Here is a 120,147-nt window from a genome sequence, read left to right as displayed (position 1 = left end):
GGCTCTGTCCCGCTGGGCAGGGGCGTCTGCGGCAGAAGCCCCTCCTGCTCCGGGTGACAGTTTTGCCCTGAGAGAACCCGAGTCCCCAGCCAGGACGCCCTGCAACCGGGGCTCCCAGAACCGATGGGGCGCGGGGTCCCTGTCAAATGCCCTCCTGCGGTCTGAGGGGCCGGCTCTGTCCCGCTGGGCAGGGGCGTCTGCGGCAGAAGCCCCTCCTGCTCCGGGTGACAGTTTTGCCCTCAAGTTGGTTTCGCCTTCTGTTTGCAAGGTGATTGCTCAAGTGTGAAAGGCATCGCGCAAACAGGCGCCTCTTGGGGGCGCTGGGCATTCTGGCAAAGGTTGTTTTTAATTTAAAAAAAAAAAAAAAAAAAAAAGATGCCTCCCAGGAGAATGTAAATTGAACAATCTTCCTGGCGGGCCGTTTAGCAATTTTCACCAAGAGCCGGGCAGGACCAAGTGGTGTGTGTGCACCTGTGTGCACTGCTGAACACCACTGCGGCAGCTGGCGGGTCATTTGCTCCAGGAATGCGACCTGGGGGGGGGGGGGGGGGGAGAATCACCTGGGAGAGTTCGCTGCGCTATTATTTATGATCTCCAAGCGCCGGAAGCAAGTTAATCTCCAAAAACAGAGGGGGTGGAATGATGAGACCTCTGCTCCGTGGACGACGCAGAATTAACATGGCAGGACACAGACCCTGCGTGCACATCTGCATAAGCCCCGGACCCAGGCATGCGGAGGTGAGGGCTTGGGAGGGGGGGAGGCTGGATGGGGGCCCATGGGGGGGGGGGGGACATGTAATATTTTCAACAATAAAGAATTAAAAAAAAAAAACTAGCTGGTTTGGCTCAGTGGATAGAGCATCAGCCTGTGGACTGAAGGGTCCTGGGTTCCATTCCGGCCTGGGTTGGCTCGATCCCCAGTAGGGGACGTGCAGGAGGCAGCCAATCAGTGATTCTCTCTCATCATTGATGTTTCTCTCTCTCTCCCTCTCCCTTCCTCTCTGAAACCAATAAAAATATATTTTTAAAAATAAAAATAAATAAAAATTAACATGGTAGTAGATCCTTTTGACACGGAACTACCTTCGCAATTATTTAATGAAAAAGAGCAAACTCCAAAGGGTGGTGTGGGAATCGAATTCACGGAAGTACCCAGTGTGGTAGCTCCCCTCTTAGTGGGCTGAGGGATGTTTCACATGTTTCTTCTCAGCTTAGCTACATTTTCTAGTTTTCCTGTGATTAATGTGTAAATTAACATGTATTGCTTTTGTAAGAAGAAACAGTTACTGTTGCTTGTTTTATCAAAAGCACCTTAGCAGCCCAGCTGGTGTGGCTCAGTGGTTGAGCATCGACTTAGGAACCAGGAGGTCACGGTTTGATTCCCAGTCAGGGCACAGGCCCGGGTTGAGGGCTCCATCCCCAGTAGGGGGCGTGCAGGAGGCAGCCGACCCATGAGTCTCTGTCATCATTGATGTTTCTATCTCTGTCTCTTCCTCTAAAAATAAAAAAAATAAAAATAATATTTTTTAAAAGGTTGGACTCCATCAGTGTCCCATTAGTCATCTTCTCCTTCATCTTCCTCTCCTTCATCCCCCTCACACCATCTTCATCTTCACCTTCATCCTCATCTCCTTCATCAATATCTTCCCACCTTTCCTCTTCATCACCACCTTTTCCTTCTTCTCCTTCCCCCTCTCCATCACTCATGTCAGGAACCCGGTAGCTGCAATGGATTGGGCCAGGTGTCGTCTCTGATGACTTCTCCCAACCCTGTGGTCGGCAAACTGCGGCTCGCGAGCCACATGCCGCTCTTTGGCCCCTTGAGTGTGGCTCTTCCACAAAATACCACGGCGTGGGCTAATCTATTAAGTGGAGTTAGAAGTTTAAGTTTAGAAAATTTGGCTCTCAAAAGAAATGTCAATTGTTGTCCTGTTGATATTTGGCTCTGTGGACTAAGGAGTTTGCCGACCACTGCCCTAACCCATCTGCCTGGCACCAGAGCTGTCACTGAAGCAGGTAAAGCCGCTGCCTCTGCCTCATGCGGCCTCGGTCAGTCCTTCCCATTCCTCTTGATTCCCGGGACTTAGAAGCCGGATTGCCACTCCCGTTCAGATGCAATTCTCTGGAGAGAACTTTGTTTGAAGTAAGGATTTTCATCGGAATAAAAATCTCTTCTGATCCCTGATTTAATATCTTCAAATTCTGTCACTTGAACTCTTTGTGTGTTTTTTTAACCTGTTTTTATTGATTTCAGAGAGGAAGGGGAGGGAGAGAGGGAGAGAGGGAGAGAAACATCGATGATGAGAGAGAATCATGGACCGGCTGCTTCCTGCACACCCCACACTGGGGATGGAGCCCACAACCCGGGCCTGTGCCCTGACCGGGAATCGGACCCTGACCTCCTGGTTCCTAGGTGGATGCTCAGCCACTGAGCCACACCAGCCGGGCTGTGACTTGAACTCTTGCCAAATAATGCAGTGCCTCTTGCTCCTCCCCGGGCAGGGCAGACACTGTGATGGCTGACTAAGGTTACCCCCCAAGATGGGGATTTGGGGGATCAATTCTGACCTCTTCTGCAGAGGGGGTCGCAGTCTGCTCTGTTCCTGCTCGCCTCCCTGGCCTGTGCCTGGTCCGCTTCCAGCTGTGCTGCCCTCTTTCTCCCTTGGCGGGTACTGGGGGGGGGGGGTCTTCCTGGCTGGGGGGGGTGCAGGGAGCTGTCCGGCTCCTCCCAGGCAGAAGACCGCGCTTGGGGAGTCCACAGGGAGCCACAGGAGCTGCTCTCAGAAAACCCTTGAGGAAACCTGATGCCAGCCGGGCACCGAGTTAATGTTTCATCGTCCGGAGGCCCGGGCTCAGCTTCTCTCCCATTTGCATTCTCGTCCTGCCCGCCCTGTGGCTGGAAGGTCCCTGCTCCCATCTGGCATGAAATGGTTCCTCGGATACTACATCCCACCTGCTTGGTTCCTTCCCGCACACTGGCCTCTGGTCCCTCAGGTTTCTGGTGTTCTCCCTCTGAACCCTTTTCCTCTTAGGGTCTGCTGCAGGGACACTTGACGACGTCTGAGGACCACTCTGGCCGCCGCACTGGGAGGGTCGCGACAGCAGCAGGCAGAGGTGGAGAGAAAGAAAGCCGGGTCTGCAATTACAGATAAAGTGGCATTTGATGCCCAAATGTTTCATTTCCCAGCCATTTTTAAGGGTGCACCCTGTTGGCCAATGTCACCCCAACAAATTTAATTAAAACAACAACAGTGCGCCATTGAATAATGCGCTGGGAGTTGTGTTCCTGCACCTTCTATGCTGTTGCCTGCGGGTCCCTACGCTGCTTCATATCGATGTGTGGACACTGCCCAGGGGATCATTTCTGGGGTGGAGACCCGGTGGCTGGGGCACCGAGGTGGAAAGGAAGTCGTCACAGGCGTGGACACACATTACATTGTCAAAAGCCCTAAACATGCTTTTCAAAGCATCATCCCATATTTTGTTTGAGCTGAGTGGATAGAGTTAATACAGACTACAGTCAGCCCTGGCCAGTGTGCTCAGTGGTTACCACATGGGCACACGGACTGAAGGTGTCAGGTTCGATTCTCAGTCAAGGGCACATAACTGGGTTGCAGGTTCTAGGCCCAGCCCCAAGGTCAGGGAGCATGCGGGAGGCAATCAATCAATGTGTGTCTCACATTGATGTCTCTCTCTGTGTGTGTGTGTGTCTTTCCCCCTCCCACTCTATAAAAATCAACGGGAAAAAATATCCTCTGGTGAGGATTAACAACAACAAAAGACTACACTCACCCACAGCTGTAAGAAAGGCCCAGGTGCACCAGCTCATTTGCACACCATTGTCAGCCGCATAAGCCCTCTCTGCAGGGGCCCGCGGGCATAACCACGGGCTGGTTGGAAGGACTGTTTCCCTTGCCCGACTCTTGCCCAACACAACAGCCTGGTTTGATTTTAAAACTAGAGGCCCGGTGCATGGATTCATGCACAGGTGGGGTCCCTTGGCCTGGGTGGTGATCGGGCTGATTAGGGGCAGATGGGGGCTGGCTGCCCAGAGAGGGACTGCTGGAGGACTCCAGGGCGTGTCCAGTTCCCATTAGCAGGACCAGTTCCCATTAGCAGGACCCCAGCAGCAGGCTAACGTACTGGAGCATCTGCCCCCTGGTGGTCAGTGCACATCATAGCAACCACTCAGTCAGACACTTTGCATATTATACTTTTATTATATCGGACTAGTGGCCCGATGAACAAATGAAGATTCATGCAAGAATGGGCCTTCATTCCCCTGGCTGCCAGCACAACCTTTGCTCTGGCCAGAGCAGCCTTTCTGCCTTCCCACGCTGCCCAGAGGCAAGTGTTCTGCCCCAGCACCTGCCGTTCCTGCATATGCAAATTAGCCCACCATCTTTGTTGGGTTAATTTGCATACTCACCACTGAGCACACTGGCCAGGGCTAACTGTAGCCTGATTGGCTGGTGGGCATCATGAAGATATGGCCAATTAGCATGTTACTCTTTTATTAGATAGATGTGGCATTTTGCTCATTGTGAATTTTTGCACTACATTTGATTTTTATAAATAGTACCCTGATTACTGATGTTTTTGGGGCCCACATATATCTGCACCCAAGGTGCCTTCCCCACCTCCTCCAATCTCCAGCCTGGGTATCTGGTGAACTCTCTATCCATGGTGGGTCTGCCCAAACCTCCTATGTTCTGAGCTCCTGCACATCTGAGCACATCCTCGGAATGAATGAGTGAATGAGTGAATGAATGAATGCCTGCCCACCCACCCAGCTTGACCACTGCCATAAAAGATGTGAGGAACAGCCTAGTTGGTTTGGCCTGTGGACCAAAGGGTCCTGGGTTCGATTCTGTACCTCGGTTGCAGGCTCCTCCCAGGCCCACGTAGGTCGATGTTTCTGCCTTCCCCTCTCTCCCACTCTCCCTAGAAACAATGGGGAAATGTCCTGGTTGGGGGGAGAGGGGAGAGGATGAACAAAAACAAACTCACTGGAATGAACAAAATGTACCGTTCAGGTCCTCAGGCACATTAGCCACATGCCGAGCACGCTGTAGCCCCATAGCCAGGCCACCAAATGCAAGAAAGACACAACGGTTCCATCCCCGCAGAGCCCTGCGCAACGTGACGTAAGCATTTCTTTACAATTAATTCTATTCCAATTAATTCTATTGCAATTAAACAATCGCTGCTATTGCCCAGGGGACCCGGCCTGCACTTGCAGGACAGGAAGCACGGTCCGGCCAGAGCGTTTGCTGGCGGGAGAGGCAGACAGGCTCACAGAGCCCAGGGCTGCTGGTCCAGGACAGGCGCCCCCCCAACGGGGCGTGTGGCCTTGGGGCTCCCCCAGGGGCAGCACCTTGTTCCAGAATGAGGGGGGCAGCGGATCATCTGTTCCAAAGCAACATCGGGATGCAGGATGAGGGCACACACATTGGGATAAAAGAGCCAGCCCTCCAAAGACGGGGGCTTCTGAGAAGGCTGAGCAATGAACCCCCCAGCTGTTTGCACCCAAAATCCTGGACCTGTATAGGTGTTACCTTAGGCCAGTGGTCAGCAAACTCATTTGTCACCAGAGCCAAATATCCACGGGACAACGATCGACATTTCTTTGGAGAGCCAAACTTTTTAAACTTAAACATCTTCTAACTCCACTTCTTCAAAATAGACTCACCCAGGCCATGGTATTTTGTGGAAGAGCCACATTCAAGGGGCCAAAGAGCCGCAGTTTGCTGACCAAGGCCTTAGGTGACGGGTCCTGAGCCGGGGAGGCGATCCTGGGAAATGCCATCACAGGGCCTTAGGAGAGGGAGGCAGGAGGCCAGGGTCTAAGGAGGTGGCAGCAGGAGCAGAGGAAGACAGACCTTTGGCGATGCCACTCTGCCGGCCTGGCAGACGGAGCGAGGGCCAACGCCAACCATCACCCTGATTTTCGCCCAACGAGACCCATAGTGGACTTCTGACCCCCAGAAACATGAGATTGAATCGGTGTCGCTTTATGGCACTAAGTCTGAGGTCACTTCTACAGCCACCACAGTCACCTACAGAGCCCTGACCACGGACTCACTGGGCCATGTTCATGGAGCACCCGGGGCGCCCGGTGCCAGGCTCCGGAGTGGCGCATGCCCAGCCCCCGAGCTCACCATCTGCGGGGACAGCGGGAAAGGAGACCTTGGTATGGATGCGGCGGCTCTAAGGAGAGAGCACTGAGCTTCCAAAGTGGGAGCCGCCGGTGACAGGAGGAAAGACACACAGCCCGGCCACGTGGCTCCATGGCTGAGCATCCACCTATGCAACCGGGAGGTCACAGTTCAGTTCCTGCTGGGGCACATACGCCAGTTGTGGGCTTAATCCCCAGTAGGGGGCATGCAGAAGACAACTGATCCATGATTCTCTTCTATCATTGGTCTCTCTCTCTCTCTCTCTCTCTCTCTCTCTCTCCTTCTTCTCTGAAATCAATAAAAAACATTTTTTTTAAAGGAGAGAGCTTTAGAGGCAGAGAGACACAGGGAAGGCCACATGAAGACAGAGGCGGAACTCGGGGCCCCTGGAAGCCGGAAGAGGCTTGGAGGGCAGGGCAGCCTGCCAACACCTTGATCCGGGCGTCTGACCTCCAGACCTGAGCGAGAATAACATTCCTGTTGTCTTCAGCCACCTGGCTGTGATAATTTATTATGACAATCCCAGGAAACAAGTGTGCATGCATGCATGTATGTATGCATGTATGTATGAATCAACCAATCCATTTCTGAACCCTAATCATGCACAGTGTGCCTGCTTGTCATGGCACATTCACAAGAACCAGCTGTGTCACAGGCCACAAGGAAAACCTCAACAGATTCCAAAGAACAAAAGCAACACAAACAGGATATTCTGACTGTTTTGCAATAAAAGTAGAAATTAATAACAAAAATTTATAAAGACCTTTACCTCTGGAAAAATTTTTCAAAGACATGTCAATAAACAGCTCCTAGATCAAAGGGGAAGTATGAAGGGACAGTATAGAATTCCTTGGGAATAACCAAAAGGAAAACTCAGCATACTCACCGGCAGAGAAAAACTGATAGCACTCAGGTGGCTTAAAAGAAAAATAAACACACCAACTCAAACAACTATAAAAAGGCAACTAAGAAACAAAAACAGGAAAAAAAATAATAAAAACAAAACAGTATTTCATGAGGCATAAAATAAAAAACAAATAGAACTAACAACCAAAAGCCAGTTCTCTTTGAAAAAGAAAAGGTCAAAAACAAAAACAAAAAACAGGAACTAACCCCATCAAGGCAGAAGCAGGGAGAAAACACACGCGCCAAAGGTTGGAAATGACGAGGGCAGGAGAGCAGCAAAGGGCATTGCCAGACCTTCCTCTGTACAGCTCTCTGCACATCAATTGGAAAACATAGACGACATGAATAATTTTTAAGACAAATACAACTTCCCAAGCTCACCTCAAGAGACAAGTCCAAAGGCTCAAAGTCCACAGAGGAAGTAGCGGAAATGCTTTAAGGTCCCAAACGCATCCTCTCTGAGCCCCGGGCTCGGAGGACAGGGCCCGTCTGTTCCATGGTTCACACCGCTCCTCGCCCGCACAGACACTGCCCTGAGAAACCCGGGCATCCGTGCAAAACTCTGGGAGAAACCCCAGCAACCACTGCGGGCACATGCAGACCTGCAGGCCACGGCCAAGGGCGTTTGTTTTACAAAAAGCAAGGTGGTTCCCTGCTGGGAAATCCGTTAATATCATCAGTCATGTTTTCCAAGTTAACGAGGGAGGTCATGCGAGCATCTCAGTGGATGGGGAAAAGGAACTTGAAAAAATCCAATATCCATTCATTCATTCATTCATGTTAAAAGCACTCAAGAAAATAGAAATTGATGAAGATATATCTTTGATGTGGTGAATATGAGAGAGAGAGAGAGACAGAGAGATTTTCATCAGCCCAAGTTCCCAGTGCCTGCCAGTGGCTGAAGGAGGAAAGCAGCCCGGACCTTGGGTGCCAATAGCCAGGAGAAGGAAGGCCTACTTTTGCACGAATTTTCATGCATTGGGCCCCTAATATATACATAAAGCCTAAGAGACCCTCCAACCATTCAACCAATAGCCATGATGTGCACTGACCACCAGGGAGCAGATGCTCAATGCACAGGCATGGAAACATGGAACAGACTGATGAATCTCAGAGGGAAGGGATGAGGGCGGAGGGTGGCAAGAGATTAACCAAAGGTCTTATATGCATACTAGAGGCCTGGTGCATGGTTTCTTGCACCGGTGGGGTCCCTCGCCTAGCCTGCAGGGATCGGGCTGAGGGACCCCACCACACTGGTGCATGAATCCGTGCACTGGCCCTCTAGTATATACATAATTGATTTCAGAGAGGAAAAGAGAGGGAGAGACAGATAGAAACACCAATGATGAGAGAGAATCATGGATCAGCCAAGACCGGTTTGGCTCAATGGATAGAGCGTCGGCTTGGGGACTGAAGGGTCCCGGGTTCGATTCCGGTCAAGGGCATGTACCTTGGTTGCAGGCATATCCCCAGTAGGGGGTGTGCAAGAGGCAGCTGATCGATGACTCTCTCTCATCGATGTTTCTAACTCTCTACCTCTCTCCCTTCCTCTCTGTACAAAATCAATAAAATATATTTTTTTTAAAAAAAGAGAGAATCATGGATCAGCTGCCTCCTGCACGCCCTACACTGGGGATCGAACCCCCAACCCGGACACGTGCCCTGATTGGCAATCAAATCCTGACCTCCTGGTTCATAGGTCGACACTCAACCACTGAGCCATGCTGGTGGGCTGAATTTTTTAAATTTAATTTTTATTTTTTGTTAATCCTCACCTGAGGATATCTTTTCCATTGAATTTTAGAGAGAGTGGAAGGGAGGAGGGAGGGAGGGACGGAGAGGAGGAGGAGGAGGAGGAGGAGGGAGGGAGAGAGAAATCCATGTGAGAGAGATGAAGCACATGAATTGGTTGCCTCCCCCATGCATCCAGACCAGGGCCGAGGATTGAACCTGCAACCCAGATACGTGCCCTTGCCCAGGACTCGAACCTGCGACCCTTCAGTGCACGGGCTGACACTCTAACCACCGAGTGGCCGGCCAGAACTGAATTCTCTTTAATAACAGAAGCCTAAAACCGCCAAGAGAGGGTGGACTACATTATGGTAGCTCCACTGACGCAGAGGTCAATGGTGAAGAGAATGGAGCCTGCGGGGAGGTGGGAGTGGTGAGTGGAATTTGCACATGGGATGGACGAGGCAGCGAGAGGGCAGATGGTATGTGTGAACATGACCCTGTTTGGGAAACAGAGTCTTTGCAGAGGAAAAGGTCTTCAGATGAGATCGTCCTGGGTTAACTGGCGGCCCCACGTCCAATGACACGTGTTCTCCTAACAGACGGGAGAGCAAGAGCAGAGGTGGGGGCAGGTGAAGATGGGAGCTGAGGTTGGAGTGATGGCTCTGCAAGCCAGGGACCTCTAAAGACGGGGTGGGCCCCAGGCAGTGTGGCTCAGTAGTTAAGCATCAACCTATGAACCAGGAGGTCACAGTTCAATTCCCGGTCAGGGCACAGGCCCGAGATGCAGGCTTGGTTCGCAGTAGGGGGTGTACAGGAGGCAGCTGATCCATGATGCTCTCTCATCATTGATGTTTCTCTCTCTCTCTCTCTCTCTCTCTCTCTCTCTCTCTCTCTCTCTCTCTCTCTTTCTCTCCCTCTTCCTCTCTGAAATAATACAACTATATGTAATTTTTTTAAAAGATGGGGTGGGGATGCAACCCTGGCAGCCGGAGGAAGCAGGAAGGGCCCCCCAAGACTCCGGGGGAGCACAGCGCTGCTGTTGCCTTGATTTTGGAGACTTCCGGCTCTGGGGCTGTTGAGAAGTTTCTGTCGCTTTAAGCCAAGCTTGTGGTACCTTGTTGCAGCGGCCAATGCAGCTTTGGCGGTCTCAGAGCCACACCTCTGACAGAAGGCAGGGGAGAGAGGTATGGTGGTGTGCTGCCCGTTACCGGAGCGAGGGGAGCACAAACAGATGCGTACTGACTCTGTTTCCCCGAAAATAAGACAGTGTCTTATATTAATTTTTGCTCCCAAAGATGTGCTAGGTCTTCTTTTCAGGGATGTCTTATTTTTCCATGAAGAAGAATACGGTACACATTTATTGTTCAATTAAAATAAAGGAAATTTATTACCTGTACACGGTTCGGTAGTACGGTAGTTGTCAACACAAACCAGACAAACTGTGAATCCTACAGTCTCAAGAATTTACTCATTTATTCAATGACAATCATGTCATTGTCCTCTGGAACATCATCATAACAATCCAATTCCTGAATTTCCTGTGACTCCATTTCTTTCAGAATCAGTGGACCAAATCTCTCATGTTTAGCCTGGGGGGGGGGGGGGCTTATTTTCGGGGGATGCCTTATATTTCACTCAGAAGGAAACCTGTAAGTAGGTCTTATTTTCAGAGGATGTCTGATTTTCGGGGAAACACGGTATGTGTGTATGTGTGTTCACCTGCATTGTGTCCACTTCTGTGGACATGCATTCTATGTGCATATATACTTGTGTATCTGCTTACATTAAAAATAATGCTGGGAGCCTGGCTGGCATGGCTCAGGGGTTGAGCTTCAACCTAGGAACTAGGAGGTCAGGGTCTGAATCCGGTCAGGGCACAGGCCCGGGTTGTGGGCTCAGTCCCCAGTCAGGGGCGTGACTGAACAAGCCGGGGCCAAAACGTGAAGCACTTGGGAGCACCGCCCGCTGCCAGCCTGGCAGCTCCTCCAACAGCCCGATGTCCAGTGGGACTGCGGGGCCGGCAGGCCGCTCTGACAGGAGAGATAATATCTGTCCAGAACTCGGACGTGAGCGATCCCAGCAGCAGCATTCCTAACAGCACACAAGAGCCGCTGGGAGCTGGGGGAACAGTGCGGGCCAGATCCACAAAGCGCTATCATTCCGCAACAAAGCGGCATGGGGTCTGCCACACGCAGCATGGGTGACCCTGGACAACGTGGTGCCGAGTGAGAGAAGCCAGACGCACAAGGCCACACGGCGTGTGACTCCATTGATGTGAAAATCCAGGACAGGCACACCACAGGCAGTAGGCAGATCAGCTGCAGTCAGGGCTAGAATCGGGGTGACTGCTAGTGGGTACAGAGTTCCTTTTGGGGATGATGAAAAAGTTCCAGAATTAACGGTGATATGTGCACAGCTCTGCGCATACTAAAAACTGCTGGATTATGTGCTTTAAGGGGTGAAATGTTTGGCAAGTGGGTTCTCCTAGGATCTCAGACAAGCTGACACCAAGAAAGCCAGGTCCAAGGTTGCCAGTGGTGGGGGAAAAGGGGGTGCGAGAAATGGGTGAAGGGTTTACAAAATACACAAAGATTTAAAATCCCAATAAACAGATCATATTTGGATTCCTTTTAGTTTTTTAAAAAAAGGATCACCCCGAGCAGTGTGGCTCAGTTGGTGGGTGGGCTCCGTCTTGTGCACGGAAGGGCTGCCAGTTCGATTCCCGGTCAGGGTGCATGCCCAGGTTGTGGGCTCAGTCCCCAGTGGGGGGCATGCAGGAGGCAGCCGATCCATGGTTCTCTCTAGTCATCGATGTTTCTCCCTCTCCCTTCCTCTCTATAAAATCAATTTTAAGAAACTTTAAGAGGAGAATGACCTGTGAGAGAGACCACCGGGAAGATGAGCCCTGAGCAATGGCGTGAAGGATGGAGCTGATGTCATTCAGGGGAAGGACAGGGGAGGCAGAGGGAGGGAGACGAAGCGAGAGCAGCCAGGACCGATCTGTGTGGCAGGAGGGATTGCTGTGTGTGTGTCTCTTTCACCATTTGTATGCCTCTATTTGTATGTTGAGAAAATTATATACATCTTTATATAGTTAAGTCTTCGTCATTACAGTATTTAAAAAAAAAAATTGCACAGTTCCACTTTGTTCTTAAGGCAGATTAGTTTAATTTTTATAGAAGAAATACTTCCAAGCAATACAAATGCCACAATTAGAACAGAGATGACTACTGATTAGAACTTAGTCCCACAACAGGAGGTAACAGTTTCATGATCAGATCAGGTGAAGATGGAGTTCCCTTTGCCCGGGTCTGGATCCGGACTGCCGCACGGGGCCCAGTGCTGTGTCCGGGGCGCGCAGACAGGTGCACAGACGATGCAGACACCCCTTAAGACGATAGGACTTCGCTCTCTGACGCGGAGGGGGGAGAGGGGGTGGCGTCGAACGAAGTGTCCCTGAATGAATGGAGTCCGCCTGCCTGGCCCCGCTGGGCTGCGGCTGGCTGTGCCCTCTGGGGCCAGGACAGGGGGGGCTGGGAGGCCCCGGGTGCTCCTCAGACAGACACCAGTAGGCCTGCGCTTGCTTCTGGGGCTCCTGTGAAGCCCTGGGGTGGGAAGGCACCCCGAATGCCAATCTGTGGGCGCTGGGCGGTGAGGTTTGAGAGCTGTAGGCGGGCAGCGGGCTCTCCAGGCGGGGTGGGGGAGGGCAGCAGAAAAGTGGCCTCAACGCACAGGCCCGCGGGGAGCCACGGCCAGGGGACTCCCCCACGTGAGGGAGCCGGGCACCCCAAGGCGGCAGTGGCCTGCCCCACACCCCGAGGCCGGGGCAGACAGTGGTTGGTGAGAGTTTCAGCAGCGCAGGGAGGGGCCATGTCTCTCCGTTGTGGGCAAGGACACAGAAATCAGCCAAAATACAAAACACAACAAAAACCAGCAGGAGCCGAGGCACAGATACATAGCGAGAGAGGAGGAGGGTGCAAAGCATAAAGCTTCAGTCTTACCACCACTGACAACTTCCGTTGCCCGTGACAGGTCGCGTGTCGATGAAATGCTTTTACAAAATTCACTTTTAATAAATGCAAAAGGGGAGGGGGCTCTACAAGGGGCGATTACAGACTAACAAGAAAGGACGTGGGTTAAAGGGGGCACTTCCGGGGGGGGGGGCGGGCAGGCAATCCAGGCAGAGATAGTTCCGCTTCCTTCTCTAATCCGTGTGACCACCTCGCTCACTTCTCTGAGGCTCAGAAGGGAGAGTGCATTCCGTATACAATAAATATGCATCAGGCAAAATATTATGTCATTTGGCATTTCAAAAGGATAATGGGATTCTTCTTACATAAAACATTTTCTCGTGAACTACTTCTAAGATTGCTTAAGAAATATTGGGGAGATTCCAGTACTGGGGGAAGGATTCTGATCTCCATCAAATATCTCACATCCTCTCCTGCGAACTACACTGGGTGACAGCAGTCACCGCATGCGCATGCGCTCCCTTCCCCAGAAAAGCGCCTTCAGAGATCAAGCCCAAGTCAGAGGTCAGACTGCTGTCGCCTAGGCGGAGTCACTGGCTGGTGACAGCGCGTTCCTAGGCCTCTTTCACTTTCCTTCATGGCAGAGCAGTAGAATGGGAGCCCCACACCGCCTTCCTGGTGGTCAAGGTCAGGGTCGGATGGGGTGCACCAGAGGGGCGGGCTGCCCGGGGCGGCGCAGGGCAGTGTGGGCAGCCGCTGGGGACAGGCAGGCCCCAGCCAGGGTCGCTTCCAAAGCTTCAAACTCGGGGGGAGCACAGAACCGTGTGCTGACACAACACAGAAACGGGGGCTCTGCGGCTGAGCCCCAGGTGGGGTCTCAACGGGACACATGAGTGTGACAGTGGACAATATACACAATCAAGGCACACAGAGGGGCTGGTAGAGTGACGAGTTAGCACAGAGTGTTTGCATGTCCGTGTCAGAAACAAACCCGGCCCCAAGTTCCATTCTACTGCGTGACAAATACTGCAGAGCACAGTTTCAGCCTGAAAATACATCTTAAAGTCAGGATTTTCCTTCAAGGAAAAAAAGTACTATAAATAAGTTACAATACAGTGAATTTGCCTGAACTCACTTCGTTTCTGTCTTCCAGCCTTTAAATCAAATAAAACAGCGTAAAAACTGTACACTCTTAACATGATAGTTGATCTCTTATAAAATAACTTGTCTTCAGAGATGTCAGTTTCACAACAAGGAAAAACCAAGCCCTGTTGCCGTCGCTATTATAAAATATATATGTATAGATATATGTGTGTTTTTTTTTTACAAAATGTGTATATTAATAGCTTTGCACAAATATTTTAAAGACAACTTCAGCTAGTCTAAGAACTTCATGAAAATAAAACAGGAAGATAAATACTTGGTGTGTACAAAGCATGACATCAGACATCATCGGCGGGCAGAGGAGGTATGTTAATCCTTGGTCTGGTAAAAAACGCTATCTTCTCCCTGCGGCGGGAAAGGTTCCAGGTTAGACGCCCATATAAATGCAAGCAGACCTGCCACGAGGCCCGCAATACCAGTGAGAGCTTCTCTTAGTCACAGAACGAACTGAATTGAAAACCCAACAACAAGTCTGTTCGTACATAGTCTCTACTTAAAAAAAAAAAAAAAAAAAGTATTGATTTTATTTTGAGAAAGAGAGGAAGGGAGAGGGAGACAGAAACATCCACGATGAGAGAGAATCGTGGATCAGCTGCCCCCTGCACGCCCCCTACTGGGGATCAAGCACACACCCCGGGCATGCGCCCTGATCGGGAATTGAACCGGTGACCTCTGGGTTCAGGGGTTGATGCTCAACACTGAGCCACGCCAGCCAGGCTAGAGTCCCTAAATTTTAATAGAAGTTGCAAAGGACTATGAGGGCAAGGGTTTGTCTCTAGCGCCTAGAACAGTGCCTGCTCCATATATATATATATATATATATATATATATATATATATATATATATATATGGGTGTGTGTGTGTGTGTGTGTGTGTGTAAATCACTGTGTTAATAATAGCAAACATTTAGAAACAGGTTATAAAATGGGGTATTCAGGCAAATTATACCTATGAGATGAGTTACTATAGCCAACAAAGGGAATGGATTGCATGGCAACATGGGGTATTTTCATTTAAACCACATGTGTCAAACACAAGGCCCGCGGGCCAAATCCGTCCCGCCAGGCCTTGCAATGTGGCCCGCACCGCACTGTCATCACTGCACTCTGCTGCGTTTCCATCACAATGACAGTTTATGACTGTTCAGTAAACCATTCGGCCCGCGATTTAGGCTGGATTTTAGATTTTGGCCCCTTCTCTGATTGAGTTCGACACCCCTAATTTAAACAAAGCTAAATGCAAAATGGAACCATGCCTGGCAGGCGTGGCTCCGTGGTTAAGCGTTGACCTATGGAACCAGGAGGTCACGGTTTGACTCCTGGTCAGGGCACATGCCCGGGTTGCAGGCTCAATCCCCAGTGTGAGGCGTGCAGGAGGCAGCCGATCAGTGATTCACTCTCATCATTGATGCTTTTCTCTCTTTCTCCCTCTCCCTTCCTCTCTGAAATCAATAAAAATGCATTTTTTTAAAAAAAAGAATAAGAGCCCTAGCCGGTTTGGCTCAGTGGATAGAGTGTCGGCCTGTAGACTGAAGGGGCCCGGGTTCTATTCCAGTCAAGGGCACATGTCCAGATTGTGAGCTTGATCCCCAATAGGGGGAGAGAAGCAGGCAGCCAATCACTGATTCTCATCACTGATGTTTCTCTCTCTCTCTCTCTCCCCTCTTCCTTCCTCTATGAAATCAATAAAAACATATTTTTAAAAAAGAATAAGAAATTTTAAAAAAATTGAACCCACATTATTACTATAAGTAGCATGAAAAAAAGTGTCTAGAATAGAATTAGCAGAAGAAAACCTGAAAATGCTAACAGCACGGGGAACCCTGTCTTAGGGGGTTTCGGGACATCCGTCAGCTGATGACGACAGAGGCCGGACAGCGGGGAGCGGAAGCAGCTGTGCCCCTACCTGAAAGTCTGCACCTGCACGGGCTCCTTGTGGTTCTGCCCCCGCAGCTGGCAGACCCCTTTGGAGGCCTTCTTCAGCATCTTCTCAGCTGCCTGTTCTTGGTGGAAGTCAAGCTTGGTCTGTCTGGTCTGGAGCGGCGACATTGGATGCACAAGAGGTTTACTTCCCGTGTTAAGGAAGAATGGATGGAGCCACTTCCAGCTCTGGGGCTCAGAGAGGAGAAAGGCCCGCCGCCCCCGCTCCCCCCAGGGAACCTTCAGGGCAGCTCCTCAGGGACGTGGGACCCAGAACAACCCATGGACAGAGGTCCAGCTGCCAGGAGAGATCGTGGCCGGCTGCCTGAGGGTTTGGCCCCGGCGCTCACCTGCCGCTCCGCCTCCTTCAGCAGGCTCCGGAACCGTTCGTCCCGCAGCACCCAGTGCGGGAGGTCGGTCTGGCCCCGGAGCTGGGCGTCCTCCAGGCGCTGCCTCAGCTCTCGGAGGGTGCAGATCTCCTCGTTCAGCTGCCTCTGCCGAGTCTTGGACGCCTGGAGGTCCAGCTCCAGGTCCAGGGATGTGCGGGCCATGAGCTCGGCCAGGGAGGACCTGCAGGCCTGCGGGAGACACGGCCGTGAGCACACACTCGGACCAGGCACGCGGGCGCCATGCGGCCAGTGCACTCGAGCCTTCTATTGTAGAAGGTTCTTCCCCCAAGACAGGAGACAATGGGGTGGAGTTATCAGAGAGGTATCTGTCTTCGCATGGCCCAGTGTTACAAAACCAAACACAACATAGATTTGGGAGAGATTAATTTAAATCTTGGTTCAATATCCAGTTAGTGACAGCCAATTTTTTTCTGTAATGATGATGGATGGATGTGCAGAAACAGACCATCCCCTATGGGGCTGGCAGGATCAAAAATGGGCAAAATCATACTAAAGTGCTATTTCACAGTATATGTCAAAAACCAAAACGTGCATTTTCTCTCGTTCTGAAATTTCATTTTCACTTGCATTTGAAAGGTACGACTGATGATGTGTAAAAGTGATCCAACTAAGATTCAGGACAAAACAACACTAAATATATATAACGTGAGGAAACTTATTAAATTACAAGGTGAGCATAGAATGCAGCCATTGAAGAAAGTTAAAACACTATTGACATGGAATGTTAACCATGCACTGCATAAGGGAGAAGCATGTCATAAACCATCCAAGTGCGTTTGTTTAAAATCCCAGAGCCCAGCTCGTGTTGCTCAGTGGTTGAGCATTGACCTATGAACTGGTTCGATTCCCGGTCAGGGCACAAGCCTGGGTTGCAGGCTGATCCCCAGTGGGGGGCGTGCAGGAGGCAGCCGATCCATGATTCTCTTTCCTCATTGATGTTTCTGTCTCCTTCTCCCTCTCCCTTCCTCTCTGAAGTCCATAAAAATATTTTTTTAAATGTATTTTATTGATTTTTCTTACAGAGAGGAAGGGAGAGAGATAGAGAGCCAGAAACGTCGATGAGAGAGAAACATCGATCAGCTGCCTCCTGCACACCCCCTACTGGGGATGTGCCCACAACCAATGTACATGCCCTTGACCGGAATTGAACCCGGGACCTTTCAGTCCGCAGACTGATGCTCTACCGCTGAGCCAAACTGGTTTCGGCCATAAAAATATATTTTTAAAAAATGTAAAGAACATGAATTATCTTACATCTTAGGTCATGATATCATCTTGGGAAATTAAGAAACATGGGTAACATTTTGACATCATCACACTTTTAAATCTTTTACCTAAGTAAACAAGGAAATAAAGAAGTGACCTCTTAATGGAGATGACTGAAAGGCTGCCTCTCGGAAGGCCTGTGAGAAGAACCCCGGGAAGTGGGGGTTCCATGTTAGCTGGCGTGCACACACCTGCTTGTAGCGGAGGGTCCGTCTCTCCAGAGTGTTGCGGACGAAGGGGGACTTCCGGGGCAGCGTGGAGCTGTCGCTGTCGCTGCGATAAAGCTGCAGAAACAAGCTGGCTCAGAGAGGCTCCCTCTGCAGGTCCGCAGCCCTCCCTGGGCCTGACCTGGACTGCTGCCTTCCTCCTCGCAGCACCAAACGCATGGCACTGTCTAGCTTCACCAAGACTCCGGTCTCAGTAAAAACAAAACCCACACAAGACTTTTTAAGTAAAACGAAAGACAAAAACCCCACAGAAAACCAGTGAGCAAGCCTCGCCCACCTCCGCCCAGCCCTCCCTTGTGGCCATCAACTGCACCTCCCGAACTCCTCTCACTGTCATCGGCCCGCTGCTGGTTTGGGCCGGATCTGGGGAAAGAGGCTTGCAGCTCGTTCCTGGGGGACAGGGGGCTTCTCTCAGGGCCCCAGCCCCATAGGCCGCCTCCAAACAGAAAAGGAGGAACGCCTCTTTTAGGGCGTTTCATCTGGCGGCAGGTTCTCTCGGGGTCAGTGTGTGACTGTGAAAGCGGGGTCCTTGCCTTCTGGCCTGTCCACTCCCACCAACGCCACATACTCAGGCAGCGCGTGCCATGTCTCCCACGACAGGACACATGTATGAGTTCAGAGCCTCTGAAAGCACGGGGGGGGGGGGGGGGGGGGGTAAACGTGTGCCCCCAAGCATGGCGCAGAGCAGGCAGGAGCCGGAAGAGGCCCCACCCCGGGGGTAAAGGGTCTCCTGCTCCATCACCTCCCGATGAGCAGGCTGGCATCTGCCCCCCAGTGTCTGCAAGAGCCTAGACCCGTGGTCGGCAAACTGCGGCTCATGAGCCACATGTGGCTCTTTGGCCTCTTGAGTGTGGCTCTTCCACAAAATACCACGGCCTGGGCGAGTCTGTGTTGAAGAGGTGGTGTTAGAAGTAGTTTAAAAAATGTGGCTCTCCAAAGAAATGTCAATCGTTGTACTGTTGGTGTTTGGCTCTGATGACGAATGAGCTTGCGGACCCTTACCCCCTCAAAGGGCCATGGGGCATTTATAACATCATTCGGGAGCCCTACAACATCTCCAACTTAAACATGAGCCTACTCTGTTTGGCCAGACATTTGGTAATCACCGCTAAGGCCTTGGCAGGGCCAGACCACGGGATTTTGCGGGCCTCACACAGCCTATGGGCCGGATGTTCCCCACCCCTGGCTTAGACTGCAGCAATGAGTTAGCCTGCCTCTGACCGCGCACGGGCGCATACGCAGCCCCGGAGGCTGGTGGGAAATGTATTAGGATCCAGAAGAAATGCGTTAGATGCGCACGGGGAAATGAAACCAGCAGGGATTCGCATGCACACAAGCATGCTGTGCATTCCTGGTATTAGCTGTGAGAACACTTATGTCGTTTAGCATAAAAAGTAAAAATTAAAACACACCCGGGTGGGGGGGTGAGGAGGGGGAGAAAACTGTTGGGCGGCAAAGAACTCGTACTTACTCTGCACACGTACTGGCTCCGCGCCCCGGGCGAGAAGGTCTGGGAGCGGACGATCGTGCCGCTGCGGACGAACGGCGAGGCGCGGGCCCTACGGCCGGGCCGCTCCTTTGGCAGGCTCACCAGCTCTTCCGGGAACAGGTCTTCCGTGTTGGTTTCCTTGTCCACCTAGACAGCAAAGTGCTTATTACAGGATGTTTCTAGAACACGGCAGTGAACTTTGCAGGCACAACCACGGCCTTGCCTTCTCTGCTTGGAGCTCTCACACTTCGCACATCCAACCCGGGATGTCTGCCATCTGCCAGCCCCTCCTCCGCTGACAAGGATCCCAATTTGCCCGTTTTCATGCAAAAAGAGTATCTGCGTCACCCGGCCCGTGTGACTCAGGGGTTGAACGTTGACCTCTGAACCAAGAGGTCATGGTTCCATTCCTGGTCAGGGCACAGGCCCAGGTGCAAGCTTGGTCCCCAGTGTGGGGCGTGCAGGAGACAGCCAATCAGTGGTTCTCTCTCGTCAATGATGTTTCTATTTCTCTCTCTCTCCCTTCCTCTCTGAAATCAATCTATATATATAAAAGTCTAAGCAACCGTTCAACCGTTCAACTGGTAGCTATAACACACACTGACCACCAGGGGCAGACACTCAATACACAGGCATGGAAACGTGGGACAGACTGATGAATCTCAGAGAGAAGGAGGGAGGGGGGAGGGTGGGAAGAGATTAACCAAAACCTTACATGCACACTAGAGGCCCGGTGCACGTGCACCAGTGGGGTCCCTCAGCCTGGCCTGCGGGGAAACTGGCACTCTGACATCCCCCGAGGAGTCCCGGATTGTGAGAGGGCACAGGCCAGGCCTAAGGGACCCTACTGGCACATGAATCTGTGCACTGGGCCTCTAGTAAAAACCTAATAAAACATTTAAAATTTTCAGCAAGTCTCTGTCCTCCTGGGCCCTGCTCTCTCCCACACCCCGTATCGGATCCAGGATGAAATCCTCTTGGCTCCATATTCAGGATTACGCATGTTCTGACCACCTGTCACCAACCCTCCATCTGGGGCTCCGTGGTCTTGCGCCCGATTAGTGCGGCAGGCGTCTCACCCACCTCCCCGATTCCATGCCCGCCCCCCTTGAATCTCCTCTCAACACCCAGGGGGTCCCGCTGAAACTGAAGCCAGACGCAGCCACCCCTCTCCTAAGACTGTACCCGAGAGACTGAACACAGGAGTTCGCCGCTGAGAAAGCAAAGGGCGGCTGAGCTGCCCCAACCTGCTCGGTAACCAAGGGAACACGGCGCATTCCTGAGCCAGGCCTTCCGTGGCGCTGGGCACGTCCACTCCCTCACAGCCCCAATTACAGAGATAAATGGTGGTGGAAAGAGGCCCCGTGCTCTACCTCCTGATAAAGGATGCAGAATAATTGCTTCCAGACCCATTCCCATGACTCCCTGACGCCCTGAGTCCACACACGTGATGCCCCTCCCTTATCTGTGCATTCCCTCCCGGGCGCTGTTCCCTGAACGTATGGAACTCCTGAAGCTGCTGACGTCGCCGTCTCTCTGCGTCCTCCGACCTATAAAAGCCCCCACTCGCTCGCCTACAGCCGGGCACAGGTTCCCAGTTCCTTGGGCTCTGCTCCCGGGCACGTCCTCAGTTGGGCCCACATAAAGAAGGCTCTTCTGAAACCTGCAAAGGTCCACGTCTTCTTTCCGCTGACAAAACAAGTGCTTGTGCATGAACCCTGAAGGCAGCGGGCTGAGGGAGAACAGCCAGACCCAATGGACACATGTCATCTGATTCCATTTACCGAACCACCCGGAACGGGCAGACCCACAGAGACGGGAAGCTCACTGGTGTTGCCGGGGCTGGGGGAGGGAGTGGGGAGTGACGCCCAGGGGTATGGAGTCTATTTGAGGTGACAAGTGTGTTGGAAGCAGACAGAGATGGCGGCCGCACAACACTGAGCACATACTTAATGCCGATTAGCTGATAGTCTCATCTTATGTGAATTTCATGTCAAGAAATGACTTTAGAAAAAAGTCAACAAAAAAACCTGAAGTCAGATCATGTCCCTGGGCTCAAACCATCCATCAGTCTCCCCTCTCAGGAAAAAAGGGAATGACCTGTCCCCTCACTTCCTGTCCTCAGCTCAGGTCCCCTCTTCAACCCCCCCCCCTCCCACCCGGCCAGGCCCGCGCCTGCACTTCCTCTACCCGACACCCTTCCCAACCTTACGCGAGGCTGCGGCCTCCGGTAAGGCCTCCGCTCAAAGACCGCCTCCTCCAGGAGGCCCCCACGGCTTCCTTTCTCCTTCATCAGAAGAAACCATACCATTTCTCCGTGTACAGTGCAGTAGTGTCAGATACACAGAGTGGCCAGATGATTACAATCTCTGAACACATAATAATCTGGCCACTCCGTGTCTATCCTATAGAATAAAAGGCTCATATGCAAATGGTCCCCTCGACCGGGAGTTCCACCAGCAGGCAGGCTGGCCAACCGCCCAGGTCCCCTCCCCCTGGTCAGGCTGGCTGGACCCACCTGAATTCATGCACCGGGCCTCTAATATACACACACACACACACTCTCTCTCTCTCTCTCTCTCTCTCTCTCTGAGTGGCCAGATTTTTATGCGTTCAGAGATGATCATCTGGCCGCTCAGTGTATATTCCCATTACTGTAAGGTGACCAGACGTCCCGCTTTTGGCGGGACAGTCCTGATTTTTAACAATTTGTCCCGCATCCCGCGGCATTTTAAAAAAGTCCCGACGCGGGACAAATTGTTAAAAATCAGGACTGTCCTGCCAAAAGCGGGACGTCTGGTCACCTTACATTACTGTGAAACTGATCTCTAGAACTTTCCATCTTCCCAAACAGAAATGCTGTCCCCACTGAACACCAAGTCCCCACTCTCCTGCCCTAACTATCGCCCCTAACCAAGCAGCACGTTCCCCACAGTCAGGGTCACTATGGTTGTCTGTCAGTCAGTCGCATCTGTCATTCTTCTGTGTCTGAACCTGTCAGCTTCCACTGCCTTGGCCCTCTCCCCACCCATTCCCTCTGCTTCACCCGCTGCCCGCTGTGTGCATGCCTCTGGGGGTTCCCTCCTGCTTACCTTCAGAGGCGGGGGCTGGCGCCTCTCGGGGTGGTAAGGCTCTGCCTGGCCCGCGCTCGGGTGTCCGTGGATGGAGTCCACGCCGCTGCAGCAGGGCTCCGGGTGCGGGGGGCTGGTCTGGGTGTAGCTGCTGCAGCCGCTGTCCACCGAGTCGGCCTGCCAGCTCCTAGAGGCAGACATGGGGACATGGCAAAAGCCCGCGGGCCGCTCACCCAGGGCAGGCCCTGCCGCCTCAGGGCGCAGGAGCTGAGGCGCCAGGACTGGCTTCTAACCATGGCAGCGGCTTTCCTATAAGAGAGCGCTGGGTCCTCCGGGGGAGACAACGCCACAGGCCATCCGTGCAGAGGCTCTGCCTTTATCACCAACTGCACCCCGGGAACATGCCAGAACCCCGGAGCCCCTCCCAGGCCCCTCCCCGCTTCCTGCCTGGCCCCAAACAGGGCGATCCCCTCAGCCACACACCGCCCTCCCTCCGTAAAAGCAGTTCCTCTCGACAGATCCAGGGAGAACTGCCGGAAGAAGCGGAGGCCCTGGAAATAGGGTGCTCTGGGTGGGGAGCCCTGGGAGGGAAGCCCAGGGAAGGATGGGACAGAAGCCAGGTCACTGGAGCTGCTGGGCATCCGGATGGCTCCTCTGAGCCGGCGCTGTACCGCGCCCAGGGCTCGGGGCAGGCGGCGGGCACAGCGGGAGCGCCAGCACGAGGTTCCGCTGGGATGAAATGCCCAGACGGGCAAACCCGCAGAGCCAGCAGAGCATCAGAGGCTGCTGGGGCTGGGGAAGGAGGGCCGCTGACTGCTAATGGTGCGGGGTTTCTTTCTGTCCCTATGCAAACTGATTGTGGCTGTCCTCAAAGCCACCGATTGTCCGCTTTAAACGGCTGGATGGTACGGGAGGTAGATTTTATCTCAATACAGCTGTTAAAAGCCTTAAAGGGACTGGACTGTATCGCTGCTGCTTCCCCGGAGCTCACCGCTCAGACCGGGCCTCGGTCTGCTCCTCCTTCCGCTCCATCTCCTCCGTGTACTCCAGCTTCACCCGCTCCTCCGCCAGCTCCCTCTCCACCGCCTGCAGCTGGGCCGTGGTTCTGGCCAGCAGCACCGTCACCGCGTCCTGGGGGGGGTGGGGGGGGGGAGAGGCAGGAGCATGTCTGAGAGCCAGCTCAGCTCGACAGTGAGGCTCTTACCCCCGGCTGGTGGCCACCCTCAGCTGCTCCCCCTGGCCACAAGTCCACCCCGTGTTGGCAGCAGGCTTCCCGTAACTGAAGGCTCACGTTTAAAAACTACCCACGTGCCATTCACCACCATGAACATGTTCGTGTTAAAAAACACCATCCTGCCCGGCCAGCGTGGCTCAGGGGTTGAGCATCAATCCATGAACCGGAAGTTCACGCGTTCGATTCCCGGTCAGGTCACAGGCCCGGATTGCAGGCTCAACCCCGGGAGGGGGGGGGGTGGGAAGGGGCACGTGTAGGAGGCAGCCGATCCATGATTCTCTCTCATCATTGGTGTTCCACTCTCTCTCCCCCTCTTCCTTCCTCTCTCTAAAAATCAATTAAAAAGACACTGTCATGAGTAGCTATGCACATGACAGTGCAGCTTCCATTTCCATGACTTCCCGGGAAGCTGCAGTTTCTGAAGCCCTCCCCAGGAACACCCGTCTCCAGCCGGGCACCAGAGCGGCTGCCCACAGCAAGGCACACGCACCGTCTTCCCGGCGGCGGCCGCCGCAGCAGTCGCGGCAGCGGCGGCGGCGGCAGCGGTGGGCACCGGCTCCCGGGCCCCGCTCTTGTCGGCCCGCTGGCTCTCCTTGGGCCGGGGCGGCTCGGGGCTGGTGAACACCTGGACGGCGTACCAGCGCAGCTGCATCTCACTCGGGCCGCTGCAGCTGGCCAGGTTAATCTGAGCGATGCCCTGCGCCGTGCGAGAAACAGAACAGGCAGTGAGTGATCTCAACTAAAACGCCAACACGAATCTTCTAGAATATCCAGGTCACCCCAATCCTGACCAGAGAGAAGGTAAAATGGTTCACTCCATTCAAAGGGCTGCAACCAATGAAAAAGGTTAGACTCAGAGGACCCTAATGGGGACAGGGACAACTCCTCCATTGCTTGTTCAGCCCAATCAGAAAGCACCGGAAGCCTGGCTGGTGTGGCTCAGTGGTTGAGCATCAACCCATGAACCAGGAGGTCATGGTTCCATGTTGTGGGCTCGATCCCCAGTAGGGGGAGTGCAGGAGGCAGCTGAGCCATGATTCTCTCTCATCATTGATGTTTCTCTCTTTCTTCCTTCCTCTCTGAAATCAACAGATTTTTTTTTTAAGAAAGCTAGAAGGGGAACAGGAGCTGAGAATGGCCGCCCTGGAGTGCTGGGTCGGGCTCAGGGTCAGCTGCTTGTGAATCAGCTGATGACCTCAGGGATCCCGGAAACCAGAGAGGTCCGGCTGACCTCTACAACCACTCATTCTGCCGCCTCGGGGCCAGGGACAAAGGGCGACATCCCGGCCGTGGACAGAGCACTCTGGCCGCGGGCCCTGAGCGGGCAGTGGTGGCCGGGCCTGACGGCAGGCTGCCGGTAAAATATAGGGCATCCAGGTGAACTGGAATTGCAAACAAGCACCATTTTTTTTTAAAAAAAAAATCAGTATGTCCCAAACCCTGTACAGAACACACCCGGACTCCAAAGGCATCTAGAGTTGATTTGAAATCCAAATTTAACCGCCCTTCCCATGTCCTTATTTGCCAGCCCTACTTAGCTCCCTCCACGGAAAACGGGGATAACGGAAAAGCTGTCAGACAGCTCTGCAGGTGTTATTTGAGAGGCTGTGTTCAGAGTACAAACCATGTGACAGCACAGCTGGTCTGCCGTCCCTCTCTGTCCTCCCAGTTACAGAGACCCTTAACAGGACAATTTCTAAGCAACCCATCATGGGAAACCAGGAGGAGGAGACAGAGAGGAAAAGAAGGGAGGGAGAGAGGGGAAGGAATGAAGGGAGGGAGAGAGTGTGACAAAGACAAAGAAAGCAGAGAGAGAGAAAAGCAGAGACAAAGAAAGGAAGGTAGACAAAGACTAAGGAAGGAAGAGAGAGTAACAAAGGACGAGGGATGAAGGGAGAATGGCAGACAAAGGAAGAAAGCATGATGGAAAAACAAAGGAAGGAGGGAGGCAAGGAAGGGAGAAGACAAGATGGGGGGGCAGGGGAGCTTGCACATGCGCAGGCCATACCAGCAGTTCTTCCTGCAGCTGCGGGTTCACTGAACACACATATAACTGAAGGGACTTCAGCGTCAGCATGCTTGAGTGCACGGGGATTCTGAACACGTCATTGAATACCAGGGGCGCCTGGAAGTCCACAGCCTTGGAGCAGTAAGTGTCTGGGGTGCCGGAGTCCAGCGACGGCAGGTAGACACGGACGTGTCTGGAAGCAGGAAAGAGAAGCACCGAGTCAGGCTTCTGAGGGCCCGACGACTCACGCAGCCACGTGTCCCCATCTTTGGACGCCCGTGGATGGAAATGCCAGGTGTTCCAGACAAAGTCCTTCTCTCAGCTCAGAGGAAGCCGGGGGAACTTACATGCCTGGGAGGTTAGGGAAAAGCCACACACGAAGAGAAAGACTTTAGCTGGGCCCGTGTGGCTCAGTGGTTGAGCGTCGAAGGAACCAGGAGGTCACAGTTGGATTCCCGGTCAGGGCAAAGGCCCGGGCTTCAGGCTCGATCCCCTGTAGGGGGCGTGCAGGAGGCAGCCAATCCATGATTCTCTCTCATCATTGATGTTTCTCTCTCTCTCTCTCCCTCTCCCTTCCTCTCTGAAATCAATAAGATTATATTTTTTTTAAAGAGAGAAAGACTTCCGAGCCAGTAGCCAGGACTTGAGAGGAGTCAGCGGAGGCTCCGCCCACCTGGCCTGGTTGGGGGGGGGGGGGGTGTCCTGCTGTGTCCCCTCAGGAAGGCTCAAACACTGGTGGCCCTCAGCCACCACCATGGGGCACCTCATCAGCTCAGAGCCGAGCGTGGCTTCGTCACCACCAGCCCAGGGACCCCGATGGACGTTTCAGGCCCAAACGCGGCCAACGAGGGGCAGTGGGCCCTGGGTTAGTGTCGCTGCGGCACAGCCAGCCCAGCACCGTGACCTTCATCCGCCTCTGGCAGCAAAGCAGACCGTTTCCAGAACGGCCAGCGGCTTTTCCGGACAGCCCCCGCTTCCCCTGTGGCCGGGCCCTTACATCTTGCAGTCCTCCTTCGCGGCCAGCCCTGCCAGGTTCCGCAGCTGCAGCACCTTCACCAGGAGGCACTCGCTGCCGCTGTCGTGCCTGGAAAGTAACAGCCGTTCCTGAGCCACACGTCCCCCCGGTGCACGAACGCCTCTGAGTGACCCCAGCGGCGGCCCCAAGGGAGGGCGATCCTGCTGCCCCCACCCGGCGGGGCATGTGCAATGGCTACAGATAGTTCCCCTGCCCTGGCTGGGGGGCTGCCCCAGCGCCCAGCACGGCCCCAGAACCAAGGACCCGGCCCCGATGTCACCGGGGCCAGCGCTGAGAAACACTCAACTGCAATGACAAGAGCGAGCACGGGGAGCCTGGGGCCTGCACCCCGCCTTGCCAGCCTGAGTGCTACTGAAATCAACTGGAAGCCAAAGGCCACGTCTGCAAACCAGCTGGGCCCTCGCTCTGGGGAGCAGGGCAGGCCTGCTGTCTGCCACACTCCCAAGAGCCCACTTGCTGGGGGCTCCCGGTGCCCCTGCGTGACGGCCCCGAGCCCCGCTGCAGAGGTGCCACCCCAGCTGTGCCTCCCGGTGCTGCTCTTCCCCGTCTCCTTCCCGCCCTGTGTCCCTCACCGGGACCGGCAGCAGCTCGGGGTATCCAGGCGGTGAGCAGCCCCTGGTGGGATCGCGAGGGTCCCCCCATCCTCCTGGCCTGAGAGTGGGGGTGAGCGGCCTGGCGACCCCCATCTCTGGTGCCGGGACGGAGCCACTGTACTCACCAGTACCCCACGTGGATCTGCGGCCCTTCCACGGCGCGCGCGTCCCCCTGGGCCGCCTCCTCGGCATCTTCGGTCCTGAGCACAAACGGAGGCACAGGTTACCGCCCAGGCACTGCCGAGTGCAGCTGGTGCAAGCCCTCTGGCCAGGGTGCTTGGTACTGAGAGCAGCTTTTATTAAACTGCGACATAAGCCCTGGCCAGTGTGGCTCAGAGGATAGAGCACCAGCCCAGGGACTGAAAGGTCCCGGGTTCGATTCCAGCCAAGGGCATGTACCTCAGTTGTAGGCTCGATCAATGCCTCTCTCTCATTTAATGTTTCTCTGTCACTACCACTACCTCTCTCCCTTCCTCTCTCTTTTTAAAAAAAAATAGATTTTATTGATTTTTTACAAAAAGGGAGAGAGAGGGAGAGAGAGCTAGAAACATCGATGGGAGAGAAACATCCACCAGATGCCTCCTGCACACTCCCCTCTGGGGATGTGCCTGCAACCAAGGTAGATGTCCTTGCCCAGAATCGAACCTGGGACCCTTCAGTCCGAAGGCCAATGCTCTATCCACTGGGCCACACCGGTTAGGGCTCCCCTCTCTCTTAAAAAGTAAATCAGTGGGAAAATATCTTAGGGTGAGGATGAACAAAACAAACACCGAGGCTCGGGATGTGGAAGGCTCCGTGCAGCTTCTCACCTTTTGGCCGGAGGCTCGAACACGCCGCTGTCAGTGGCCAGGGAGTAGTCCGACAGGCATGCCGAGACGCGGCGCCCTCGCCTCTCCAGCCGCCTGGCGCCGTCTTCCCGAAGAGTCACTGCTACAAAAGAGAGCCACCGGGGTGAGGAGGGCACGGGGGGGGGGGAGGGGGGGGACGACACACACACCATGGTGTCAAGGAAAGCACCCTCAGTGCCAGCCCAGACACAGTCACTGCATCCTAGACACGCCGTCCCTACGTGCATGTTTAAATACACTGCCAATTTGTTTTTAAATGAAAAAGCGGAGCAATCGGCTTCTTGCTACTTCTGTGACAGCTCCTTAAACTGTTGTCTCTGTCACCTCCTGGGGGCAGCGGGCATGCGATGGTGCTGGAGCCCCTTGGCATCGCACTGGAGAGACTGCCACACTCAAGGAGGACATGCACCCGGACGCGGACAGCGGCTGCCCTGGCCGGCCGGTGCGCATTTTCCACTTCCTTCTCCATGCTGTGGGTACTTTCCACATTTTATACAATAAGCAGATGCTAGCATTTCATAACCAGAAAACAACATTTTTAAAAAGTACCCAAATCAACCCTAATGAAAGGTAGTGACTTTGGAGTCAGAGGACACTGTAGGATGCGGACTCGGTCTTAGAAAACGTGCCCTTGAACCTGGCCATCATGCTGCAGTGACCTCCTCCGTCCCAGAAGCCCAGCTCTACGTCCAGGATCGAGGTCCTGGGGTTAGGACACCGTCCTGGGCAGTCTCTTTGGTCTCCTATCTATTTCCACCAGGACCACGGCATCTTCCCTCCCCCCATTTCCTCCACGGCTTCGTCCTTCCCTCTTAGCACCAAGTGCCTTTCAGCAAAACCAATTAGCCCGGCCGGCATGGCTCAGTGGTTGAGCGTCAACCTATGAACCAGGAGGTCACGGTTCAATTCCCGGTCAGAGCATTGATCCCCAGTGTGGGGCGTGCAGGAGGCAGCTGACCCATGATTCTCTCTCATCACTGATGTCTCTATTACTCTCTCCCTTCCTCTATGAAATCAACAAAAATATATTTTAAAAAAGAACAAAAATAAAAACAGGCCCATCATGTTCCTGCCGCATGAGTGAGCCTGTCCCAGGCCCGCTGGGCCTCGCTCTGCCGTGGGGACGCCTCCTGCTAACGGCGCCGGCCCTCTGCGTCCATGCTTTTCCGCATCATCTGGCTCTGGACACTGAAAACCCAGGCAGCTGTCCACCTCCAGCCCGAGGGAAATGACGGTTCACCTGGGACCATCTCCCTCTTCCACCAAAGCACTGTTCACGCGCCAACCAAATCCAACCATGGTCAACAGCACACAGAACGGGGGCCTGGTCCTTGGTCCCAGTCTCACTGCAGGCGGGAGCGCCTTCCAAAGGCTCCCCGGGGCCAGGCCAGGGGTGGCTGGAGCCACTGGCTCACACTGGAGATCAGGAATCCCAGGTCCAGCTCCCGCCGTCACCCCTGCCATCTGGAAGGACACAAAGTCCCCAGCTCTGAATTACGGATGGAACCCTCTGGTTTAATGCAAGGATCCCAGCAAACAAAAACTGCTATTTCCACTCCCAGCCCTGATCCTCGGCAGGGCTCCGGCATGGCCTTCCGTTCCTTGAGGCAGAGGTGGGGAGCCTTTTCCTGTCAAGGGCCACGGGGAGATGTGTAACATCCTTCTCGGGCCCTACAAAATCATTCCCTTCCACATGAGCCTGCTCCGGGTGGTCAGACACTGAATGAGCTCACCCCGAATGCCTTGGAGGGCCAGGCCCGATGATTTCAGGGGCCTCATACAGCCCGAGGGCCGGACGTCCCCACCCCTGCTTTAAGGGAGTAAGCTACACAATAAGCACTTCCTGGAACGCTATGGCGCAACTCAGACAAGTTTCTCTCTCGTTGCAAGGAGGGTGAAGAAGCAAAGGAAATGAAGGCATTACTCCTCAGTGACCCCAGGCTCAGCCCCTGAACCTGGAGCCACTGGGAGCAGAGCTGGCGGGAGGAAGTGCGGCGAGCAGTTGCCTGGGTGAAAGAGTGCACAGCGGACCCCTCCTGTGGGGCCAGCCCGCTGTCAGCTGCGAGGCAACAGATGCGCAGCGAGATGAGCCATGGGAGCGATGCCCGTGAGGTCAGGGATAAGCAATCTTCCAAACAGCCGTTCTCTAGATCTCACCTTTTCATCATTACAGACAGACAGACACTGAGACCTAAGGACATCAACACTGCTTGACAAAAAGAAAATGTAATGGAAATCACGCTGTGAGCAAAGCTGCCATTTAGCATATTGAAATAATGAAAGCCATTAAAAACCTGGGGAGCCCAGCTGGTGTGGCTCAGTGGTTGAGCATCGACCCATGAACCAGGAGGTCAGGGTTCAATTCCTGGTTAGGGCCAGCCAGGTCATGGGCTCGGTCCTGTGGGGGGCATGCAGGAAGCAGCCGATCAATGATTCTCATCACTGATGTTTCTCCCTCTCTCTCTCTCTCTCTCTCTCCCTCTCTCTCTTCCTCTCTCTCATTCTTCCTCTCTGAAATCAATTTTAAAAAACAAAAAATGTGTGTGTGTATACACACACACACACACACACACACACACACATATATATATATATATATATATATATGAATTGTATTTTTAAAAAATCTGGGGGAAATATATAGAAGAATAAAGACTTCAAGCTTTTAGAGAAGTACTTCCTTACACAACTTTAGCAGGCATGGCTGTCAATGCTGAAACAATAATCATGGCAATTGCTGAACTTCATGAAAGTACCACTTGAGCTGTGCCCCATGGCCACCCCGAGCACCCTGATACATGGGTTCCCCGGATGAAGACGTGCACAGCCTGACCAACAAGGTGAAGGAGTCCAAGGTCACTTACAGTGAGCGCTTCTGGCGAGTCGCATGAGGAAAAGAGATAAAAAAAGAGCACAAAGTGAACAAACTGCAGAATTGGGGCCAACAATCTTAAAACCGAGTATGAATATAATAAAAGTATCAGGGGACAGATGAGTCAAGTCAAGGAGTCCGTGGGTTTAGATTAGCAAATGCCAATAGGAAAGAAAAAATGGAAAGTATTTCAAAATGATGACACATTGGACTTCTGAAACTCAGGGAAGATAAAACTGTAGCAAAAATGTGGAAAATGTTACAGATTACAATCTGTTGCGTACTTCTCTGTACCATCTTGTTCCTTCAAACTACTTCGAAACCGAACAGAACATAGTGTATCCTCCGGCTTGCCTTGTGGGTTTGGGCAATTTTGAACTTTATCTTCCTAACATTTCATCTAACTGAAACTTGCTTGAGGTCAAACTGAGACTGTACCTAGCGAGCCTGGAGCGGAAAGTCAGAGGGAACTATGTGACCTTGGGCTTCAGAAATGAAGGGCAGGAGAACAGCACGAGTGCTAAGGTCCTCGCACAGAAGCGACAATGACTCTGGGATCGGGCATGTCCACAAGCCCAAAGGGAAGCAAGGAGTCACCCCGTGTCCTTGCCTGAAGCTGGTTACCCAGTCCAGGCCTCATTTCTAGTTTGTAAGGATCTGTCAACTGAGTGTCATGCAAGAATACACCACCAGGTGGCAGTATCTGACCACAGCATGTGCAAGAACCTTTGAGTCTAAGCTTGAAGCCTTGTAAGGTAGGCCACAAAGGGGAAAGGAAGAACTAAGAAATCAGAAATTAAGTCAGCTCTTCTCTTTCCTGCCCTGGCGTTCCCTTGACCCAGAAGGACCCCTGGGCCTTGTGCAGGTCCCTGCAAAATGAGACTGATACTGTCGTAGCTCGGCCCTTAAAGAGGAGCTGGTGTGGAGGCAGGGGCACTGAGAAAGCAAGCTTCAGCAGAAACAGATGTGCACGTCAGTCCTTGTTGTGAATTTTCTTTTGGAAATGAAAGGAGTAAACACGGGGCCCTGAACCTGTGGTTATAAAGAACAAAGCGAATGGGATCACCTGTTTACGTGAATGACAGAAACTGCATCTGGGGACAGGAGAGGTGTGTTTGCAAACACAGAGGGGAAGGTAAATGATAGATGCCAAAATGACCCCGGGCTGCTTCAGAACAGAATAGGTCGCTGGTTAAACATGTAAGAGTTAACAGAGGCTGGTATTTTATACTAGAGGCCCGGTGTACAGATTCGTGCACATGGAAAGGAAATCAATTAGAAGGTGACTGGCAGGGCGGGGCAGGGCGAGAAGGGCCAGACACACCATGGAGTCAATTTCCCATGGTCCCTCCCCGGCTGGCCGCACCTGGGGTGGTGCTGGGGCTGGAAGGGCATCTGCAGAGTGAGTGGGGTCCCTCCGGCAGGTGGAGTCCCTCGGCCTGGCCTTCAGGGATTGGGCTGAAACCAGCAGTCCCGCATCCCCCGAGGGGTCCCGGGCTGTCGCTCAGCAGCTCCTGCGTTGAATGTCTGCCCCCTGGTGGTCAGTACACATCATAGTTACCAGCCAGTTGGCCGGTCAGCTGGTTGCTTGGGCTTTTATATATATAGATGTATATATAGTAACCAGCATGGTCATGTGCAAAAAAACTCCTAGGTAGAATGGTGGTGAACGGAAGAGCCCATAAGATCACCTCATTCAAAGGCGGGGAAGCTAAGACTCAGCCTCGTCCAGGAATGTGCTCAAAGACACCTACCTGGCAAGTCCACAGGCAGGGCTCAGAAGCTAGGGTCTCTGAGCTGCCAGTCTGAGGCTGTTCCCATGACACAGCCTGGTTTGTTCTTCACATTTGATTTCTACCCTTTGCTGCTGAACTACTCATCAGTATTGTGGTTGGGACTTCTTGGCCTCAGCACTACGGCCGTCTGGGCTGGATCACTCTCTCTCCATTGGGGGGGGGGGGGGGGGGACTGCACCGCCGTGCTGAGCAGCATTCCGCCCACTGGCTGCCAGCAGCACCTCCTGCCAGAAGCTGAATTACCAGCAACTGGATGGCTGAAGCTCCCTGTGGCTACGTTTCTCGGTTTGAATTCCACCAGAGAAATGGATCTGGTAGAAATGACATGCTCACCGGCACAGCTTTTGAAATTATGCCAGTTATTTTCACTCCCACTCTCGACAGAACTACAGCCTGGAAGACTAACTACAAGGACGCAGGATGAGGAGATGAAGTCATAAAGACAAGGGGAGTAGACATTTCCCTGAGGCGGCACTCAGGCATTGTCCCACCTGGACCCGCCCCGGATGGCTGGCTGGGCCCCCGGCACCTATCTGCCTCTGAATGTGGGAGACTGTGTGGCTCTTCTCGATTCAGCACATCCTGACAACAAGGCGAACACCTGGGCAAGACTCTTTTGCCAATTTCGATGGCCTTGCCAGGACAGAGCGGGAAGCCCCACGTGACAGCAGCCTGCGCCCCTCCACGTCCTCTCAATGGTCCTGAGCTTAAAGCTGGCTGTCCTCGTGCCCTTACCCAGGATTCCTCCCCTGGGTCAGAAGCCTTCCTCCCAGGGCTGGGGAAACCCCCGGGACTTGTCCATACTTACGTGTGCCAGTGGCGATGGCTGCCACTTGGGGTCCTCGCTCGCGAGGTCCTTCCCCATCCCCAGGGAATGCATTCGGTGGCAGGGCCGCTGCGCCCTGCAAGTCTTCCTCTCCCAGAGCCACAGCCTGGGCCCGTAGTCTGTCTAGGGTGCCCAGGCCTGGCACCTCCAAACTGTCCCCCAGTGGGGCCAAGGGGGAGTCCCGAGAGGGTGGGAGGAAGGGCGTGTCTAGGGGAGAGCTCGGGGGAGACAGGGAGGACAGGGAGGAGCGGGAGGACAGGGACGCCAGGGACTGGGGCGTGTCCAGGGAGCGCCTCTGCTTTTGGAAGCCAGGGGGAACCTGGGGTTCGGAGAAGGGGGCGTCCCGTCCCAGTGAGTCGAAGGGGATCAGATCAAAGCGCAGAAGCTGGCTGCACTCGGCGGCGTCCGGCTTGTCGTACTGGGGCAGGCCGTAGATGTCGGTGAAGCTGATGGAGCTCAAGGAGCCCCGGCTGGAGGCCAGCGAGCCGCGGCTGGAGGCCAGGGACCCCCGGCTGCTCCCGGAAGACACCGTCAGGGTGCTGGCGGACAGGCTGAAACGAGAGCGCCTGCACCCTTAGGAAAGTCTGCTCCGAGGGAACAGGGCCTGCCTTGTTCTGCCGTGGACCACAGCGTGACCTTTAACACCTGCGCACAGCCCGGGGTGGGGGAGGCGGGGAGGGAGACCCTGCGGGGATATGCCCTGTCTCCTCGGGGGTCGGCGGGAGTCAAGCCTGGGTTCCAGGTCCAGCTGCAAGGCGGGCTAGCAGAGTCCACGTGGCCAGCTCACGCTCTCTCCTGGGGGCTGTGACGGAACAGTTCCTACCTCCTGGCATTCTCTCGAGGAATAACAGAAAAGCACACACAGAAAGCCTTCCCATCGCCTTCCCAACATAGCGAGGACTTGGAAACCAGACCTATGATTGAGCTTCCAGGTCATATTTTAAATACCCATAACCAAAAAAAATAACCATAACCATTTTTTTAAAAAAAGCTAAAATAACAAGGGCCGTGTGCATGTTTGTAAGATGGACATACACATCCCTAAAGCTGGGAATTACAAAACCCTTGGAGATACTCGACTTCAGACTTGTTATTCTGCAGCCAAGTTCGGTCCTATGCCTTGAATCATGTATTAGCAGCTCCTCTTAAAAATACAGTGTACCCACTTTTCCGTCTGTGTTTACACCCTTTCCGGTTTTAAGTTCTGGAGGAGAAAACCAAGCTGAAAGGAACTGTGAAGTTCACGGACATATCATAACATGGCATTCATAACATGGCAGTGAAGGATAGCTTTCTCTTTTAAAGGTGCCCACCTTCAACATGCTAATGAAGTGTAGCTTCCTCTTTTAAAGGCACCTACCTTTTTAACTTGCTAATGAAGTGCAGCTTTCTCTGTTCAAGGCGCCTACCTTTTTAACTGGGACTGCAGATAGGATGCTAAGCGAGTAGCTTCTTCCAGCTGCATGAGTAGGCAATTTCTTTTCTCCTGAAGTAGAATCCTGTAGGTAAGAGGACAGTCCATTGGTGGATTTCAAAGACAGCGAGTACATTTTCCTCACTAGAAATTCAACTATAAATTCCCCGCAGTGATTTCAGTTCGAATGGCTCAATCCTTTCAACACGTCTAAGTCAGAAATGCCCAAGTACGGAGACTGCTCCTGTCTGGCTAGAAATACACAGCCGGAGCTCTGACCAGTGCCCAATGCCCTGCAGAAGCTCGATGGCTGGTGGGCGGTGGACAGAGAGGAGGCACACATCCCCTCCACCTTCTCTGCTTGGGGAGGAGGTGGTCCTGGCAGTAGCTGCCCCAACCAAGAGCCTGGCTGTGCAAACTGGTTCTTTACTGGCACCGGGCCTGCGCCGCACGGTGAGGCCAGCCCACCTCTCGGTGGCGCCCTGCACGGAGGTGGCCCGCGCGCGCTGGATCTCCTCCTCCAGGCGCCGCCGCTCCTCCTCCAGGCGGGCCGCGTCCTCCGCCGGCCGGCTCTGCTGCACGATGAGCTGCAGCTCCTGCAGCAGTGCCTCCTTCTCCTTGATGAGCTGCAGCCGGTCGCGGTCGGCCTCGGCCATGCCGGGCCACGACTCGTTCTCGAGCTGCGCCAGCTGCTGCTGGATATTTGAGACTCTGCAAGAAACGGAAACGGAGAAATCCACGAACTTACGAACTGTCTTCACACGTTGTCGGCACCAGGCCCTGATGTGAAAAACTCACTCCGCTGAGTAAACACTGGCCGGTCGCACGGAGTGACCCTGAGTCACAGGAATGAGGAATCTGGGAGCGGTGTGTAGGACAGTGACGTGGGGTCCTTGGCATCATCTCCCTGCTCTGGCACCTCGGCTCGTGTCAAAGAACTGACAGGAGGCTGCAGTGCTCCCCACACCCCTGTGCTCTGTGGTTTCGGACTAGGGTTTCCTGGGTGGCCCTGTCCCAGAGCAGGAGGCAGCTGGCTCTTCCCCGCCCGCCCCCATCGCCACCCGCTGAGACCACTGGACACAGGGGCGGGCCTTCCAGCTCCTGCCTGCGCAGCAGTGCCTAATGCCCACACCTGCCTTCAGAAAGCACAGGATTCGTGTGCCCATCAGGCTTCTGAGGGACAAGGTGGGGCAATCTGCGTTGGAACAAGCCCTCCGGGTGCCTGCGATGCCCGCTTACGTTTGGCACCTTCTGCTTTCTGGCGGCCTGGCTGGTCTGGAGGATGTTCGCTGGCCTTAGTGCTTGCAGGGGCCTGCGTTCCACACCGATGTGACCATCCTCACCAAAATGGGAATGGGGCATGCTCCCGAGACTCCCAGCTCCCGTGCCCGGGGCCTGTGTCACTATTCAAAGCTGGCATCCTGGCTGCTGGATGCAGACTTCAGGATCCTTCTCAACCCTGTGCTCCCTTCAGGTACCGCCCATCGACGTGCTGGCCAGCCTTGCACCAAGCAGGGCTCCTCCTGAACTAGACATATTCCATTTGAGTCAGCTCCAGGTCAGCGGCCATGCTTAAGGATTCCCATTGCTGAGAGTGGCAGAAGCAAGCCTAGATAATCCTACTCTTTCCCAGAAGACTTCAAGGAACACCACCATCAGAAAAGAGAACGAGGCAGAAAAGGGGAATTATATGAGGGAGGAGAGGCAAAGAGCAAATCTCAAAAGGTCTGCCCACTGTGGGCGACGCACAAGTAGGACCGCGGCCCAACCTCAGCACGGCCCCGTAAGCTTGCACAGCTGGCGAGAAAGACACGCAGAGACACACGCTGAGGGACGACCCGGGAGCAGAAACAGAATCTGGATGGCGCTGACTTCCTGCAGCACATCTGGAAAAGCTGTCTGGGCTGTGCCGAACACCAGGCCAGCATGTCTGCGCTAAAGGATCGTGCTTTGCAAAAACGAGTTCCATCTCACAATGATGCGAATGACTGCGTGTCCAGCGCAGAGCCGTGCGGGAGGCCAGCAGAATACTGGCATCTGCTGCATTTCTCTCCCCTCATCCATGCTCTGGATGCAGCCGCTGGGACCTGCTCTCAGCCAGGTCAGGAGGCACATGTGTCTGTCTGTCCGCCCTGGAAGCCAAGAGCTCTAGAAGGATTCCTTCGATGATCCCTGTACACTCGCCAAGAGCCGGACAAGACGGCTTTGCCCTACAAACAATCTGCCTTGTCTACTGCGCTGCTGGCCCGGAGGCGGACGGCCCCGGGAGCAGTGAGGGTGGCAGGGGGACTGGAGGGGACAGACCTGCCTGCCCGGGGCCAAGCGCGGCTGCGCAGCCCCGATGGCCCTGCCCAGCGGCCAGGCAGCTGGCCCGGGTCGGAACCCTCCTGCGAGCGCAGCATCCAGTTCTGGGTAACGCAGCACAGACTTTCCAGAAAGCCTCTTCTGAAAACCGCTTCAGTGAAATTAAATACATGGAGGCAAAGTGAGGTCATGATGAAAGTTTACAAAAAGGAAACTTCTCCAAGTTCATTTTTAAAGAGAACCGAGCGCAGCTTAACATTGGCGAGGATTTTTTTTCTCCCTGTAAGTCAACTGTGTTCTTACGGATTCCCGCTTTGGACAGGTGATACAGCCTATGGCCTGCGCATCGCCTCTCACAGTGCCTCTAAAACTTTAAATCCGGGTCCCTATGCTCACAGCAGAGGAGAGAGGGGAGGCAATCCTCAGTCAAGCATTCCGTTTCCTATTGGTTATGCGGCTCCAAGTTCATGAACAGGTCTAACGTGGACACAAGTGAAATAGGACTCACTTTTCCTCTCCTAATTTCGGCCCGAGTACCTTTTCGGTTATCCCCGGCACCAGGAAACCATGACTGGAAACGGCGTTTAGGCCGCAGATGCTACTCAGACCCTCACCATTCACAGGAAAACCTTAAATGGGATTTGCATTTTTCCAAGGAAAAAAAAATGCACTTTCTGTATTGCACAGCTGGGAGGCACCCTGACATGTCCAGAGTAACCTCCCACATCTGGAGCTCCTGAGCACACTGCTGCTTTTAGAGAGAAGCGGCGGTCCAGGCAGGCCTCGGTCCCACGCGATCGTGATGTGACATGACGGAGCGCCATCAGCCCGGCCTCGGCCATCAGATGTCAATCACAGCCACGGACCTGAGGCTCCTTAAGTTGACCCTCCTCCGTTTCCTTTTGGTAAATATCCATTTAAATGAAGAGCAAGCATTCCAGAAAATCTCACCTGAGATCTAAATGAACAATGAGAATACTTGAGCCTATTGAACTAAATATCGACAAGCCAGTTCCTCTCGGCTCAACTCTCTAGTCTACACTGGGAAGGCCAGAGCCTGATCTAGAATGTGCGATAAGGATAGCCCAGCATCCTCCCTGCCCTCTCGTCTTTGCCATTTGATTGACAGATCCTCAGAGCCACGTCTTTAAAGGGAAAGCAGGCCTCCTTCTCGGCCTGAATGGAGAGGAGGGAGCTACAGCGTGAGGGACGCCTGCCTTTGTTTCTCACAGCCAAGCTCCACCCCCCAAACCCAGAGACACAGTCACTTGAGAAATGAAGAAAAATCCCAGCGACTGATCCAATTCCCCTGGAATCCTAACACCACACTCACTCCTGACAACGGACGAACAGCAGGAACCATCCTGGCAACAGGCACTAAGACAGCGAAGCTGGATGGGCCGAATGTTTTGTTCCTATCGGGACTGCGCGTGTTTCTATGGCAACAGCTACAGTTTGTGCACAGTTCTGGAACAAGTGCTCTTAGGTTAAAAATAAGGAGCCGTCTGCGTCATCCACATTGCTTCCAGAGGACCTGCTCTTCCAAGCTGGCCTCGACGAATTCCAACATTTCTACTCAATAAATTTTAACCAACATCCCTATAATAAGGCCCAAGGCAGCGCTCCTGAAGGGGAAGGACGAGGCACTTAGACACATCTCACGTGACCGGAGTGGAAAACACAAAACTAGTCATGACACGGGTGGTTTGGTCTGGAGAAGTCTCTAGAAATAATACTACCATCTGCAATTATGAGTTCCACTTCCACTAACATCCTTTCAGTTCAAATACATATGAAACCCCTTGTTGTCCACAACGCCATAAATTAAAAAAAAAATTTTTTGAATTGATTTCAGAGAGGAAGGGAGAGGGAGAGAGAGAGAAACATCAGTGATGAGAAAAAATCATGGATCTGCTGCCTCCTACACACCCCCTACCGGGGGTCGAGCCCAAAACTCAGGCATGTGCCCTTGATTAGGATCGAACCTGAGACCCTTCAGTCTGCAGGCTGATGCTCTACCCACTGAGCCAAACCGGCTAGGGCTGGTGACATCTTTTCAAACTTTCAATACACATGTCTCTAGACCCAGACATCATCGCAAGGTTGGCCTGTTAACAGACGGATCTGCTTGTGAAAGGGGAAAACGGCAACCATTGAGCTGCCTGTCAGGGAGGATGCTTATAACGCCACAGAGGCTGTGCGGCACGCTCCCTACGTCTTAGCTCATTCCAATGTCTGCGTGGAAGCCCTCAAGGCCCGCACCAGCCACCAACAGGGGAAGGCGGGTGCAACAGGCGCAAGGGGTGTGTCTCTTTTGATGGTGCCTTTGACAAAAGCAGTGTATGCATGTACAATGTATGTGATAAAAATAAGAAAAGTGCACGTGCATATGTGCATGTATATGTAAACACGAATGTGCTGTGTGTGTTCAAGCATGCACATACACCCTGGGGTGTGTTCGTGCATGTGTTTGTGTGCACACCCACCCATACACAACCAGGGTATCCCTGCTCCGTATTTCCATTAGTTGTGAAGGAATTGAACAGGTTAAAGGCCTCACGTGATCGCACCACACAAGAATACATTTCTCCAAAACACCAGGAGCAGGCAGGTGCCGAGCGGAAGTACGATCTCTCAGGTTCCCAGCAGTATCTCTATAGGGGGAGCTACGGGGTCACCCACACAGGCCAGCTGCAGGAAATCACATGGGGGTGGCCCCGCTAAGATGCGCAATCCTGCAGCACAGAGCAGGGGTGCTCAGCCTGGGCCCGGCGCCATGCGGGGAGACCATCCTCGGTGTGGGGCGTCCTGTGCAGCGTGGGGCGGGGAACAGCATCCCTGGGGGCTGCGCACCGCAGCCAAGATGTACCGCCCCCGTGCTCCGCACCCCTGCTTGTCAAATGCTGCCAGTGCGGCCCAAAAGGCCTTTCTGAGCAGCCCCTGCTGCCCACAAAGGTGGGAATGCTGCTGGGGACAAGCCCGGCCGGTGCGGCTCAGTGGCTGAGCACTGACCTAGGAACCAGGAGGTCACGGTTCAATTCCTGCTCAGGGCATAGCCCCGGGTTGAGGGCTCCATCCCCAGTAGGGGGCGTGCAGGGGGCATCCATGATTCTCTCTCATGGATGTTTCTCTCTCTCCCCCTCTCCTTCCCCTCTGAAATCAATAAAATATACATTTTAGAGAAAAGACAGCTGGGACAGGAGCCCGCTCCAGAGCAGTGCCTTTGGCCAGGTCCCTGCGATCCCGAAACCCTGCTCTTGGCGGACAGACACCGAGGAAGGGCGGCGTCCTCCGGAGTTCTTCTCCCAAACGCTCAGCTTTTTACCCAAAGCGCCGTCTCCGCATGCCATCTCTGGCAAACAAAGATGCCACTTGCTGTTTGGTAAATGTCACAGCAAAACACGTAACAATCATGCTCCTGAGTGCAGCAGCCACCATGTTTCTGCGTCTGCACAGCACAGCACATTCCGCACCCACGTGCGGCTCCAGCGGGACGGGGGCGGCAGGCGGGCGCTCGGAGGGCCGGTCCCCTGGCCAAGCCCCGCAGCTCGGAGGAGGGCCGAGCCGCCACGGGCAATCGGGGCGCCCAGGTCAGCCTGCGGCCGCCCCGGCTTGGCCACGCTCCACGCAGGAAGGGGGAGCCCCCCACCAACACCTCGGGGAGCGCCCGGAAGACGGGGAGCGCGGGCGAGCACCCGGGCAGCAAACAAAGGCCCGTGTCAGCCCAGCCGGCCTCCAGCGGGGGTCAGATGATCCGCTTTTGTTGCTATTTTTGCATTTTGTAAAAAGGCAACAAAGCGCGTTTGCAGACATCATGAATGATACAGTATACGGAGCAGGCCCAACCCCAACGCCGGGCTTCCGGAGAGGACCTGCACCCCACAGGCACGCCACTCCTCTCCCGCCCCCCAAGATAACGGTTCTTATGCAACAAGAGGAAACTTTACAAAGATACGCTTTAGAGCTTTTCCGAAGCACATGTTTCGAAAATATTTGGTTTTAAGACTTTTCAGAATGAAGAGAGAGAGAGATTCTAAAATGAGGACATGCCAGCTAGGGCAGGGTCAGCATTGGAAGCAGGGACCCTGCAGGGGTGTGGTGACACCCTAAATCCCGTGCTGAAGGCGACTACACACAGCCTCTCCATTCTGCCCGTGCCCCTGCCCCCAGGGTGAAGGCTGGGAGGAAAGACGACCTTGGAAATTCACTAACAAGGTCAAGCCTCAATGTGCAGGAACAGGTGTTACACGACTCAGGTGAACAGCAGCGCCTGTGTCCCTTCTCTCCGTCCCATTGAGCTGGGTGGGTCCTGCTAGCACCTGGGGACCTGATCCTTACTGAGCCGCTTTCAGCCCCAATGTGCGACTTCTCCCATTAACCTATAGCAGTGGTCGGCAAACTCATTCGTCACCAGAGCCAAATATCAACAGGACAACGATTGAAATGTCTTTGGAGAGCCACATTTTTTTAAACGTAAACTTCTTCTAACGCCACTTCTTCAACATAGACTCGCCCAGGCCGTGGTATTTTGTGGAAGAGCCACCCTCAAGGGGCCAAAGAGGGTCAGAAGCCACATATTAAGAGATAAAAGCATTTTGCTTAACCTGGGCTGAGGGGCTGCTGCTCAGGTGAAAGGAGGGATGAGGAAAAGGAAGGGGGAGGGAGGAGAGGGTGGGAGGGAGGCAGAAAGGTCTGAACTACCCGAGAGGACCTGAAAAAGTCTGTATTTTTACTAAAGCATATCTTCGTACCTATTGGCAATGTGGAGAATTTCACCGTTTTAAATGCACGTGAACTCTGGTCTACGTATTCAGAAGCCACACATAAATGAAGATATTTCACTCTGTCAGCCTCTGCTTTCCAGGTAAGCGGGCGGTCCCCGTGGGAATGCTTCTGGGGGGAAGGGGGCAGCGGGCGGGATGGGCAGAGGGCCTACCTCTTCCTGGCCTCCTCGTACTGCCAGTTCAGCCGCACGCGGTCCACAAGTCTGGTTTTATCGTCGAAGACAAACTGCCAAGGCGGGGGGGGGGGGGGGGGGAGAAGCATATTAGAGACATGTTTTTAAAATAGACAATTCATTTCAACTTTCAACGACAAAGGCTATCTTGATTCATCTTTCAGTTCCCATTTCCCAAAGGCCTGGAAGGAAATACCTCGAACCCCAGCCAGCAGCCACCATGCACAGGAGCTGGGAGAGGGAGGGGGAGGGGGCTGGGAGACTTGCTTTCCCAACGCTGGTGACCATTTTTTAAACAATGAAAGCGTATTCAACTGTTGTGTGATTCTAAACAGCAGCTTGGTTTTAAAAGAAATAAGGGCCGGGACCGGTTTGGCTCAGTGGATAGAGCGTCGGCCTGCGGACTGAAGGGTCCCGGGTTCGATTCCGGTCAAGAGCATGTACCTTGGTTTCGGGCACATCCCCAATGGGGGTGTGCAAGAGGCAGCTGGTCGATGTTTCTCTCTCATCAACGTTTCTAACTCTCTGTCCCTCTCAATTCCTCTCTGTGTAAAATCAATAAAATATATTTTTTTTAAAAAAGAAAAAAAGAAAAGAAATACGGGACAACTTAAAAACTGATACAAAGGCAAAACATTCAGCTCATATGGGGCAGTATATTCTCTCTTTTACTTATTTCTTTTATTTGGATTCTTTATTGTTTAACATACTGCGTATGTCTCCTTCTCCCATTATTCTCTCATTTCTTAACAAACACGAATGATGTTCTCCTAGGAGGTCACCAGAGCTAAGGTGACAGACAGCTGTGTGGCGCAGGGACCAGGACCGGATGTTCCATGGCCGAGACTGCGCACCGCCTTAGGAGTCAGACCTGAAATGCTAAGCTCTGCCGACCACGGGCTGCGCCTAAGGATCCCCCACGGATTGCACTGAAGGAGTAAAGCCCTGAGCGGAAGGGAAGAGCGATTGGTGGGGAGGTGACTAGCTGCTTGGTGACGTCTCCTTTGTCCCGGAAACACACGACTTGGTTTCAATAAATCTCCTCCATCTGCAGCCCTGACCTATTCCAGGGGTCCTCAAACTTTTTAAAGTGGGGGCCAGATCACGGTCCCTCAGGGAGCTGGAGGGCCGGACTATATGAACTACTAATTCCTACTGTAACACCTCGGCTGCGCTCACTGCCCAAAAAACCTGGCGGGCCAGATCAGACTCCTCTGCGGGCCACATGTGGCCTGCGGGCCGTAGTTTGAAGACCCCTGTTAGACCATAGAGCAGTGGTCCTCCACCTTCCCAGTGCCACGGCCCTTTAATGCAGCTCCTCATGTTGTGGTGACCCCAACCATAACATTACTTTCGTTGCTACTTCATAACTGTAATGTTGCTACTGTTATGAATCGACCCACAGGTTGAGAACCGCTAGCAGGGTCACCTAAGACCATCGGAAAACAGAGATTTACATCACGATTCATAACAGTAGCAAAATGACAGTTATGAAGTAGCAACGAAAATAATTTTTATGGCTGGGGGTCACCGCAACATGAGGAACTATATTAAAGGGCTGCGGCATTGGGAAGGTGGAGAACCACTGCCATATAGTATGGCCATTACGCTTTTTCTTTAATAACCTCATGTCAACAAATACTTGAAAGTATTCTACTTGAGTGATTAGTGATGAAGGGATCGATACACATCATGTAAGTGCAGTTCAAACCTGCGTTGTTCAAGGGCAAACTGCACTTTTCTGTAACAACACGAGGTAGCGGAAAGCACAGGCATTAGCGATCAGAGATGTTGATTCAAACTCATGCTCGCCTCTCCCTGGCTGCATGGCCTCGGATAACCTGGCACCTCGATCTCCTCTCCCGTCACAGGGGAGGAAAGCAACCACTTACATGGAGATAAGGGCCAGGAAGCTGCCAACCCAGGCAGCCAGTCACCGCCTCAGTGGCCGCACCGGGTCAGCGCAACAGCATGGCCAGCCTCTCCCGACCCCTGAGCGCCACCAGAGAGCCTTCCACCTGCCCGCTTCCCCAGCCCAGCTCAGAGCCTCTCCTAATTCCGACCTCACAATAAGCAGCACCGAACTATTCCCGGAATCCGGAGCCTTGCACTTCTTTCCCTCCCTCCTGCCAAATCTTTAGGCAAAACATGCCAAACATTTCTGACCTACAGTCTTCTCCTGGCGACCATGTTCCTTAAGCCAAAGGGGCCCCCGGCCTCCAACATCTGGTCCTACTTTTGAGAATAATCAAACAGGGCCATTCCAGGACACCCGAGGCAAAGGAGTCATCATTACTGACAGGCAGTCCCTCAAAGAAGCGCCACCTGCTACAATTTCAAATCATTAGCCAATCATTTAAAACCCAGAGGTTTTTGCCAATGGCTCTTCCCTTTCTTTTCTCTCTTTTTATTTCATACGGAGGGGGCAATCTGTATTCTGTTGATATTTCATCTTCAAGCCCAAAGGAACAAACTGTTTACCCATTTGGACCAAATGGCACACTTTACCCATGACAGTCCAGCAGCACTGTCTTAAGTAGTGGCTTCCAATGTGACTGCCAACTTATTTGTGCGGCCAACTCAAGGTTTCACTAATCATCAAAGTGGGGGGAGGGGTATGAAATTCTTTCAAGTCCCAAACAAAATAAATTTTAATTCAACTTCATTTCCTGACATTCTTTCAGAATAGGAAAGAGCACCAAAATATAACCCAAGGCGACACAGCCGCAAAGCCTTTGAGATTCACTGGTCTAAGCCAGAGATCAGCAAACGAAGGCCCGAAGGCCCAATGCGGCCCGCCACCTGTTTGGGTAAATAAAGTTTTATTGGAACATAGCCCCTCCCATTAGTTTACATATTACCTATGGATGCTTTTGCTTAGCACCACCACAGAGTAGGTGTGGTGGAGACCACATGGCTTGCAAGACCTCAAATATTTCCTATCTTGACCTTTATACAGAAAAGGTTAGCTGATCCATACTCTAAAAAGTCACGTGTCTGTCAAAGAGACATCTAAACTCAACTCTCAAAAGGATTCTGCCATTTTTAAGAATCCGATTCACAAAGATAGAGGTAGTAAGCAATGTCACTGCATCCCAGGCCACGGAACCCTCCCAGCTGGATGTGAGAAACATTTTCTCTTCAAATCGAATGGCACAAAGCCAGAGAATCTCTGAGGAGGAAGGGGGAAAGGAACACCAATGGGAGCTGACCAACAAAAGCCGCCCTTCCTGCTCCATTCTTCCGGGGACTTACCTCCCCGATGATGTCGGTCTGAGACCCGGCGTCGCAGAACTGGTGGGAGTTGCCCAGTGCGCTGGGGTGATGAGGGGCCTCGTGCAGCGGATCGGCCAGAGAAAAGTTGTTCCTGAAGCCGTCCGTGAGCTTGGCCAGGCTCTGCAACAGAGGGAACGGGCCGCTTAAACAGATGAGTGCGCCTCTCCCTCTGAGAGCAGGCATCTCCCTCCGGTCCAGCGGCGGCTCCCCGCCGGCGGGCTGACCACCCACCCCGTTCCCATCGGCTTTCAAAGAAACGTCCAGCACGTGCACCTTCAATACGACTCTCAGTGACTGAGTCACACAGCACTCGAGTCTTCTGGTAGCGCGTGAATGATACAGAGAACAACTGGGGGACCATTTTCACTGTTTTTCAAAACTGTTTCCTTAAAAAAAAAAAAAAATTCCCTCCCAAATGCTCAGAGTCATAGAACTAGAAAGCGGAATGGAGGCTGCCAGGGGTTGGGAGGAGGGGAAATAGGGAGATGTCCATCAACGAGGACAAACTTCTAGTTCTAACATGCGCAGTATACAGCAAGGGGACTCAGTATACAAAACTGTGCTGTATGCCTGGATGTGGCTAAGAGAACAGACCTTAAATGCCCTCACCACACACACATGCATGCACACACACACACACACACACACACACACAGCTAACTCTGTGAGGTGGAGGAGGTGCTGTAACTTTAGGGCGGTAATCACTCACAATATGTATGTGTAGCAAACCTTCACACTGTACACCTTAAATTCAGACCATTTGGTTTGCGAACTATACGTCAGTGAAGTGGGGGGAGGGTTCGCATCCCCCATGGCCTAGCAGGAAAGGAGTCTCACATGGCTGCTACCTTGAGGTCTTCATAAGCCACACAGCTCCCAGGTGACATTTACGCCTTTTTGTAACCTGCCTTTTCAATCCTACTTCTGCGTAGTCAAAGGCCACCTCACACATCCGCTAGTTTGCCAAAGCTCAGAGGAGGCATGCGTTCTGGCAGACAGAAGCCCTTTGGGTGCCCGTCCTAGAGAAATCAGACTTTCTACAATTTCTTAAAAGACGCTTTCTGCGGACACCAGGTGCCCAGGGGCAGTCTAACGCAGCGGGCGCTGGGTCTAGACCGCGGCGTCCAGTGAGGGACCGACATGGTTAAGCTCATATGAGAAAGACAAAGCCGCTCAGATCCGCGGTCGCCCCCCGGTGGTCCACAAGGCCCCAAAGGTTGGCGACCGCTGGTTTAAGGACACCTTTGGCGCGGCGGTCACCAGCAGGTGCCTGCCTGTGCGGAGCAGAAAGACCAGCGTGCATCTAGTTGCAAAAAGTCAGCTTTTTCTCAAACAGGAACGACAAGAACTGAAGTTGCAAGGAAACAGCAACATGAAGCTACAACGACCCCAGCCGAACCCTTTGATTTCAGGCTGTGGCCTCTAGATTCTGAGAGAATCGATCTCTTTGGTCCTAAGCTACCTGGTTTGCAGTCCTCTGTGATGGCAGTCTTGGGGAACTGGCATGCACTGTTGTAAATACATATGTGTGCACACACATAAGAGATATACATGAATAAGTGCTACTGTACATACGTGTATGTCTTAGAATATACATGGACTGTGCATGTAATAAGTATGATATTTTAGAAATTCTAAACGAAGACAAGCCCAACGAGGGGGCCAAGGGGCACACTCCCACCTGCATCAGGTCCCGCCGCTCCTTCTCGCCTGTGCAGATGGCCTTCCTGATGGTGCGGAGCTCGTTCATGATGGCCTGCGCCTCGTCCAGCTTGTAGGTGGTGTGAGTGTTTGACATCTTCCGGTCAATCCTGGTGAAAAGGGAAAACTCCTGTCACTCCATGCGAGGCGGTCCCATTCCATGGAACATAAAAAACTCGAAAGCTTCACAGAGAGGTGGAGAACAGTTCCAATGAGTCCCGGCGAAGGAAGAGAGAGACCCTGTGCAAGCCCAGTGGGACAGCCTGCGCGTGGGAGCCTCTAACGGGAAGGCAGCGAGAGCGTCAGCTGAGCACCCGCCCGCGGCTGCCCGCCTCCTCTCTGAGAGGGGGGTCTGTCTTCCTCGCTTACCCCAGCGCCCGGTCAGAAGCGCGCCCTAACCCCATCCCTCTGGGCTCTGTGTGCGGGGAGTATGTGGGAAACAGCGGAGAGCAGGGAACTGTCATTATAGCCCCTTGCACAAAGCTGGAAGCTCTATGTCTTCCCCATGTACCTCTTTCTTAATGTCATCTTGGTTCTAAGTTATCACTCTCTCTCTCTTCTACTCAACTCCTCGATTCTTACCTTTAATCCAAACACCCTCCACCCTTCCTTCCTTCCATGCATTCACACTTCCTTCCTTCTTCCTTCTCTCCCACCTTCCCTTCCTCCTCTCCATCCTTCTTTCCTTCTCATCCATCCATCCTTCTTCCTTTCCTTCCTTCCTTCTCACCCACCTTCCCTTCCTCCTCTCCATCCTTCTTTCCTTCTCATCCATCCATCCATCCTTCTTCCTTTCCTTCCTTCCTTCTCACCCACCTTCCCTTCCCTCTCTCCATCCTTCTTTCCTTCTCACCCTTCCTGCCTTCTGGCCGCCCTCCCGCCCGAGTGCATGAGGCTGGCGGCACGTCCTCTGTCACGTCCTCCACACCAAAGTCTCGAGTGGTAGGAGCCCCCAGGCTTGGACCTGAAATGGGTGTGCTCCTCTGGAAGGCCGGAGCTGTGCTGCCCCACCACCGCGCAGTCTGGCTCTGAGTGGTTGCCCCACGTCCATGAAAACCTGGACCCCAACGGCCACCCAGACTCCCTAACATGGCCCTCGGGGAGGAGAAGCGACACTCCGGCTCCCCAGTGGGGCCCTGGGCACCTCGCCTCTGTAACCCTCCGCTTCCTGCGTCTCGCGGACACTACAATGTTTCTCCCTTCGGGCGGAGACGGGAGGAAGGGCCGCCGGACCCAGGCCCGGCGGGGCTTGTCTGTGTGGTCATTCCTGCTCTGAGGACGATGCGGGTCTCCCACTCCTGGGAGAAGGAGTCAATAATTCACCAGCCCGGTGCTCTATTATCATTAACAAATTCCTGGCCACGTGCGTCACGGCTCAGGCAGAACTCGGCACCGGGCTGAGCCGAGCTGTCAGCGCCCTTGGAACCGGAGAAGGACAAATGGCGGAGCAGGAAGCTTCCTCCCCCTGGAAGCCCTGGGCTCGCAGCAGCGCGGCTGCCATCGGTTACAAATCACCCCGCGCCGGGCCTGCTCCGAGGCCTCTCCACGCGGAGCGGATGCAGGCGCACCAGGGGACCCCACACATTAAATGGTGACACCCCCAAACCCCAGCATGCCCGGCCATGTGTTTTTCCACTTGAGCTATTCTATGGAGAGCCGGGAGTCTGAGGCGAGACAGCAGCAAAGGCCATCCATCTCACATCTGCGAGGAAGTGGCCTGACTTTTCTGGTGGGGGGGGGGGGGGAGATCTAGACTCATTTACATAATAATGTCTCCTTGTATTCATCTTCTGATCAAAGGCTTCCCAATGCGGCTCATTGATGTCACAAACCACAGCCCACAGAGGCTGAGGGAGTCTGGAGAAGGGGGTTACAGCATTTCCAGACAAAAAAAGCCCCAAGGCCAGAGAAGTCTGACTTCTCCGCAAGGCAACGGCCACAGCCCCTGGGAAGCAGGTCTGCCGACCCCTCCACAGCGAAGACAGCAAATGGATCGCCCCGACACTGACACCCGGACAGAGAAATGAAAGCTCAACCGCCTTAAACAAAACTGTTTCAACTGCTGGAAAAATCAACGCCAGTCACACAGTCTCAGACACCCAGCACGGGCCGGCCGCAGGGAGACGCTGAGCCGGTCAGCCAGCTGGTAACGTGTGTGGTTCCCTCTGGCCTGGGCGGCTGCAGAGCCGGGCGCAGCCAGCAGGAAACCAGGGATGGAGCCGGCAGGCCCCACGGCACCAGGTTCTCCGCTGCGAGCGGCTGCAGTTCCCATTAGGGAGAGGGGTCACAGGCCTGCCCTTCACCCCACCGCCAGACCCGCACGGTGCCTAGAAGTTCAACTTCAAGGCCATAGGCGTGGGCTCTGGCCTTAGCTCTACCCAAGCGCTCTGAGACCTTGAGGAAGAATGAAGCCTGGCCCCGAGCAGCTGTTTTCAATCAATTCCGAGCGTGTCCCCACGTGGTGAGCAGGAGGAGCTGGAGGGGGAGCTGGAGGGGGAGCCTGCGAGGGCCCGGGACCCTCAGCCCTGCCTCGGCAGCACCTCCCCCCTTCCGGGCTCAGCTACTCTGCTGCTACGGAAGGCGATGTCTGGGGGGCAGGAAAGGGAAAGAGAGGCCCCTGTTACAAAGTGGGCAAGCGCCCTAGCTCATCTGGCTCAGTGGACAGAGCATCGGCCTGTGGACTGAAGGGTCCCAGGTTTAATTCCGGTCAGGGCGCATGCCTGGGTGGCGGGCTCGATCCCCAGTGGGGGGCGTGCAGGAGGCAGCCGATCCATGATTCCCTCTCATTGTTGATGTTTCTGACTCCCTCTCTCTTCTAAAATCAATAAAAATATGTGTATTTTTTAAAAGTGGGCAAGCTAGTAGAGAATATGATCTCAATGTTCTAGGAACCTGTGAAATACTGCCATTTCAAAAGAGTTCTATTATTGCAGAACATATCCTTACATAATAAAAGATTATGTATCATGTAAGTACGTATAACCTTATATAAACAGCATAATAGCATACATTATTTAAATTATATGATTATGGCAATAGTATATGGCCGTGGTCGGCAAATCACAGCTCGTGAGCTACATGCGGCTCTTTGACCCCTTAAGTGTGGCTCTTCCACAAAATACCACGGCCTGGGCGAGTCTATGTTGAAGAAGTGGCGTTAGAAGAAGTTTAAGTTTAAAAAATGTGGCTCTCCAAAGAAATGTCAATCGTTGTGCTGTTGATATTTGGTTTTGCTGACTAATGAGTTTGCCGACCACTGGGCTATGGAAATAGTTCAGTGGATCAAGAATCCGCTAGGTATTAGGGCCTTGCTGTGGGCTTCCCGGGTGTCACCTCCTTTAACCCCTCCATGGCTTTACAAAGCAAGCCGCACCTCAGATTTCCTAATGAGAAAATGGAGGCTCAGAGAGAGCACCTAAATGGCCCATGATGACACGCTAAGATGTGGCAGAGCCGGGGTTCCAGCCCCCATCTCCCAGTTCTCAAGTCTGCATTGGACGCCCCTGCCCCCGAAGCCACAGGCGGACCCTACTCGGAGCGGCCCAGGAGGTCCACAGGCTCACGCATGGGCGAGACATGCTCCACGGAGCTCAGGCCGCCCCGCCTCCCGAGGGGCTCCGCTCCCATCCCCGCCTCCGAGGCCGGGGGAGCTCCCTCCAGGTCTGCGAGGTTCGCTGGGGAATGTTCTCCCTTTCCAATCCCCTAGAACTCTGGTTGAAATCAAATAACGGGCTCAATGATTCAATATTTTCTAAAATAACAATATAGTCCATTCCATAAAGAAAATCATAACATCTGGGACTGCCAAAGAACTGTCTTTCTCTTTGTAAAATTTTCATTAAGAGTCCAAGACAGTTGCTTATACATGTCAAATAAAATGACAGCACACTGATAACTGCTCAACAGAAGGTGGCACTACCCGGCCACCAAGGCGAAGTGGTTGAGCATCAACCTATGAGCCAGGAGGTCAGGGTTCGATTCCCAGTCAGGACACAGGCCCGGGTTACAGGCTCAATCCCCAGGAGGGGGCGTGCAGGAGGCAGCCAATCAATGATTCTCTCTCACCATTGGTGTTTCTAGCTCTCTCTGCCTCTCTCTTCCTCTCTGATAGGGGTGTCGAACTCAATCAGAGAAGGGGCCAAAATCTAAAATCCAGCCTAAATTGCGGGCCGAATGGTTTACTGAACAGTCATAAACTGTCATTGTGATGGAAACGCAGCGGAGTGCAGTGATGACAGCGCGGTGCGGGCCACATTGCAAGGCCTGGCGGGACGGATTTGGCCCGCGGGCCTTGTGTTTGACACATGTGCTCTCTGAGATCAATAAAAACAAAACAGACACACACACACACACACACACACACACACACACTTAAAAGGCGGCACTAAAGGACATAAGTTATTAAGCAGTGTGCGCTGCTCTGAATGTCATGTCCCCCCACACCCCGCCCCAAAATTCACTTGCTGAAATCCCAACGCCCAGGGTGAGGTATTAGGGGGTAGGGCCTCTGGGGGTGATCATGAGGGAGACATTCTTCTGAATGGGGTCAGCGTCTTCATAAGAGAGACCCTCGGGAGCTCCCCTGCCTTTCCGCCATGTGAGGACACAGCTGGAAGGTGGAAAGCGGCTCTCACAGGACACAGCACCTGCCCATGAGGGCGCCCTGATCTTAGACTTGCAGCCTCCGGAATGAGGGGAAATCAATTCTGTTGGTTATGAGCCCCCCAGTCCGTGGTACTTTGTTATAACAGCCGCCCGAACAGACTAAGATAAAGCGTGGGGGAGGCGGGGACACAAAAGACAGTAGCCAGAATCCACAGTCTTCCCTTTTCACCTCAGCACTTTGTAGCAGCTTCGGGGAGGTTAAGTGACTTGCTCAAGGTCACACAGCCTGTAAGAGGCACAGAGAGCTCCATGCTGAGGCCCCTCGCACCAGCCTAGCAACACGCTCCGAGGCAAGGCCTGCAAACGCGCAGTGTCACACCTGAAGGCCACCCACACAGCCAGTCCCATGTCCCAAATGGAACTGGGGCTCCCCGTCTGCTCCTGAGAGCAATGCTGAGAGGAGGGGAGAAGGCGTAGCCCCAGAGGGTGACCCCAGTAACATCGAGCAGGCAGTTCTGAGATGGTTATCACCCCCCTCCCGCTGCCCTCACGTCTCCATGCTTGTTGCTCCTTTTCACATGTCGGGAGAGAGGCCTGCGCTGGCAGCAGTGAAACCAAACGGCTCCTTAAGCCCACGTCCTGAGAGCGGGCTGCCAGGCCTCGGAAGATATTCCCTGTTAATGCCGCACATTACAAGCCCGAAGAATGAGGAGTGTTGTTACGGTCCACCTTTTACATCGAGGCGCTGGCAGGGGGCCTGCGCGCCTCCCAGGGCTTCCGGCGGCTTTCTATCAACACGGGCCGTGTGGAGCCAGACCTGTCCGCGAACAATGCGGCCTTTGTTCCCCGGCTGTGTTTGCTGTTATCTGAGCAGTGCGGCCTTTCGCACGCCTATGCCTTCTGTGCCGTGTTAATGGGCGATGGTGGGTCTGTGCCACGTAACTGCAAGCGATCTCACCTCCTCTGAAAGCACCACATCCCCTCGGACAGAAAACGCTCATCCCAACATCTCACGCCGCCTCGTTCCAGCACGGAGCGCCCAGAAGAGAGCGGGGACCCTAGGATGAGGGGACCCTGGGTTAGGGGGACACGGGTTTAGCTTCTCTCCTACCACCCCGCGAGGGAAGGAGCTCGCCAGGCAGTTAACGGGCTGGAGGAAAGGCACCTGGCTGAGACAGCGCCTCGTGGAAACGGGTTATGCGGAACATTTCGTTTACGGCCCTTTTCTGTGGCTTGAACAGCAGTAACGAGGAACGGGGTTTCTTACAACACGGCCTGTAACAGAGCCGGAAATGCCGGAGGGCGGTTAATAAGAAGGTGAGTAGCCATTTACAGAGACCTCACCAGCTCCTCGCCCAGGCCCTCACCCCGAGGCCCCAGCGGCCCAGAATGAAGTGGCTTCTGGGACTGCTGGGGGGTAGGGGGCAGGCGCAGGCACATCAGCCCTGCGCCTGGAGCTGTCTGGGTCCTGAGGCTCAGCAGGGACCAGGGCTGCAGCCTGTCACCCTATAGCTTCTGACCTAATGCGCAAACGTAGATACGAAAGATTTCAGTGTAAGTTCCCGGAAATGGCTTTGCTGAGTCAAAGCGTAAGTACATTGGTGGTATTTTTATTTTTATATTTTCATAATTTTTTGAAATATAGTTTATTGATTTCAGAGAGGAAGGGAGAGGGAGAGAGAGAGAGAGAAACATCAATGGTTAATGAGAATCACTGATTGGCTGCCCCCTGCACAACCCCTACTAGGGATCGAGCCTGCAACCTGGGTATGTGCCCTGACCGGGAATCGAACCCTGACCTCCAGGTTCATAAGTCGATGCTCAACCCCTGAGCCACGCGGGCCCAGCGCATTGGTGCTGTTTTCAGATATTGCCATTCCCCTCTCTGGGGGGTCACACCATTTTGCATTCCCAACAGCAAGTAGGTGAGTGTTGGTCAAAGAGGCAGTCAACACAAAAACACATCTCTGTCAGACAGCGACCCATGTTTCAAGAACAGAGCTGGGCTGGGGAAAGAGTGGAACGGGGAGGGTCCTTTTAGGTCCAGTGGGCAAGCCAGGGTCTTGCTGAGATGCCATTTGCCCAGAGAACTACGGAGGGAAGGAACAGGCGTGCGGGAATCAGTTTGCCGACCACAGGGCTAGACTGCATTCTAAGTGAGAGAGAGGAAGCGCTGGGGTCACGGGCAGAGAAACGTTTGCACAGAATCCCTGTGCCGGAGTGTGAGAATGGGGGGCCCTGGCAGGCTCGACCGCAGGTCACAGCGGAAGCTGTGAGAACGGAGGGGTGCCAGGCCTGGGAACAGCACCCACAGAAGGCAGATGGCAAGTGGGCAGTGGGGACAGTGCCCCCCCTCCCAGAGCGTCCCGGGCCCCCGGGCCAGCACACAGGGACATCGCAGGTGCCGTGGCGGGAAACAGCCTCAATGGGCCACGGCGTGGGAAAGCCGGGGTGAAGCAATGCTAAGGAGTTCCTGGCTGCGGGACAGATGGGAACCCAGCACTAGGCGCATTCCAGATCTGCGGGAGATCGAGCGTAACCGAGGGGAGCTCCCCACGCCCGCTGGCACTCGCACGCTCTTGCGCATCACCCTCTGGGAGCTGCACCCGGACTGGCCCTGCCCTGCCCTGGCCGGGAGCGGGGGAGGCGCTGAGATGGCTCCTCCAGACCGCGCAGAGCCCGCCCCCGCCAATGCTGCCGATGACTCTGTTCATCACAAACATCGCAGCCCTTTTCTGAAGACACTTCTACGGGGCCAGGCCACGAGGGCTGTGAGAGAAATGCCAATGACAGCCATCTCTACATCAGCGATATGCTATCTCACCTGCGAGGCTGGCACGAACGCAAAAGCGTGGCAGCACCTTCTGCTGGCAGAGCCCTGGGAGCTGGAGCGCTCGCCTGTCGGTGCTGGGAAGGCAGATGGGGCGCCCCTTAGAGGGGGGACGGGGATTTCTAAAAGGACCCCTGGTGCGGCTGCCCTCTGACCAGCACACCCAGTTTCGGGAACTTAGGCTGACACCTTTCGTATCTGCGTGTGCACAGCATTGGGGAAAGCTGATGTACCAGGCAGACAACGCCAGAGCCCACCAATCATCTTCACACCACAATGACATTCCGCCACACCCTGGCCAGTTGCTCAGTGGTTAGTGTCGGCCCAGGGGACCGGAGGGTCGCAGGTTCGATTCTCGGTCAAGGGCACAGGTTTGATTCTCCTCGGTCAAGGGCACAGGTTCGTTTCTCGGTCAAGGGCACGTACCTCAGTTGCAGGTGCCCCAGCTACAGTGGGGGCCCATGCAGGAGGCAACCAACTATGTGTCTCTTTCACGTTGATGTTTTGTTTGTTTTTTCACTCTCCCCTTCCTACCTCCCTTCTGCTCTCTCTAGACATCAATGGGGGAAAATCCTCGGGTGAGGATGAACAAAAAGAGACAGACAGACAGGCAGCTGGAGAGTATGCACCTCCTCATGGAAGTAACACCACCACCTACAAACATACGTACCCCCAAAAAGGGCAGAAAAAGAAACGGAACTTAATCAGATGAAGCCCCTCATGCTAACGACAGCAGTCTGCACATACAGCATGTTACATGACACATGCGCAGTCCGGCAGCCAAATCCACCGTCAGGGAAAGTCGATGGAAAAGCAAATAGCTTCTTCCACAAGGTTGTGAGAAGGAAAACCACAGGAGGGGGCAGAGTCAGACACACCAGCCAAGCGCACTGTGTGGGCCTCGCCTGAACATGGACCCCCGTAAACGGAGAAGTGGGCAAACTCGGGGAGAAGAGACAGTATTAAGAGGTTACTATTCAGTGGGGGACAGGCGTTACGCTTATGTTTCCAAAGGAGCCCGCACGTTGTGGAAGGACAGTGATGGATTATGTGATTCTGGGAGCTGTGCAATAAGGAGGGAGGAGTTTGGGGATGAGGCGTATGCGACCAAACACGGAGGCCGTTGTGTTGGCCGGTGAAGTGGGCCGAGGGGTGCGGGAGGGGTCCATTACACTGTTTTCTCTCTCCTTTTGTATGTGTTTGACATTTTCCATCATTAAAAGTTTATATATATTACACACACACACACACACACACACACACACACACACACATTCTATCAATAACCCAGAGACTGCGTTCATGGCCAGCTCCCATCTACAAAAATTAACAACATACACAGACTCAAAAAAAAAAAAAAAAATACAAAAGGTTCTTTTTTCCTCCCTTGGACCCGAGCGTAATGATGGATTTTCTCGAGAGCCAGGAAAGCGCACCAAGATAAACAAGCCGCGCTGCAAGCGTTCCGCGCGGCCAAGCTCCCGGCGAGGCGCTCTGGAAAAGAATACATGGGTATTCTGGGAAGCGGGGCAGCACACCCCTTTCTGGGAGGAAAACCCGGGCTTCCCGCCTCAAGTCGGGGCTGGCACTCGTCTCCGAGAAGCCCCACTGCGGACCGCAGCGCGTGGGCTCCGTGCCGGCGCTCACGTCTGCCGCTGGGCTGTGCTGAGCGCCTTAGCGATGCCTGCCGAAGGCCTCCAGAATCCCTCAGTGAACATCCCGGGCTCAGGCCTCGATCCAAACGTGAGCCATGCTCAGCACCAGGACATAACGGGCGCCTCGGTCTGGGCAGCCTGTGCTGCACAGGAAGGGATCGGATGGCGTGTAGCGCTCAGGATGCTAAGCGAGGCCTGCGCCCACGTTTCCTCGCCTCCCTGCGCGGTCACAGAGGAGGGAAGACATGCACAGTGACATCGCAACTCCGGTCCACGCTGCCTGGAGGGCAGCTCCGTCCGCACAGCTGGGTTGGGTGTCCCAGGACCGAGGCCAGGTCCAGAACGTTTCCCCCGCGCCCCCTCGGCCTCCGCCAGGCTCTGGCGGGGAGTGAGGACTGTCCCCTGCATAGCCAGGGGCCTGTGTGCATGGCTGCTCCCAAATATGGGGTCCCACCCAGAGAGCAGAAGAGGAGAAAGGAAAGGCAGAGCCACAGTGCACTGCTCACTCCGTGCAGAGCTGCCTGCAGGTGTAAAGTTACACCCCCCCACCCGCTTCCTGTCCCAGGATCCCAGGGAGAGGGGGCTGCCTTTTCCTGGTCTTAAAGCGCCGGCACAAGTGCTGAGGCGGCTTCCCAGCAATGCCGAGGGGAGGCCCTCGTCACTAAGCCTGGCCCTTGCTACTTTCCAGAGCAGCGATTTTCAACCTTTCCGTCGCATGGCACAGAAAGTGGTCACTGAAACTCTATGGCACACCAAAACGCAGTGCGCCTTTGTGGGTCTGACAGAGAGACAGGCATCGCTGTGACTCAGTCACACTGGGCGGCCATGGTCGTGTTGCTGTGGCCATTTCTTATGTGACGGCCTCAGGGGGAGACTGGGTGTCCCTGGCCAAGGACTGCATGATTGAGGAACCCTGCGGCACACCGGCTGAAATCGGTGTTCTAGAGTCTTCGCTCTGAAGCTGAGGTGGGAATATAGGCTTTGTCTTCAAATAAGGGAATGGAGGCGCCCAGAGGGATGGCGACCAGGCAAAGGCACAGGCCTGGCCATCCGGCTGTGGGAGGAGAGCCGGCAGGGAAGGTGCCGACGGACTCCCTTCTGAGCTCAGGGGGCCTGTGCCCCCCACAGCCGCACAGGGCCCAGCGGAGAAGCTGGAGGACCCAGGGACACCGTGAGTGAAGCGGGAGTCTCCCTGGTGGTGAGAGAGCAGCAGGGCGGCCCAATGGCGGCAGGAAAGCAGCCTCAATCCGCCAGGTCAGTCCTGGCAACCTCTGAGGCCCCACGGAGCGCATTTATTTCTCTGCTAACTTCTCCTGCATTTTTATTTTTGTAATCACCGCCGGAGGGTACTTTTTCCAATGATCTTTAGAGAGGAGAAGAGAGGGAGGGCGGAGGGAGGGAGGGAGAGAGAGAGACTATCAATGTAAGAGAGACACATCGACTGGCTGCCTCCCGCACGTGCCTGGGGGCAGAGGAGTGAACCTACAAGCCAGGTCTGTGCCCTTGACCAGGAATTGAACCCATGACCCTTCAGTCCCCGGCCAGCACTCTAACTGCTGAGCTAAACCGGCCGGGGCTCTGCTCATTTCTTATCCGGCCCCCTCCTCATTTTAAAAAATCCTCACCTGAAGAGAATTTTTCCATTGATTTTTAGAGAGAGTAGACGGGAAGGAGGAGGGAAAGGGAAAGAGAGCAGCACTGATGTGAGAGAGAAACATTGACTGGTTGCCTCTGGCACCCACCCTGACTGGGGCTGGGGATCAAACCTGCAACCGAGGTACTACTTGCCCCTGACTGGGACTCAAACCCGCGGCCATTCGGTGCGCAGGCCACTGCTCTACCCAGTGGTCAGCAAACTCATTAGTCAGCAGAGACAAATATCAACAGGACAATGATTGACATTTCTCTAGAGAGCCACATTTTTAAACTTAAACCTCTTGTAACGCCACTTCTTCAACACAGACTCGCCCAGGCCGTGGAATTTTGTGGAAGAGCCACACTCCAGGGGCCAAAGAGCCGCATGTGGCTCTCGGTCCGCAATTTGCCGACCACTGCTCTAGCCAGTGAGCAACCATGCAGGCCTCTGCTATTTATTACCCAGCCCCTTAGCAGACGTGACCAGAAGGGCGCAGGCACCACGCACAGAAGCACCTCGCAGGCGTCTGTGCTCTGGAGGCGCTGGGATGTGCGGGGAACATCGCGGAGCTCGCTGTGTGCGGGAACAAGGCTGCGAATGCAGGAAATGAGCAGCAAAGCCAGTGGCCCAGACTGCAAAGCAGCCTGATTGGCTTAAGAACAACTTTTGTAGAAGCTGAGGGACGAGGGCTAATTAAAGGAAGCCCCACTGAGGGCCAAATCGCTGGAGGATAAGCGCGCGCGCACACACACACATACACACACAACACACACTGCCGGGTGATGGTGCAGAAAGCAAGGGCTGGCCAAAGGGTAAGACTCAGCTCACGCCAAGCAGCACCAAAATCCACCGCCTGGAGGGGCCTGCAGGGGCAGGGAGGGTAGGAGAGCCACATAAAGCAAGCCCTCTGGGCAGGACCCCGCTCACCTTGCCGCTGTGTCTCCCCGGTGCCGAGCACGCGGCTTTAATCAAGAAATGGTCAAATGAACCCACCAAACCGATCCGGCTGCTTCAACAGCGGAGCTCCAGCTAGCGCTGAGCCCGGGGCTGGCATGCCGGCTAAGCGCCCTGCACGTGAAGTTGAGAGAGTGCCATCGTCAAACGCTCACACTCCCCAGTGCCTCCATAAAGGGCAAGACTGCCGTCACACGTGCCACCGTCGCTGCATCTGCCACTCCCTGAGAACAGTGCCAGCCGCTTCCTGCCGTCTGCTGAAGGCTGACTGTGTGCTGGCGCAGCCTGATGAGCGTTGCTGTGGACTGAATCGTGTGATCTTCCCCCCACCCCACGCCCGGGGATGGTATTTGGAGATGGGGCCTGTGTGTGGTGATCAGCCTGAGATGAGGTGGGGAGAGGTGGAGCCTCCTATGGGGTCAGGGTCCTTATAGGAAAAGGAAGACACACCAGAGCCCAGCGCTCCCTCGGAACCCCCGCCACGTGAAGACACAGCGAGAAGCAGGTCCTCACCAGGTACCGAACTGGCCCGCTCCATTGCTCTTGGACTTCCAGCCTCCAGCACTGTGCGAGGGCAATGTCTGCTGCTTAAGCCGCCCCGTCCGCGGTGTTTCGTGGCAGCAGCCAAGCTGGCTAAAACAATCCCCAGGGACAGTGAGAACAGCAGGCACAGCAGGCACAAAGCACATGCCCACGTGCAGCAAGCGGAGCCAGGCTCTGGAGCAAGAGAGAATGACTCTTGACCAACAAGCATACCCTTTCTTAAGAAAACCAATCCTTCCAGACCAGCAATAGCCCCGTTTAGGAAATAACTTTGGTTCATTCCATGTGCTGACTCCACACAGCTCACAAGTCAGAAACTCATCCCCAGACTCTTAGGGGGGGATGAAGTTTTCATCGTGAAGATGCCAACACGAGGAAGACCTACAGACCAGACCGCCCAATAGCATGGTCTGTGACGATGGAAATATTCTATCCGCTGTGCTGGCCAAGGCCATGGCCACCAGCCCGGTGGTTCTCCGCTGGGGGCAAACGGGCCTCCGGGGAACACGTGGCCAAGCGTGGAGGCGTTGTTGGCTGCAACAAGTGGGCGGGACCAAGGCCAGGGATGCTGCTGAGCATCCTCTGGTCCGCAGGACCGCCCGCCACAGAGAGCTCTTCGGCCAAAGTCTCAGCGCCGAGGTGGGGAGATCTACACTCGCCACATGTGACTGCTGAGCATTTCGGATGTGGCTACTGGGGCTGGGGATGAATTATTCTATGTCAATTGAATTTGAACTTTTCGAATAAAAACAATGGAGAAATAGAAACTGACAAAATTGGAATTCCAATTTAAACGGCCATGTGAGTCTCGGAGAATGTGGACAAATATAAAACAAAGGTCTGGTTTCCAAAGAGTTCCCCTTAAAGGAACAGAGTGTCTATAAGGCAGACACTCTTATGCTCGGGGTCGGGAAGTAATGAGCGTAAACACAGTCCTAGAAGCAGGCGCCCCGGAAGCTCTCGGACTCATGCCCAGGCACCGAGAGGTCAGCACGAAAGGAAACCCGGGCTCCGGCCCTTCACCGCGGGCAACTCACTCTTGCAGGGTCTCCACCCCCTTCTCTTTGTACTGCAGCTCCTGCTTCATCTGCGCCAGCTCTCGCTTCAATCTGGAAAGCTAAAGATAAAGAACAGTTTTTGCAAAACTTGCTGTGAAAAAGGATTTCTACAGTTGTTATCACTGTCATTGAAATTTCTGCTTAGTTTGCCATTCATGGGCTCATCTACTCTCTCCATGAGCTTCCATTCACATGCATGCTGGGTGGCTCAGTGGTTGAGCATCAACCTATGAACCAGGAGGTCACGGCTCGATTCCCTCTCAGGGCACATGCCTGGCTGCGGGCTCAATCCCTAGTGTAGGTAGGGTGTACGGGAGGCAGCCGATCAATGTTTCTCTCTCGTCATTGGTGTTTCTCTCTCTCCCTCTCCCTTCCTCTCTGAAATCACTAAAAATATTTTTTCATTTAAAAATAAAATAGCCCTTGCCGGTTTGGTTCAGTGGATAGAGTATCAGCCTGTGAACCCAAAGGTCCCGGGTTCAATTCCCGTCAAGGGCATGTACCTCAATTGCACGGTCCTCCCTGGCCTGGACCCTGGTCAGGGCTCATGCAGAAGGCAGCCAATCGATGTGTTTCTCTCACATCGGTATTTCTCTCTGTCTTTCTCTCTCTTCCACTCTCTAAAACTCAATGGGAAAAATATCCTCGGGTGAGGATAAAATAAAATAAAATAAAATAAAATGCCAAAACCAGATTGGCTCAGTGGATAGAGCGTCGGCCTGCAGACTGAAGGGTCCAGGGTTCAATTCCGGTCAAGGGCATGTATCTTGGTTGCGGGCACATCCCCAGTAGGGGGTGTGCAAGAGGCAGCTGATCGATGATTCTCTCTTATCGATGTTTCTAATTCTCCCTCTCTCTTCCTCTCTGCAAAAAATAAATAAAAATAATTTTTAAAATAATTAAAATAAAATAAATAAAATAGCCGCACTGGAAGGACTGCATTCCTCACATCCCAGTCCTAGCACTTCCTGCCCACGGGAAGCACACTGACTTTCTTCCTACCGGTACTGACTTGGTCCTCAGTTAGCAAACTGGGGAGCACTGTGCCCACCTTCCCTGGTCCTTGCTCCGCAGAGCCACAGAGAGGAGGCCCTGCAGCTGCGAGCGCGGTCTCCCCCCCTCACCTGCTCACTCAACAGATTCTGGGCCCCGCTGCAGGCCTGCGTTAAAGCTGGGACGGGGGAGGGGGGCTCGCACGGTTCACCAACTCCCAGGGGTGTTTCTGAGACACCACCTCAGGAGGCTTCATTTCCAAGGTGTCTCCCGTGTTCTGATGCAAATGCAACGAAACGGAGCCCTCGCCAGACCAGCAAGACGAGGGGCTGAAGTGGTGGGAGGAGGGGCCAGGTGACTTTTTGTTAGACGGGCTGCGGTTTTAAAATGAAATAGTGGCCCTCCTGTTGGAAAAGAGTGGAGAGTACAAGCAAATATAATAATAACCCATGAAAGGAAAATCTTAGTAAAATGTGAGTGTCAGACACGCCGACCACCCGAAAATGAGCCATGATCCGCGATGGCGCGTAGGAGTACATATGGGCACCGTGTTACTCACCCTATCCCGGCGACTGGCTATTTCTGCTTTAATCTGGTGTGGGTCGTACTTTGTATTCGTTGAATATCCAGAGAAGGCTAAACAGAAGGAAAACATTGCATTTAATAAGGGACCCTTTCAAATAAAGAAATGCACACAGACAGGAACTCCTGATTCTCCACGTTAAATGATGAGGTCTCAGCCTCACATGTTGGTACTGGCTTCTGAAGAATCCTCACTTTCCCGCCTGCATGTGCGCGGGGCCCGCGGCACAGACCAGATGCCGCAGGTAAAGCAGCTGCGCCGCCGCCACGAGCGCGCCAGGAGGGGAAGGTGTGATTATGGAAAACCGCTCTACCTGGCAAATAGCACACACGCTGGGAACCATGTTTACTTTCCTTTAAAGTGCCCACACGGCCTTGCCGGTGTGGCTCAGTGGTTGAGCGTTGGCCTAGGAACCAGGAGGTCGAGGTTCGGTTCCGGATCAGGGCACAGGCCAGGGTTGCGGGCTCGATACTCAGTGTGGGGCGTGCAGGAGGCAGCGGATCAGTGATTCTCTCTCATCACTGATGTTTCTCTCTCTCTCCCTCTCCCTTCCTCTCTGAAGTCAATAAAAAATATTTTTTTAAATGAATAAATAAATAAATAAATAAATAAATAAATAAAAATGTGCACACACAGGAGGCTTGGGGAGGATAGAGCCAAAAAGTCAACTGTGGTTCTTTCAGTACAAAAGATGTTCTTTTCATTTTTGTCCTCTCTGCAGCCCCCAGATGAACAATTGTTGACGTAAGAGAGAAAGCATGCACTCAAGACCTAGAAAATGAGAAAGGCAGCTCCTAGCTCTGCGCCTGCACCGCCAGCCAGGCTGAGGGAAAGCTGCGCTTCCAGGCTGCCTGCTACGCAGAACTCCAGAGAAGCCTCCAGCCCCCTTTTCCCCCGTATTCCAGCAGCCCATTGCTGATGGCTGTCTGGCTAAAGCGTATCGCAGGGACATGGGTTCTTTTTTTTTGTTTTTTAATATCTTTTATTGATTTTTTACAGAGAGGAATGGAGAGGGATAGAGAACTAGAAACATTGATGAGAGGGAAACATCCATCAGCTGCCTCCTGCAACAAAATGTTTTTTTGTACACTGGGGATGTGCCCACAATCAATGTACATGCCCTTGACCAGAATCGAACCCGGGACCCTTCAGTCCGCAGGCCGACGCTCTATCCACTGAGCCACACCGGCCAGGGTGGGACATGGGTTCTTAAACGGAGCAGGACACATGCTCTAACCTCCGGCTACAGACAGGCGTCACTACAAGCAGCTGGTCCCTGGGGGGAGCGAGGCTCGCAGAGCTGGTCACTGTGCGCGGTGTGGTCACCCGTGCGTGGTGCGCAGCGAGCATCGAGCGTTTCCTGCGCATGAGCAGCCAGCGGCGCTGCCCACGTTGGCGCCCTGTGCACGGCTGGTTCCTCGTGCTTCCGTGTCCTTGCTCTGAGGCCTCTGAAGCTGTCAGCTTTAGGGGTGCAGTGACTTGGTTTCTAGCTCTCCCTGAGCATGGCTTCCAGTTGGTGGCTCCGGTGGCTCCGAGGTGTCATGTTTGCTCAGGCCCTGCTCTGCTTCCAAGACCCAGTTTCCCCGGGTCTCCTGGGGGAGAGGGGCACCTGGCAGGGTCAGGGTGCTGGGAGTCATCTGCCTTGGGTGATTCTCTTTACCGTCACCTGCTCAGAAGGCCCATCTGCAGGCGGTGACCCTTCTGCCACTCCTTCCACCTGGGGTCCGAAGGCTGTCATTGAGATCACTGGGAGCGCACATCTAGAAACTAGTTCAAAACCATGTCCTGACTTTCTACTGGGAAGGATGGCTCAAGACCAAGTGGCTTCCACAGCAAGGTTATTTAGCCCCAACAATACTCAAAGTGAATTTGAACAGCTGATATCTCCTTTAAAAACACCCCCCACACACAGTTCTGTCCAGCCGGTGTGGCTCAGTGGTTGCGCGTCAACCTATGAACCAGGAGGTCACGGTTAGATTCTGAGTCAGGGCTCATGCCAATGTGGGGCGTGTAGGAGGCTGCCGATCCATGATTCTCTCTCATCACTGATGTTTCTCTCTCTCTCTCTCCCTTCCTCTCTGAAATCAATAAAATTTATATGTATTTTTTAAAATAAAAACAACAGTTCTATGGCAAACCTCCTATGTAAGCCCCTGTCAGTCTGAACGCTGAACCACTGGAATCCACTGGAAATAAATATCAGCAGGAGCAAAGTGTTTGCCAATTTTATGTTCTTATATTTCCAATTGTAATCTCTCCAGACGTGGAGTAAAATGTTTTAAAAATGGAATTCTCTCTCAGACGAAGAATGTCTATTTCCAAATCCTGCAGCTTCTATCTTGTCTGGCTCTGGTTTCACTGCGGATCAGCGATGAATCATTCCTCTGACATCTCCCAGTTCGGCTTCTGGGACCTGTTTCTCAGACCTGGCTGAAGGGGCTCCCGCTGGGACCCGGAGAACATGCACACGGGCCGAGGCCTTGCTGACTCCTCACTTTCCCGTGTCAGCTTGTCACCCTCGTGTGAGGGACAGCGTGCCGACAGGCGCCACCCGGATCGCTCCCGCTGGGGGAGAAGCAAGCCCACCCCCAAGTCTAGGGAAGTTAACCAAGTTCACCCAGTGCCCATGCTCGCAGCTCGTGGCCACAAAACTTGAAGTGCGCTTGGGAGGGGGAGCAGGGACAATCGGACAAATACATGGCATCCGGCCCCCTCTCATTCCCAGCTCCCAGCTCCCTGCCACTGTCAGGTGCCGCTCTCTCCCAGGAGACCCGGGGAAACTGGGTCTTGGAAGCAGAGCAGGGCCTGAGCAAACATGACATCCTGGAGCCACCGAAGCCACCAACGGGAAGCCACCCACATGGAGGACTGCTTTGTAGTCCTCCATGGACATGCGTCTTTTCTGTGCTCTGCGCCTGAGACCACCTGAATGGCACACACGGTGTTACTTACACTGATACCCTTCATGTTACCTTTGCTACAGCCTCTGAAATTATAACATTCCAGGCAGGGATGAGGGAAAAGTCCACTCAGGTGCCTAAGACGGTGAGTACACCTTATCTTCAAACGCTAAGGGGAGTTGCAAACGCTGGCGTAGCTTTTAAGAATATAATTCAATTTCTACAAATTCCCAGTTCCTTATGTCTGCCAGGAAGTCTAATGGAATCTGTTTCTGGAGTCCAAGAAATAGCTCAGGGCTCCAGCCCCCATCTGTAACAGCACGCGCTGTACATCATTTAGAAAGAGAGCTACCTTCCTCTGTTAAGACATGTCTGCAATCTCGGGTTTTACGATAAATACCAGACTTTCACCTCTGAAGCTTTTTTCTCTCTTGACGAGCTGAGTGGGCAGAGCTATTAAATAGCTTAAGGAGTCCACTCAGGTCTACACATTGTTTTGGATGGTATAATCACCAGGTCTTAGTTGAGTTGCACCACAACAATGTAAATGATTGTACCTTGCTATTATAGGGTGCCTTTCACACTTATTTCATCTATTCTCATAAAAATCTTTATGAGCGATGATGATTATGCCCCCCACTTTAGAGATTAAAGACTGCGTCTGCAGTGACTTGATCTGCATTATGCCATCAAGTCACAGAGGCGCTTGTGTCTGGAACCTGGGCTGCTACGGGTCAGCTGTCCAACATCCCTTAAGCAGATTAGCTTTGCCAGCGTAGGAGGGAATAATGGCCCTTCGGCTCCCCAGAGCCCATTGCCCATAAGCGGACCAGACCTTTGTTTTTAACACTCAAAATGCTGCAGAGCGCAGTCCTTATGGTGCATTTCCTTCCCAGGGTACTGAAAGGGGAGCTGTGTGTCCGTCTGTCTGTCTCTCTCTCTTCCCCGCAGGCCTCCTCCCGCTGTGAGAGGAGGTCACACCCCAAGCGGATGGAATGCTTTCAAAGCCCAGTAGCCCTTCTTCAAAGACATCCTCGGACAGACAGCTCCTCCAGCCCAGGTGCGCCTCCAGGCTCCGATGGAGGGGGTGCTTGGGGAGCCGGGGAGCCGGAGGAAAGGAGGCAGGTCCCGACAGACTCCACGCTGACAGGTACTAATTACCGGCGCTGCGATAACCAGGCCCACAGAGGAGGGCACCACATTTTTTAAAAGGCACCATAAGCACGGGATCAAAAACCTCCAGCCCACTGGAGACCCGCGGGAGTAAGCAGCGAGCAGCCACCAAATGGCAGTGAGGAATCCCGTCTAGGGCAGACGGGGGATTATCTCTCAGTAAACATGTGTGCTCCGCCGCAGCCTTCTTGCCAGCTAATACCTGTGAAAAGCGCTGTGTGATCCATTTTTCTCCGGCCTGCTCCGACAAGCTCGGGAGGGAAAACAAAAGGCTAAATGGATGGACTTTGGCCCGCGGCCTAATCTAGATAGCAGATGATGAGAAGCCCTTCAGCGGAGAACCGGGGAAGATAGTCCTGTGGGAGGGCCTGGAGCTTCAGAAGGAATGTTGGCAGCGCTGATGGCTGATAAGGTCAAGCTTCACCACCACCTAACTCAGGAATTCAGGGTGGATCAGCACTTTCCCAACAGAGATAAGGCGGCTCTTTCCCAGCCACCCAAAGAGACGTGGTGGAGGCTTCTGGGAGCTCCTGGAGCCAGGGTAACATGGAGAGCCATGTTCCCGCTGCTAGAGTCCATCGAGGCTAGTGGTCTCAGCGCTCAGAACCACTTGGGGAGTAAACACTGTCTGCCCCCCTCATGGCCAACTCAACCCAAACCCGCACCCAGGCGGGCAGCGTTCACAGGCCTCTGGGAGGCTGCGCAGCTGGCAGAGTGGAGAGCCACCGGGGTAGCCTGGGACTGCGGCACTTCCCCTTCGAAGGGCCAGAGTGTTTCTGGCTTTGGGGGCCATAGAGTCTCTGTCTCAACTCAACTCTCCCCGCGTAGCTGCTCTAGATGATAGGTGAGTGAATGGATGTGGCTGTGTTCCAATAAAACTTTATTAACAAATCCCCTGAGTGGACAGTACTTAGCCTGCGGGCCATCCGTAATTTGTTGACCTGCAAATGGCCAGATACTCCATCTCAGCACATCCGGAGGCCAGAGTTTCTCAGGAAGAATGAATGAAAATGTTAACGCCAGGGAAAAAAAGTTTCTGAAATAATGAACGTATTCAGCATTAAAAAGAAGGCAAATAGAACATATTAGCATGAAGACAGTAGGAGAGAACTCTACAAAATGGAGTTGCAGAAAACGTATTGGGACTGGGTACCAAACCGCTAGCTCACCGGTCCACACAAATCAGGTTCTTTTAGCCTTATGGGGACACGCATGCTCAAATCTCTGTTCCAGCAAAGCACCTATATCTGCTTTGGTCAGGGGCAAAAATGACCTAGACGTTCTTAGTTACCAGATGGTACAATATTACCGGATCTTTTCTCTCCAATGAATGGGGTTTTGCTCAGGTGAGTCCCATCGCTCAGGGGCATCTGTGAGAGTGTGGGCAAGATGTGCTGCCCCCGCTCCCCCCTCCTCTTTCCCCTGCTGCTCCAATCCTGGAAATGGCTGTTCTAGTTCATTCTTCCGTTCGCCATCATGGCCTCATTCCCCCTATGATCAGCCAGAAGGGATAAATCAGCCATTAGGGATAAATCCCACCATTTATGTACACCAACACCGGGTGCTACAATATCTTTAGTTTACAGTCCTCCCGTGGGCCATGAGAAAGTCAGAAAGCGGAAGGTGCTCTGCCTTCCACTTGCCCCATGCAGTGTTGCCAAACAGTCGGATGACTTGTCAGCTTACAACCGGTGTTTATTCGCAGATCACTGGAGCAATGGGAGGGCAAGGGGTTCCAAAACCCACGCTCTGGAAGCTGCCCCTGCCGTGTCTAGGAAAGAGTCCAGAGCACTGAGGCTACATGCACAGTCAGGCCTGGGTTCAAATCCAGGTCCACCATTGACTGGGCATGTACCGTGAAAAAGTAGCTCAGCCTCTCCAACACTCAGTTCCTCGTGAGTCCCACGGAGGTAGCACTGCGTGCTTCCCAGTGTGGCTATCACAGCCATGCCCAGAACACTCTGGTTCGCTAAATATTGCTTCTCTGAGCTTCAAGTTACCAACAATGAAGGAATCGTGGGAAATGAGCCCAAGTGTCATTCTGATCCTAGGACAGAGCAGGGCGCCCTCCCCGCTCTAAATGACTAGCTCTGAGCGCGAGCTGGGCTGGGAGGCCTGAGCGCCGACTGCAGCCCTGGGTGCTACAGCTCCTCCCAGCAGCTCCCGACGTGGGCCCAGCCTCTCTAGGTGACATCGTTAGAGGAGGTTGTCGGGAAACGGAGTCTGAGGGGCATGTGAGAATTTCAAGTCAACACCACGGTCATCTGTTTCCTCTGCTGACGGTTTCTCCAGATGCCACTTCGAAGTCAGCATCATCGGAGCTGCTTCTCTCCTGGGCATCCATCAAATCCCCTGGGGCACGGGGAGGAGGGAACCCAGTGCAACTCCCCATTGTCCCCCGTGAGAAGGGAGTGCACAGCCTGGAAATCGAAAACTGGCTGCTGCCTGACCAGTTTGGCTCAGTGGATAGAGCGTCGGCCTGCAGACTGAAGGGTCCCGGGTTCGATTCCGGTCAAGGGCATGTACCTTGGTTGCGGGCACATCCCCACGAGGGGGTGTGCAGGAGGCAGCTGATCGATGTTTCTCTCTCATTGATGTTTCTAACTCTCTATAAATGAATGGATGGATGGATGGATGGATGGATGAAAACTGGCTGCTGGGGGATGTCCCCGCTCCACAGGCCCTAATCCTGTCGGTACCCACGAGGCTGGGCGGGCTCCTCCCTCGCTCCCTGCGCTGGGTGTGCAATCTGCAAGCTGCGATAGGTCCTCCTCCATTTGCACTTGCAAGGGCTCCAGTCCTGAGCCCCAAGCTCGCTGGCTGCACTGGAATAGGAGCCCCCAGGTAAGACACACCGTCTTCCCCGGGCAAGTGGTCCTTCCAATCACTGGCCAGAACTTCCCTCTAACTTGTCCTGCTACTCCTTCTCTCCCAGCATTCTGGGAAACACTGCCTGGAGAGCCTCTTTGGAGACCTAACACAAGGACCATGGGACAGGTGAGGTGCTACTGGAGGAAATTATTGGGTTGAATCATATGAAATGACCAATATTCAGCCCTCTTGAAGCGACAGAAATGACCATTTTATACGGATCAATCTAGCTTCTACCAAGCAACGTTCTGAAAGGTTGAGAATCTCTAACTCAGTGTTCTCAGAAACATGAAAAGCCAGCACTTCCACCACATGTGACTTCGAGGCACCGAGGTGATGGCTGCCCATCCTATAGAATCAGTTCAAGGGGGGCCATCAAAGTCATCTTACAAGATCTCAAAAAACTGAAATCTTACATAGTGCCATCTCTGACCTCAAGGGAATTAATTTAGAAATCAACACCGTGACATTTTCAAAAGCCCCAGCAACTGACTGTCACAGAACCCGGGGGTCAAAGGAAATGAGGAAATATCCTGAACTGGCCGAAAAGGCAAACGCCAGACTGTGAGGACTGCAGTTAAAGTGATACTTAGAGGGGAATCTCTGCCCTCAGAGGCCGTGTGAGAAAATCAGAAAGGTCTGAAATCAGTGATCTACGTTTTCACTTTAGGAAGCTAGAAAAAGGAAGAATAAATTAAAGCCAATCTAAGTAGCAGGAAGAAAATGAGAAAGAAAAGAAAGCAAAAAAAAAAAAAAAAAAAAAAGGAAAATAGACAAGAAATGGGGGGAGGCGGGAGGCAACCCAAAAGCCAGTTCATCGCAAAGATAAATAGAGCTGATAAAAGCATAGCTACACTGACTGAGAGAAAAAAGCAGGCACGAATGATAAATATCAGGAATGAACGAGAGAGGACCCCACCTCGGGGCCCGCAGGAATTAGAAGAATTATAAGGGAGCTTTGCGAAAACTTGACAAACTTGACTAATTCCCTGGGGGCTGATTCCAGCTCTTTACCTGTTTTTTAAGCTTTTCTCAGAACCAGCCACACACGTGGTCTCGGCTGCTCCCGCAGGGGGACAACAGGCTGAGCAGTGGCCACTGAGACCACGCGGCCCACGGAGACGAACGTATTTCCTCTCTGACCCTTCCGAGCAGCGCTTACTGACGGGCAGCTGAGATAAATAGACATGTTCCTTGAAGCACACAAACACTGGAATTGCTTCAGGAAGAAGCAGAAAATCTGAACAGACCCGGACCCCGCAAAGGTACTGCTTTTGTGCTCACAGTATTCTCACAAAGAATGCCGGGCCCCGGCGGCTTTTCTGGTGAATTCCATCACATGGCTCAGGAGGCACTAATGCCAGCCCCACACAAGATCTTTCTGAGAGCGAGGCCGAGGGAACGCTTCCCCATTCATTCTGGGAGGACAGTGTTATCCTGATACCCAAATCCGAGAAAGACATGACAAGAAAAGAAAAACCGACAGCGATTTACAAAGAGCCCAGCCTCTGAGAGCTGGCATGAAGGTGACTCACTGCATTCTGATGGGCAGTTAAAAAAAAAAAAAAAAAAAAAAAAAAAAAAAAAAAAAGACATCTAGGACATGTGAATATCTGAAGAATGAGAGAAAACAGCCTGGCAACAACATGCCATTAGACCGGAGGCCCCGCATTCTCGCAAGGCGCGTGTCAGAGACCACATTAAATCCTGTTCCGGGAAGGGAGGGGGGTGGGGGGGAGCCCCACCTCTCTCTCCTGCGGTTTACATACCATCCACTGCAGCCACGGGGAGAAAGACCCAGGCCCTCAGCCCTAGCTCTGTTCTAGATAAAAGTTTTAGACTGGGTCCTAATGCTCAGCACTGGGCCCCCACAGCCAAATGCCTGCGCTATGGCCGGCATGTCACCAGTAGGTCTTTCCACGAGTCAGCTAGACTCCGGCTTCCAGACGGCAAAAGCTGCTGCTACCAATGCTGACGTTCTCCCCAGGCTCGCTGGCACCCAGGCCAGCAGGGCCGTGCGCCTGTGGCGGCTGGCAAGGTGGCAGCTCCGAGGAAGGAGCCTCCACAGAGACAGGTACTGGACACGTGGGAAGGTTCCCGATCTTTCCATCTGGGAGCAGCAGAACCCTGGGTGGCTTCCCCGAGGCTCAGCGACACAGCTAATGCATCGGTCTCCGCGGAGGCCTTTCCCACGCCCCAAACACGAGGCTGCTTCGTGTCACCGCCTGCGATTGGCTTATCCCCCTCTTCTCTGCCTGAACGTAAGCGCCATGCAGGCAGGGCCTTTCCTGTTGGCGCCACTGTATGCAGTGCCTGGGCACCAGTGAGGCACTTGGTGTTTGCTACAGGAGAGGCTAGCACAGTGGTCGGCAAACTGCGGCTCTTTGGCCCCTTGAATGTGGCTCTTTCATAGAATACCACGGCCTGGGCGAGTCTATTTTGAAGCAGTGGCATTAGAAGAAGTTTAAGTTTAAAAAATGTGGCTCTCCAGCCGGGACCGGTTTGGCTCAATGGATAGAGCGTCAGCTTGGGGACTGAAAGGTCCCGGGTTCGATTCCGGTCAAGGGCATGTACCTTGGTTGCGGGCATATCCCCAGTAGGGGGTGTGCAAGAGGCAGCTGATCGATGACTCTCTCTCATCGATGTTTCTAACTCTCTATCTCTCTCCCTTCCTCTCTGTACAAAATCAATAAAATAAAATAAATAAATAAATAAATAAATAAATAAAATGTGGCTCTCCAAAGAAATGTCAATCGTTGTGCTGTTGATATTTGGCTCTGTGGACTCATGAGTTTGCCGACCACTGGGCTAGCGGGTGGCCCTCTGATTCGGGGGCAGCACACTGTGACCTACAGACACGAGTGGAAACTCTGAAGCTGCCTGGCCCAGTGAGGGCTGGCGTGTGCAGACGACCCAGGAGAAATGGCTCTGAGAGTCACGTGTGCTAAGCGGACGCGGCAGGGGACTCACAGCTGGCGTAGGAGCGGCTGTCGTCCTCACACATTTTGTGCAGATGCTGGAACTCCTCCTGTGCCAGCTCGAACCGCTGCTGCTTGATCTGGTAGATTTCCTTCTTGGCATTGAGAGCCTCCTGGGCTACCACTAAGTATTCTTTCAACATCCGCTCCTGCTCGCGCCGCCACTGCTCTCTGGGGTCCTCCATCTGGGTGAGCTCTGAAATGAGAAGCAGAAGACGCGAGTGGAATCCACAGACACCACACAAAGCATGCCAGGGTCTCCAAAGTCACACCTCTAGGCTGGCCAACGGTCGGGCGGCTATGGCACTAGTGAGCTCGAAAATGAATGGCCAGGCCCTATCGGGTGTGGCTCAGTGGATAGAGCGTCAGTCTGTGGACTGAAGGGTCCTGGGTTCGATTCCAGTCAAGAGCACATGCCCGGGTTGGGGGCTCAATCCCCAGTAGGGGGCGTGCAGGAGGCAGCTAATCAATAATTCTCTCTCATCATTGATGTTTCAATCTCTCTCTCCCTCTCCCTTACTCTCTCTGAAATCAAAAATATATATTTAAGAAAAGAAAGAAAATGAATGACAAGGACGCATGCTATGAAGTCTACATAACAAACCTTCCTACAGTGTGGAACATCTTCTATTTTTATTTTTTAATATATATTTTTAATTTATTTCAGAGAGGAAGAGATAGAAACATCAAGGAGAGAGAATCATGGATCAGCTGCCTCCTGCATGCCCCCTACCGGGGATGTGCCTGCAACCCGGGCCTGTGCTCTGATCGGAATCGAACCCTGACTTCCTAGTTCATGAGTCCATGCTCAATCAGTGAGCCACCTGGTGGGCGCACACCTTCTATGTTTATATGCACAGTTAAAACGAGGAGAAAACTACACAGGCGTGAAGCTGCTCATGGGACAGGGGAGACAATCCCAGACCAGTTTCACACTGTGGTGAAATGTTGGCAGAGATGAGTCAAATGAACTCATGACGGTCAAGCTCACAGACTTCCGGTCCTCCGCTCACCAACCTCCACTATGGTGCCTCGGCTCTGCTGCCCTCCCCTGGCTCTCCCCTCCCCCTCTCCCTCCCGCACCAGACAGCGCAGCCCTGCATTCCCCATGGACGTGTTGTCTCCTCCCGCCCACCAGTCCCCACTTCCCATCTGCCTTCTCTCCCTGCAAGCGCCCATCTTTGCTTCTCCGCCAGGACGGCGCCTAAGGAACTCTGAGTCCTTCGCCCGAAGCAGAGCCCATTCTCAGGAAGCGCCCTTTTGTTCCCCAAATGGAAACCCAACCAAACCATGACACCTTTGCATTTGATCGTGCCGCCCCTGCTCTGCCCACCAGGAAACCCTGTTGCCTTCCAAGTCCCTTTGCAGAGACACCTTTTTCTGAAGCCTTCCCTGCCTCTCAGAGCACATACGTCCCTATGCAGTGGCTGGGACTGCGGCTCCCACACTGAGCACATAATTGTTTCTCTATGTTTTTGTTTCCCACGTAAAGCACAGGCCCCCAGAAGGAAGGCACGCAGCGTCAGCCATCTGCACATTCTCAGGCCCCTCCATCGGTCTGAAACCCGATTGTTGAATGGGGAACAGGAGGGCTGGTCTGCTCCGAGGGCAGAGGGCCACGGTCCCGGCGTCAGATCCTGAGACTGAGCGGGCAGACTGAGCAAATGGACAAGACACCCAGACTCAGGAAAAGCTAGCTCTCTTCATGCAATGACTCTCCTAGTGGAGGAGAGTCATTGTAAGTAAGAAGTGGGTAACGGTGTCCACATTCCCAGTTCCCAGACTACGGCGGCTCTGTTACAAGGCTGGCATATTGATACACACATGCAGGCTGCTCACAGGCAAAAGAAAACAGGAGAGTGTTCATAGGAGAGAAAGGCTGATCAAATCCTCCACCCAAATCCTAAAGAAATACGCAGAATCCCAGCCGGCGTGGCTCAGTGATTGAGCGTGGACCTATGAACCAGGAGGTCACGGTTCGATTCCCAGTCAAGAGCACAGGCCCGGGTTGCAGGCTCCATCCCCAGTGCGGGGCATGCAGGAGGCAGCCAATCGATGTTTCTCTCTCATCACTGATGTTTCTCTCTCTCCTTCTCCCTTCCTCTCTGAAATCAAGAAAAATAAATACATTTCAAAGGAAGAGTTGGTTTCTCAGAAGCAAGTGTTCTGAGTGTGGTCTGGCCCTTAGGTACAAATTATTACAACAACAATAATCCTTCTTGTTCCTGGGCGTGGGGGGGTTCTCTGAAGGTCCCAAAGGGAAGAGGGGGTGCTGGCTGCTGAGCGTGCCCCAGGTGCTGGCTCATCCCAGCTGCGCTCAAGGAGGCAAACAGAAAGTCCTAAAGGCTAGAGTGTCCGTGGCGTCCCTGCGGGTGGAGACTGGGCCTCACTTTCCCGTCCCCGGGGCCTGAAGAGTGGCTGCACAGAGACGCGCGCTGACACCTGCTGTGACTCAGCAGCAGGCCAGCCGCCGGCCAGGCAGGAGGAATGAGCAGGCTGAGTTTACAGGAGGCGAGCCAGAACAGGTCCCGGCCCCAGTGGCAGGCAGGCAGGCTTTCCAGAAGGATTGTGTAAGGCAGATGCCTATGCTGTTCAGTCATACCGCCGGCCCGGGAGGCCAGGGCCTGCGGGTGAGGCCTGCTGTGCGCAGGCCCAGAGCACAGAGCCCTGGCCAAGCAGCCTGGCCCCTGGGCGTGGCCTTCCCCTGTGGGAACTGCCCTCCCCTGGGGGAGTGGCCCTCCCTTGTGGGAACAGCCCTCACCTGGGGGCGTGGCCCTCCCCTGTGGGCGTGGCCCTCCCCTGTGGGCGTGGCTCTCCCCTGTGGGAACGGCCCTCCCCTGTGGGAGCTGCCTTCACCTGTGGGAGGGGCCCTCCCCTGTGGGAGCTCCCAGCAGCACCTGGAAAAGCAAGCTCAGACACCCCAAACACACACAGACTCGAGGTACCGGGTCAGCCAAGGTGATGGATCCGCCTAGAAGCCCTCTTGCCACCCAGATACCTGCCTGGAGGCCGGGCCGCGCCTCTCCCGGGTGCCCGGGTGCCCGGGTGCCCGATCTCTGGGTGAGAGCCACACTAGAGCGCCGCGTCTCAGACTCCACTGCCCGGGACTGACACGGAAGCCTGGCCCGTCAGATTTCTTTCTTTTTTTTTTTTAGTTCAAGCTTTTTACTATCTGAACATAAAATTAAATTTCAATAAATAGAATTAGGGCAAACATAAAAGGGAAAGAGAAAATAACGATTTAAAAAAACTGTTTATTGAAAATGTGCATTTCAGATTGATGTAACCTCTAGAACTCATTTTCTTCCATTGTAGTTGAAGGGATTGAGTAAACTAGTAATTCTCAGGTTAGACCAGCGGTCGGCAAACTCATTAGTCAACAGAGCCAAATATCAGCAGTATGAGGATTGAAATTTCTTTTGAGAGCCGAAAACTGACTTCTGTGCGTGGGCCATGCAGTTTCAATTGCTCTGTACGTGTGTGCCCACACGTGGTATTTTATGGAAGAGCCGCACTCAAGGGGCCAAAGAGCCACATGTGGCTCGCAAGCCGCAGTTTGCCGACCACTGGGTTAGACTATCTCTATGCACACTCTGAATAAACAGCAAGCACAGGAGTACTCTGAGTGTTTGAGGTGCTAAGTGAGCTTGTTTCTTTCCTATTTAGCCATCTGAGCCCGAGCGGACTGACAGCACTGCTACCCTCCGCCAGCGCTGTGTATCTAAACTGCATCTGGGTTTTGTTTCTTATTTTCCAATTACAGTTGACCTTCAGATGCAATATCTGGTGGGGACCACTCTCTGAACGACATGGCTGCCAATCAGGTTTGCCATCGGGAGGTGAGTGGGCAAGGAATCGATCCTGAAGGCACCACCTCGGGCGATCACACTACGGGGACAGGCGGCACCAGGGGACCAGAGGGAGGATGGCGCTTCAGTCTCCTGTGACGGCATGTTGCACCCTCGGGCGCTCCCAGCCTGCCCCGCAGTTAACAAACCAGAGGACAGAAACACGCGTGGGGAAGCCATGTCCCCCGGCAGTAAAAAATGACCATGACAGAAACACCAGAATGAGAAAGTGAGGCCCTAAGAGGGACCTGGGTCCCCAGTGACTCCCCATGGAGGAAGGTGAGGGAGAGGCAGAGAGGGTGGAGCAGGTCTAGAATGAAATGGGGCCCATGACATTTGGGGTCGGCTCATTCTCTTGGGGCCGTTCTGTGCCCTGCAGGAGGGATAGCAGTGCGCTGGCCTCTGCCCACCTGTGTTATACGTGACAATCCAGTATTACCAGACAATGACCAAGTGTCCCTGGGAGGCAAAATCAGCCCCGGTGAGAACCACTGCTCTGGACAGTTCTATAAAAAAGGCTGATATGGCCCTGGCCAGTGTTGCTCAGTGGATAGAGCATCGGCCTGTGGACTGAAGGGTCCCAGGTTCAATTCCGGTCAAGGGCATGTACCTGGGTTGCGGGCACATCCCCAGTGGGGGGTGTGCAGGAGGCAGCTGGTCCATGTTTCTCTCTCATCAATGTTCCTAACTCTCTATCCCTCTCCCTTCCTCTCTGTAAAAAATCAATAAAATAAAAATTTAAGAAGGCTGATGTGGTCAAGGCCCACCATTTTAGCAGAATCTTGACACAGAGACCAAAAAGGGTTGGTGTATTCAAATTAAACATATAAGCCAAAAGGAAGTTAAGGTAACCAGGTGGGCAGTTAATTGTACTAATAACATGTAAGCTGTAAGCTTCACTTGGCAATAACCAACCTTCTCGTTGTGAGAGATATTCTAGTTCCACACGGCCTGGGAAATGTATGCCTTATGTTAGAAATTAAACCCTCCATTAACGTACGCACGCAGTCCCGAGCAGCATACGGGCACGTAGCTACGTAACTGCTTCACTTTTTTAAGAATTCGATAAATGAAAACTTCAGCTTCCATGTCTCAGACCCAGCTGAATGCTGCACCGGACAGTAAAGATCGTTTTGCTCTAAAAAAGGGGTTAGCGTCCTCGCGGTCACCATGGAAACTCCTTCACACATAACGCCTCCAACGTGGCGCTCTACTTACTGTTTATGTGGTCCATGTAATAAATCCCGATTTGTTTGTCATACACCGTCTCCCATCCTAAGGGAAGCTCGTCCCCGACACAATCGGCAAAGGTCAGGGGCTTTGTTATCCTGCAAGACAAAAGCAGAAAAGCAAACTTCAGAAGCAGGCCAAGTCCGCGTGCGTTTGCCGAATCAACTCCAGAATCAGGTTTTAATGCGTAATTATGTATTCTCTAATTGACCGGTTCTGCCCCAACTTTGGGTTGGAAAATGAAATCACCGCTTCGCCTAAGCAATAATCGTTGACAACATCAGTACACTCATGGTTAAAAGCATTATTATCTCAAAGTGCAACTCTAAGTAGCAGGGAAACAGATATTGAAAGTTACAGAACAGGTAAGACCAGCCTCTTCTCCCAAGCAGCGTGCTTAATGAGGTGATGACAGCAGAATGCGGCTCGTCCACAGCAGGTCGGCGGCTCCGCTTTGTTCTCCTTCCCTGCGAGCTGCCTCCCCCCTCCCCCCTCTGTCCATCCATTTCAGCTTCCATCTACCCAAATGGACTCCTCCTAGGACCCGCGGTCCTAAGCTAAGGAGTTAAACATTAACTACTGACCAAATGCCAAAGTCTAAGCGGGCATCGTAACCATCGGAGGAGATGCCCACTGAACACTGCCCGGGCGCCCGATGCGGTGGGAATCAGGGTAGCAAAGTCGCCTTTGGTTTTCTTGAGGAAAGCAACAAAAGCACATTGTCCGCAGACCTCTCTCCTTGAAGGGAGGCTGATTACAAACCACGTTTGACACAGAGAGATGGAGGAAGGGTTTCCAGATGGGCTTTTTATAAGGAGAACCCCCTCCCCGTCCCACACGCCGCGATCACACTGATTGACAAGACGGCTCTTGTAGAAAGCGGCCACGCCTATAATTGTCTGAGTCGGGCAGCTATCTGCTCGCAGTCTGTATAATGCACGCCGCCTGGCACGCATGGGAAGCCGATAACCTAAATCTCCCTACCGAGTCCTCCCACACGCTCTGCTCACGTCCCTGCCCCGGGAAAGACGGCCAAAGCCCACAAGGCCACGGCGAGTTTTGAACATGTTATTCCCCCAAACTGGTTCGACGACGAGGCTTCGTCTCTCCCAGGAACATTTAGAAACTGCTGAACACCAGCAGCATGGCCCCGATCGGAATGGCTTTCTGAACGCGTGGTTTTAAGAAACTGGAGTCTACATCAAGACAAATATACGGAAGTTACAATGTGCCACGGACATCCTCCCAAAGACGAGGCACTCAAGAGCATTGCATGCGGGTCCCTCCCACAACACAGCGTCCACGGCACGCCTCCCTCGTGGGGCGGCGATGGTGTGTCTATGGCTGGTTCCAAGTGGAGCAGGTAACAGCAGGGGTCTCAGTGTGATTCAAGTCCTGAACAGGACCAGACCGCCCCCAAACAAGGCTACTTTAAGATACACTGAGTTCTGAGCACATCTCTGCTATGCTAGATTCACACGTAAGCCCAGAGGAGATGCCCAAGCGCAGGCGCATCTAAGCACGTTTACATATAGGATCTCACATTTACATATAGGATCTCACATTTACATATAGGATCTCACTCAGGATCTCACATTTACATATAGGATCTCACATTTACATATAGGATCTCACTCAGGATCTCTCATTTACATATAGGATCTCACATTTACATATAGGATCTCACTCAGGATCTCACATTTACATATAGGATCTCACTCAGGATCTCACATTTACATATAGGATCTCACTCGGGATCTCTCATTTACATACGGAATCTCACTCAGGATCTCACATTTACATATAGGATCTCACATTTACATATAGGATCTCACTCAGGATCTCACATTTACATATAGGATCTCACTCAGGATCTCTCATTTACATACAGGATCTCACTCAGCATCTCACATTTACATATAGGATCTCACTCAGGATCTCACATTTACATTTAGGATCTCCCCAATCAGCAAACAGGTGTGAGACCTGACCTCACAGCACTGCTGAGCCCAGCTCACTCGCTTTATAGTTCAGAATTGTTATAAAACTATTGTAAGCTCATATTTTTCCATTTTCTGTCCAGTAACCAATGTGGGTAATTATAATAACACTTCTATACTCCTTGCTCCAAAAATCAACAAACTGATCCCTCCACCACTTTGGTGACTTACTCTGGCTGCTATCCAACCCACACCGCTGATTCCACTCCCCCCTAAGCCAAGCACGGAGCTGGCATGAGCACCCACAGAATCAGCTCCTCAGAGCGAGCCGTCGCCTGTGCGCCCACAGAAACCGACCAAGTCCCGCTGCTGGTCTCATCAGTCCTCAGGGCCCACACTGCGGCCGTTTACTCTGCTGACGGCGGCGTAGACAGTGCAGGGGTACCTGGCTCTCTGGACAGAGTGTGAGCTGGAACGCAGGGGGCGGCCGACAGCAAGGAGGAGCACAAAGCCGCTCCAGGGGCGCAGCCACTGCACTGGGCAGTGCCCGCAGCAGCGCCCAGGCAGTCAGCCGCTAAGGTGCTCCGCATGCCCTGTGCCTCCTGGTGCCCGTGTCCTGGTGGCCCCCGCCCTCACTGATCAGAGCTGACTTGTGCCACCAGCAGGCCAGTGTGGAAGGGACAGGGTGTGGCCTCCGGGGTGACATCATAAGACACACCTGATGCCACTGGTCCTCCTGGATCGCTGGCTCTGGGGGAACCAGCCCCGGGCTGTGCGGACGCCCCAGCAGCATGCCAGGGGTGCACGTGGAGAAGGGCCGAGGCCTCCTGCCAACAGCCAGCACCGACAGCCGCAGGAGTGAGCCACCTGGGCAGTGGACCCGCCAGCCGGGTAAGACTAGGAGTCAGTGTAGGAGGAGAAACAACTTCTGTTCGCACACAGTCCGCTGCAGGGCTAACAATTTAGCTAAGCACCGTCCTGTCAGCCACGCTCCTTTCTCATCCCCACCGGGATGCATGCTCATGAGAGCAGCTGTGCCAGTCAGCTCGGCAATGTCCTAAAAGGCACACACAGAGTTCCCATACGGCCCCGCGGTGCCATGCCCAGTGTCTACCCAAGAGAGCTGAAACCGGTGTAGCTCAGTGGATAGAGCGTCGGCCTTGGACTGAAGGGTCCCAGGTTCGATTCCAGTCAAGGGCGTGGACCTTGGTTGCCAGCACATCCCCAGTGGAGGGTGTTCAGAAGGCAGCTGATCAATGTTTCTAACTCTCCATCCCTCTCCCTTCCTCTCTGTAAAAAATCAATGAAATGTATTTTTAAAAGAGAGAGAGAAACGGAAACACGTCCACACAAAAGCATGTCCGTCCCAGCATGACTCACCGCAGCTGCAGGTGGAAGCAGCCACTGGCAGGGCATCAGCTGCTGAGTGGGCACAAGACGTGGCCTGTCATGCAGCGGCTATTGCTTAGCCATGAAGAGAATCGAGTGCTGACCAGGAGAATGCGGGCGGGCCTGGAAGCCGCGGTGTGACTTAGAGCAGCCACGTGCTGTGTGCTCCATCCCGGAGGAATGTCTGAACTGTGCGCATCCAGAGAGGAAGCCAGCGGTTGCGGGGGGCACAGAGGGCAGGGGGGGTGCAGGTGGGTATGGGCTTTCTTTGGGGGTGATAAGAAAGTTCTGTGATGGTAGCACAACTTTGTGAGCGTACCAAAAACAAACGGTATGCTTTCAATGGTGGGTTTTATGGCATATGCAAATTACATCAATTTGTAAAACCACGAGTAAAGGAACAGCTCTGTGTATAAAGCTGGTAATCTGTATTTATAATTGCTTCTCTCAAAAGATTCCCAGAGGTAATCTACGGGGTCCCGGATGCAAAGCTCCCTTCTCTATATCCTCCATTTAATGTAAAGGAGCTGGACAGAGACGTGCCAGGGAGAGGAGGTGAAGTCTCCTGTAGACCAGAAGCCCCGGGTTCCAACTTTCGCCTCTTTTCTCCCCTGCTTCCTGCTCTGTCCCCAGCTGCTGTCACACTGCGAGCACTTTCACACACTGGTTTCCTCCATTTGTGTGTTCCTCCAGGTCCGTGAACTCTTTGTCAGCGGCACTTTCTGTCGTGTTGGAATCTTCCATTGTGTGCAGCAAATCATCCTTCATTGAAGACACCTCAAGCCATCTATCAGAGCAGGCTCCTAGTTTCTGCTCGACTGTAAAGAATGAGTGAGCTGCCCTGACCGGTGTGGCTCAGTGGATAGAGCATCGGCCTGCAGACTGAAAGGTCCCAGGTTCGATTCTGGTCAAGGGCATGTACCTTGGTTGTGGGCACATCCCCAGCAGGAGGTGTGCAGGAGGCAGCTGATTGATGTTTCTCTCCCATCAATGCTTCTCTTTATCCCTCTCCCTTCCTCTCTGTAAAAAAAAAATCAATTTTATATATATATATATATATATATATATATATATATATATATATTTTTTTTTTTTTTTTTTTTTTTTTTTTTAAAGAATGAGTGAGCTAACAGTAACCACGGACTGCACTGCCCAGGTGTGTGGCCATCAATACGCACAGTGAAACAGGAGTGGTCTTTTTCGTCACGCTCTGGGGACGTCTTTCACGCATTTGTTCAAGGGCTCAGAACACGTCCATAGGGCGCAAGCGCGCTTTACTTTCAAGGAACCAGTCGGCAGGAGGACAGTGTAGCTCGAAGAGCATTTGCAGAATGTGTGGGAGTTGGGAAAACATGTAAGCAATGAACTGATAAGCAGGGTACCCACTGCTCCCACACTTCAAAGCACACTCTAGTTCCGTATCTTACAAAGCTCCTGCGATTACACTGGGCCCACCGAAATAATTCGGAATAATCTCCCCATTACAAGCTCCTTTAGTCACATGTTTAGAGCCCCTTGGCCATGTAAGGTAACGTGTTTACCAGTTCCAGTCCTATCAGGACACGGACATGGTGGGAGGCCAGGATCAGCATTCTGCCTACTACAGACAGTCGCTGGGGGCTGCAGGCCAGACCGAATCCATGCCCTCCTTCCCGCCAGGCTCAGGGCGCCCCCACCCCCTGAATGCCTGCCATCAGCTTTACCGAAGTGCAGACAGTGAGAGGTGGGCAGCAGACCACCCCCAAAACACCAAGTGGAGCAGCTCTTTTAGTAAGATTCCTCTATTCTCTGACAAGTTTAAATGACCAGTCCATGTACCATCACCTTCCTGAAAAGTCACTCAAATAATCACACTTACATTTTTGTTGTTGTTGTTAATCCTCGCCCAAGAATATTTTTCCATTGATCTTTAGAGAGACTGGGAGGGGGAGGGAGAGACAGAGAGAAACACTGATGTGGGAGAGACACATCGATTGGCATCAAGCCTGCAATCGAGGTACGTGCCCTTGACCGGAATCGAACCCGGGACCCCTCAGTCCACTGGCCTATGCTCCATCCACTGAGCCACACCGGCTAGGGTTCAACATTTACATGTGAACTCTAGATATTCATTCAGAATAACACATGTGCACGGACTTGGCAATTGTCATAGGGTCCCAATTCAAGAATTTAGTTACCCTAAATTTGAGTTCTCAGAGTAATCACACTTAGAACTCAATCTAAATATTGCAACTGACATTTCAGTATATGAACGTAGCACAAGGGACCCAATTTTAGTGATAAGAGTCTTAGAATCGTGCTTGAATTACATTCATGATTTCCGTGTGAAAAGATTAGGTCTTCTTGAGAATAATAATAAAATAAAATAAAATCTACATTCTCAGCTTTTCATCGACTCCAACAGAAAGCCAACAGTTCACAGTTCACAAATTCCTCGACTAATCTGAGGAGCAAATGGCTCCTCACAGACATCTCAGGAAAGAGAAGGCACGGAGGTCCGTGAATGGCAGTGCAGCCACGAGACAAATGGCCCTGGAGGACGGGGTGCGGAGAATCCCTTCCCCGAGTGGTCCCCCACCGCACTGTGGGAGACCTCCGGGCTCCGTGGCTTCGGTGCAAACCACAAAAAGTGCCACGTCTTATCACTGTCTTACCACTGTCCTTCACGCCGCGACCACGTCCATCTTACTCCGGGTTCTTAAGCGTCATTCCCAGGAACAAGGCAGGGATGCCTCTGTCCCCGAGCCTCCCCAGGCAAAGCCGGGGCCAGCATGCTCCGAGGGGCACACTTCCCCCCGGGGAGAAACGGCCGGCTAACCTGAAGGCAGGTGGGTGGCGGAGTCTGCACCCAGTCAACTTACCTGAGTTCCAAGGTCAACGTTGCTGGTATTTCAATGGGGACAGTCATCAGATCACAAAACCCCCTTCAGATCACGGCAGACACATTGCTTAATGGTCACAGTCAAGTGCTCATGCCCGATCAGCTGAGCCAACAGTTAAAGGCTGCCTCAGGTAGGTTAGCGTTGGTTACCCCAAGCAACGGAGGAGCAACCATTTGCTAACGCTTCCCCCAAACCTTTCTCCATTTTCCTCTGGAGCACAGAAATACCACATCTCCCAGCTTCCTAGGTGGCTGGGTGGAGCCACGTGACACGGCTCTAGCCAATGGGCTGTGGGACAGAGGTAATGTACCCCATTCCGGGCTTGTCCCCGGTGCTTTTTGCAGGACCCTGCCTGCCATCTCTCTAACCTCTGCCGGTCAGCCCGGCCAGCAGAGGCTGGCTGCTGGGCGCTAAATATTTGTGTGCCCCCAAATTCACAGGTTGGAATACCAATGCCCAACGTGACCATACTGGGAAAAAATGTCACCCAGCAGGTCCCTCGGTCACAAAAATCACAGAAAAGGAATTCCTCACCAGGCCATCAAATACACAGTCCTGAAAACACTTCATTGGTGTTCGCATGTAAGCTCTAGCAGAACGCTTCCGCCCAGGCGGTCAAGAGAACTTTCTAGGGCAGCGCTATCCAGGGGAGATACAATGAGAGGCACAAACTTATTTCGAAAACTTCTAGTAGCCACGTTGAAGAGACAGGTGACATTAAGTTTATGATACATCTTATTAAAAGTGCTATCAGCTTCACATGTAATGATTGCAGAAAGCATAAACAGGATATTCTCACCCTGTACACAATCTGTGAAATCCGGCGTTTGGCACTGAGAGCCCATCTCATTCGGGGCTCACCACGACTCAGGCGCTCAAGCGGCCACATGGCTGTGTCCACCGAGCCGGACAGCGCAGCTCTAGGGTCTCAGCTGGTTCTAGAATTGTCTGACTCGATGAAGGATCACAGCAAGATCCACCAGCTGAGACTGAGGCCACTTAAGAACTATCTGGCCCCAGTGCGGACCTTGCCAGTAAAGAGCCACGTGTCTAAGACCATCAAACCTCACGCGGGAAGTCTGCTCTGCCTGCCCCCCTTCAGTCCCTCTGCATGCCCAGCAAGGAAACCGCTGTGGCCCAGCGAGACTGTTCTTGCCATTTCCCATGCTTCCCTCCCTCCATTCCTGTTCAAATGCTTAGGCATCTTCCCAGATGGGGCCCAGACTCCACCTGCCCAGCCCAGCCCACCCCAGTGGGAAGTAAGCTGTCCTTTCTTTTTTTAAAATTATTTTTATTGATTTCAGAGAGGAAGGGAGAGGGACAGATAGAAATATCAATGAGAATCATTGATCAGCTGCTTCCTGCACACCCCCTACTGGGGATCAAGCCTGCAACCCAGACATGTGCCCTTGACTGGAATCGAACTTGGGACCCTTCGGTCTGCAGGCCAACCCTCTATCTACTGAGCCAAACCAGCTAGGGCACACTGCCCTTTCTTTATATATTTTTTAATTGATGTCAGAGAAGAGAGAGGAAGAGAGATAGAAACATCATTGATGAGACAGAATCACAGATCAGCTGCCTCCTGCACGCCCCACACTGGGGATGGAGCCTGCAACCCGGGCATGGGCCCTGACTGGGAACAGAACCATGACTTCCTGGTTCATAGGTCGACAATTAACCACTGAACCGCACCAACCGCACAAGCTGTCCTTCCTTTGGCCGCCCCAGCAGTTTCTCTCTGCTGAGAACTAGGAGAAACACAAGTGGTTATCTGTCCACGTCGCACCTCCCCTAGAGTTCGTTTCTTCCAGGCAAGAACGGCACCTCCGCCAGCTCTGACCTACCCCAGCAGGCGCTCCGCTCTACACAGGTGAGCCGCAGCCTTGGCCTGACCCATGGCCAGAGGAGCCTGCCCCCAAATCTAGGTCTCCGGCAGCTCTGGGGCTGTTTTGGGGTGGCGCTGTCTTAAAAAAATAAATGCTCATGCCCTAGCCCAATGGTGGGCAAACTCATTAGTCACCAGAGCCAAATATCAACAGTACAACGACTGAAATTTCTTTGGAGAGCCACATTTTTTAAACTTAAACTTCTTTAATGCCACTTCTTCAACATAGACTCGCCCAGGCTGTGGTCTTTTGTGGCAGAGCCACACTCACGGGGCCAAAGAGCCGCATGTGGCTCGCGAGCCGCAGTTTGCCGACCATGGCCATAGCCTGTTTGGCTCTGTGGCTAAAGCACTGGCCTGCAGACCGAAGAGTCCTGGGTTCGATTCCAGTCAAGAGCACATGCCTGGGTTGCGGGCTTGATCCCCAGTAGGGGGTGTACAGGAGGCAGCCAATCAGTGATTCTCTCTCATCATTGATGTTTCTCTCTCCCTTCCTCTTTGACATGAGAAGAAGAAGAAGAAGAAGAAGAAGAAGAAGAAGAAGAAGAAGCAGCAGAAGCAGAAGAAGAATAGAAGCGATGAGCACATGTGCAGGTGTGAGGCTGGGGGGGCTGGGCCTGAGACAGGGGGCTCAGCATGACGGATGCACAGCTTCCTCCCTGGGGGCGGGGGAACAGGTGCCGGGGGCTGTTTACCAGGCGATAGGAAGCGCGGGCTTGTGGAGTCAGCAGCAGCATCCTGGACGCACGGTGCTGATGGAGAAGAGCCTGCGCAGCTGCAGGGCCCTGAAAACACCCCCAAGTCAGCTCTGGGCCTCCCCATGTTCCATGGCTACCCACCCCAGGCGCAGACCAGCCTCTGGTGGCCAGTCTCCTCCAGATGGACCAGGTGAGGCCTGCTCCCCGGGCCTTGGCTGCGGGAAGCCGGCCACAGGAAAAAGCCAGCACTGCACTGCATCCCGAGGGGAGAGTGGGGGTGACGGCTGCCAGGAGCGTGTGCCTCTGGAAGCTGCCTTCACAAGGAGGAACCACAGAAGCCCCACTCCAATGCACACTCGGCAGAAGGCAGCTCTGTGGTCACTGGGGAGACCGTGAGGGGGCAGGAAAGGGGCCATGGGGGGATGATGGGTGAGGGGAATGTTCCAAAACCAAATCATGGTGACAGTCGACCAGCTATATATTGTATTATACACAGAGTGGCCAGCTTATAATGATCTCTGAACGCATAATCACCTGGCCTCTCCGTGTCCGTCCTATAGAATAAAAGGCTCATATGCAAATGGTCCCTTCGACCGGGAGTTCGACCAGCAGGCAGGCTGGCCAACCGCCCACGTCCCCTCCCCGTGGCCAGGCTGGCTGGACCCCATCCATGCATGAATTCACGCACCGGGCCTCTAACACACACACACACACACACACACACACACACACACACAGAGTGGCCAGATTACTATGTGTTCAGAGATCATAATAATCTGGCCACTCAGTGTACATTTACTAAAACTCGCCAAACTGTACAAAAATGGGAGTTTTGTGGTCTGTGACGTACACATCACTAAGCTGTGCTAAGGACACACACGCACACTGAGGGTCCCAGTGAGGTCTTTATTTACAGCTGGAAGAGACAATGTCAGGGCTCCCGGGCGATGAAGCTGGAGAGGAACACAATGGGAAACCGTGGTGCTGTGCTCACTTCGCTGCCACCCCTCCCCCCCACTGAACTGCCACCGGCAACTGCCATTTCCATGCACAAATTCCATGCCGCCCTGTCGTGAAGCCACCCTGGGCTGTGCGACACGGAATGGCCTCCCCTTCCGGAAGAGGCGGCAGCACTTGGAAAGGACGAGCTCCTGAATACGCCTGTGGCTGGAGGTGCCCAGCCCCCGTCCCCCGCCCCCCTGCACTGAAGTGGGGCCCAGCCCCGGGCCAAGCCCACATCACACGCAGCCAAACAAGGAGTTTCCTTCCATCAGCACCACAAGCTTCAGAGATGCCCCGCTTTACCGAGGAGGGAACAGCTCAGGGCACACACCTGAGGGGGGAGCCCCGGCCACAGCGTGGGCAGCGGACTCGGAAGAAGCCTGCTGGCTCCCAGCGGCTCTCCACATCCCTGCTGAGCTGGGGGAGGAAATCAGTTGGTTCCAAGAGCCAATCTGGCAGGAACCACTGCCCCGAGGAAAACACTAGAAATAAAGATGCTACGTGACTGCCGGAGGACATGCAGAGCCCCAGCTGGCGTGGTGCAGCGCACCCGCCTGCGGGCTGACGGGTCCGGGGCTCGGTTCTGGTCAAGGGCAGGTACCTCGGTTGCAGGCTTGATCCCGAGCCCCAGTTGGGGAATGCGCAGAAGGCAGCCAAGCAATGTGTCTCTCTCGCATCGATGTTCCTCTCTCTCCATCTCCCCCACTCCCTTCCACTCTCTAAAACTCAAGAGAAAAAGATCCTCAGTGAGTTAACAAAACAAACCAAAAAAAAGAACAAGCAGATATGCGCCATTCTCCACTTGTTCATCGTGTTTTATAGCCCTGTTCTCCTGGCCAAGTTCTTTTTTTTTTTTCTTCTTCTTCATTTTGTTTTTAATATATTTTATTGATTTTGTACAGAGAGGAAGGGAGAGAGATAGAGAGTTAGAAACATCGATGAGAGAGAGTCATCGATCAGTTGCCTCTTGCACACCCCCTCCTGGGGATATGCCCGCAACCAAGGTACATGCCCTTGACCGGAATCGAACCCGGGTCCCTTCAGTCCCCAAGCCGGCGCTCTATCCATTGAGCCAAACTGGTCCCGGCGTCCTGGCCAAGTTCTAACGCCACTCCCAGGAGAGGACAGGTGGGGAGTGAATGGCCAGCATCTTCTCTTCGCATGGGGTCAGAATGCCAGGGGAGAGTCTCAGCAGTCTGCTAAAATCAAACCATTATTAGTCAAGTGTGGTCTGTGGACAGGAAGGGACATTTAAAAATTAAAAGGGAGGTTTGGAGGAAGGATTTTGGGGGGAAGAAACACAGTAACAATTGGCGGAAAAAGTAGGTTCAACTGAAACGGGAGGGGACAGTGGGTCTGGCCAGGGGAGTGAAGGGAGCTCAGCAATCACATTCTCTGGAAGTGGCATCGGGAGGAGGGCCCAGGACAGGTCTGGCCATCTGTGCAGGCGAGGGGCACACGGCAGCGGCCACATCACAGTCCTTGGGCTCTGTGACCTCAGTGTCGCCTTTGCTAATAGCACTGAGACCAGCTCGCCCCTGGGCGCTGCACCCACTGGCAGACAGTCCCCCGCCCCGGCGGCTTCTCGGAGGAAGAGTGAGAGGTTTTCTCTCCCACCCTTCTGGGCATTCATTAACCCCCCACCCCACCCCGCCCCTCCAAAACCACTCTCAGCAGTCACTTAATCTGTTTTCTTTCTGGCATGCGAATTCCACTCTTCATAGATGCATCTCGGCGCACATCGCCAGCTGAAGCTGCGAACAAAGGCGCGGGAGAATGCCTGAACATCTAAGACACCAGTCATCCATCACGCTCAGGGGCGTAGCATGTGCCAGGAGGGGAGAGCTGCAGGGACAGCGGTTCTTTCAGGTCTTGGATCTCTCTGGAAACCTGAGATAAGCCGTCAATCTCCTCCCCAGAAAAATGTGCCTCCGCATACACCCAGGCGCTGCCCTCATCTATGTGCGAAATGCGGCCCGGCTGGCAAGTCCAGTTTCGGGGTGCCTGTTCCCGGTCCCGCCCAGGGGAAGAGGCACCAGGAGGAGCGCGGCTCCGGGGGGAGGGGCAGGTTTCACCGCGGTGGGGTCAGGGTCTCAAACCCCCCCCCCCCCCAGAGGAGCACCAAAGCCACTTCTGACCTGCCCGGGGACAGAGGGCGACGCTGATGGATGGGGGACCTGCCTTGGCCCGCACAGGTGAAGAGGGTGGGCGAGGCGAAAGGAAGCCTGCCCCCCACCCCTACCCCCACCCCCTAAAGGCATGGGCTGTCCTGACAGAAAGCAGGGCACGGGAGGCAGGGCGCTGTCTGGGCTCTGCTTTGTAGAAAGATCCTGTGGGCCCAGGGAACGCGCATGTCAGGGAGAGGGGCGGGGGCAGGGGCAGGAGCGCTGGGCAGGGCCGCGGCAGCAGGGGCAGCGCTGGGCAGCCATCCTGGCACGTGCTTCTCCTCGTGCAGCATGGCATCATGGGTGTCCCGCAGGTGCATGCCCCGAAGGGGCACGGGAACACGAGTGGTACTTTGTAACCATTCCTATGTCCTTCACGACTTTAACAGTTTCCCTTCCCAGGGCCATCACGAGGGCCAGCCGGGGTGACTCAAGTGGCTGAGCATCTACCTGAGAACCAGGAGGTGAGGGTTCAATTCCCGGTCAGGGCACATGTCCAGGTTGCAGACTCGGTCCCTAGTATGGGGTATGCAGGAGGCAGCCGATCCATGATCCTCTCTCATCGTGGATGTTCCTATCTCCCTCTCCCTTCCTCTTTGAAATCACTAAAAATATATTTTTTTAAATATTTTTTTAAAATAGGAAGCCAGGGCCATCCCGGAGGCTGAGTCAGGCCTTCTGGGGGTGTCTGCAGTGATGCCTGCCTGCCCGAGGCAAACTCGTTAGGGGCGTAATGGTATCTGCCATACCAGCCCCCTGGGACCCTCCAAGGAGCGTCCCCAGCAGGGCCTGGCCGGCGGTGTGGGAACAAATGAATGAGCGGGGAAAAATGAATGAGTGAGGCAGCCCGGGTGCGGCCAGGCTGGACTCAGGACGTCCTGAGTGCAGAAGCTGCCCCCCAAAGAGCAGGCACTGGTGTGGGGCTGTCATTTCACTTAAGATGGAGCCACGAGAACTGTGAACCCATCCGCAGGCCAGGACTGAGGGCAGCGACAGCCGGCAGCCCCGTACAGAGGCTGAACAGCGAGCTCCAAGGTCCGGGGCTAGAAAGGTGCCAAAGCTGCCCTCCTGGAGGAACACCGCGAGCACACTGCATGACACCAGCTACTTAAAATGACAGTGCAGGGACCCAGGCCAGGGGCATCACCATAGGAGTGCAGGCTCCACTTCTTCCTCCTCCGTCCCCTCCACTCTGGCTGAACTTCTGCATCCATTCATGTGCACACCCAGCCTCTCCAGGACTAACACTGCAACATGCACAGGCCTCCAAGCTGCCAAGCGGGCAGCCTGGCCCCCGTGCCCGGGCCGAGCCCCTCAGGCTGGGCCGGCAGCGCGTGCTGCGTTAGAGACGGCTCCCTGCAAGGACTCATGCCGGGCCCCTCCGAAGTCTCCTCTCACCTTTATTATTATTGTTGTTGTTATTGGTTTCAGAGAGGAAGGGAGAGGGAGAGAGAGAGAGAGAAACATCAATGATGAGAGACAATCATGGACCGGATGCCTCCTGCACGCCCCCTACTGGGGATGAAGCTCACAACTCAGGCCTGTGCCCTTGACCAGGAGTGGAACCTTGACCTCTTGGTTCCTAGGTTGACGCTCAGCTACTGAGCCACGCCAGTTGGCTCCTCCCATCCTTCAAACCCCCACTGGGAAGCCTGTGGAATCATCCCTCGGACCCTGCAGAGCCGCCTCTGGCTGCGCCCTGGGCTCCCCTGGCCGCTGAGCTCACTGTACCTGAAGCCCGGCCCCGGATGTCCAGCTTGGAAGGATTCCCACTGTTAAAACCAAAGCACAGCCCCGGCCCTCTCTGACACGGACAGCAGCACCTGAACCGCAGCCCGCTGTGTGTCTGCAATGCATTGTTCCGTCAGAGCTGGCAACGCACGTCCCCAAGACCGAGCCACTTGGAGCCTGGGCCGTCGGAGCAGAGTCCAGCGCTGTCACGAAAGAACACGACAAGGTGAGTGGGACCTGTTTATTTCCCCGGGCAGAACTGTCTGGAACTCTATCAGGACTCCACAGTGAGTTCTTCACTGAGGCAAACCCCGTGTGCCAGAGGTCTGCTTCGGGATGGCAGAGGGGCAGGAGAGAATGAAGGAGCTATCCTCGGGACCAAAAACCCGGGGAGACCAAAGCGTCCCCCCTTCCTGGCCGTTAGACATCGTGGCCAGGCGAGTCAGCTGCAGAGAAGGAAAGCGCACGGACGCTGGCCTCTGTCTGAGTATCTTCTCCACAAGCCAGCACGGCGCTCTAAATGCAGGTGACCTCAACCACCTCTGGCTCCTAGTGCCCCAGCTCCCTGTCCCCAGAGAGCTCACCTCCCGCAAGCCAGGACTGCCCTGCTCTCACAACCCGCCCTGCTCTGAGTCTGCACTGAAGAGCAAGTGTCTGCAGATGCCCCCTAGACTTCGCACAAAGTCAAGGATCACAGGGTCCTGCCCTCTCCCCTCCCCCGGCACCTACCATAGGCTCTGACCCTGCAGCGGGAATGAACTAGGCTCGGATGGACAGAAAGATGGCAGGATGGATGGATGGATGGATTCGGGGAGGGAAAGAGTGGTGGCAGATAGAGGGAAGGATGGACAAAGAATCGATGGAAGGATTGGATAAAGCAGCGGTAGGTAGGAACATTTTCTCTGCCAAGGGCCATTAGGATATTGATAACATCACTCACGGCCATACAAAATTACCAACTTAAAAATTAGCCTGCTACGTTTGGTCACACATTTAATGAGCTTACCCCTAATGCCTTGGCAGGGCCAGGCCAAATGATTTCATAGGCCTTATACGGCCCAGGGACCGGACGTTCCCCACCCCGGGAATGAAAGAAGAGAGGGATGAAAAGGATGAAAAAGGGATGGATGGAGGGATACAGAGATAAAAGGTTGGGTCGGTGGCTGGGTCAATGGAAGGGTGTATGGATGGAAAGAAAAGGGGATGGATGGACAGACAGAGGAATGGATGAACAAAGGATGAACAGAAGGATGGATAGAATAATGGCAGGAGAAAAGGAGGGAGGGACAGATGGATGGGGGGCCGGGGAACAGATGGACAGATGAAAAACCCATCTGCATAGACCAGTGGGGAGGAAACTTCTTAAAAAGGAGAAAGCGAATGTCTGAGTTAAAAGAGAACTGCCCTCCAGTGGGGCCTCCCCGGTGAGCCAGAATTCCCGAGTCAGGGCCCTCAGGATTTACAGACAAACACGTTCCAGGCAGGCTCAGGGCCAGAGGCCGAGGTTCCTCCCTGTCTCAGCGCTGCTCTCTCCGTGGCTAGCTTTCCTAACAAGGACGCAGAAGGCAACAATAGGAGGGGCCCAACCCGATTGTAAGCACACACCAACCACTGAGAAGATGCCCCAAAACGTGCTAGTGATTTGCTTTTCTGCGGAGCCGCTTTGAAAAAGGGTGGGTCATGTTAGGGTGCCACGGAGCGACTCTCCCGCACTGCCCACTGTGCCAGCCACGAGCTGCACGCGGCTGCTTGCAGTTAAATTAATTAAAGGAGGAAAGGTGCAAGTTCATCCTCTGGCTGCACCAGGCACCGTTCAAGCCCTCGAGAAGCGTGTGGCCAGCGGCTGCCTCACTGGACAGACAGCCAGAGGGCAGCGAGGGACACTGGTCTCTCATGGGAGGGGAGGGGGGTCACAGGGGAATAGAGAGAGGCAGCAAACGCAGCTCTCTAAAATATTTCCTCCCAGTGACATATATTTTAAGGTTCAAAATCTTAAAATACACCGGCAACTTTCGGTTCAGCCACCCCACCAGCGAGGTGGTTCCCGCCCGGCGCCATTTGCCTCCTGGGGACACTGGGCAATGTATGAAGACAGGTTGGGTTGTCACAGTTGCTGAGGGAAGGTGCTGTAGGCGGAGACCAGGGGTGCTGCTCAACATCCCACAGCACGCAGGACGGCCCCCCACAAAAGTTACGCACCCTACAATGTCAATAGCACCACCTGTGAATCTGACCTAGAATATGCAAAGACTTAATGTCCCAATGAGGGGCATCATAATACTGTGTGCGATAAGGAGAAAAAGGAAACGAGCCAAATGACCGACAGGAAGGATGGGATTTAGTCAAGGACAGCATACCCACACTCATTCCATAGTTACTGCACGCCGGCCTCTGTGCAGGCGCTGTGGACGGATGGAGCAAAAACTAAACCAAACTCCCGGCCCTGGGATGGTTTTTAAAGTGTGATTAAGAATGCACTGTAACAACTTGTAAATGCTCTGGTTACTGGTCACGGTGAAAGGGTGGCTATAAAATGATTTAATATTTCATCAAGTTTGGGTCCTTTTGGTCACAAGAATGAAGACGACTAGAGGAGACACCCAACAGCGGAAACGGTAGGCAGAGGGGGGCTGGGCGGGACTGTTTCTATAAAGAAAATAAGTCCTTTTTAAAAGGAGTTTACCCAGAATCCAACATGGCCTCTCCGCTTCTCCTCTTCCCATGAGCCTCAAGGACAAGTGTGGCGGGCCAGGCGGCTGGAAGCACGTGACTCCACGTCGCCCGGGGCCATCTCGGCCTGCGGGACTTGTTCGGTCTGGTTTGCAGCGCTGGCCCTCGGAATGTTCTCCAACCCCAGCAGGCTGCCAAGATTTAAACTCGGGAGAATTCATTGCAAACACCTGGATTTCTAACCCCTGAGAACCGGGAGGGGGAGTGCAGGGATTGCAGTCCACAGAGACAGGCTGGCTAAAGCTGATCAGGGCCACGGGCTAGCTGGCCCAGGCCCATTGCTCCGTTACCTCTGAAATCTGGCCATTTGGATGGGGGCCCAGCCCCGGTGGGCTTTCAGCCTATAACACACACACACACACACACACACACACACCGCCAAGGTGGGGCGCAGAGGTGGGAAAATCCTTCCTGGGGTGGGGGGGGAGCCGCGAACAGCCGCAGGTAAGGGAGAGCCTGCCAAGCGGAGGGAGGCAGGGAGGAGCCTGGTACAAACGATGCTCCCGGTCTCAGGCATGCCGTCTTGGCCAAGGATGAGAGAGCGTGGGGACCCCACCACAGCAGCAGCACTAGGAAAACTGTAAAGTGCTACTCGTGTGTTTAAAATTCCCTGCAGAGAAGCTGTTTGAGATGCAAGGTGCCAGGAGTTAACCTCAAGGAATTCCGCTCAGCCCGGGAGCAAACAAACAACAAAGCCCCGCTCCTCGATACATTCCCTCAATGGCAGCGGCCGAGGGCTGGGAGCTCCCACGAGGAACAGTGCGACATCAGTGTGAATTCTGTTTGTGGCCAGCGAAATATCCACCCATAGCCCCGTCCCAGGCTCCAAACCAACGGCATTTAGAACGACCTGACCTTTCTTGCCCCCTTGCCAACGTCAATGTTTCTAGTTTCCAAGGTCAAGGTCTATCTGCCCAAGTTTCATGAGGGGGTTGAAATCATCGACAAATTTCCATTCATGACTGAGAACGAGATGGAGTCCATAGGGACAGTGGGTTCCACCTGGGGCAGGGGGTCGCCGGGACCTGTGGGTCGGCCCAGGAAATCTCACTTCATTGATTTGTGGAGGAGCATGGGCAACAGGGGTTTCAAATGCTCTTCCGATCACAGGGTTGATGCTCACATCTGTCTCCTGCCCACGTGGCACCTCCATGGGGAGGGCGCTGGCAGGTGAGCGGAGTCAGGAACCATATATGGGGAACACATATCAGTTCTTTTTTTTTCTATTATTGATTTTTTTTTTTTTTTTTTTTTTTTTTTTTTTTTTACAGAGAGGAAGAGAGAGGGATAGAGAGTTAGAAACATTGATGAGAGAGAAACATCGATCAGCTGCCTCTTGCACACGCCCGACTGGGGATGTGCCCGCAAACCAAGGTACGTGCCCTTGACCGGAATCCAACTGGGACCTTTCAGTCCACAGGCAACGCTCTATCCACTGAGCCAAACCGGTTTCGGCCACATGTCAGTTCTTTTAATCAGCCTCTGCTTTTCCAACTGGGAATGCTACCTCGAAGATTTAAAGTATCTATAGAACTGGACTCAGGTAAATTCAGTCACCCACCCGGGGCTAGTGATGGCGCTGCCACTCGCCAAGTGCAGGAAAAGCTCTGGGAAACGAGAGAGACGAGGACAAGCCCTAGACGGTCTGGCCAGGTGGGGAGAGAGGAAAAGCGCCCGTGAAACCCGTGGCCGAAGGAGGCGTCACGGGGATATGCTTCCTCGTGGCGAAATGCACACCCACCCCAGGCTGGCTCCTCCTTGCCCGGGGGAGATGTGCTCCTCAAACAGTAACCGCTTTCTTACACCGGCACCGGGAGCACGTGCTCCGCATGCAGTGTGCAGCCGGCCGGGGATTATTCAAAGCAGGTCCGTGTGCCTTTTTTCTCTAAGGATGGACATGCTTCAGCACGTATGTGAAATGATCCCATAAAAACTGCCCAGGCAAAATACCCTTCACCTTAACTTGGAATTTCAGAAAACACGTGCTTGTCTATGGAACTGAATGGCTGTGCGGTACCTCTTCTTCTCCCTTCCCGACCTGCAAAACCTGTTCGGCAGCCCTAGACGGTTCGGCTCAGTAGCTAGAGCACCGGCCTGCGGACTGGAGGGTCCCGGGTTCCATTCTGGTCAGGGTCACGTACCTGGGTTGCAGGCTCCTCCCTGGCCTGGTCAGGGCACATGAAGGAGGCAACCAGTCAATGCGTTGTTTCCCTCTCTCTTTCCCTCTCTCTCCCACTCTCTCTAAAAAAATCAATGTAAAGATGTCCTCGGGTGAAGATTTGTTAAAATGTGTAGATGTTTCCTGCAGAGTCCCTGTGTTGTTCCCAAAGTTGGTGAGCAAGGAAGTCCTTTAGGCCAGCAGGAAACAGGGGAGGGGTCCGATGGCAGACCCGCAGGGCACGAGGCAGGCCTGCCCACAGGCCCGCAGCACCTAGGAGCCCAGGCACCACAGAAGGCCTGCGGGTGATAAGGACACCCGCATGGTGCGGTGTTTCATCTTCAGAGAGTCCTACTCCCATGGCCAGCTTCCCATCACAAGAACGTCTTTCGCTACAAAGCTCCCCGCCGGCCCCAGAACCATCCCACCGCCCAGCCGTCCTTGGGAGCCGCGGGCACCGCAGTAGGGACAGAGTCTGATGGTATCTTCCTCCGGCGGCGCAGACCGCAGCATTCCGCAATCCCATGATTGCCGTGATGTTTCCAGCAAGCACCAACAGCGCTCTCCGTCAGAGGGAACCGGGAAGCATACGTGCGCAGCTCAGCGTCCTGCATGCCACGGGGCCCTTCCCAGGACAAACAGTGGTCAGAATGTCACGTCCTGCCCCAGCCGGTTTGCTCAGTGCTGGAACCACATACCGAAGGACCGCGGGTTCAATTCCGGTCAAGGGCATGTGCCTTGGTTGCAGGCTCAATCCCCAGCCCGGGTCAGGGTTTATGTGGGAGGCAACTAATCAATGTGGCTCTCTGGCATCAATGTTTCTCTCCCTCTCCCTCTCCACCTCCTCCCTCCCTTCCATTCCCTCAAAACTCAATGCACAAATAGCCTCGGGTGAGGGTTTTAAAAATCCCAGTGTTGCCAGTGTGGCTCAGTGATTGAGCATCAACCTATAAACCCAGAATTCATGGTTTGATTCCCAGTCAGGGCATATGCCCTGGTTGCAGGAGGCAGGTGATCAACTGATGATTCTCATCATTGATGCTTCTATCTCTCTCTCTCCCTTCCTCTCTGAAATCAGTAAAAAATATATATATATTTTTAAAGTCACATCCTGAGAGGCCTGCCAATGTGGCAAGTCTTGGTGGTACTGCTGGGAGGCGGGGCCATGCTATAAGGCACACAGTCCTGGTGAGGGGCAGCCTCGCCCGCAGTTAGACGCTCTGCACAGGCCTCTCCGGGGAAGGGCTAGAGGGCAGCTGCTGCCGCTGACCCTCTGCACAGCCCCTGGAGTCTCTGTCTCAATGCCCACTCGGTTCCGTCATCGGGCACCTCGGTTAAACCACTGCTCCGCCATGTTGCCTCTCGTTTGGGGGTGGAGGGAGGGCTTATCAGAACACGCTGGGTAGCTTGAGGATAAGGGGCAGCCTTTGGGGGTGAAGGGGAGGTTTGTACATCTGTTTTTTATGAAAGCTTCTCTGGTGTTTTGTAGGAAACCCGAGAATCACTGGTCCAGGGGGTCAGTGGTTCTTAAGGCTGGTTGCTAATTGAACCCACCAGAAGAACATTTTTAAAATGGACACCAGTTGTAAATCAAGTATCTGATAAAGGATCAGTAATCAGAATATACACTGAGTGGCCAGATTATGATGATCTCTGAGCACATAATAATCTGGCCACTCGGTGTGTATGTCTGTATCACACACATATATTAGAGGCCCAGTGCATGAATTCGTGCATAGGTGGATCTGGCCAGCCTGGCCAGGGGGAGGGGACGTGGGCAGTTGGCCAGCCTTCCTACTGGTCGAACTCCTGGTCAAGGGGACCATTTGCATATTAGCCTTTTATTCTTTAGGGTATACACTGAGTGGCCAGATTATTGTGCGTTCAGAGCTCATCATAATCTGGCCACTCAGTGTATAAATAACTCCTAAAACTCAACAACGTAAAAAGCCAACAAGCCAAAGTAAAAATGGGCAAAGAACTTGAACAGATGTTTGTCTTAGATATACGCGTGGCCATCACGCACGAGAAGATGCCCACCACTGCTAGTCCTCAAAACCACGAGATGCCACCTCGCACCCACGCCGACGGCCGCTTCTTAAAAGCAAACAACAAAACACACAAAAATAGATGCTATAACGAAGTGGTGTTTGGCCATGAAAGGGATGAATCCTGAGCATGGATGAACCCGGAAAACATTATACTAGACTCAAAGGCTGCATGTGCTAGGATTCTAGCTGTAGGAGGTGTCCGGAGTTAGCACACCACAGACGCACAGCACAGACCGGTAGCTGGCAGACACGGGAGGAGGGAGCAATGGGGAGTGACTGCTTAATGGATACAAGGCTTTCTTTTCTTTTCGGCGGTGAAACCATTTTGGAACTAGATAGAGGTGCTGGGTGCACAGCAGTGCGAATATACTAAATGCCGCTCAGCCATTTCATATGGTCAGTGGCAAATGTTCCCCAGGTGCGTCTTACATGAATCTAGATTGAAAGCGTGCAAGCTGAAATTGATATAAAAATGACAGCACTGCTCGGTCCCCAGTGTGAGGTGTGCAGGGGGCAGATGATCAATGATTCTCCCTCATCACTGATGTTTCTCTCTCTCCCTCTCCCTTCCTCTCTGAAATCAATAAAAATATATATTTTTTTAATTTTTAAATCAGAGCACTTCTGGGGCTGAGCCCTCAGAAGCTTACCTGATGCAACACCACGGGGGAGGAGGGTAAAGGGGATGGCATGCTGCCCCATCCTCCCTCTGAAAAATAAAACAGGCATTTTCCAGCACCAGGAAGAGACGCTCAGGAAAATGGTGGCCATCACAGGTGTGAGGGCCTCAGGGGTGACCTGAGCAGGGCGCTATGGGAATTCACAATCCTGCCCCTGAATGAGGGAAGGACCCGGAGTTCTGTCTGTCCAGTTGAGCACAAAACCACTGGAGAGGCCGGGACTGGTTTGGCTCAGTGGATAGAGCGTCGGTGTGCGGACTGAAAGGTCCCAGGTTCAATTCCGGTCAAGGGCATGTACCTTGGTCGAGAGCACATCCCCAGTGGGGGGTGTGCAAGAGGCAGCTGGTCGATGTTTCTCTCTCATCGACGTTTCTAACTCTCTGTCCCTCTCAATTCCTCTCTGTGTAAAATCAATAAAATATATTTAAAAAAAAAAAAAAAAAAAAAAAGCACCCGAGAGGTGTCACTGTGCTGCGTTCCTTCCAAACACCCAGGAAGGCGAATGCTACAGACTGTTATGGGAACCAACAAGGACCACAGGGGCAGGCGGAGCTGCGGCCAAGGCCAGCCCCACAAAAGGAGGAATGAGCAAACGCGGAGCAAACTTGTTAGCCAGCTCCACGTTTGCTCATTCTTTCTTTTGAATGAAAAGAAAGAATTGTTGCATCAGGTAAGCTTCTGAGGTCTCAGCCCTAGAAGTGCTCTGATTTTAAAATTTAAATATATATGTATTTTTTATTGATTTCAGAGAGGGAGAGAGATGTGCCATCAGGCAGGAAGGCCGGCCACTGGCTGCTGACAGCCACCGCGTAGGCTGTGGCTCCTGCGGGAATCTGCGAGCGAGCCCGGCCTGGGAACAGAAACGCTGCCGGTGGCTCCGAGCCTCTGCTGCTCCGATTATGCTCACGGAGGGGCTCAGAAATTGGCTTTCATGCTACTGGCCAGCGCCTTCCCTCTGGCTGTGGAGAGCTGACTTTGAACCTGTCTTTCCAATGAACGTGGGGCCTAATTCAAAGGAACGGTACTCTCTGGCCGCACTTCCGCCTCCCCTGTACCTTCCCGGGCGGAAAAGAACCGCAGTTTCTTCGAAACCCATTTATGACTACAAGAACGAGACCTTGAATGTAGGACTGCCTTCGGGGGGAGGGCAAAACCCAACCACTTCTTAGCGCCTCGCAGCGCTGCAAGCATTGCCGGCCAGCAGGGCCCAAACCCGTTCCAGTAACTCCTAGCCAGCGGTGCCATGATGTCACCGGTCTGCTTCACGGAAACTTGCCCAACTTTCCCCCTGCACCCTCAGGGACCGGGGACCGTCTCTCCCTCCAGGTGCAAAAGGGCAGCCCTGAAGCATCAGCGGCCCCGGCGGAGGGGTGACCCTGAGGCGTCGCATTGCTCCTCTTACACAATCGCTGTCTGTCCGAGACACTGACCACCCCCGGGGGAATCCGGCTTTGGCTCTTGCTCCCACCCCGCCACCTGGGCGGGATGAACCCGCGGGTTTTATAGCTCCCCAAACGAGAACAGCCGCCTCTGCCCCCAAAGGGACAAGCGAGGGGACTGCCGTCAATGGTGGGAAAAGGGCTGGCATCCACGCCACCCGACGGCAGAGTGGCCGCTGACCACCGGAGCAGACGGAGAGCCAGAGATACGTCTCTCTGCTTTACATAACAAGATAAAAATTAGCCCATCTGAAGGAAATGCAGACTTTGGACTCCAAATATTTACTGAGCTGGCACTCGATTTCAAACTGAGTTGTTGACAATGACTCAGGAAAAACAAGTCTTTTATTTGTTACATGTTTATATAAAACCGTATAGCGATTGCTCTTTTTAAAGGAGTTGGGCGATAAATGGCAGAAGAGAAGGAATTCCCTCTGTGAATAATTCCAGAGGCGTGATGAGTACGCGAGTTCTTATTTAAAAATTAAAACTGTGCCCAAAACCCCGGGAGCCGCTCCAACAGGAATTCTTGGTTCCGGCCACCACGGTGGCACTTAAAATGCAAATGCTCCTCCGCTCTTCTCCCCTGAGCACATGTGAACTCAAGAAGCTATTTTTGGTAATCCTTGACATTTTTGTCAATATGCCATCTGCGTGGTGACATTTTGGAGGTTTATGATATTGGAGGGGGAGGGTTTGATTCCTGGTGTCTTGGCTTTTAATAGTGAGATTAGCGAGAGGATGGTTTTGGATCTGCCGGGGCCGCGTGGAGCAGCGCAGGGTCGGAGGTGCCGTGGGAAGCCGGCAGCCCGGGGCCGCGGGCCTGGCACAGAGGTCACGGCGGGAGCAAATAAGGCCGTTTGAGAGGCACCGCGTGCACACAGCCGGCAGCAGGGCCCTGGAGCGTGTCATCGCAGGTCCCACACCGCCCACTGTTAGTGAGCCACTATCCCCACCTTTTCCTGAAATAATAATGAAAGAAACACACGGTTTCTAAACACTAAAGTGGGCAAGATCATATGGGCATTCCAAAAGCCTATCTACATCTTCTCTAAGGACATCTCCTGGGGGTACACAGCTCCACGACTAGCAGCAAGAACAGTGCACAGAGCCGCCGCACACTTCCTGTTCCCCGGAATTCCTATGCCCCTACCTCCCGCCCCCCGCCCCCCCCCCCCCCCAGCAACTAAAATGCTGGGTAGCATGAAGCATCCGCTTTTGAACTGTGTAAGTCCTTTTTTCGTCTTTATTCACAGACAATTATACAATGGACATACACCAGGGTGGGAGTTTAAGGGCAAGAATGTATTGACAGGGCACACATATTTGTTGCAATAGGGTTTCTGATGTAGTTAGCTAGCACCCGCATCGCATCACATAATTATCACTTCTTTTCTGCAGTAGGACGTTTAAGATCTACTCTCAACAACTTCCAAGTATACAATACATTACCAATAACCACAATTAGATCCCCAGAACCCACTGTATTTTAATGAAAATCTTTCCCAAAGTGGTTATTTTCCTGCTTTGTTATATAGTCTTTTTTTTAATATATTTTATTGATTTTTTACAGAGAGGAAGGGAGAGGGATAGAGAGTTAGAAACATCGATGAGAGAGAAACATCCATCAGCTGCCTCCTGAACACTCCCTACTGGGGATGTGCCCGCAACCAAGGTACATGCCCTTGACCAGAATCGAACCTGGGACCCTTCAGTCCGCAGGCCAACGCTCTATCCACTGAGCCAAGCCGGTTAGGGCTAGAGCAGTCTTAATTCGCCTATCATTTAAGTGATCGAATTCCCCCTGGTTGTCTTATGACAAGATGCAACATCCTTTTTTTTTTTTTTTTTTTTTCCGGGGAGAAGGGAGAGAAGTCCTACTGTGGGTTCCTTGACTAAAAAGTCCCCATCTGCTCTGAGCCCCTTCTCTCTAGTTGGTTAGACTTTCCTCTAGAATCTTCTATCCTGCACCCCTCACCTCATCCACCCCCCACTTCCACTGGCCAATGGTTACCTTGATTAGACCCCATAATCTCCTAAGATCGTGGGTCAGCTGTTTTGTTTTGAATATATTTTTATTGATTCCAGAGAGGAAGGGAGAGGGAGAGAGAGAAACATCAATGATGAGAGAGAATCATTGGTCAGCTGCCTCCTGCACACCCCCCACCGTGGATCGAGTCTGAAACCTGGGCCTGTGCCCTGACCGGGAATTGAACCCTGACCTCCTGGTTCCTAGGTTGACGCTCTCCACTGAGCCACACCGGCTGGGCTGGAGATCAGCGGTTCTGTGTAAAGAGAGTAAATATTTTCAGCTTGTGGCCACAGGGCCTCTGTTCAGTGACTCAACTTTGTCCTTGCAGCCCAGAAGCAGCCCCAGACAACACGCGTGAGTATGGCTGCGCTCCAATAAAACTTTATTTACAGACACTGAAACTGGAGTTTACACAACTTTCACAAAATACTACTCTTCTCATTCTTATTCAACCATTTCAAAAGGGAAAACCCACTGTTATCTTGCAGGCTGTACATAAACAGATGCGGACTGGGCTCAGACACAGGCTGCTGTTTGGAAAACACTGTGCCGAGAGTCCCCCAGGGCCAGACAGCGCGTTTGGGAAAGAGTTCCCACTCAATCAACATTGGTTCGGCCCGCCGGCGTGGCTCAGAGGTTGAATGTCGACCTGTGAACCAGGAGGGCACAGTTCGATTCCCGGCCAGGGCACAGGCCCGGGTTGTGGCGGGTTGTGGGCTCGGGTGATCCTCAGTGGGGTGTGCAGGAGGCAGCCGATCAATGTATCTCTCTCTCTCTCTCCCGCTTCCTCTCTGAAACCTATAAAAATAGTTTAAATAAATAAAATAAATATTGGTTCGTCAACTGATAATAAGCATTGCATTCTCGTACATGTAAGAAAATCTAGCCACGAAGAAACCCAGGGAAGGGGCGTGCGGGGGCACGGTGCAGGGGGTGGGTGCTGGCCTGCCGCAGCCCCGGGCTGCTATGTCACGTGGGTCTGTCACTTCTGGCTGCCTTCTCATCGCGTGGAGAAAAGGGCTGGGCGATCTTCATGGTTTGTTAGGCTCCGTGGCACCAGGCGCAGAGGCAGCATCTGGATTATTAATGTCTTACCACGTATTAGATTTTGGCTTCCTGGCCCCAACTTTAGGAAAAATGTGAAATACTTTACACTTCTCTCTGTCTCAAAGCAATAGACTGCAAGCTAGCTGAAGGGTGAGCTCTGGTCTTTGATCTCCAGTTCATTTTTCTTAAAGGGGCCGGCTGCCCCCATGGGCGAAGTCTGCACAGCTGTCCTCGGTGACAATGGTGAGGCAATGTGTCCCCTGCGTTAAACCAACAGCAGAAGCAAGACACAAGATGCCTTTGACATGGGGGGACCTCAGAAACATGATGCTGAGCGACAGAAGCCCGACACCAAAGGCCACATGTCTCGGGGTCCCATTGATGGAAATGGGAACAGACAAATCCACAGAGACGGGCAGACTGCTGGTTGCCAGGGGCTGGGGCGGGGGTGACTACCAATGGGCACAGGGCTTCCTTTTGGAGTGAGGGAAATGTTCTGGAACTAGATGGGGGGGGGTGGCAAAACACTGTGACTGCATTAAATGTTACAGAATCGTTCATGCTAAAATGACCTATTATTACGTGAATTTTACCTCAAAAAAACACATTTTAAAAAAGAATAGTGATAGATCTGTGTATTCTTTTTTTAAGTTGACACATAGCACTGTATTAGTTTCAGGTGCACAACATGATTTGATATATGCATATATTGCCAAACGATCACCCCATGTAAGTTCATTAACATCCATCACCAAGAGGAGCAAACATTCTTTTCTTGTGACGAGAACTTTAAAATTTTACTTTATTAGAATCTTTCAAATACACTGAGTGGCCAGATGATGGTGATGATCTCTGAACACACAATAATCTGGCCACTCAGTGTATATCCTATAGAATAAAAGGCTAATATGCAAATTGTCCCCTCGACCAGGAGTTTGACCAGCAGGCAGGCCAGCCAATCGCCCATGTCCCCTCCCCCTGGCCAGGCTGGCCGGACCCCAACCATGCACGCATTCATACACCGGGCCTCTAATACACACACACACACACACACACACACACACACGCACACACACACACACACACACGCACACACACGCGCACACACACGCACACTGGCCCCTCAGTGTATACACTATAGCACTCTTAACTGTAGTCACCATGCTGCAGCCCTGTGTATTCTGATGGCGGAGATGGCACCTAGGCATATTAAGTGCAAGTGGCAAGTCGCAGAGAAAAAATTGATAGTATAGTCCCAATCAGACCAAATCCCCAAACCAAGCCTGGCTGTGTGCACATACAGCTCGGGAGAGGTGGCGAGGAGGGACTGGGACACAGCCATCGGCACGTGTGGTGAGAATGCCTCCGCGGGGCCTGGTGCAACGGAAACAACAGCCCGGGCCCCTGTGGGCCTGAGCATTCGAGGCCACCCACCGCCACTTCCACGCACATCTGTGCAGCACCCACCGAGGACTGAGTGGGGTCAGCGGGAGATGAGCACAGCTGGCTGCAGAAAAAAACGCAACCAAGCAGCAACTCGGTCGCCATGATGCTCAACAATTCATTTTTACTAAGTGTTCTGCTGCTTGGGCTGCATCTATGGGCTGACTGGTCACACGATGTTACATTAAACTTCATAAATGAGTACAACACGCTTCATAGGGGCCTACTGTTAGGACAGCATCACCCCCTCTTTAAAAACCTCAATGTTCGCCTGGCCACAGTGGGTCAGTGGCTGAGCATCGACCTATGAACCAGGTCACAGTTAAATTCCTGGTCAGGGCGCAGGCCCAGGTTGTGGGCTCGATCCCCAGTGAGGGGCGTGCAGGAGGCAGCTGATCAACGATTCTCTCTCATCATTGATGTTTCCACCCCTTTCTCCCTCTCCCTCCCTCTTTGAAATCAATAAAAAATATTTTAAGACACAAAGAAATGTCCATTTTCTCTTAGAAGTAGGCCAGTGTGCGCCCAGGGTATTCCGGACAGAAGGACAATGGGAGGAGGGTGTGAATCCGGGCACTGCAGCCAGCCAGCCTGAGCTGGTTCCGAATGCCAGGCCCCTCCTGGAGGTGGGAGCCCGGCAGGCCAGCTGGACAGGACCCCAGCCTGGTCCCTGAGCTACACGCAAGGTCTGCTGGCCACCCTGGGCCATCCCTCCTCCTCCCCAGCCCCAAACCCTCAGGGCTTCCCTCACACACGCCCCCCTGTCCCAGTGGAGCTGCCGCTCCGAACATTAGCAAGACCCAGGGGCAAAGGGGCAAAAGAGATTTTCCAAAAAAGACAATGTTACAACTTTGAAATTCCAAATCCACAAATAACCACCTAAGATCAACATTGTTACCGGTATTGGGCTGTGACATCCCCATTAGCAACACTGTATACTCAAGGTTCAAGTTAGGGAGCAGACACTTGCCAGAGAAATTTACACGAAAGTATCAGAGTTAGATGAAGGAAGAAGGGGCAGGGGGGGAGAAGGAGGAGGAGGAGAAGGAGGGAAAGGAAAAGTGGGGGGAGGAAGAGGGGCGAGGAGGAGAGGGGGGAGGAGAAGGGGGAGGAGGAGAAAGAAGAGGAGGAGGAGGAGAAGGAGGGAAAGGAGAAGTGGGAGGAGGAGGAGGGGGGAAGGAGAGGGGGAAGGAGAGGGGGAAGGAGGAGAAGAGGGAGGAGGGCGAGGAGGAAGAGCTCTTAAATTCGCATGTATAACGCCACCCTGTTCACCTATGCTGACTTTCTTCATTCGATTCTTCGAAAAGTTCATATGTTCATATGATTCAAAAAAAAAAAAACACAAAAAGAAAAACAAACCTACTGCCCACCCCTGACCCCATCCCCACCATCCCCACTGGCATCCCCCAAGCAGGCACACCAGCGATCAAACCTGAACACGGACAGTACCCCTCCCTCCTCAGGCTCCTTCGGCACCTGCTTGTGCCGTGCCGGGGGCTTCCCCTCTGGCCTCCAGACCAGCGACCTCCCGACCCGGCTGCGAGGCGGCCCCCCATGCAAGCACTGGAGCTGCCAGGTGCAGGGGCTGCAGGGCATGCGCCCAGGCTCTGCACTGGCCCCCGCCCCCGGACCTTCCCCACGGCCCACACCGGCCCGGTCCCTACGGGAAGACAGCGAAGCTGCGAGAGGTTAGGGGGAGGCCCGGGTCGATCAATGACAGCCCGACCCTGAGGCAGGTCTGCCCATGCCCCCAGGACAAGGGCACCTTCTCCTTGAAAAATAAACAAATGATTGTCTTGGGCCAATGTGCAGAGAGAAATTAATAAACTCATAAAGTCTCTCCATTTCAAGATTTCCAACTGCAATTGTGCTCAGCGCCAGCACCTCCGATATCACTTTTCCACTCGCCCTGGCACAAAATGGCTGTGACTCTTGGCTCCAGGCTGCGGTCCCGGGAGCCTCTGGCCAGGTCCGCTGCCCGGCCCGCGGGAGGCCGCTCTGGCTACTGAGGAGCCGCAGCCGGCAGCGGGAGCGGGCAGACAGACACCGCTGACCATGGCCAGCCCGGACCTCGTTTTTTTTCCATCGAGTACACGAGGTCATGTTTATAGTCTGACATTGTAAACATATGAATGGTCATTTCTCTGCGAGTAAAACAGTTGGGAGTTGACATAATGGAATCCAAGACATAGCTATTTCCTGTATTCTGTGGGGAACGCCCCGGCCGGGAGGGCACCTCGGGGCGGCTCCCACAGGAGCCGGGCCGCTCGGGGGAGCCGTGTTTGGCCAGGAAGAGAAACGGAGCGCGATCCGTGCTGCCACACGGATAAAGCCCGACAACATCATGCTCGGGGAGATAAGCAGTCACCGGGCCGCGGGTTGAATGCTCCGTTTGGACAGGACACCCAGCGGCGGCACGCGGAGGGGGCAGAGCACAGATCACTGGTTGCCAGAGGCGGAGGGAGATGGGCAGCACCTGGTCCTGGGCACAGAGTTTCTTCTGGGGATGATACAAACGTTCTAGAACTACAGAGTGGTGAGGGTTGCACAACCGGGCAATATACTAAAAGCCAGCAAATTGTATGCTTGAAAATGGGGCATTTTATGATACATGGATTATATCTCAATTGTAACCGGGGGTGATGTTCAGGGCAAACCCAGTCCACCCACACACTCGGGGCTCCCCCACACTGGAGTCAGCGCCTTCCCACAAACAGAGCTCCGAGTGGCACAAAGAATCCGTCTCCCACGATGGCTGCCCGGGTCCTGCCTGGGCTGCACGTGGCCTTGGCCCGGCCCCATCCCCGGGTCGCACTGAGGCCAGCGCACAGGAGTCGCTGGGAAGACCTTTGGCCCCGCTCGAGGCCCACCCAGTGAACTGCAGGGCTCTGTGCCCTTGGGGGTGGCCCAGCGGCTCCTGTCCTCCTTCCCTCTCTCTCTCAGCTCCCTGAGCTTCACAGAAATAAAAAAAATTTAAAAAGGGGGGTGGGGGGAGGGCCTTTGCCTGGCCGGCATATGAGCCAGGAGGTGGCTGGTTCGATTCCTGATCAGGGCACATGCCTGGGTGATGCGTCTCTCTCTCTCTCTCTCTCTCTCTCTCTCTCTCTCTCTCTCTCTCTCTCTCTCTCTCTCTCTCTCTCTCTCTCTCTCTCTGGCGATGGCACTGCTCCACAGCAGCCTCTCAGACCCCCGCCCTGCCCTTGCAGAGCTTCTGAGCAAAAGCAGAAGCGAGCTTCATCCACAGGGAATCGGAATGTCTGGGGGCATCTCAGGCAGACCGACACCCCCGCCCGCCCGCCCGCCCGCCCGTCCCCCCACCACTCAGAAGGCCAAGCCAGCTCTCTCCGTTGCTGCAGAACACGAAGTGCTCACAGATTCCTTTTCTTCTGTTCCACCGTGTATGTGTGTACACTTGGCATTCAGTAACCACCTATCAGCTGAGGATATTCTAGACTAGGGGTGTCGAACTCAATCAGAGAAGGGGCCAAAATCTAAAATCCAGCCTAAATCGCGGGCCGAATGGTTTACTGAACAGTCATAAACTGTCATTGTGATGGAAACGCAGCGAGTGCAGTGATGACAGCGCAGTGCGGGCCACATTGCAAGGCCTGGCGGGACGGATTTGGCCCGCGGGCCTTGTGTTTGACACATGTGTTCTAGACACTGAAGCATACGCTCGTACTAAAATATATCCCCAAAGTCTCATATGCTGTTATTACTGTTTGTTATGGTATAGTAAATTCAGGGTTTGTCATATATGTTTAACATCCTTTTATTTTTTATTGAATTCAGAGAGGAAGGGAGAGGCAGAGATAGAAACATCAATGATGATAATCATTGACCAGCTACCTCCCGCACACCCCTCACTGGGGATAGTCTGAAGCCCAGGCATGTCCAGGAATGGAGCTGTGACCTCCCGGTTCATAGGGCCACAAACAACCACTGAGCCACACTGGCCAGGCTAACATCCATTCTTCGTGGAAACACAGACATCAGGCCTCTGTGGTCTTCCCCTCTGTATATAACAGCTCAGTGACTGTCAGTCTGCTTGAAACCGATTCAGCGCCTAAGCATGAGTTATTGTAACCATTAGACAAAAGCAGTTCCAGCCGGGACCAGTTTGGCTCAGTGGATAGAGCGTCGGCCTGCGGACTGAAAGGTCCCAGGTTCGATTCCGGTCAAGGGCATGTACATCGGTTGCGGGTGCATCCCCAGTACGGGGTGTGCAAGAGGCAGCTGATCGATGATTCTCTCTCATCGATGTTTCTAACTCTCTATCCCTCTCTCTTTCTCTCTGTGAAAAATCAATAAAATATATATATTTAAAAAAAAAAAAAAAAGCAGTTCCAGGTCCTCAACCAGGCCATGCTGCCCTACCACCCCCCACCCCCACCCCCACTCCAGGGGGCACGTCGCAATGTCTGAAGACACTTTTGGTCGCAGTGACTTGCAGGTGTGCCCCTGGTATCTTTGACTAGAGACCCACTGGTGCTGGTGACCATCAGACACCCCACAGAGCAGCCCCCAACAAAGAAGGAGCCCCGCTCCAGAGGAACACCTGCCCAGCTGGCTCCGCAAGGACACTGCCCATCAGCAACACAGTAAGGTGAGCATGTGTGGTCTGGCCCTGCCAAGGTATTCTAGAAGCTTCCCTAAGGAACCAAGTCCCTGCTTACTCACAATCACCAGCAGCAGCCGAAACAGCGAGGGCGTGTGAGTGGGGTCCATGGGGGGGGTGGGGGTCAGGTGGACCCCTGGTGAGTCTCGGGCCTCCTAAGGTGTCAGCCAGATTCCTCCGTCCCCTCCCGATCTCACCTACCTGAATCCAAGCATCGCTAACTGCTGGCCCTTCTCGCTCCCCTCACACCTCCTCTGCCATACCCCTGCCCAGTCTAGGCCTAGGGCCTGGCGCTCTAGCTCAGCCCAGCACTGTCTGTGAAACCCGCTGAGGTTCCCAACTGGCCTCTTCTCCAGGAGATCCGCCCGCCCGCCGACCCTATGTGGCAAGCCACCACATCCGACCTGGTGTCTAACGAGGGCAAGACTCCGGCTCAGTCCACAGCAATAAGGACCACTAGGGGGTGGTGAGGAGAAAATGGGCACCAAATGCTTAGTGTGATGCCACCTGAGTCTGCAGTAAACGCCGGCTCCTGGGCTGTTATCACAGATGCCACGCTGGGCAGCCCCCACGCTCACTCGGTGCTTTAGTGTCCTACTGCTGCTGTGCACAAACTGCTCAAACCAGGCGGCTCCAAACACCACCAAGGCGCTCTGGCCAGTGTGGCCAAGTGGCGAGAGCATCGGCCCAGGCACCGAAGAGTCTCGGGTTCAATGCCTGGCCAAGGGCACAGACCTGGGTTTCAGGTTCTCTCCAGGCCCGGGTTGGGCGCATGGAGACAACCAGTCCATGTGTCTCTCTCACAGAGATGTTTGTCCCCCCCCCCCCACCTCCCCTCCTTCCTCTCCCCCTCCCACTCTCTCTGGAAAGCAATGGAAAAATATCCTCAGGTGAGGATTAACAAAACAAAGCACAAAAACACACCCAAATGCATTGTCTCTCAGCTCTGGAGGTCAGAAGTGCATGATCCGTGCATTCGGCCAAAATCGAGGTGTCAGCAGGGCTGTGTGCCATCCCCGCTCTCCGGAAAACCTAGCTCCTGGCCTCTTCCGGCTGCCGGCGCAGGGCTGGGAGCCTTGTTTGTGCCCAGGGCCCTGGGGTATTTATAATATCACTGGAGGGTCTTATAAAATCATCAACTTAAAAGTGAGCCTGCTCTAGTTGGTCAAACATTCAATTAGCTCGCCCCTAAGGCCTTGGCAGGGCCAGACCACGTGATCTCTCAGGCCCCATGCGGGCTGCGGGCCACACGTTCCCCACCGTGCTAGAAGCTGCCTGCATGATGGGCCCGTGACCACATGACTCGTGACATCTGCTTCTGCTGCCACGTCCTTTCCTGCCGGAGCCTCCTGTTTTCCTCTTGTAAAGACCCTTGTGATTACACTGGGCCCACCAGCTAATCCGGGATAATCACCTCATCGCAAAATTCGGAATTTAACCCCACCTACAAAGGTTATTAGCCACAGAAGGCAACTTATTAATAGGTTTCAGAGACGAGGGCATGGGCGTCTCTGGGGGGGTCATTGTTCTACCTACCACAGGGAGGGGGTCAGGATCAGACAGCAATGGGTGCCCGACAGAAATAACCAGTGGGTACCACACAGAGCAAGGGGCACAGACCCAGCCACGGGAGGGCTGGCGTCTGGAGTTGGGCAGACGCTGCCCCTCACTGGTTCTGGGAATCAAGGTTACCCAGGCACCCGCCCTTGGCCTAGTTTCATCACCTGCCCACCTACATCTGTGCGGCCTTCGTGGGCTCTCAGTGAAAGCGTCCACGCAAATGCCCAGAGCACTTGGCTCACAGTACGCACTCCACATATCTGCCTTAACCACAGACCCAAGGATGTCAGTGAAGAGAACCAGCAGGCAGCAACAGCGGGGTGAGGCCTCGGGGGGAGGAAAGGAATACACAAGCGCACGGTAAGCCCCATGGAGGTAGGGGCCAGGCTGCTGGTTCTCACCACTGCAGGCCCGGACCCTGGAGGAGTGCCCGAGACTAGGAGGCTGTGCAACAGCGGACAGATGGGTACATGGATGGATGGATGGATGGATGGATGGACGGATGGAATAGGGATCGGGCAGCTGGGTGGCACAGTGGAAAGAGCACTGGCTCCTGGTCAGAAGTTCAAGTCCATGTCCCTCCAACTCCCAGAAGGACGCATACCTTGACTGTGGCCCTCAAGTGCGAAATGAGAAGTTCGAACAGGACAGTCCTAGCTCTTCCGACCCCGACGCTGAGGGTCTAAGTTATGTGTGGTCTTGCCTGAGTCTTCCCTCCCCTACCGACTCTGCGTCAAACTGTCCGATTCCCTCATTTATTCCGAGCGCATCCAGCACTTCCTCATCTCCAGGGCTTTCCCCGCGTTCCCCCTTTTCGTCCCCAGCGCTGAGAAAGCCCCCAAACCCTCAGCCCAGAAGCTAACAGGGTGAGAGTAAAGACCACCCCAGGCTCCAGTGAGTCCTCCCTCCCTTTCCTGGAAGCCATCGCCAGCTGCCAATAATATCTGGTAACCACCATTGTCTTCGTTTCACACATCTGTCTGTCTGTCCCAGACAAACGTCCCCATCTACCGACCTCGCACACAGGAGGCCAAGAATCTCCGTAAGCAGTTCTCCATGTCACTGAACTTACAGGGGAGTAACTGAGCGCAGGAGATGCAGCGCTGCTTTATCCCATCAGATTCATTATCTCACTTCTCGGAAAGGCAGCCAGCGTGAGCAGGACTGGGCTGGACGCGGCCCCCGGGCTCCCCGGCTGACCTTTCACTGTCACTTGGCCCAGGGCTCCTGAGGCAGCAGCGGAGACGGTGGAGCACACTGCTTCCACTTCCAGAATCAGAGTGAAAGGGACGAAAAGGAAACTTAAGAGATTTCCAAACATCCGGGAGCTATTTTTGAAAATGAATGACTTTTCCATTCACTTAAAAAAAAAAAAAAAAGGGAAGGAAAGAAAAAGAAAGATATTAGCCCAAGAATAGACCAAGAAGTAGTTGTTGATCATTTAAATGGAAGAACATTCCTGCAGGAGGCCACCGCTTATGTCCTTAACATCAAGACACTCCCCCACGTTCGTGCACACACTACCTAGAAATGAAAAATGGAGGAATCAGGACTTGTTTATCAGAAAGTTTCTAGAACACCAAAATAGACTGTGGGATAAATATAGTAAGCGTCCTATTAATTAATACTAAATGAGCGTTCCAAGAAGGTAGCAATCAGTGATGTCACCTGGCTCCGTTCTGCGGGGCTCCAACCTGGCAAACTCCCTACATGGATTGTTCGCTCCTTAAAGCGACAGCCTGCCCCAAGGACTTACTATAGCCCCGGAATTCTCCCATGCAGTGCAGCCGCACCCGTCCCGTGAACACAGGTCCCCTAAAAGTGTTTGTGACGCCGACATCTGGGCCTTCCACCATCATCGCGGTCATTTACACTGTTTGGGTCGCCAACGTGCCACGGCTCACCATGCTTCAGCTGCTCCAGGCGGGCACTGCCAGGAGTGGATGTGAAACCGCGCCGGAGCGCACGGCCCCTGCAATGGCACCCCGGCTCCCCTATAGGACAGACCAACACGGCCCCTCAGGGACACACGTATGGACGTACAGCCGTCGAGGGCACTGGTTTTTCCAAAGGAAGCCAAAAGGTTCTCTCCTCATTTTCCACCTAAATGGGAAATACCTTTTTATACAGTGGTGACTGCGCTCTGAGCTCATATATGTTAGAATCCCACAAAAGACTCACCCACAGGAACTACCCGCCACAGAAATGGTGAACTAACTCTATGTTTTTAAAGAAAGCTTTTTGGTATGATTCCAACAGCTCTGCAAAGTATCCTCCCAGTGCTGACCTGCAGAGACGGTGCGTTTAAACCTAAGGGGGTTCCGAAGCAAACCAAAGCGCTCTGCTTGGGAAGGGCGGCCATGTTTGCAGCCACATCTGTAAAGACGTTCCCTGAGGCTGCAGCCTCTTTGTTGTGACTTGAAAAAGAAAGCAGAGCCTCAGTAATTCACCAGCCTGCCCTGAGCCCGCAACAGCAAGTGCTGTTAAACACAACAATAAGTGGAATGAACAGAAAACTCTAGAAGGGCCCTCGGGTACTTCACTTACAACAGTATACATTTTTAAACATATTTTATTGACTTTTTACAGAAAGGAAGGGGGAGGGATAGAGAGTTAGAAACTTCGGTTAGCTGCCTCCTGCACACCCCCTACTGGTTATGTGCCTGCAACCAAGGTACATGCCCTTGTCCGGAATCGAACCCAGGACCCTTCAGTCCACAGGCCGACGCTCTATTCACTGAGCCAAGCCGGTTAGGGCCAACAGTATATTTATACTATTGCAGTTCTTGCTAAATTACTTGACATATGAAATGTTTTAAGTCAGCAACAATGTGCGCCTCACCTACTACATCGAAATTCCTCCCTGATTTCGATTTCATTTTTCATTTTCTTGAAAAACCTGTCAACTTGCCTCTCTCTCTCTCCTGCCAGTTCTGCCTTTGGAAGCTGTTTGGGGAAAGTCCTCATTTCTTGAACACCGTTTTCTGATCACATGAATCAAAGGCCACTCAAGGGGGTTCTAACTGCATAAGGAGAAAATGTACTCCCACACAGTTTTTTCCATATCATAAAGCAAGTCGGACTTTACAGGACAACCGGTCACCTATAAAAAACCAGCAGGGCTCTGTTTTGAAAGAAGAAGAAGAATGACTATTACACCATTTACACCCTTCAGAGACTCCCCTTCACTGTTTGCGGCTTGCCGAACATTCCATACATATTTCGGGCAAGGTATTATGGGAGCTGCAGCCCAAGCTGTCCCCTGCTGAATTTTCACTCGCTATAAAAACAATGTCTCATAAACGTATACACATGTTTTTACTTTACCAAAAATGTAAAGTATCCACTGGTGTTCACTCAGACGACACTTTGGGCATCAGAAACCAGGCTTTTTAAAATGTCTGCAAGGGGAGGGGGTCATTGAGTAGCACAGGTTTCTGGGGGAGAAAGCAGGCAGCGTGCATGAGCGCAGAGCTCACTGCCGGAGGGTCTGCTCACCCATGTGCTGGGTCCCTCCACACACAAGGCAATGCTTGAACGTATGCTTTCTCCCCTGAACCCCCACTCCAGTGGAACCACCCCTGTTTTATATTACCCTCATAAAACGCGCCTCAGCCTTTGCTAAGCAAAACGCTCCTCTTAATTGGTTCATTTTCCAGTTGTTTGGGTTTTTAACACACACACAGCAGAAAAGGGCACCGCATTCCAAGCAGTTCTAGCAATTCCAGAACCATCCGAGGCTGGATCAGACAGCTGTGGCCCTGGCCTCCGGTTAAAATTATAATATGATCTCACCTGATTTTCAAAATAACTAAGCATCCTTTTAACCCATACAGCCGTGCTAGCCCTGACTGCGTTTCTGAGTCCCAGGTTTGCAATGCTCAGGGCACCACGTCGCTTCTGCTTAGTGGGGCTTTGTTTTGCTTTTCCCTGTCTGAACCCAGAAAAACGCTTCCAACAATAATTCTAGCAGCTTCCCTCCCGCGGGTCTCTCTGGCAGCGCCAGGGCCAGGAGCGCTGGGCAGGCAGGTAGGCGGAAGCCGGCGCGATGTCACACCACGCTTGGTCTTTTCAAGTCTCCAAGTCACCGGGAAGCCCGGAGTGTTTCCTTTCTGGCTCTGGGGCCGGGACCGAATTTGCTCCAGACAGGACAAGATATCAGATAACCGGGGGAACACTCGGGTTCACCAGCATTCCCGAGCCCACGAAAACTGCAGCTCAGCAAAAGCAGCCGAGCCATTGAAAGGGTTCAAGAAAAGCTCCATTCCCCGCGCTTAATTACATGCAAGAATTCGTGTCTGACTCCATACGGCTGATTTGCATGAATAATAAGACAACCTGGTGCCCTATTCACTGCTCGCACAAAGGGGGGACCTCAAATTCAGCCCTTGTTTTCCGTTTCTCCCCAAAGCATCTGGGTCTAATCAGCCTCCCTCTGGCCGCGCACACAAGGCTGTTTCCATCGGGACTCTAACTCGGGGTTTGAGGCGCTGCGGAGTCACTACCCATCGCGGCTGGGAAGAGGTTCCCCCCGCTCCCCGCGATCTGGGAGCCCCTGGGGTGTCCCCCCTGGCAGCGCTCCCTGCATGGAACCCGGGCTGAGCCGCCAGACGGGGCCGCACCGGCGAGCGGGGCGCGAGTCCGTACTCCAAGGTGACAGCTCCGCGGCCGCCGCGGGCCCGGGTGCTCCCGGGGCCGAAGCGGGGCGGTGGGCCGCAGAGGCCCGGCGGGACTGGGCGAGGCGGCGGCGGAAAGAGGAAAAGAGGGCCATCCGTCAGCCCCGGGAGAGGAAATTCCCGGCGCCCAGCTCCCCGGCGCCGGTCCCGGGTGACGTGGGGGAACCCGGTCGGTGCGTCCGCCGCGGCGGGGGCCGGAGGAGGCCGAGGCCGGGAGAGGAGGCGCCTGGATCCTCGGCCCGGGCCCCGGGGATGGGGACATGGGGCGCCCTGCTCATCGCCCGACCCGGAGACCTCCCGGGGCCCCCGAACCTGTGTCTGAGCCCCAGGAATGGGGCGTCCGGGCGCTGCCCGGGCCCCGCGCCGACGCCCTTACCGGTCCCGGGGGTCGATCCACGACGTCTGGCGCGTGTTGTGGTCGATGTAGAAGACGCGGGCCGTCGTAGTCGCGCGCCTCCTCCCAGCCGGCGGGCAGCGGCAGCTCGGCGCTCTCGCGGGCCCGCAGCGGCGCGGGGGGCGCGGGGGGCGCGGCGGGCGCGGGCGGCTCCCGCGGGGTCTGCACGGACGGCGGCTCCCGCGGGACCTCGCGCGCCTGGCCCCGCCGCCGACGGCGCCCGCCGCTCAGCCAGGGCATGACGGCGCGGGCCCCGCCGCCCGGCCGCCCCGCGCGCGACGCCTCCTCCGCCAGCACTACGGCCCGCGGCCCGAGGAGCGGGGGCGGCCGCGGGGAGCCGCCCGCCGCGCCCGGTGCATCCTCCGCCGGGCGCCCGAGCCCCGGCGCCCGCCCGCCGCCCGCTGGTCCGGCGCGGGGCCGCGCGCGCAGCCAGCCGGCTGTGTCCGAGTCGCTGTCGCGCGTCGGGTCACAGCCCCGGAGCGGCGGCCACCCCCGCTGCGGGTGACTCCTCAGTTCCCGCGGCGCGCCCGGCCATCTTCGTTCCGCAGCGCGGCCCGGCCGGGAGGGGCGGGGCGTCAGCAGGCCACGCCCCCGGCCCGCCCCCGGGCCCGCCCCCTCGCGCTCCGTTCCCAGGCCCGCTGCAGCGCCTTCCATCTCCGCCGGCTGTTCCACCTCTGGTCTCCCTCGGGGCCGCTCTGCGAGCCGCTCCGCTCCTCTACCCTCAGCCCCCACCCGGTGCGCAGCTTCTCCTCCTCCGACCCGGCCGGCGGCTCTTTTTCCCCCCCATCAGTAACACTCCTCCCCCCGGGCCCGCGCTCCTCCCTCTCCCCTCCCGCTCTCCTCCCGCTCCACCACCTCCTCCGGCCTCCGCGGGAAACCGCACGGGGGCCAGGATGGGCGCCACCGCGTCCGTCCGCCCCCGGGCCGCCGCCGGGGGGAAAGGGGGCCTCAGGACGGCGCCCCACCCGGGCTGCAGGCGGGCCTGTCTAGGCTGACTCCTTGGGGCCCAAACAATTCCCAGGGGGACAGGGCGGTCACCTGACTTCACCCAGTCCCCGGGGCCTGGGGCCTCCCCTCCGCCTTTTTGGGGTTCGGGGGAGCTGTACCCCGGGTCTCCCTAATCGCAAGGTGGTCTCGAGAAAGAGGGAGCTGGTAGCTGGAGGAGGAACCCGAGGCCCGGCCCTCCTGGGTGGCAGGAGCTGGGCAGGTGGCCACTTGGTGGCCTCGGAGAGCCCTGGAGCGCTGGTCCGGAATCTGCCCTGAGCTGCCCTGAGCGTTTCTGTCTCTGCGGCTGGAGGATCCGATAGTCTGAGCGCAGAACCAAGTGGGCTGGGGAGCGAGCCACTTCCACCCCGAAAACACGAACCCTCACTGACCATGTATGAACCACTCACAGCTCATAGCGGGGAGAACTGAAGTCCAAAGTTGGGGTTCTCTCTGTCTCCAAAGACCCTCAGCCAGGTAGTACTGCAGATCCCTGGCCCAAGACTTAATGTCAGGAAAATATCAGCGAGGCTCTAAAACCCTATTAACAGTGATGCAAAGCTCCCGGGAAAACCCTCCACCCGGCGGTGTGGCTCAGGGGCTGAGTGTCCCCCCCGGGAACCAGGAGGTCACCATCCGATTCCCAGGGCGCGTGCAAGAGGCTCCCAATCCACGATTCCCTCTCATCGTTGATGTTTCTCTCTCCCTCTCCCTCCCTCTCTGAAATCAATAAAAACGTCTTTTTTAAAAGCCTAAGAGGGACTCATATGGAGATACACAGGACTAGAGGGAACCGGTCCAAAATGCTCGCAGCAATTTATTTGCATTCCTTTTAGGGGGAGGGTTTTTTTTTTTTTTTTAAGTCTTTTACCTTCCAAACTGTTTGTAAAATGATCATATCGCTCTCAGAAGGGGAAAGTTGTTTGTAAAAAGACTGCGAAGGCATGGACACTGCTGGTGGGGACACATCCAAGGAAGGCCTCTCCCTCTCCTCCCCCAACACCGCACAGCTCCCTGCTGCCCCCGAGTCTGTCCCGCTGCGTGTTTTACCAGGAAATGCTATAACCAGTGAAATCTGCGCACTTCAGGGGGTGGGGGGAGATCTGAAAAGCAAATACTTGGTGATTTTCAGTTGCAGGGAGAGCCCAGTGCAGAGCTCCCTGCTCTGACACCTTGCCCTCCCCCCCCCCATGGGCATGATTTATGGCCGAAAGGACTGCCACTGCCTTGTTTCCCCCTCTCCCTGCCCCCCCCCCACACACACACACCTTACCACCCTACATGGCCTGGCTAGAGCTGCGTCCTGGCCCTCCCAGGCGGTATATCAGCTCACAGTGTCACAAATCTGGGCGCTCCCGCTGGAAACGGCCCTGGATGGGGCTGCCGCGTGTTGGAGGTCAGCCAGCCTCTGCGGGGGGGGGGGGGGGGGAGGCGGAGAGAAAGAACGTCCCGCTCAGGGGGACAGAAGGAAGGACACGGGGGAAAGTAGCCAAAGAGGAAGGGGTTGGGGGACCCCCGAGGGGGACAGGTGTGAGGCCGCACTGCAGACCTACTACGTGCAGGCATCCATGGTGCCGGTGGTGAGGTGCTGCAGAGAACAGGACAGTCTGTGCCCGCCCCACCGCCTGGGTCTGCCGCTGGACAAAGAAACAGGCACTGAGGACTGCGGCTTGGCTACCAATCCAAGGCTCTGGAGGCCTTGGGAGACCTAGAGGACGCCTTCTTGGATGAGGAAACTGAGGCTCTGGGCTTGGGATTCCCGAGTCCAGAGCCCTTATTCCTGGCTCCTGGAGCTGCAGTCATCAAACCCTCGCTGATTTGCATAACAGATGCGGCGCCCCACCCAGCTCTCCTCCGGGGGCCGCAGCCTTTGGAAGGCTGGGCCTGGGCTGACAGGCTCTCAGGGACCCCGTCTGCACCTGGACAGCCCAGCTCCCCTGCCTCGGTGGGACCCCCGCTACTGCACCTCACACTCTAGATCTTCCCTGGCCGCCCTGGCTTTGCCAGCTCGTCCCTGCCCCAGCAGGCCTCTCCCCTCCATCAGCTAGCACCCCGTTCACTCACTCACTGGCATGAGAACCCCCTCCGCAGGCAGGCAAAGCGTCGCTTCCAGGAGGCCTGGCCTGAGAGAGCGGGCTGCCTCCCCGGCACTTAGCAAATATGAACGGTTTGATCATCATAACAACAAATCCCGGATCTCCAGCGGCATTTGCACAGGAATAGAGAGCCCAGCGGTGAGACAGCCGGCCAGAGTGGGAGGGGGGGCCCTCATGCAGCTCTCTCCGCAGCCCCGGGCCTCTGGGACTCCGCTACGTGAAGGAGGCCCAGCGCATCCACCTCCTAAGTGAGCGGACTTGCAAGAAGCCAGAACGTGGGGAGACCGAGGCCTGCCCGTCCCACCATCCGTCCTTCGGACTTGGAATGTTGGTCCAGGCCGCGGCTGGTGACCCCTAAAGACCCGTGCGGGGGGGGGGGGGGGGGAGGGCGTGCAGGAGAAGTCGGTTGGGGGTGAAGGGACTCCCCAGCTCTGCCCCAGAGAGGGAGTGCGTGTGCGTGTTATTGTCAGGGAGAAGAAGGCCGTCTTTCTTGCAGGCAGCGGGGCTTTCCATGTTGCACGGCGAGCACATGCGCACACAAAGCGCTGGGGAAGGTCTCGGGTCTTAGCCGAGCGCACAAGCATGCATTCTTTATGGCCCCCGCTAGAACCGGCCTGGCCGGCAACAAAAGCGCAAACATTGCAGACCTCTCCTCCCGCCAGACCCCTCTGCTCCCGCCCGGACCCCTCTGCTCCCGCCCGGACCCCTCTGCTCCCGCCCGGACCCCTCTCCTCCGCCCGGACCCCTCTCCTCCCGCCCGGACCGCTGATGGAAACGGCGCAGGGAAAGCCCACTCGGCCCCCCCCCCCCCCCCCCGTAATCGAGACGCAAATAATTGTCCTCCGCCCGGACCCTCCGGGAACCCCCTCTCGGAATATTTTCTTTAAGATGCTTGTGAGGGAGTCAGTCCAACTCCCTCCCCGCATGCCAGACCGGCGCGCAGAGCCTGAAGAATTTTACTCTCAATTAGATTCGGCCTGCGCTCCCGCCCCTCTTCCCAAAGGGGAGCCTTTGTTTCCAGGAGGAAGGTAGGAGCTGCAGGCACGCACATTCGGTGCTTGAGAAGCTCCGGGGGGCGGGTGGGGGGTGGGGGAGGAGGGGAGGGGGGGTGGCGGTCAGCGCTGTGAAACGGCCTCAGCCTCCGGGAGGGGAGGGATAAACACCACGGACAGGTCGCGCTCACTCGTGTAAACAATCGCGTGTTCTAGGAAGTGACACATCGGGTGATTCCGCACAACGTGCTAAGAGGGAAACGGAAACGGGCCGATTGGGTCCGAAGAAACGGCTCATTGTTTGGCATTCTTCAGATGCTGGGCTCATGACTCGGTTCTGGGCGCTCTGCACACGGTATTTGAATCATGCAAATCCCCAGCTTGGGAGGAGCTCAGATGTGGTGCTGGCTCCTCCCCGCCAGGCGGGCTTGGGGACTGGGAAGAGAGGCACCCGAGATCCCCAAGCCCACACCTCTCCTGGCTCAGGGGGCAG

At 54.0% G+C, this 120,147-nt stretch overlaps 1 protein-coding gene across 1 annotated transcript; it reads right to left on the bottom strand.

Annotated features, from left to right (window-relative positions):
* Positions 1-11,963: 11,963 nt before the first annotated feature.
* On the bottom strand, positions 11,964-116,191 carry WWC3 (WWC family member 3). The gene is given in 24 exon segments (XM_036420475.2): positions 11,964-14,299; positions 15,861-15,988; positions 16,225-16,452; positions 17,742-17,834; positions 19,249-19,413; positions 22,359-22,524; positions 23,329-23,468; positions 24,062-24,268; positions 25,580-25,772; positions 26,577-26,663; positions 27,334-27,408; positions 28,018-28,138; positions 33,533-34,101; positions 34,960-35,049; positions 35,433-35,675; positions 42,205-42,278; positions 45,481-45,621; positions 47,183-47,312; positions 60,463-60,542; positions 62,036-62,112; positions 71,974-72,177; positions 77,048-77,157; positions 115,565-115,623; positions 115,625-116,191. Coding segments are annotated over 24 exon segments (3,645 nt in total). The 5' UTR covers positions 115,823-116,191; the 3' UTR covers positions 11,964-14,232.
* Between the last annotated feature and the right edge of the window lie 3,956 nt (positions 116,192-120,147).

This window comes from Pipistrellus kuhlii, unplaced genomic scaffold, assembly GCF_014108245.1.
Source record: "Pipistrellus kuhlii isolate mPipKuh1 unplaced genomic scaffold, mPipKuh1.p scaffold_m20_p_69, whole genome shotgun sequence".
Classification (NCBI taxonomy): Eukaryota; Metazoa; Chordata; class Mammalia; order Chiroptera; family Vespertilionidae; genus Pipistrellus; species Pipistrellus kuhlii.
The sequence above is the reverse complement of the archived record's forward strand: the minus strand, read 5'-3'. Positions and strand labels throughout refer to the sequence as shown.